Raw genomic sequence first — 144,179 nt, forward strand, 5'->3', positions numbered from 1 at the left:
CCGAGCGATGTTCGCACATCTGCGCATGCGTATGGGTTTTAGTACGCATGCGCGAACCAGTCATTGCGGTCGGAAATCGTGTGATCGCAAAATAGCGAATGCCTGCTAATTTGAGTGACAGGATGAGGCGTTTGTGGGTGGTAACATGGGAAGGTGCTTGAAAACGGGGAGTGGAGATCCGAACGCAGGCGTGCCAAAAGGTCAAAACGGGCGTTTTAAGGGTGTGCATAATTAACAAAGCAGCGTCATCGACCACGTCACTTGTTTGTTTCTTAGCCTGAACTGTTCGCATGATTGCGGTAGGAAAATCCAACCCCAAGCACTGCGAGCAGTTCAGACGCCTTTCGATGTACTCGATTAATCTAATAAATAGCGGAGATGACGTATGATGCCAGCGGCCAGGGGGCGTTTTTTCCAAAAAAACGTCCGCATGTTTTGTTCACTCGTTCAGACATAGAGGCGTCAACAGACTGCAAAAAGCGAACGGTCAATTTAAATAGCCAGCCCCTTTTTCTGGACGAGCGAGCGCAAATAGCGTCCGGCTCTGAATCAGGCCCAGAGTCCTGTACTTCCTGACCCGATGCTGAATCACTGGGCCGGCCATATTGAAGGATGTACAATCTTTTTTTTAATTACAAACTGGATGCATGGGCTTTAAATTCAACTCACACTGCCGGCAACTTGTTTCTCACCTTCTAGGTGGATGGGTATTACATCCTGCTATATGGATGGCATATGGTGTCCCCTCCCCCTAATAATTTGGGATTTCATGTGGTCGTTTTTTTTCTTTCATGGTCACATTCTTGTGTCCTATAGATCAGTTACTCCAACCAGGGGCGCTGAGAAGCACATGAGCGGATACTAATTACACGAGCCCAGGCTTTTTTGAGGGGCCCGTGTTTGGCTCCCCCCTCGAAACACACTTCTTACTGTCAGCAGACCCTCAGCTGCGGTGTTCTGGTCTGCAGAGTGTCCAGGGAGGCTGCTGCCACTGAGCAGTGGCAGTCTCTCTGCCTGCATGATGTGCATCGGGGGACAGGGACTAATTGTGCACTGTTCACCCCCCCATCCCTCCTGGATCTGCCCCTGGCTGAGAGTTGCGCTGTTCAGAACATATTGTTTTCATTTGTTTTTGGAGGGGGCATGGCCACGCTTCCACTATTTGGCAATGCCCCCACCAGTACCCAGGCCCGTCCCTGCTCTCTATGGTCCTGACCCCAACTTTGACCTAGCTTCAGATCTAAAAGACATGAAAGAGCTGTATCTTTCCGTTACCTAGAGATGCATGCAGTGGCGTAACTAAGGCAGGGCGAGCGGGGCACATGCCCTGGGCCGACCACGATACCGGCCTGTCCTAGATAGCCAGTGTAGTGCCGACCACAGTGAGTGTGGTCAGCGCTACACACTTAGGGGGTCATTCAGACCCGCTCGCGAGCAGCAGTACGCTTGCAAGCGGGTCGATGTTCCCCACTGCGCATTCGCATGACGGAGGGAGCTCCGTCGTGCGCATGCACGAGAGCCGGGGAGCGACGGGCTTTCCATCGCTCCGGGTCTCGCACCAAAGGGGGCGTGCTGTCGATGTTGATTGACAGCACGCCCCCTTTGGTGGGCGTGCGGGGCGTGCCTGCCAGACGGAGGCGTTCCCATGGGAACGCCTTGGTCTGAAGCCGGCCCCACTGACATCACTAGTGATGTCAGTGGGAGTGATTTTGCTCTGATAGAGCCAAATCACTCCAGGGCTTGTGGCAGGGAGACCCTACCGCAGGGTCTCCGTCGCAAGTCCGATGGTCACGATGGCTTGGTTCTTGGTATGCAATATTCTTCCATATATATTCTTTTATGTGCTTACCAAATAGCGCCAGACGGAGAGTTGGAGGCGGGCTCCGGCTGGTGTATTTACACACACCGCCGCCAGCGCGGCGGCGATGTGTGTGCTAATCAGCTAGCAGCCAATGAGAGTCAGACAGACTCTCATTGGCTGCTGCGCCCACTGCAAGAGCCGGGCTGGAGCTCACTCATGAGCTCCGTCTTCCGGCTCCTGCAGTGGGTAATGGGAGAGATGTCATGACTATGTACATGTTGCCCGGGAGGACTACAGTGGTGCGGACGGCGGTGGGAGCAGGAGCTGGAGCAGGGACTAAGGTAAGTGGTATTTTTTTTTAACTTGTGTGTTGTCTATTGGGGGCACTGCATCGGGTGGGGGGGACCACTACTGGCGAGGGGGCTACTACTGGGGCACTGCATCGTGGGTGGGGGACCTCAACTGGGGAGACTACTATTGGGAGCACTACTGGGGAGGGGGCTACTACTGGGGCACTGTATCGTGGGTGGGGGACCTCATCTGGGGACCACTACTGGGAGGGACTACTACTGGGGGCACTGCATCAGGGGGACCACTACTGGGGTGGGGACTACTACTGGGGTACTGCATTTGGGATGACCCACTATTGGGAGCACTACTGGGGAGGGGGCTACTACTGGGGCACTGCATCGTGGGTGGGGGACCTCTACTGGGAACCACTACTGGGAGGGACTACTACTGGGGGCACTGCATCGGGCGGACCACTACTGGGATGGGGACTACTACTGGGGTACTGCATCGGGGGGACCCACTACTGGGGGCACTAATGGGGAGGGGGCTACTACTGGGGGCACTGTATAAGAGGCATGACTGGGGGCACTGTATAAGGGGCACTACTGGGGGCCTGCATAAGGGAGACCACTACTGGGGGCACTGTATAAGGGGCACTACTGGGGGCCAGTATATGGGGGACCACTACTGCGGGCACTGTATAAGGGGAACTAATGGGGGATGCATAAGGGGGACCACTACTGGGGGTACTGTATAAGGGGCACTACTGAGGGCCTGCATAAGAGGGATCACTACTGGGGACATTGCATACTGGGGGTACTGTATTAGCGGCACTACTAGGGGCCTGCACAAGGGAGACCACTAATGGGGGCACTGCATTAAGGTGCATATGTAAAGGAATGCTCAGAGTGATGAGAGAGGGGTGTGTGTCATGTTGACACATCCCATTTTTAAGTGGCCACGCACCTTGTGACCATGCCCATTTTTGCCATAGAGGGGGCTGTATCTTGAAATTAGCCTGGGCTCCATAAACCCTAGTTACGTCATTGGGTTCATGTGTAGGAGGATAGCTCTCTGTGCATGGAATGTCTTTTTAAAATGGAATAATGAATTAATAGTTTTGTATCCAGTAAATGACTCTATAGTTATAAGGTCCTATGTCAAATATAGTATTTTATATTAATCAATGTATTTTGCATATATTTTCATTTACACAACACATTTCCTCTGCATTTGAATTAGCTACAGGTGGTCCAACTCCCAAGTAGCTGTTTGATTGGCTGCTTGACCCTTTTGTGCAGGCAGCTGTAACACTCACTGCCCATGATAAATTAAGTTTCCTTGCAGTTGGTCTGCTAGGTGTCTGGTTCTGGTTCCAGTCCTGATTTTGCCTTATTGTCATACGTTTTTTATTACAGCCTACTCTGACCTTGTGGTTTGACCTACTTGCCTTGATTACTCTCTGCCATGGCCATTTGGTTGGTATTGACCATACTCAGAATGCCACCTGACCTGACCTCTGCTAGGACCCTGTAACTGGTTCAATCTTTTCCTGCCTGGGTGATTACCTACTGTTATACAGTTACAGTACTTGTAATATAATGACTGGTGTCTCCAAATTTTCTGGTTCAGCCTCTATCTTATGCTGGCCATACACTAGTACGACCAGCATACAATGAGATTCATCTTATGATTTCTCTTGAACTCCCCGGCAGCTCATTGGCAGTCCCGGCCACACGATTTGGTGCATTGGACACACGATGTACATACGATCACATACGAACGGTCATGTGCCTGCTGAAAAACTGATCATCATCTCTCCGTACAGTCAGACGCATGATGCATCGCATGCACAAATACACGGCACGATCTGCATACGATTATGATAGATAATATGGGCTGCACATCTGATCATACGATACATTTTAAGGGCGGCAGGAGCACGCATCGAATCGTATCCTACCTAAATACTACACAATTTCCACACAATTCATCGTACGACGCATCTAAAATCGGGAAATTGGCCCAAAATCGCACAAGTGTATGGCATACCTGCCTACTCTTCCGGGACTGTCGGGAGCCTCCCGAAAATCGGGTTCTGCTCCCGACACCCTGCAAGACTAGGCAAGTCCCCCGGAATGGCTGCCGGCACCCCACAAACCCCCGCGCCAGCCGCAAAAGTGGGCGGTCCAGGGGTGCGATGACGCGATTCGCCAGCCCCCTCCCAGATCCCCCTGCAGAAATGTCGGCAAGTATGGTGAATGGCCAGTATTAGAATAAGCCTCTGGTACTGCATGTACTGGGGCCGGCAGAGTACCAGTGAGCATGCTCAGCTCTAAGTGACTGCTATTATTATTATTATTACATTTTATTTATAGGGCGCCACAAGTGGTCCGCAGCGCCGTACATACAGCAAAGGGTACACAGAACATTACATTACAATACAGTAACCAAAATATAAACAGAACACAAGTAACAATTAGCAAGGTGAAGGCTGTCATAAAAGTGCTAGAGAAGAAAGCTATAACTGAAGACCACAACTAGCCTGGTTCTAGAAACTTAAGGTGCGTACACACGGGACGATTAAAATGCTCGATGTGAATGATAACGATATCAATCATATTGTTATCGTTCATATCGTGCATTTTTTGGTCCCTTCCAACTCACCAAGGAGAAAACAAAGGCTTTAGGGGTCTATTTACTAAGCAGTGTTAGGAGACAGAGTGAAAAGTGATAAGGTGCCAGCCAATCAGCTCCTAACTGCCATCTCACAGGCTGTGTTGGAAATATGACAGTTGGGAGCTGATTGGCTGGCACCTTATCACTTTTCACTCTGTCTCCTGACACTGCTTAGTAAATAGATCCCTTAATGTTTTTTTTCTGTGAATACAGCAAAGTCCAAGTCTATTTTATTCTGGTTTTTTCCAGATGCTTCCTATAGAAGTCATGGACTGTTAACTGGCTAACAATTAACTAATCACTGGACAGAGATACGTCCTGGAAGGCAATTATTAAGAATCTGTATAATGTATTACATCTAATGGGTCATCACAAAGTCTAATAATCCATATTGAGGTCTATGCTGCAAGCAGTAACATGTCCTGGTCTACATGACACTACACTGAGCCTATTGTTGCAAGCAAAGCAGGTTTTGCAGTAACAGCATTTCATTTTCTACTTTAATGTTAAAAAATACAAGCTGCAGTCCAAGAATTTACACAACTTCCCCTTCTTTAAATAGACTTTCTTAGATGATAATTGAATACAGTCTGTAACTAGAGGAGGATGTGTTAAAGATACATGAATGAACTTGTCTATTGTCAAACTGCTGAGGCCAGATGGCTTAAAAGCTGCGGTTGCGCTGCCCCGGTCCACATGAGGGAAACTAGACAGAACATCAAAAATAATATATATATATATAATCTCGACGTCCAGCACTCCCAGTAATAGGATAGCAAAAGGTTACTTTCCTGGGTGCCCTCCCCTGTATAGATGCAATCTCACCGAATAATATGTATATACTGGCGGCCCTCACAGGACCTCACAACAGATGAAACAACAGGTCAGTTGTATTCCAACGTTTCAATCTCTTTAATTGTGAGATTTTCCTCAGGGAAATCCTGAGGAAAATCTCAAAATTAAAGAGATTGAAACGTTGGAATTAGGGGTGTGCAACGGCCACTTTTCGTGTTTTGTGTTTTGGTTTTGGATCTGGATCTTTCTTCGTGTTTTGGATCTGGATTGGTTTTGCCAAAACCACTCTTCCGTGTTTTGGGTTCTGGGTTTTGTGTTTTGGATCTGTATTTTTTTGAAAAAAAGCATAAAAATAGCTAAAAATCACAGAATTTGTGGGTTTTTCTGCTCCTATGCTATTATTAACCTCAATAACCTTAATTTCCACTCATTTGCAGTCTATTCTGAACACCTCACACCTCACAATAGTGTTTTTATGTCCAAAAGGTTGCACCGAGGTAGATGGATGACTATGTTAAGCGACACGAGTGGGTGGCACAAACACGTGGCCCATCTAGGAGTGACACTGCAGTGGCAGACAGGATGGCAGTTTGAAAAACTAGGCCCCAAACAGTACATAATGCAAAGAAAAAAAAGAGGTGCAAGATGGAATTGTCCTTGGGCCCTCCCACCCACCCTTATGTTGTATAAACAGGACATGCACACTTTAACAAACCAATCATTTCAGCGCCAGGGTCTGCCACACGACTGTGGCTGAAATGATTGGGTCGTTTGGGCCCCCACAAAACAAGCTGGCAATTAATCTGTCCCTGCACAAACTGGCTCTACGGAGGCAAGATGTCGTCCTAATCCTCCTCATCCACCGATTCCTCACCCTCTTCAGTGTTGTGTACATCCTCATCCTCACAAAGTATTAATTCGTCCCCACTGGAATCCACCACCACAGGTCCCTCTGTACGTTCTGGAGGCTGGTCTCCCTGGAAGAGTTGATAATTAATTTTTATGAACATCATCTTCTCCACATTTTGTGGAAGCAACCTCCTACGCCTTTCGTTGACAAGGTTCCCGGCTGCACTAAACACTCTTTCAGAGTACACACTGGAGGGAGGGCAACTCAGGTAAAATAGAGCCAGTTTGTACAGGGGCCTCCAAATTGCCTCTTTTTCCTGCCAGTACAGGTACGGACTGTCTGACATGCCTACTTGGATGCTGTCACCGATGTAATCCTCCACCATTCTGTCAATGGTGACAGTATCATATGCAGTGACAGTAGACTTGTCAGAAATTGTTGGCACATCCTTCAGTCCGGACCAGATGTCCAAACCGGCCCTTGACTTATGACACAGGCGCACGCTTGGCACTGCTGCTGTATTGATGCACGTGCGGCTACTGCGCATACATTTCGCACACAAACAGAAAAAAAAGAATTTTTTATTTTTTGTGGAGCGCACTTTGGGGGTTACACCACTCTTTAACATACAGACGCACGCTTAGCGCTGCTGCTTTGAGGATGCAGGTGCGGCCACTGCGCATACATTTCACACACAAACACAGAAAAAAAGATTATTTTATTTTGGTTGGAGCCCCCTTTGGGGGTTATACCACCCTTTAACAGACGCACGCTTGGCGCTGCTGCTTTGAGGATGCAGGTGTGGCTACAGCCCACACAATTTACAAAGACAGAAAAAAAAAGAAGAATTTTTTTATTTTTTGTGGAGCACACCACCCTTTAACAGACGAGCCAGCCGGCCCTTTACTTATGACACAGGCGCACGCTTGGCGCTACTTTGTTGATGCACATGCAGCCACAGTGCACACAATTCACAAACACAGAAAATAATCTTTTATTTTGTTTGGAGTGCACTTTGGGGGTTACAGCACCCTTTAACGGTCAAGCCAGGTGGCCCTTTACTTATCACACAGGCGCACGCTTGACGCTACTTTGTTGATGCACGTGCGGCTACTGTGCACACAATTCACAAACACAGAAAAAAAAGAAGAATTGTTTATTTTTTGTGAGCGCACTTTGGGGGTTACACCACTCTTTAACATACAGATGCACACTTAGCGCTGCTGCTTTGAGGATGCAGGTGCGGCCACTGCGCATACATGTCACACACAAACACAGAAAAAAAGATTATTTTATTTTTGTTGGAGCGCACTTTGGGGGTTACACCACCCTTTAACAGACAAACGCACGTTGTCGCTGCTGCTTTGAGGATGCAGGTGCGGCAGCAGCCCACACAATTTACAAAGACAGAAAAAAAAAGAATTTTTTATTTTTTGTGGAGCGCACTTTGGGGGTTACACCACCCTTTAACAGACAGACACACGCTTGGCGCTGCTGCTTTGAGGATGCACTTACAGTGCACACAATTCACAAACAGAAAAAAAATAATATTTTTTGGAGTGCACTTTGAGGGTTACAGCACCCTTTAACAGATGAGCCAGCCGGCCCTTTACTTATGACACAGGCACACGCTTGGCGCTACTTTGTTGATGCAAGTGCGGCTACTGCGCACACAATTCACAAACACAAAAAAATATATTTTTTTTATTTTGTTTGGAGTGCCCTTTGGGGGTTACAGCACCCTTTAACGGACAAGCCAGCCGGCCTTTTACTTATGGGACACAGGCGCATGCTTGGCGCTGCTCCTTTGTTGATGCACGTGCAGCCACAGTGCACACAATTCACAAACACAGAAAAAATATTATTTTTTTTTGCACTTGGGGGGAGCACCCCTGATGGACAGAGCACCCCCTGGACAACACTACAGCACCCCTTTAGGACTGGGACACTGCACAGGACTTTGGAGTGGACACAGCCCCTATGGAGAACTGACTGCACAACACAGTCCAGCCAGCCCCTATGGACTTTGAAGGAGTGGACACAGCCCTATGGGCAACAGCAGCACACAACAGCACAGCACAACACTACACTGCACTATACTACACTATACAGTCCAGCCAGCCCTAACTCCCACCCTCCCTCTTCACTGTCCACAGCCGAGTGGCGCCGACGCGGGTACCTTATATAGGATCCAAAACCCGCGAGACCCGGAAGGCGGGATGATGACGTTTTGCCTCGATTTCAGATCCAAGAAAAGTCGAGCCTGACTCGGATCGGCCTCGGATCGGGGGGAATCGGGGGGTTCGGATTTCAGAAATCCGAACCCGCTCACCCCTAATATATATGTATTGTAGCAGAATGAGGATAGGTGGTATTGATTATTGATTGGTGAGCCACTAATTCCATGCTGTGAGGGTGGGCACCTCCCACACAAGTTTAATAAGGGGTATTTCCACACCTATCTGCTGCCCAGAGGATACAGCCAAGGTGGTCCTGTGGCGACCAAGCCAGGCCACTGGGCCAGAACTGCATAGGAGCAGGACTAAAGGAGACTTCAAACTTATAACATCTTTTTCAATGTTTCAGTGCTATTTATTATGCTGTTCCTCATCAGGAACAGCATAAGTGAACAATGTACAAAAAAATCCTTAAATACCTCCCACCACCAATCATTGAAATCAGCCCACATACCCAGGGGCATTTTAAGAGAGAAGAGGGCCCCTGTGCAGACTCAGTGCAGGCCCCCTCCTCTCTGTCAGCACACTACATTCTGGCTTCGTGCCATGTCAGCCATTGAGCAGTGATTTTCATGCCATTTTGAAAGGGGATTGCAAGCCTTATGGCGATTTAACCCTTTGATACAACATCTGGTGAAACATTTTTCTTCAATTATCAAAACTTTGGTATTTGATTTTACCCCTGAGGAAGTCCCATCTACTGAACAAAATGCGTAGGGTAGTGGTGTTCATTCCATTCTGCCATCTGGGAGGCCCCACACCAGTGAGTTCACATCCGCAGGGTGTTGGTGGGCTGAAATGCCTGTCCTACAAAGGCAGTGGGTTGCTGGACACCATGTTCTTAATGTAAGCAATTGTACATTTGTGCATGTTTTATCAAAAATAAATATTTTTGAAATGTGAGGCCAATCGGTCATTTTCTTGGGTGATTTTTTGGGTAAGCAGGTGTATTTCCAGGATACTGTAATCAACTGAACTTCATTCTTTGATTTGACATGTGAAGAGAAAAATCACAAACTGATTAAAGAGACCATATCACTTCTAAAGAACCATCCACATCGCCACTGTCTTTTATGTCAATGGATTATGTAAATATTGATTGATTACTAATATAATTACAATTACGATTCATTATGTATTAGCGCCTTTAAGTCTTTATTGTGGTATTTCATTTGTTCGGATCCTGTTATGATCCATGGCAGCGGATCATCTTGGTGGCAGGTCCCAGCCGTATTAGGCAACTGGAATGCTGCATCATGCCTTGATTCCAATTCCGGCTCTTGCAGGTAGCTGGAACTCTGTCTGTGTCTGTGTGCAGCTTATTGCTGCATTTCTGCTTGTCAGTTTGTGTACAGAGCTCAGCTGAATACTATCCTGTGATTAGGGAGGCTTTCTGCAAGGATTGTGATGATTGGTCCCTGCTTCTGATAAATTACAGCCAGCCTTACACTATCTGCCGGTGATATTGTCTGACTTCCAGAGTATGTGTTTCTCCTGTGCTCAGAAGCCTGAGTTATAGTAGGTCTTTCCTTATTCTGCAGTTCTTGTGTCAGTCTGCCTGATTAGAAGTCGCCTGTGGGTCATCTGCTATGATTCCATCTGCTCATGTTCTTGCTGTTAGGACTTCCCGTAGCAGTGACTTCTGCAGCCACAGCCTACTTCGACGACGCCCGTGGCATTTCCGTACCGCAGCCCCGCCTAGCTGTGTCAGTCTGCGTCCAGCCGATTCAAGCACACCATTTCCAAAGAAGTTGGAAAAAAGAAGTGCACATACACACTGTCTGACAAAAGTTTAAAATGTAACCTTTATTTAAATCTATTCAAATGATTAAATGTATGTGCTCAAGAAAGTTAAATAAAGTTAAAACCAAAAAAGTGAAGAAAAATCTTTAAATAAAAATTGTGAATTAAAATAAGAACCAAGGGGTCTCCTCAATTATTTGCCTGTTTATTATGTATTGTTGTTTTCTTATAATCATCGTTACAAATAAATGCTGTTTAGGGTTAGGCACCGCCGGGGGGAGGTTAGGGTTAGGTACCACCCGGGGAGGGTTAGGTTTAGGTTGCGGGAAGGGAGGGTTAGGTTAGGGTTAGGCACCGCCGGGGGGAGGTTAGGGTTAGGTACCACCCGGGGAGGGTTAGGTTTAGGTTGCGGGAAGGGAGGGTTAGGTTAGGGTTAGGCACCGCCGGGGGGAGGTTAGGGTTAGGTACCACCTGGGGAGGGTTAGGTTTAGGTTGCGGGAAGGGAGGGTTAGGTTAGGGTTGGGCACCGCCGTGGGGAGGATAGGGTTAGGCAAATTGTATGTTTTCCATCTATTCAGATAAAGACAATTGTTATTCTCGTCATCTCCTACAATCTTGTAAGAGATGATGAGAATAACAAGTGTCTTTAACTGAATAGATGTATATCTATTTTCTGCAAACTTCCTACCTATATAAATCACAAACGGATTTCAAGATATCAGATAGATATTATTATTATCATTTATTTATATGGCGCCGCAAGTGTTCCGCAGCGCCTTACAATATATAATATTTATCTCTCCCAGTTCTTGAGGTGATTGGTAGACAAAATTGCTATAAGAAAAAGCAATTGTTGCAGTAAAATAATACATCTGGTAACAACATTTTTATTACATAGTTGCAATTGTCATCACAACAGGGATTGCTGTAAAATACTGTATATATGGAAATTTAAACAGCATTTATTTGTAACAATAATTATAAGAAAACAACAATAAATAATAAACAGACAAATAATTGAGGAGACCCCTTGGTTCTTATTTTAATTCACAATTTTTATTTAAAGATTTTTTTTCACTTTTTTTGGTTTTAACTTTATTTCAATTGCTTGAGCACATACATTTAATCATTTTAATAGATTTCAATAAAAGTTACATTTTAACCTTTTGTCAGTCAGTGTGTGTGTGCACCAATACGGATGGTGCGCTTGACGTGTATTTCCGTTGTTGCACCCCCTTATGGAATAGAATATTTGAAATTATCATCATATATTAGATAATAGAAGGGGTTATACTGGCTGATATTGGATTATAGATACACAAAATTCCAGTGCAGTGAGATACTTTTCTTTTCCAGATCCAGCCAATTCAAGCCAGCAGTGTTCTCTACCTCGCTGTCCCCAGCCTGTGTTCCAGCCGTGTCTGTGTTCACCTGTCTGCTCAGTCAGTGGCTTGTCGTACCTCGGCCCTCAAGGCCGCACTGTGTTGTTCCTGTCGCACCTTGGCCCTCAATGCCGCACCATGTTGTTCCTGACGCACCTCGGACCACAAGGCTGCACCTCAGCCCTCAAGGCCGCACTATGTTGTTCCTGTCGCACCTTGGCTCTCAAGGCCGCACCGTGTTGTTCCTGTTGCACCTCTGCACTCAAGGCCGCACTGTGTTGTTCCTGATGCACCTCGGCCCACAAGGCTGCACCTCAGCCCTCAAGGCCGCACTGTGTTGTTCCTGTCGCACCTCGGTCCGCAAGGCCGCACCTTGAACCTAGTCTGTTACTTCAGCCAGTGGCCCAACCACATCACAGTGCATTTCCTGTCTGCCCTGTCATAGCCTGTAACGCGGCCCTGTCGTATCGGTTGTCTAGTCCAAGTATGTAAATCCTGCATTATCACAGTCCAGGTCACTCCTGCTCCGCAGCTGTATTCATTGTCCAGCAGCTTCTTGCCTGACAAACTAGCTGCTACATAGTCCCAAGACGTACCTGAGACCTTCATCATCTGCCGCTCCTTCGCATCTGTTCAAGTAACCATCTGCCTGCAGCCTCACTCCAGCTAGTTCCAGTAGTGGAAGGACTGCCACCCCTCAGCTCTGCCTTGTTTCTAGTCAGCAGTCCTGTGGTCTATCGTCAGTTACGTTAGCCTCTACTGCTGAAGGCTTAAATCCAAGCAGCCACCTAAGTACCAGTGTGAGTATAAATCACTAAGGAAACAACGGGTGGCTGTTATTGGTGGAAGATCCTCTTCTTGGCTCTAGAGGTCTTACACAACCGTGGGTGTGCTGTAACAGAACCTACTAACAGGGGTTCCACTTTCAGGTTTAGCTGCTTTTAATTATAGCGCAAGATAAGGGAAAAATGTACATATATATATATATGTGTATATATATAAGAACTCAGCACTTGCCATTGTTAATGACGGATAGTGTAGGACCTGCTGAGTAATGGGGTCCCGTGATGTGGGCCTGCAGGCTTAAATATATTGATCAATCCATGAACCAAAACCCCATTATTTATGTATTTTGGTGAGTGATTTAACAATGGCGAGTGCTGAGTTTTGTGTTGCCAAACACGTTGCTTACACGGGTGTTTGGCAACACCCATTGGACTTTGCAGGCTTTAACAGGACCACTGGTTGATAATGTTGTTCTTATCACCATGTGTCTACCATTACTACTTTATTGGAAATTAATGTCCTGAATAAGGTTCTTTAAGGACCGAAACGTTGACAAACATTTGGATGACATGCTTTGAATACATTACTTGAAGTGATTGTGGCAATATGATGCCCGAATAAAGCAATTTTTTTAAAGCTTGACTTTGGAGAGTGCCCTTGTCCTTGGTTATGGAACAGTGTTCTTGTATACTTTGGATCTTTGTGATCCTAGCGGCACCCCCTGGTGATGTAATATATTGGTGTGAGTGCAAGATTCATGGAATATATATATATATATATATATATATATATATATATATATATATATAAAATGTTAAGTATAGATCTCTTCAAATAGTATCTCTGAAATATTTTGCCTATAGCATTTGATGAAGTAAATGCATCTAGTTTTGTAGCAATGATAAGTGAGACACGAATTCAACCAATTATGATATATATTCAGTAAGTGGATGTAAATATTTCACAGTATTTAGGAATACATTTTCCACAAGTAAGCAGAGTACTGTATACTAGAAAGGAGAGATGTTCCTTCAGCTAGTGTGATTTGCTGCTTCTGCTTTTTGATTGTGAGCCCAGGCAGTGGACGATCAAATGACAGAACTGCTAGCACAGCATCAATTTGAAAAAAGAGAATGCATGTTTCTATCATTTATACCATGTCCATCGGGGTCCCTGGTATGATACAATTACATTGCAGGGATCACTACAGACAGGTGCAAATGAGAGAACGTGTGATGTGATCAAACACGTATGAGCTGACGAGACCCAGACACAGGGAATGGTGCAGCAGCCCCGAAAGCTCCTGTCTGCATTACAGAGGAGCAAACTACAGACCATGTACTCCTTTCACACATTCTCTCATTTGCACCTGTCTTTAGAGATCCCCATGTCAGTCAACAATACTTCATTCAGCATATAGAAATCATTACAGAAGTGTAGGCTTCCATCTGGTTTTGGGATTAGAACTTGGCCGAGTTTGCGATCCCGTGTGAGTTTCCCTTGATTTTACTACTTGGGGACTTACTAAAGGCAAACACAAGTGCAAAAGCACGATCCCACACAGAAATAGACGTGTACATTCCATAAACAGGTATGCAGCTCACAGATTTACTAAGAATCGTGTTTCAAAACACGATAGAACATGGAGCAGAATAGAAGATGACTGCGAGCTGCGTGTTTTGCAGAAGTGCTGCACAGATCACTCAGATTTGTGCAGTGCATCTGTGTGTTACAGGTGAAATAAAGGGTTCAAAATTTGAATAAAATCTGCGTGGAGTCCCCCCCCAAAAGCGCATAATCAGCCCACTTATAGCAATTGCAGCAGCATACGCAGATTGGCCAATTGTTGTGTACTGCCCATGCATATGCACTGCATTGCGTGTGCACCTCGATCGCACACGCAGATAGGAATCCATCATAGTGAGTGACAGGCCGTGGGTGTTTAAGGGTGGTGATGGGGGAGTGGTTGGAGCAACGCAGGTGTTCCTGTCCATTTGAACGCCGTTGTGTGGACGTGCATAAATTAGCCACTGTGATGGATTACTCAGCTTGAGTACTCACTGCGTGCGACAAGGCTTGCAATTCTGCAACAGGTCAGAGCTGCTGTAATTGTGCGTGAAGGGCCGATGTGCTTCGATGTTACTGATGTATATGCAGTACTGCGAGGTCTTATGGATGCAAGAAAGCAGCAGTGGGCATCTCTATACTGGCTGATCTGTGACAGGCATTAGCATATTTTCACAGCTGCATTGTGTGCGATTACGCAGTTGCGATCGCAATTGCGATCCGCGCTGAATCAGGCCCGAATTTCCAGTACCAGAACGGGCTCAGAGGTCCTGAGCTGGTTATACTTTTGGGTGGGATGGCACGCCAATTGTGTTCTGATTTTAACCCTTTATTTAACCTGTAAAAACACAAAAGCACTGCACATATTACACTGATCTAGGTAGTGCTCAGCTGAGTCTATTGAGAAGGGGCCAATATGACTGAACTCACACACGATGCAATACGATCAGTATCACCATTGGATCAAAATAGACAGGCAAACACCATTCTCAGTAAATCCGTGATTTTGGTCGCAAAAAACCACACGCATATTCCAGCGATGTCCATCGTGTTTATTCTTGGCGAAATATGATTCTTCCTAAATTTACCCCTTAGACTCTTCTATAACACCAGGTTCTAACATAGTCGTAACCTCCTTGGAGACAGTCCCCCTGCTGGGCTTCAGGTACTCTGTATGGTTTAAGTTAACCTTGACCTAGACCCCTGGTTCTGTGACAATGATATAGTTCATTATGGCCGTTCGGTAACCAACGTTCGGTAAACAATGCAACATATTAGAGATGTGTGGTTCAGTTCTGGCTCGGATCTTCCGTCCAAATTCATGTCTGAGAACGAGGCAAAGCGTTATCTTTTTATGGACAAAACATCATTTTTGTCCACGAACTCGTTCTGAGATTATATATATATATATATATATATATATACTGTGTATATATATAGGCTTTATTTAAATACACACACAATAGTAATTGTGCTAGTATTTAATAGATATAGCAATTGTATAAAAAAAATTAAAGCCTGGTGCTAGAAAATAATGCTACTTGCCTTGTTGCTATTAAATTGATACACAGAAAAGGGGAAAACCCTTGTTATTGCATTCAGCTATAAATCATGAGAAGAGTAGTTTTCTGGCAAAAGTAAAAAACACTTTTATTTCTAACTTGTAAAATTAAAACCACATATGTAAAACAACAAAAGATGTATAATGGTACAGGTAGCAAACAGCAAGACAGGCGAGATATACAGGAGCATAATACAGTAATCTGCAGGTTACAGACTGTGGGGGGTGTATTTACCAAAGTGCAGATTTTTAGAAGTGGAGTTTTTGTCCATAGCAACCAATCAGTAGAATCTGATTGGTTGCTATGGGCAACATTTCCACTTCTAAAAACCCGCACTTTAGTAAATACACCCCTGGGACTCACACCATCAGTTTGTAGGTCATTTTTCCTGTTTGGAGTTCCAGGTTCTCCAAGTACGGTACTCCCTCTCCTGTTATGCTGTGACTTCTACAACATAAGTCTACACATAAGTATTCAGCTATTTGGTACAAACAACAATTGTATTGCTAAATGAAGGCTTAAGGCCCCCATACACTGGGCGATAAAGCAGGCGATCCAACTGATTGATGCGATTTGCCTGCTATATCGCACCATGTACGGCCCTGATATCGGACCGAGCACGCTCCCGCTGGGTCGTACATCGCAGCCCCTGCAGGACCATAGGATCAGGGGATGCGATGTGTGATCCCATTCATTGCTATGAAGGTGAGACAGGGGGGAGCCGGTATATCACCCGATCGCACCATGTGTGCGGACCGCCTGATATGTCGGACGACGGTTCCCCTGTCGCCTCGCACCATGCCATCGCACCGTGTATGGGGGCCTTAAGGAATAGAAGAAACAATTTAATTTGAGTTGTGCAACATTTATATTTACTATACAGATCAATAATTGCTATTTGCTACCTGTACCATTATACATATTCTGTTGATTAGATATGTATTTTTTTACCTATTAGTTAGAAATCAATGTTTTTTTTAATTTTGCATGAAGTCTGCTCTTCTCATTATTTATAGTTGAATGTTGAGTAACAGATGCCCCCCCCCCCCCCCGCAAAATATACAGTGTAAAAAAGCAAATAGCAGTAATTGTAACATAATGCTATATCTGTTACATACATGAAAAAGAAAAAAAAAACAGTAATTGACATCTTACATCTTATAACAATGTACAACACTGCATATATATTTTTAAAAAATTTTTATTTTCCCAGTATGGTGAACTTCCCCTTTCTGCCACAAGATAGAGCTATGTGCATTAAGTAATGTGTATGGATATTATTTTTCAATTTATTTTTAGAGGTGCTTTTCTTCATAGACATTGGATTTTCACTCCAATCCTTTTGAAAAGAGGATACTTGAGCTGGGAGAGCCTCTGAATTTTTTTTGCAGTCAAGATTTCTGGAAGGACAATTAACTTTTATAAGGATCCCAGTTACGGGTTACAGGTAACTACATCTCACCATCACCGTTCTCATTTCGGGGTTGTGCTTGCTTTATATCAGCTGAATTATGTGGGTCGGGCCTGCACTGGCAAAATTGAATAGGTAGCTGCAGGCAGACCCTGGTTTTAACACAAAAAATGGTCGACACATTTTTTTACCTTTTTTAAGGGTCAGACTTAGGCATTTACCAGAGGGTTAAGGTTAGGCACTAAAAGGGATGGTTAGGCATTTACCCCAACAGTTAAGGTTAGGCGCCAGGAAGGAGGGTTAGGGTAAAGATTATGGTTAGAAAAAAAAAATTGTTGACCATTTTGGCGTCGTCCTTTTGACACTGTTGACATTTTTAGACATTTAGACATGTCGGCCTTGATAGATTTTGACCTTTTCTGTGTCGATCTTTTGTCCCTGTCAACCTACTGCCTGTCCAATATCTGTTGTCTATCTAGACATTGTCTATCTAATTCCTGTCTATCTTTTATGCCAAACCCATGTCAACCATGTGGATTTCCATTGCAGAGGTTACCTAAATCTAACCCTAACACTTAAATCATCCAAAAATCGGCAGTTGACATTCTAATGTCATGTTGACATTATGTCATTGTTGACATAGTGAATGTTGACATACTGTTTATAGACATTCTGTCAATGTCAATGTCACAGACACTGTTCCAAGATACTCCAATCTTTAACCACTGTCCATAACTGTTACAAGATCAGCACTCACTTGAGCCTGCATTGTGTGGTCTGACACAGAGTTAATTAAAAAAGAAACAACTGGTCTGTTTACAGAAATGATTACACTCCCCATTATCTCTCCCACTCGCTATTAAGTTATCTGTTTTTTTCAGAAGCTACGCACTCCGAGTAGGAAACTGTTAAGTCCTCCCAAAATCTACAATTAAGTCCCAGTTATCATTGCCCAAATAATAACCTGTAGTACAAATATGAAGCATGAATTAGCTGAATCCACAGTCAAAATGGATCCAATAAGAATCACAGAGACCAATCTTATTAAATGAAGTTTAAAATGAGAAAGATGCAAGGCTTAAACTGCAAGAAAGACATACATAAATTCTTAGGAAAAGAATTATATTACAAACCCAAAAAAGCCTAATTTGCATGCATCTGTTTGTGGGGAGATGCAAGAAGTTGAAGCAGTTTGATTGGTCCCCAAGAATTGTACAGTGTTTCGGAGTTCTGCATGGTATTGTATACCTGCCTGGGTTGTCACACCGCCCCCTTCTGCTGGCTCACTGACTTGTGTAGATTCTAATTACATTTTATGGCCCTTTGTGCAGAGCATGCCTTCACTCAGGTATGGAGGGGTCTTTGGTATAGGATTAGGATCCATAATATTTCACAGATCTTCAGGAATTTGGGGAGTAGACTAACATGCCATGTGAACATTGACATATTAGTAACAAGAGTTACCATACAAAACGTTATGTTTCATGGGTCATTCGCAGGTCACCATGCTGGTAATTAAAAGAAATGCACTTAATAAACATAAAGAGTTACATGTTGCCTAATATCTCATGTTCCATAACATAATCATGACAGTCAGCATTTAGGCCATGTCAGCATTCTTGTGTCAACATTCAGAATGTAGACATTATGAACGTGTACCAAGGTGGCATTGGGACTGACTTTATGTCAATTATCCTAAAACAATTTCTGTCATTTTAAGGCTACAAACAAAAGGACTTTTATTTTATTTCTTTTGTGTACAGTGTGTGTGTGAAGCATGTTGACACCTGATAAATGTTCCTAGGGATCTCAACAAATTCTTCTGTATCTATTCATAATCTACAGCCTTGAAAACAAGACAGAAGTGAAAATGCATTTCTTCCTTTTATTAATTTAAAATGCAAAATATATTCACTGGGATTCTACAGACACACTCAGAAACTTCTCTGGGTTTGGATGTACCCAAACTGCAAAATACATTGGAGATCATTTATGAAAACTGTCCAATTGGTGTCCGTATAGAAAGTCGTGTTATCAAGAGCAAATCAGAACTATTGAGTCATTTTTGTTGTCCAATTTAAAATATAAAAGCAAACATTGTAGTTGCTATCAGCATTTTTTTTAAAGCATATACTGTTACCCCTGAGATGGTGGTAAAATCTGGTAAAATGTGGAAGTTTTGTGTAAACTAAAAGCTCAGCAACTACTTGCAAAGAAAAGAATGACTTCTTGTTTGCTCAATATCGCCACCTTCTGACTGATGTTCATATCTTCCACTCATACCTAAATCTAATTTTTATAATTTAGCCCATTGCATGACTTTTAGATCATTATCCATTCGGATCCCCATGATCGTTCATGATCTGACCACCATTATCTGTCATATTTTAAGCTATGTTTAAATCTAGATAATAGACTGTTCACTCCTACTGGAAGAGTCCCATACACCTGTGTGTTGGCAAGGGATACCCTGATGTCAGCAAATTTCCCTTTTATTTGCATGATTAGGGGAGGAGTAAAGGGCACATGCATACTGTACATGTGGCTCGTCACGAGGAGGCATGTTGCAATCACCATTATAAGGTTTTGCTAAAGTTGGATGTACATCTGTTTCCTTTTTTAGCTTAAGGCACCCATTCCGGTTCTATGTAAGCGTACTTAAAATGTACAGATTTTGGTGTATTTTGAGTTTAGCAGTAAGCTCTCACATTGGTCGAGTTGTATTTTCAAAATGGGAAAACACCTGGATGAGAGTTTAAATCGTGAGAGTTTTTTGAGTCTGAAAAAAATGTGATTTTCCCTGTTCCCAGACTCTATTACATTGGTTGAGTTTAAAAAAGTGTCAGAGTTTACTGCTAAACGGTCACATTTTCTAAACTCTCACCCTATTACATTTGACCTCAAATATTATTTTATTTTCATCTTATAAGCACCACAATGAAGTGCTTTGTAGTTCCTGTTTCACCAATAATACAACTTTTTCCAAAATAGTTAAAAGCTGGGTTATTCTCAGTTTAAACCAGAGGTTCCTAAACGCGGTCCTCAAAGCTCCCCAACAGTTCAGTTTTTTGAGACTTCCATGGTTGAGCACAATTAGTACCTCCATGGTACTTAATTAGTACCTCAGTCAACTTGATTTAACCACCTGTGCTCAACCAATGATATCGCTAAAACCTGAACTGTTGGGGAGCCTTGAGGACCGTGTTTGGGAACCTCTGGATTAAACGCTTCCTATGTGTAGTAAGACTATGACAGCCCAACAACGCCTACCATTTTAAAAAGTAGAAAACCTACTACATTAAATGAGGGATCTCTTATTTTTTACTTGACATAAGATGGGCGAGATATGGACTTTAGGTCCCCCCATCTGTGGAAAATTTTATATTTTTGTGTACTATTTTAGCAATTGCCCGGTGATCACCGGACAATAGCTAATAATATCTGAAGCAGAATCCTCAGGGACAGAGGATTGTCTTTAAATACAACCAAGGGATTCTGATTCATCAATCTATACAATGAGACTCTATCACCAGCACAAATTTCACTACTGAAAAAGGTACTCTCCTTCTCACCTACAACAAATTTCAATAGATTTACTTGTGAGAAGGATCTCCATTTACTTGGCAGGAAACTTTTATTAATGAAGTTTTTGTCAAACCAGGAGAGAGCTAAGGAAACATGTAATACTATCACACCCTCGTTGAATCCTAAATCTTCTTTTCTGGATTGCAAACAAGATATTCCTGGCTTTAGACATATCCGAAAAACTGGTAAAAGAATCCTGGTCAGTGATCAAACCAAGAATGAACAGAAGAAGACAAAAATGCGAGAATCATCTTTCTTTCCCCAAGAGAATATCTGTCCACCAGTACAGATTTTTATGGACATGGTCTCCAGGGATGTGGACAAACTTCTAATATAAAGGAAGTGATGAGACAACTATAGGACTCATCTTTTTACCAACTTCTCATGTTCAACCCAACTGATAACTTCCTAATAGTCTACAATAGGCTGATTAATGGAGGACTTCAAGAAGGAATAATAATTAAGCAGGAACACAACTTCTTACAGGCGAAAAATCCAAGTTTACCTACTTTCTATGCATTACCGAAAGTGCATAAGAAAGTCATAAATCCACTGAGCAGATTAATTTAGCAAGCTAGCTTGACACACGTCTGGAGTCCATGTTCTCACCCTTCCATTGCATCTAAAGGACACAACGGATGTCAGACATAAATTACATGGCATTAGGATCGATGATCACCATCTCCTAATTTCTCTGGATGTGGAATCCCTGTACACATCCAAAAAGTATTGTGATGGAATACAAGCGGTTAAATACTTTATAGAAATTGAGGGTGTCAATGAATTCAGCACATTTTTGGTTGGTCTATTACGAGTTATCCTGCATGGAAACAACTTCACCTTCTACAACAAATTCTATCTACAAATGAGGGGCATAGCCATAGGTTCCACCTGTGCCCCGACATACACCAACCTTTTCCTAGTGTGGTGGGAGCGCAAAGTAGTGTTTACAGAGAATAACAAAAAATACACAAAATGGCTATGCTATACTGATGATGTCCTTATAATCTGGAATAGTGAGAAACAAGATTTTTTGGATATAATGCAGATTTTAAACACCAACAAACTGAATATTAAACTCATCTCAGAGAACAGTCAAAACAGCATATCTTTCTTGGATCTCAAAATCAAGAAAGAAGTAGATAGTGAGATTACTACTGACCTCCATAGGAAGAAAACGGCCACCAATTGCATAAAAACAAGCTACCACTTCCCTCCAGCCATCTCCAATCTACCAAAAGGGGAATTCATCCATCTAAGACGTAATTGCTCTGATGACCACATTGTTCGAGAACAGTGGGAAGATCTGACCAACAGACTACGCTACAGAGGTTACAGCAATTGGTTGATTAAAAAAAGCCAAATATGATGTTACTAAGGTCAACAGGGCACCGTCATTTTTCCAAACATAAAACAATGGGGATACGAATGAGATCAGATTAATTGGCAACTATTGCAAAGAGTGGCAAGAACTTAAACAAATAATACAAAACCATTGGCCAATTATTCTTTTAGATACAGACCTTAAAAAACATCTAAATGCAAAAGTCTCTATGAACTGGCGAAAGGCCTGGAATCACAAAGATATTTTCATCCACAGTCATTTTGAGAATACTCCAGAGTACTCAAGATCATGTGGCGGCTGCAGAGACTGTGATTATATCGCTAATACCAAGACAATACAGGATAAATGTGGGAACAAAATTGTCATACGTGACTTTAGCACGTATGACAAGATAAAGCTTACCGCAGCCTGGCCGGGTCCTGGCAGCTTGTGAGGCCAGGAAATCTGCGTCCCTCCCGGAACATTCTGGGAATGATGCCTAGGAATGCCCACGCTCTGCCTTTCAAATGCCGCAGCCTGTCATTCAGGCGGGGAGGCACTGCGAGCGGACTCGCAGATGGAGGGCTGCACACACGCAGTACACATTCTGCGCATGCTCTGTCCTCTAACAATTGGAGATGCGTGCAAACCATGGGGTTAACGTACATGTCTGAAAGCAGGCCCTGTGTCTGATAGCTTCTGGAAACTTGCACAATCCATTTCATCTAGTGGCCATAATTCCTAAAGGGCGGCAAAGTAGTAAGAATAATATAACACATACAATTGTACAATTAACACAAAAATTTATTAAAATGCACCATGTCAACAATAGGGGCAATATTGCCCTATGGCCACTAGATGAAATGGATTGTGCAAGTTTACTTTACACCCTTTTTTATTGTTATTTTTTATTCATTTTGGATGTATGTTTTTTAATCATTTTTATATTGTTATTTGCTTATTAAAAGTGTTTATAATTATGCAATGATTTACAGATATGGTTCTTTATTTGGTTCTCAGTAAGCTTGTATAGACTGTACCCATTAGTGCTTTTTTGTGCTCCTATGAAGCTGCTAAAACTCATCTGCTTGTGTAGTCTGTGTACTTGTATGCAACATCACTGAAGCAGTGTTTCTCTATTGTACAGCACATTGTATCACTCTATTTGAGTAACGCATATCACAAGCTGCCCTACATTACATATCTTTCCACACTGCATTTTTATGCACCATTCCTGGGGGTAAATTTACTAAAGTGAGAGTTTTTAGAAGTGAGTTTTAAAAGTGATGTTGCCCATAGCAACCAATCAGATTCTACTTAACATTTAACTAGCACCTTCTAGAATCTAGAAGATAATAGCTAGAATTTGATTGGTTGCTATGGGCAACATCACTTTTAAAACTCACTTCTAAAAACTCTCACTTTAGTAAATTTACCCCCTGGAGTGGTCCTTATAATACAAGATATATAATGGCAAACATGGTTTTGTTTTAATCTGGTATTTTTCTTTTCTTTTTTTTTCCAGTGGAACACATTACATAATATTATTAAACATGAGCATCATCATTAACATTGTGTCAGTTATCAAAAGGAAATGTTTGAATTGAAATCTTGAACAAAAGTATAATTGTTTCTTTAACAAATGTATAATTGATCACCTTTTTAGAGTGATTTAATTAAACGGCATTTATAAAATAAAAGATATATTTTGTTTTGAATATCGCATCTAATCTTGACCCAATTGATATTTGACGAAAGCTAGTGGCTGCTTAAAGAATGTCATTGGTGCCTCTGTTGGGGTGGAAGAGGTTGTCTTTCGATATAAAAACTAAAGTAGATAAAATTATTATTAGGCTTGTTGGCAATTGTGACTGAAAGGTGACCGCTGTCGACTTGTGAGTGTGGTCATTGTCCAAGTGCGATAATAGGCCCTAGAGCCAGATTAACAATGGGGCGGGTGGAGCTCCAGCTCCAGGCCTCCATATAAACATAGGCCCATCATTAGAACAGATCATCATGATTATAGCTGACTAGCTGGCCACACACTGGTCATAAACCTTTAGTATTAACATTGTATTACAAAATTCAGCTATTTTTAAATTTATACATATTTAGGCATACAGTTGGCCTGATAGTGTATGGGGTGCAAATGCCCAAGTGGTTATGGCCACACCCACACACCACTAATCACACCCATACAGCGCTTGTCACAGCTCCTCCCCTTCTCAGTATAGGCCATTGAACATTTATAACCCCAGGCCCATGTGGCCCTTAAATCCAGCTCTGACAGGCCCCAGTGTACACTGGAAGAGGCTGGTGTGCTCACTCTAGGGGGTAAATTTAGTGAGAGTTTTTAGAAATGGGTTTTAGAAGAGATGTTGCCCATAGCAACCAATCAGATTCTACTTAACATTTAACTAGCACCTTCTAGAAAATAATAGCTAGAATCTGATTGGTTGCAATGGGCAACATCTCTTCTAAAACTCACTTCTAAAAACTCTCACTTTAGTAAATTTACCCCTAGGCGTCAAATAACAGCTCCCAATGCGACCATCAGTCAGTGTGACCAAATTAGACATTGAGGTCAGTACTTATTACATGTTCTCTTCAATGAATGAGTGTAATGCAAAGACAGAAGCTAAACATCAGAAAGGAATTTCCTATCAGCATGTAATATTAGGTAATTTCCTGGTACCATGCTATTATTTATAAATGCAAAGTCTACATTGATTAGAAAGGAGATATGTAACTACTATTTGTTTACAGTTTTATTGTATAGTTGCGCTCTACCCATGTTTTTTACTCCACCCTTTTAGTAAGCTGCTTTTCATGCGTCCTTTTATATTCCTCAAATGTAAATATTAAAATATGAGCCTATTACTAAATGTGCTTACAAACATTATACCCTGCCTGCAGAGCCATTGCTTTTGTCTCTGTACCATACTCTGTGAACTCCACCCAAACTCCTGGAGTCCTCCCACCTCCTCTGATGTGCAACATGGCAACAGTGAGTTGGATCTGACATCATTGTGAAGCACTGCAAAATATTGGGGGCATTAGTAGTCTAGATAACAGTGGTTGAATAGAAAGACTCATAGAACAGTCAAGAAAATTCATACCCGTTTACTATGCCCAAGTAACCAATGGATCATAGGGGTTGACATATCAAGCAGTGAAAAGTGTGGAGAAGTGGACCATTGGAGAAGTGGACCATAGCAACCAATCAGCTTCTACCTATCATTTTACAGAGTGTAATTGATAAATTATAAATGCTGCCTCCAAGCTGATTGGTTGCTATGGGCAATTTCTCCACTGGCTCACTTCTCCACTATCCATCAACCCTAAGTGAACTAAGTGAAGAGCATTTGAGAAACAAATCCTTTATTCATTTTGTTTTCTGCTATCTGTATACTACAACTTTACAATTTATGCCTCTTCCATTTATGAATCTGATATGAAAACGCACATCTAAATGAAAGACGTATGAAGCTTCATATACCTTTTATAAAGCCAATCTATTGCTGTCAGCCATTTAGGGCTCTCAAAGGCATCCTTCATTATCTTTCACAGGCTTTTCTGGTATGCAAATAGCTGTAAGCATTATTATGTGAACAGGTATTTACACTTTCTGACCCTAATTAAAATGTTTCAAACATGAAAGTCTTGGCTTTGAGCATAGAGGATACAATATGCCCACTTACAAAATGCTCCATAGGAAAGTTCAATAAAACTGCTGGAAGTTGGGTATAGGTACTGGGAACCTCTACATCTCCAAAGAGTATATAGCTGGAAGCGAAGAGCTTCTATGCCCACAGCCTTGCATCTTCTAAATTTTATATGTAATTTTAAACCTTATTATTTAATTATTATTATCATTATTATTATTAACATGATGTTTTCCCTAGAGCTGCCTGAGCTTTTTTTTATATCTCTCTTTCCTTCTGTCTCTCTGACTCTTTCCTCCTCTGCTCTCTTCAGCACTCCCCCAAATCAGTGCCAGATTAAGGTCCACATGGGCCTGTAGCTGAAATTTAGGAAGGCCTATTGTGTGTTGTCGCAGGGGTGTGACCAGCATGGGAGCGGGTTGTGACATGTGCTGTGGGATGTGACTAGCGCCTATCCTCAAATACCTCAATCCCCCCCGTCTTCACTTATATCAATTTTATATCAACGTTTTGGTTTATGCAACTTTCGTCAGGAATCCTTACTGGTTTAAGCATTTTACATGGAGGGCACCCGGTAGTGATGTCAATTAAGTTGCTGAGTGGCGAGTATAAAGCTCCATTTTTTAAAATTTTACAATATATATTACATACATAAACTATTGCCTGGCACTCAAACCCAAAAACCGGTGTGCCCCGCTGTCCTGTTCAGATGAAAGTTCAAAGCAATATAGTATACTGTAAGAAGGGGACAATTCTCCAGGACTTTAAGAATCAAATATATATTTTTTAGAAGTCTACATTCGGTGTACTAATACACCGTCACCAGGAATTGATGAACACGGTTTCAGTTATCAGTCCTTGATGATGGTGTTTCAGTACACCAAAACGTAGTGATTTATTTGTTATGTGAACCTATAAAAAAATCAATATTCGATTTTCAAAGTCCTACAGTGCCATCCCCTTCATCTACTATATATATATATATATATATATATATACATATACATATATACACACACTCTACATACAGTGTAATACACACATATATATATATATCTATATATATATACTGTATATATATATATATATATATATATATATATATATATTGTGACACAGTCAGATTAGGGGTTCCCTCTCCTGGGTAGAAGGACTCCTTTCTTACACACACCCACAGCAGCAGGGAAACAGCACACCAGTCTGGATGCAAGTACAAGCTGGTCGGCGCCAGTCTTTATTGTACAATGTCAGAAATAACATAAAGAAAACATAAACGTAAATCCTAGCCCTGTCGGGGCACTAACTTCACAGCTAGTTCCCTCACTACCAGAACCTGGCAGGGCCTGATGCCCTCACCAGCAACAAAGGCACAGCACAACACTCACAGTTAGGTTTCCAAGTGTCTCTGAGCAAACTCCCTGCCTGCTCTCCCAGGTGAGACACTCAGCCCTAAACACACTAGGCTTATATTGGCCACTCTCAGGTGGGAACCCTCACAAGCCTGTTACCAGGTTGCGAGAACCAAAACTTGGAGCGGCCGTGGGTGGAGCCCTCCCTCTCCTCTCACCCACAACCCCCAGGTCCCAAACCGGCTTTTCAAAAAGCCGAGACTCAAGCCTGCTACACTGCAGACTTTCTACTGGGGATTTAAAACACATAAGACAGGAATCTGGGACAAATGTACCTGCCACAGACCACTTTACCAGTGATCCTATCACAATATATATATATATATTTATATATATATATGTATACACACTATATACAGTCTGCAGTGTAAGTATGTGTAATATATATATATATATATATATATTGATACTAAAACAGAACATTAATAAAAAATCTCTAAGTGGCACTCACGGATGGAGCACACTTTTCCAGAGCCACCGAGGCTCAGGTTGCAGGGCATTGCATCCCCGCTAATCAGCTGCAGCAGCCGTCGGCAGGACACTTCACATCACCCGGCCGGGTTGCATTCACGGAGAGCAGATCCCAGCATTTTAGGCTCGGTAGTGGTCGCGGATGGCAGAGGACGGTGGCACCTATGTGATGTCACGTGGTGTGACGTCACATGATACGGAGAACGCCCCAGACACTGCGCTGCGGCTGCACAGTACACAGGGAGAGCTAGTAACCCGCCATGTAGTAGAATTGTGGGTGTGTTGGAAATGCAGAAAGTTGGAGGTCTGGCGGGGTTTGAGTTGTCGGGGCCTTGGACAGCGATGGCAGCCTGTGCCAGTGTAACAGGAAATACAAATTTTCCTGTCTACAGCAACACAGCGGATCCAGTGGGCCTATTTTCATGGGAGGGCCTGGAGCTGTAGCTCCACCCGCCCCATTGTTAATCCGGCCCTACCCCAAACTCTTTTCCCCCTCCTCTCTCCCCCCCCTTACCCCATCTCTCTCTTCCACCTCATCTGTCTATTTCTTCTATCAACAGCTGATTTTATTATCTAGATTATTTTAAGCATTACCCTTTTACTTTTCTTATTTAGTTTTGTACTTTTTGGACAGCCTCGCCTTTTCTCCTTTTCAGAGAGATTTTGCTTTCTCCACGTGGCCTGTGCATCACTGTGTGCCTTTTCATTTCTTCTATGTTGTTATACATTTTTGGTTGTGGATAATGTTGTGATGTAATTGGGTGATTGTTAGGTACTTTTTGGGACGGCCTCGCCTTTTTTCTTTTATGGAGTGTTTTTGCTTACTGCACATGATCTGTGCATTGCTGTGTGCCTTTTAATTTCTTCTATGTTGTTATACATTTTTGGTTGTGTATAATGTTGTGATAAAATTGGGTGATTATTAGGAGTATCTGTGTTGTCCTCATGAGGTGGTGTGTGATGAGTAAGCATGGGAAATAACAGAAGTGTTTGCAGACTGTCGATGTGTGTTATGCCAGCACTCTCTGTAACTGGCATCACTGACACTGGACGGAGGGGTCAAAGGTCAGACTAACTGCCATTACATGCCAACGTGATGATATCATTTCTATCACTCTTCAGCTTTATATATACATTTTTAATCCATTCTTTTAACACCCCATTCTCTCATCTCTTTGAGATTTTATCAGGGACACAAGTGGCCGTTGGATGGAGCCCGGCATTACGAGTGAAACTGCAGAGACGTCCTTATAGTGGAAACAGGATCCTATGCAGAAAGGCACTTTCTTCTACATTATTTTTAATTAGGCCCTTCTTCTGCATAATGAGTGATGATTGATCTTTAATTAATGGAGGATGGGACATTAGCCCAGGGCCTACAATAACAAGGTGCTTATGATTAGACCTGTTTTGCAAGTATAATGGGTTTAGGCTCTAGAAAGACTCTCCCTCCTGCAGCCTGACTTCCAGGAAATGTTTAAATTTAGGAACATGCACATCATGAAAACTGATTAATAAAATAAACTGTTGAATGAAATGATGGCTGTGACTTTAATCCCATGGCCTCATGACATGTGATGTGAAGATGAAGGGGCAGATTAATAGGTTTAAATTATAACTTGCCAGAGAAATCGTTGTGTGTGTGCATTAATTTCTTTTTTATATAAAATGTATTTCTATCCAATTACTTTCATGGGCAAAGTTCTGTTTCAATAGCTCAATGACAAAATAATAATACCCAAATAATTTATGTTTCAAAGAAGGTCTTCTGTAAATTAACTGCTTATTATTATAACCCAGGGATATTACTTGTCTGGGCCTAGTGTTCACCAGATGCCTGCAATGACCCGACAATGGTTCCATTATTCCTGCTGACTGTGTATTATCTACAGAGAGCATGCAGTTTGGCCATCAGGCATTGTGGCAAATGCCTAGGGTTGATGGTCTGGCCTGGCCGTCTGAAGACCTGGCTGCGCACCTCCACCTCGGCAGGCATGCTGAGACAGGGTAGTACCACAAGGCCACGTCCCTCTGATGTGCAGGACCCCCCACGATGCCTGGCCACACCCCATGAGGCATGGCCATGCTATGCCGCCTTTCCTGTGATTAGGGATAATTTTTTCACTCAGTCTATCCCTGGGCATGAGGAGAGTGTTGTTGGATTGTAGTAGACAAATGTGGTGGAATACCAGGCCTCAGGTGAGGAATACTCTGTGGTATTACGTAAGCCATGGAATTTCACACTTAATTAAAAACAATCATATTGCATTCAGGGTCTCATTCAGACCCGCTCGCGAGTGCAGGACGCTCCCAAGCGGGTCGATAGTACCCAAATGCGCATGCGCACGACGGAGGGAGCTCCGTCGTGCGCATGCGTGAGACCCGGATAGCGACAGCCAAGCTGTCGCTCCCGGTCTCGCACCAAAGGGGGCGTGCTGTCGATGGTGAGTGACAGCACGCCCCCTTTGGTGGGTGTGCCCATGGGAACGCCTACCGTCTGGGTCCGGCCCCACTGACATCACTAGTGATGTCAGTGGGAGTGATTTTGGCTCTGATAGAGCCAAAATCACTCCAGGGCTTGCGGCAGCGAGACCCTACCACAGGGTCTCGTCGCAAGCCCAATGGACGCGATGGTCTTGACCATCACGACCATCATCATAGAAGCTCGCATAAGCTGTGGGTGGTAACCCACAGCTATGCGAGCATCCAAAAAGCCGCTCCAAATTTAAATAGGACGGCCCTGATTCAGAGCGAGCGCTCTGGTCAGAGCGTCCGGCTCTGAATCAGGGCCTCAGCACGGACTTTACTGCTGTCCAACAGGACCTGACCACTGTACATGCTCATAATGCAATTATTTTACACAATATGCAGACAAGAGGGCACAGCAGAGACTGACACGCATTGACCACTGCACATGATACACATGACTTAATAAAATTCAATTATGCTCTACGTACACACAGGACACTGCTCCTTACTTCATAACCTGAACACTGGACAAAATGATAAATCAGTTAAATGTAATCATTGTAATCAATGTTATCATCTTTAGTACTGTATGTTAAACATAACAAAATGCAGTATAAAGCTGGGTATGGTAAACGACGCTGCGACCCAGCAAGCGACTCACACACTGCATGATCTGGCATATAACGGCGCGATGTATCGTTACATGCTACATCAAACAGTACCGCGTCATTCATCAGGGTGCATAGCATTAATTTGTGTTCTATTTGCTAATACAACATGCTTATTCTGAGCTAAAGGAAAATATAACGGTGATTGACCTACAAGGGAAACAAATCCACTAAGTAAGGTAGGTTGTTTTTACTTTTTATGTTAGCTTAGATTTTGTTAAATTAAATCTGCCAACATCTCGGTGTATGCGTGATGGATTACTATAAACAGGAGCTAATTATCAAGTAAGTTTTTAAAATAAAGCGCAAATGGATGATATAATCAAAGCATATAGAGATAACCAGTATACAAAGCACATATGGGTAACCGGTATACAAGCAAAGCACACATATATGATCAGTAGTCAAAGCACATAGAGATAACCAGTATACAAAGTATAGCATAGACCAGTGTACAGAGCAGGAACCATTCCTGCGAAAAGTATATAGTATAAGCGCCATTCTAGTGGTAAGTATACAATACAGATCCACTTCTGATGGTAAGTATACAAAACAAAGTGCATTCAGGAGCAAATGTGCAAAATGTATCCAGAACTCTGGTTGGGTGACAATACTCTATAGCAGTGAACTCTAAAGTGCTTCTGGTAATAGTGCAGGTTCATTGAGGTTGTACACATACAGGCCTGGCGGGTCCTGGTAATAGGGGGCGTGGCCTAAACGTGGGAGGCGCTCTGAGCCCCCTCAGCCCAGTGCAAAGCCAGTGTGATCGCTCCCCCGCACAGGCATAGGAGACTGCTGTGGCTGCTGATCAGCAGCCACATGCAGTCTCCAACTGCAGCTCAGCACACGCTGTGTGCTGGGCTGCTGTGAGGGGGGGAGCGGCGCCGGACCCGGGCCCCCACTGGGCCCCTCAGGAAGCCCGGGCCCGGATAATCTGTACCCATTGCCCCCCCCTCTCGGCGCCCCTGTATACAAAGACAGTCTAGTAAGAATCCCCCACATCATCCATTCCCAGTGTAACAGCCCAAGGCCAGTGCTCAGAGATCATTCAACACCATGTTATAGCATTATTTTTATGTTTAAGAAAATATTTTGAGACATTATTATTATTATCCTTTATTTATATGGTGTCACAAGTGTTCCGGAGCGCCTTACAAAGTATATAAACAAATACGTGGACAAGAAACTAGGGACTTACAGTACAAAACAAGGACATGGTTTATACACATTGCTGCATTAGTGATCATAACACTCAAAATAAGCAGCAGTGAGTCAGCAATCAAGTGTTAGGTGCCCTTATGGGGAGTAAGGAGTAGATGAAAATATAAGTAAGGAGAGGCACAAGAGGGTAGAGGGGGAGGGGGAGACAACAGGACACAGATAGGGTAGACGAGGGAGGAAGGAGCATGGAGCAGCAAGTTAGGATGAGAGGTGGAAGGCTATGATGTAGTGGGTCTTGAGAGCTTGTTTAAAGGATTGTAGAGAGGTGGAGAGTCTGATACAGTGAGGAAGAGAGTCCCAGAGGTGGAGAGCAGCACGTGCAAAATCTTGGAGGCGGGAGCAGGAGGAAGCAATCAGTTGACATGAGAGGCGGCGTGCATTTGTTGAGTCAAGTAGGCAGGCGGTAGTGTGAAGGGAGATGAGATCAGAGATGTAAATGGGAGAGGAATGTGAGAGGGCTTTGTAAGTGAGTGTGAGAACCTTGAATTGGGTTCTGAAGGGGAAGGGGAACCAGTGTATGGCTTGTAGGAGAGGGGAGGCAGATGTAGAACGTTTGGAGAGGAAGATGAGCTGAGCAGCAGCACTGAGGACAGACTGGAGTGGAGAGAGGTGGGAGTCAGGGAGGTCAGATATGAGGAGGTTACAGTAGTCCAATCTGGAGAAGACCAGTGAGTGGATGAGGGTCTTAGTAGCATCCAGGGTGAGAAAGGGTCTGATCCTGGAAATATTTTTGAGATGGGAACAGCAAGACTGTGAGAGGTGCTGAATGTGTGGTTTGAAGGAGAGGGAGGAGTACAGGATAACTCCAAGACAACGCACTTTGGGGTTAGAGGAGATGGTTGTATCATCAATTGATAACAAGTTTGTGGGCAGTGAGGTTATGTGTGACAGTGGGAAGATGATCAGCTCAGTCTTAGACATGTTAAGTTTAAGAAATCACTGGGACATCCAGGAAGAGATAGCAGAGAGGCAGTTGGAGATATGTGTGAGGAGAGAGGGGGAGAGGTCAGGGGAGGAAAGGTAGATCTGAGTTTCATCAGTATAGAGAGATGTTATTGGAGGTTAAAAGAGCTGATGAGTTCACCTAAAGAGGACATATAGAGGGAGAATAGGAGAGGTCCAAGAACAGAACCTAGGGGAACACATACTGTACTGTTAGTGAAAGTGGGGGAAAGAGGAATAATGAGAGGAGACAGGGAAGGATTGGTCAGAGAGGTAGGACAGCCAGGAGAGGGCAGTGTCACGTAGCCCAAGGGAGTGAAGAATTTGCAAGAGGAGAGGGTGGCCCACAGTGTCAAAAGCAGCAGAGAGGTCAAGGAGAATGAGCCGTAACAGCTGTTTAAATAAAAGATTATAGAGGGTAGTTATTTTGCTCTATGTGTAACATATATATTACATATGATATATATATATGCATAAACTGTTTACAGGCAATCGGACAAATGAGCAATGGTCTGACAGATGCAAAAGGTCTTGAAGTGACTCCATAGGTTGAGAGATTTATCTTCAAGATTTTTCAGTACACCATTAAAATAGAAGGAAATCTGCTGGATAACAGTCTGGCAGATCTACCGTGCTGGAAAATCAAATCAACAGATCAGGACCATTTTTTGCCATTTTTCAGCGGCGGCAGACTATCCCCCATGTCCATGTACTGACAGATAATCCTTCAGAATGGTCGCTGATCTACCTGATTTCACAGATTGCCTTTCAGTTTTTGAGACAATATAAATAAAATAAACTATTGCTTTGGATTTTTTGGGGGGGTAAAAATGTGCAAGTAGGATCCTTTCATACCAAAATATAACATGTACCTGTCACTATTCATTCACTCTCCTTTACAGTGGAACTCTTTTACTTATCATGCAAATCATTTAATTTGTATTATTTTACTGCCCACACAACAAATGTAGCTGAATTGTTTAGAGTAGTAGTGAATCCTATTTGGAAAAGATAAATCCCTTTACCAAACCGAATCTGTACACTAATTTGAATCTTCTAAATGATAGTTTGAACATAATATTATTTTGTAATTCTAGTTACAACTGTAGGGAAATAAATTAAAAATTTCAGCCAAATTGAAGTCTTAAGTTGCATACACACTAAACGATAAATGAGACGATATGAATGATAGCGATATCATTATCGTTTATCGCGTTCAATATCGTCCAGTGTGTATGCAAGATATCGTTATTGATGCGCGCTACCGCGGATAGTTAACGATGTCTTTCATCGCCCGTACTTTCAGGGCAACCTGACAATATATCGTCAGGTTCTGCAAGTTCTGGGATGAGGGAGGGTGCCCTCACTGAATGATATCATTAACGATATCGTTCACTGTGTATGTTCAATGTCGTTAACGACATTGAGCCCGGCAGTGCAGGGGAAACACTTAACGATATTGCTCATGGAGCATATTGTTAAGTGTGTATGCGGCTTTAGGGGTCTATTCATTATCACTTAATTTCTACAAAAAGAAGTAATAATTAAAACATTTTCACATACTTTTGTGTAAAATAAGTTTTGGGGCCATTCATCATAAAGGTAACACAGGTGATATAACAGATATCTCCTGCATACCTTTTTCTCCTGATGTGGCCTGCTGTACCCATACACTAGTATGGGGATCCAAATGTATCAATCTCCAAAAAATACAAAATTTTCGGAGCTTGACTGCAGGAACATTCACCATCTTCAGATGGCGTTGGCTCCCGCATACCCACTCCTTCTGATCCCGGGCTATGAAGAAGGATCTTTTTGGATTCCTCTGCCCCTGTCTGGCTCCCTCCACCAGATGTCGGGTGTGAGGAAATGAGATGTGTGCTAAAAATTTATTTGCAGTGTCTCATTCTCTTCAGCGAATAATGAACATTTTAGCCCTTTTGTTCCCCTTTCAATCTGCAGGTGGAAATGTTCCCATATGGTTGTTCATTTACAGGACATGAACTTTTGCATTAACAGGTATATTATATACTGTAATCATGTGTAATACTTGGAATACTTGGAAATGTAATGTGTAATACTTTATAGCCTTTATGTTACAACTGTAGGGAAATAATTTGATTAAAAAATTCAGCCAAATTGAAGTCTTAAGTTGCATACACACTAGATGATAAATGAGACGATATGAATGATAATGATATCATTATCGTTCATTGCGTTCAATATCATCCAGTGTGTATGCAAGATATCGTTAACGATGCACGCTCCTGCAGATAGTTAATGATGTCTATCATCGCCCAACTTGCAGGGCAACCTGACAATATATTGTCCATATGCCTGTTTTATCCATTCATTATTCTAACTTAGCCACACAGGAAGTAACCAGTAGAGAAATGTAACATGTCACAGAAAAAGCACCTCGGGGGTTAAATTCCACCTCCGCATGGGAACTCAGGACTTAAACCAATTACCCTGTTAATGTTCCTTCTATTTGCTTCCCTTTGTTCCTCTCTGGAGTTTAATAGTCAACAGGGAGCCAAGCCAGCTTGTGTTCATCAGGAACATGACATCTGGGGGAGGTAGGAGGAAGGGACAGGATAAGGAACCCACACCAATCCGAATACTGTGCAACTTCCCTGGGTGGTAACAAGCACCATGGGAAATTGGAAGGTTTTAAAGGAGACCACGCAGGGCAGCTCCTCATGTTAGTCACTGACTTTGGCTAAGGGGTGACACTCTGCCAAGGTGCTTAGTGGAACTCATCACCAGTCCTGTGTGGACTTATACATCGGAAACTCCTGTGTGGATGAATACGCTATCACTGCGTGTGTGATCTGTGATAGTTCTCCTGTGTGGACTAATCCGCTATCACTGCTGTGTGGGATCTGTGATTGTTCTCCTGTGTGGACCAGTACGCTATCACCACTGTGTGGGATCCGTGATAGTTCTCCTGTGTGGACCAATACACTATCTCCGCTGTGTGGGATCTGTGATAGTTCTCCTGTGTGGACCAATACACTATCACTGCTGTGTGGGATTGGCGATAGTTTTTCCTGTGTGGACCAATACACTATCACTGCTGTGTGGGATTGGCGATAGTTTTTCCTGTGTGGACCAATACACTATCACTGCTGTGTGGGATCTGTGATAGTTCTCCAGTGTGGACCAATACACTATCACTGCTGTGTGGGATTGGCGATAGTTTTTCCTGTGTGGAACTGTGTGTCTTTAGCCTTTGCTTGGAATTGTTCTGGAACTTTGGCCCTGATTCAGAGCCGGATGCTCTGAATCAGGGCCCTCCTCCATTAATATGGAGCGTCCTCCTGGACACTCGTATAGCTGTGGGTCAACACCCACAGCATATATGAGCGTGCAAAAAGATGGTCGCGATGGTCTTGACCATCGCGACCATCGGACTTGCGAGGGAAACCCTGCGGTCGGGTTTTCCAGCCGCAAGGCCAGGAGTGATTTTGACTCTATCAGAGCCAGAATCACTCCCACTGACATCACTAGTGATGTCAGTGGGGCCGGCTTCAGACGGTAGGCGTTCCCATGGGAACACCTCCGTCTGGCAGACACGCCCCCAGCACGCCCACCAAAGGGGGCGTGCTGTCAATCAACATCGACAGCACGCCCCCTTTGGTGGAAAGTCCTTCGCTCGCCGGGTCTCGCGCATGCGCACGATGGAGCTCCCTCCGTCGTGTGCATGCGCAGTGGGGACCATCGACCCACTTGCGAGCGTACTGCCGCTCGCGAGTGGGTCTGAATGACCCCCCTTATCCTCTCCAGGGACTGGCTCTATTTGGACTGCTACCTTTATATTGCCTTTTTGCTTTATTTACCTCTTGCCCTTGCGTATTATCTATGTCTGTGTGCAGTGAAAAATAAACAATCACTTCGGTTTCATATGCTTGGTGTCTGGGTGATTAAATGAACCCTGTATCCTCACACCTGGGCTTTGTGTGCCTGTGTGGACTCTAGTTCACGCAGGCGCACTAGCACTCCTGAATCAGACTTGGCAGTGCTAAGTTTCACTGTTCCGAAAGAAGCAATGGAAACATTCGGGGAGACAGCTGATTTTTGGATCAGCGCTCTCCAAGCCGGAGCAATGATGAATTGCTCCGGCGCTCGCTGCATGTTTAGAAGGTTATTTATCGGGGTCTGCCCGGACCTCGATAATTAACAAAATGGATAGACCCCTTAGTGCACAACTTTTATACTCAACATGATTCCTAACCACCAAATCTTTAATTCCCTGCATCCTTTATTGTGCAGCTACATTCTTGTACAGAATACCCAAACCCTTATCACATGGCACAGAAATGTATTCTGCAGCAAGATTACCAGCTGGCTATCTCCCATTACACAGCAGAATATGAGGTCACACACAGCAGTAACTACCAGTATCATTTTAAATTTGGGCACAAACTAGAAGACTCAGAGCAAACGCCACACACATTGTGCCCTAGTTGGATTGAACCCTTGGCCACAACACTGTGAGGAAGCAGAGTACATCTCTAGACTTACAATAAAGGGGCCTACACACGGTACGATTTGCTAATGATCCAATCTCGTTTGCGATTTCCCTTGAATTCCTGTACACTCCCGGACAAACGATATTATGCCTACATATGGAATGATTCTACATACAATAAAACAATATATATGGGTCGTTAACGACTGCAGATCGTTAACGATATATCGTTTGCAACAAACGGGGGGGGGGGGTCAGACCCGAATAATTAGTACTCACCCTCCCTCTCTGTGCCCCTGGGTGCAGTCTCCCTTAAATTTTGCAATGGGAGCATGCCAATGCCATATTATGTCCCTGTCTTTATGTAAAGACAAGTAAGAATGCACTGTATAACCAGTATAGATACCGTATGTATTGAGGAATGAAAATAAATTGCCAGCTAATCTTTATATGTAATATGGAAGTTGCTTACATACAAATCAGAGGGAATAAACATTATACCCTATGATGAAACAGCCGATTGTTAAGGGCCGAGAAACGCGTTATGGTCCCTTCCAGACAGGCTGACGCTCTATACCATATATCCACATCCAAGTGCCCTCCTCGGTCACCGGCGGCTGTCATTCTCACCATGCGCCTGTTATAGAGGGAGAATAAGCCGTGGACAACACCGCATCCAGGTAACTCCTAGGTCAGGGACATCCCACAGCAGCCTTCCTCAGATCCACACTGAACAGTAAATGGTCAGTGCTGCAGCCTCAGCGGATACTTAGTAACGGCTCTAGAAGAATCCAAGACTGTAAGTATACACTGTATCAGAAACGGCTTAGAACACTGCAGTTATCATAGACTCTGATGGCACTAGCTAGTAGCCTTGAAACATTGCCTGCAAATTTCTGACTCAGAGAGGACACTTATCCTAAGCATTTATGAATAACCCTTGTTGGTGGCTGGGTCATCAATGTCAGTTCCTGTTCTCCATAATATGGGATCAGTCAAGCATCACTTGTGAAGTCTTTCCATATATTTGTTCACACCGGTTAGAGCAAATGAAACCATCAAAACCTGATCATACCGCTCTATGCGGTCTATTTACTAAGCAGTGATAAGAGACAGAGTGAAAAGTGATAAGATAGTGATAAGGTGCCAGCCAATCAGCTCCCAACTGCCATCTCACAGGCTGTGTTTGAAAAATGACAGTTGGGAGCTGATTGGCTGGCACCTTATCACAGTAAATAGACCCCTATATATCTGCACTGTAGGCTGCACCTTTAAAGGACTGGACACAGAAAGGAATTTTGAAAGAAATTTTTGTGTGCGGCTTTTGTCCATCTGCAGCGGACGCAGATTTCCTGGCCTCGCAGGCTGCCAGGAACTGGCCAGGCTGAGTAAGTCTCTGCCCAAGCAGCCTGGCCAAAGGAGCAGCCATCGCGACCCTCGGTCCGAGCCTGGTGTCTACGGATGTTGCACTCAGGTCGCAGATGCATGCAGTCGGTGTATTTTTCTTCCAGACACCTCCTGCTGCATTTGCATTTGAGTTGGACGGTATTACACAGCCGCTTCCTTGTGACTGTACAATACCGTCTATCTCTGAGTCAAGCCCTCTATCTGTATAGGCAATTTTTAGGTCAATGTGGACCCCTTGTTTTGACCAACAGTAAAAATAAGTACAATATAATAATAATTATTATTAGAATTCCTAGTACCAATACTGTTTAGGAAGGGAATGTGATTAGGAAACAAACGTACTTATAAGTACTAAAAAAATAAATAAATAAAATCATTTAACAATAACTACAAAAGTTAAAGTGCAAGGGGATTTACTAAACAGGATTACAAAATTGGAGATGTTGCCCATAGCAACCAATCAGATTCTACATATCATTTATCTAGTACCTTCTAGAAAATGATAGCTAGAATCTGATTGGTTGTCATGGGTAACATCTCCAATTTTGTTAACCCGCACTTTAGTAAATATACCCCTAAAAAATCTTCCTTTTCGAAAGAAACACCATCTGCAAATAAGATTTTTCTTTGAGCTTTGTTTCTGGCAGTCTATCTGGACCAAAAATGGGCCAAGAGGACAAATCTAATTTTGCTATTAATCACCTACTCTGCATATAATAAACATCAGGTGATTTGAGAAGAGAATGATAAAGAGTAGACTGAGACATACAGTACCATGGGCTTCTTGTTTTCTCCTGACCGGTGTACATCTTTTCCCACCTAATAATTCCTCTCCAGTACCCAGCAGATGAAATGTCGCTTTAATATTTCGCTGTTGTCTTTCTGACACTGCACTATGAACCCCGGCTCTTACATACAAGTGTTAATCCACCGAATCCAACTGATCAATTTGTAACTAGCTACAGATGAACTTCTACTTCCTCATTTCTTTTATGTTAATGATTAAATGAACTAGTGTTAATGCTGATCTGGTCAGTTTCTATTAGTGCTTAATCTGAATAGTCATTTGGATGAGGCTTATTGCTCATATATTATTGTATGATATATGTTAATATTTTATCGTACTTTTATTAAAGTGTTATTATTTAATGTCCATCTGTGTATACTCATTGATATTATAAATGCATCATAGCGCTGCTACCCCCTCTATATTTTCTATTAGTGTGCCATACTGATTTCAGGGGGTCATTCAGACCCGGTCGTTAGCGCCGATGCGCTGGGACCGGGTCGATGGCCCCCCACAGAGCATGCGTACGACGGCACCGGTCGTAGCGGGTCTCGATCCAAAGGGGGCGAGCTGTTGATGTTGATTGACAGCTCGCCCCGTTTGGAAGGCGGGCCGGGGGGTGGCAGCCCAAACGGGGGCGTTCCCATGGGAACGCCTACCATTTGGTGGCGGCCCCACTGACATCACTTGTGATGTCAGTGGAGAGCTTCTGGCTCAGTCAGAGCCGAAAGCTCTCCGGGGCTTACGACAAGGGAGACCCTACCCTAGGGTCTCGTCGTAAGCCCCGATGGTCGCAATGGTCTTGACCATCGCGACCATCAACTTAGGCGGTCGTAAGGCTGTGGGTGTTAACCCACAGCCTTACCACCGCAAAGGAGGACGTCTTGAAAATTCAAAAGGTCCTCCCCTCATTCAGACCGACCGCACGCTCTGTGCGACTGACTCTGAATGAGGTCCTCTGTGAGCACTATTAAAATAGACCCAATATGTATTGTGTGTTGGATGAGGGGCGCTCCTGAGTTTCCTCCATTCACCCTGCATCCAGGTAATTGAGCCGGCCTCTAGAATCTGCCAGAGCTCAGCAGAAGGTCTGATTACAGATTACAGATAGAAAAATGCACATACATACATATAAATATGCACATGCACACATACAGGATTTGGGAGTAATCTAAGTTCTAACTGTCAGTCTTTTCTGACACTCTCAGGGCCTGATTCAGACCCGGTCGCAAGCGCTCAGCGCTCGCAACCGGGTCGATGGTGGCCCAGAGCGCATGCGCACGACGGAGCCGGCTCCGTCGTGCGCATGCGCGAGACCCGGATAGCGATGGGCAATCCGTCGCTCTGGGTCTCGCACCAAAGGGGGAGTGCTGTTGATGTTGAGTGACAGCACGCCCCCTTTGGTGGGCGGGCCGGGGGGGTGGCTGCCCAGACGGAGGCGTTCCCGTGGGAACGCCTACCGTTTGGGGGCGGCCCCACTGACATCACAAGTGATGTCAGTGGGAGAACTTTCGGCTCTGTTTGAGCCGAAAGCTCTCTGGGGCTTGTGGCCACGAGACTCTACCACAAGGGTCTCGTCGCAAGCCCGATGGTCATCCTGGTCGCTCGCATTAGCTGTGGGTGGGAAGCCACAGCAATGCGAGCGGCCAGGAGGCCGCTACATACAAGAAAAAAAAAGACGCCCTGATTCAGAGCGAGCGCTCTGTCAGAGCGTCCGCCTCTGAATCAGGGCATCAGTTAGGACCACTTTTCTGCTGTTCTCTATGGGGGATTTTTTGGAAAGGCATAACTCATTGTAGGGTGAGAATTTAGACTTGGGGTTTGTTTTATTAGGTAGGTCTTGTTCCAGTTCAGGTAATTGAGAAAGTTTTTACAGTTTTTAAGCTATTACCTCACAATTGCGCCATTATAGAGATAGGAAGTTTCAATTCATGACGCAGCCTCAGTAGGTGCCTTCAGCAGGTGTACTCACTGTGGTTTCACTTGGGTGCACCAAGATGGCTGCCTTTTGTGGGTGTTAATGGTGGGATGATGTGGCAGTGGCAGCAGGCGGAACCGGTGGCGGGGACCCGGTGGCGGTGGAGCAGCTGTCAGCGGCGGTGGTGGAGCGGGTGGCAGCATCGGTGTGGGCTAAAGCGGCGGTGGCAGTGGTGAGGGCTGCGGGACCCGGCGGCAGACAGATGCAGCATGCACGGATCCGGGGGATCGGTGATCCCTGCATCTGTGTGTGATAAATATAAACACAGATGTATGGACGGGCTCAGTGAGTTCCGTCTATGCTGCTGTGTTTAAATAAAATGAAAGTGATAAATTGAAAAAAAAAAATGGCATGCCACCTCCCCAAATTGAACAACCAGCACCAGTCCTGGTGGTGCTAAATACAGGGGACAAGTGACGTAGGGCTCCCCTGTATTAAGCACAACCAGCACTGGGCAATTCAGAACTAGTCCTGGTTGCCAAAATACAGGGGACAAACGACGTAGGGGTCCCCTGTATTCAGCGCAACCAGTGCTGGGCTCTGAGCCGTTCCTGGTTCTGGAAATACAGGGGAAAAAATGTGTGGTGCACCCCGGTATTAACCAGAACCAGCACCGTACCTTTTCTAGTGGGGGGGGGAGTTAATGCCACAGCCAAGGGAGCCCTATCACTGGGCCCCCCAGCCGAAGCATCACTCCTGACCGCTAGTCACCCCAGGCCTGAGATCCCTGGGGAGCTGGGGACCCCCCCAATAAAGGGGTCCCCCTCTACAGGGCACCCCAGCCCCAGGCTTAGCCTGGGGCTGTCCCTGGCACCCCTGGCCAGTGGGTGCTGGGTTGATTGTGAATAGTGTGGTGCAAGTAAAGAGTTAAAAATGCTATCTTTTGCTGTGGAACTACAGTTCCCAGCAAGCCTCCTCCACATGCTGGTACTTGGAGAATCACAAGTACCAACATGTGGGGCATTACGGGCCCGCTGGTACCTGTAGTTCTACAGCAAAAGAAATATTAAAATAAACACAAAACACACACACCGTTGAAAGTAAAAGTTTATTAACACATGCACACACACATGCACACACACATGCACACACTATCTCACATACTCACCTATGTATCCCTGAAGCCAATCACGTCCACTTCTGCATATAGATAATCCAATGGTGTACCGGTAATAAAAAATCCATACTCACCTCCTATGTGTGGATCAGGTCCTCTTCGTTCCATGTAGGCATCCACGGGCTTGGCAAAAAAAACACTGATATACGCAGACCCACGGACATTAGTACTGTCCTCTAAGGACAGTACTGCCGGAATGAGAGCTTCGCAGTGGGATTTCACTTTAGAAATGCCAGTGCGGAGCACTCATTATCTGAGAAAGGCGAGCCTTCTGCCTCTCAGCCAATAAACGGTTCTCACCATTGACTTCAATGGTGAGAAACGTGATGCCCATTTCAAAATGGCGCCTCAGCGAAATTTTTTACATTTAAAGACGGCCGCTCGCAACATCATCGCCCCGTCTACTCGGCTGGCTTATATAATCCAGTGCGAGGACACGGCACAGCAGTCTGTCCACCGGGAAGCAGCAGAGAAGAGCTGCCGAAGAAAGAAGACGCTGGGGAAGTCCTGGTTGTGCGGCGGCCATGCAAAAGAGCATAAAGGGTGCGACCCTCCAGGAGAAGACGCTGTGAAAGTCCTGGGACAGGTGGCAGCCATGCAAAAGAGCTTAAAGGCTGCCGCCCCCCAGGTGAAGATAATATTTATTTTACAGGGGTACTATAGGTACCAGCGGACCCTTAATCACCCGCTTGCTGGTACTTGTGGTTCTCCAAGTACAAGCATGCACGGGGAGGCCTGCTGGGACCTGTAGTCCTACTGCAGAAAACAATATTTTTACTTTCATATGCACCACACTACCCGGCACCCACTGGCCAGAGGTGCCGGCAGTAGCCCCGGGCTATCAGTCCAGGCCTGGGGTGCCCTGGAGAGAAGGACTCCACAAGGATCCCTGGCTTTGGCTGACTGGCGGTCAGGGGTGATGCTTTGGCAGTAATGTGATGAGCAGGTAGCCTACACCCAGTGATGTGATGAGCAGGGTGATTACTCCCAGTGATGTGATGAGCAGGGAGTGTACACCAGTCATGTGATGAGCAGGGAGCCTACACCCAGTGATGTGATGAGCAGGGTGCTTACACCCAGTAATGTGATGAGCAGGGTGATTACACCCACTGATGTGATGAGCAGGGAGCCTATGCCCAGTCATGTGATGAGCAGGGCGCTCACACCCAGTGATGTGATGAGCAGGGAGCCTACACCCAGTGATGTGATGAGCAGGGCGCTTACACCCAGTCATGTGATGAGCAGGGCGCTTACATTCAGTGATGTGATTAGCAGGGCGCTTACACCCAGTGATGTGATGCGCAGACCGTTTCCACCCAGTGATGTGATGAGTAGGGAGCCTACACCCAGTGATGTGATGAGCAGGCCGTTTCCACCCAGTGATGTGATGAGTAGGGTGCTTACACCCAGTGATGTGATGAGTAGGGTGCTTACACCCAGTGATGCGAAGAGCAGGGAGATTACTCCCAATGATGTGATGAGCAAGAATATTACCCTCAGTAATGTGACAAGCTTTGCACTCACACCTACTGACATGAACCAGCATGGCATTTACACCCAGTGAAGTGATCAGCAGGGAGATTACACCCAGTGCGGTGGCCAGCAGGGAGATTACACCAAGTGAGGTGGCCAGCAGGGAGATTACACCCAGTGAGGTGGCCAGCAGGGAGATTACACCCAGTGAGGTGGCCAGCAGGGAGATTACACCCAGTGAAGTGGCCAGCGGGGCGCTTACACCCAGTGAGGTGACCAGCAAGTCGCTTACACCCAGTGAGGTGACCAGCAAGGCGCTTACACCCAGTGAGGTGACCAGCAGGGAGATTACACCAAGTGAGGTGACCAGCATGGCACTTACACCTAGTGAGGTGACCATCAAGGTGCTTACACCAGTGAGGTGACCAGCAGGGAGATTACATCCAGTGAGGTGACCAGAATGGCACTTACACCCGGTGAGGTATGCCACCAGGGAGATTACACCCAGTGAGGTGACCAGCAGGGAGATTACACCCAGTGAGGTGACCAGCATGGCACTTACACCCAGTGAGGTAACCAGCAGGGAGATTACACCCAGTGAGGTGACCAGTATGGCACTTACACCCAGTGAGGTGACCAGCAGGGAGATTACACCCAGTGAGGTGACCAGCAGGGAGATTACACCAAGTGAGGTGACCAGCCTGGCACTTACACCTAGTGAGGTGAGCATCAAGGTGCTTACACCCAGTGAGGTGACCAGCAGGGAGATTACATCCAGTGAGGTGACCAGCATGGCACTTACACCCAGTGAGGTGGCCAGCAGGGAGATTACACCCAGTGAGGTGACCAGCAGGGAGATTACACCCAGTGAGGTGACCAGCAGGGAGATTACACCCAGTGAGGTGACCAGCATGGCACTTACACCCAGTGAGGTGACCAGCAGGGAGATTACACCCAGTGAGGTGACCAGCATGGCACTTACACCCAGTGAGGTGGCCAGCAGGGAGATTACACCCAGTGAGGTGACCAGCAGGGAGATTACACCCAGTGAGGTGACCAGCATGGCACTTACACCCAGTGAGGTGACCAGCAGGGAGATTACACCCAGTGAGGTGACCAGCATGGCACTTACACCCAGTGAGGTGACCAGCAGGGAGATTACACCCAGTGAGGTGACCAGTATGGCACTTACACCCAGTGAGGTGACCAGCAAGGGGCTTACACCCAGTGAGGTGACTAGTAGGGAGATTACACCCAGTGAGGTGACCAGCAGGGAGATTACACCCAGTGAGGTGACCAGCATGGCACTTACACCCAGTGATGTGACCAGCAGGGCGCTTACACCCAGTGATGTGACCAGCAGGGTGCTTACACCCAGTGATGTCACCAGCAGGGTGCTTACAAGCATTAAGGTGGCCAGCAGGGAGATTACACCCAGTCATGTGAACAGCAAGGAAATTACACCCAGTGAGATGACCAGCAGGGAGATTACCTTCAATCACATAATCAAACTCATCAAATCATAACACATAACATGCAACTTAAGCCTTATCCTCTTATAATACAAATAGTTTTCAATGAAATGTGTATGTCTGTGTTAGGCAAGATCATTCATGTTTAATTTTTTTTTAAAAGTAAAAAGGTACCGTAGGATGACAAAGGATCAGAGGTATTGCATATCCGGTGCTGATGTGGATGAACTGTCCTGTCACTGAATCCTGTCATGCCCTTTATAATGCTTTCATTTTACATTCTATTATGGCTGGTTTTGTTCTGTCTAACTCTGTATAGCTGCTGTTCTGATGACTCTTCTATAGATACAGATGGTCACATGGATTTAAAGCTACTTTCATCATTATAAGTTACTGAAGCTGAATAAAAGCAAAAAAATAAAGGCAAAACTTTTTAGCCGGACTATGACTCATATGATTCTGCTGGACAGTCACTATGGGTGATCGTGTGATGAAGGCTGAAATAGAAATCTCTTAGATAAAAATTTTCTGAACAACACAGTGGGAAAACTATTCTTTACAAATGCTCCTCAGTCCACTTATTACTTTAATTAAATGTTATTTATATCCTCAGTTTTCTGTAAAACGCTCTATGCTGTTAGATTCTAAAATGATAACTAAATTGGACAAAACAAGTCGGAAGGCTGGATATTGTTCCATGTAGTGGTACATTACAAACCACTGTCTTACAGCATCAGCTTGATGGAAGTCTTTGGGGTCTATTCATCAGAGATATGTGCTGTGGTTCTTCTATTTCGACCACAAAAGCTTTCTAAGGGGGCTGCTTTATTGACAAATTTACCAAGCTTATTAGATGGCATTAGATGGGATACGTTTAATATTCCGGCGGACGGGATCCCAGGCGTCTATGTACTGAGGCCGGAATCCCAACGCCCGGCATAATGCCGATGCTACCATCCCAAAGTCATCAGGATACCCGCCATCCCGAAGGTAAGTATACTGGTAAGTATTACACTTAGCCCGAGGATGGGGGGCTAGGTTTAGGGGGAGACTAGGGATAGGAACCCTCCGGGGAGGGTTAGGGTTAGGCTGTGGAGATGCGGGGGGTTAGGGTTAGACACCACCGGGTGGAGGATAGGGTTAGGCACCACCAGGGGAGGTTATGTTTAGGCACCACCAAGGGAGGGTTAGGGAGAGGGGGAGGGTTAGGGTACTTACCGCCCTGTCGGGATTCTGGACCTTCGAGCCTCCAGCGTCGGAATTTGAACCAACGGCAATTCAGCTGCCGCCTATTCATACCCAACCCCATTAGACAGTGTATCCTATAGGCTACACTCTGCAGCATTTACCCGGAGAGGGATCTGTAGGATCCCTCCCTAGCAATGGCTGCCTGGAACATTTTTAATTAGAGATGAGTGGTCCGGTTTTGAATCATCATGCAAAGTTTGGATCTCAGAATGAGGCAAAACGTCATCTTCCACGGACATTTCAGCACATCTCTAGGAACCGAACTTGGCGGGAAAATCTGAGCCAAAACCGAACCGCTCATCTCTGCTTCCAACACGTTGCAGGTACTGTTTCCTTTCTGAGCCCCTGTTCCTGCATGTGTATGTTCATACATTCAGACGAACAATAATTTGCAATTGCCACGAATAACAACAATAAGAATTAATAATTATTGGGCCTAGAACCTGATAATTAATAAATATGCCTCTTTGTACTGGCCTACACATGGACTGAGCTGTTATACTCTGTTCTGCATATAACATTACCATGCTGTTTAGGTGCTTGCACTGTAGTAAAAAAGAATGAGCATATAAAAGGCTGCGCAATGAGATTATCATTTGTTCCACACTGGTTCTCATACCAGTTTGCCAGATTGGCAGTAACGTTCGAATAATATATACGTAAACTTTAAATACACTAAAATATTTCAGCTGAATGTGAGTAAAGGGGCCTATCCATTACATGACTTTGTGAACAATCCCACCAAAACCCGTAGGCTTTGGTCGCATTGTTCACAAACTCGGGTAATGGATAGCCGGCAAGGACCAGTGATGTGCGTGCACGCTGAGTCCTTGCCGACTTCGACTATCTACTGAGAATGCCCGTCAGGTTCAGCATGTTCAGAGATAGGAGGTCGGGCTCCTGCACTGAATGACGCTCAGTGAACACTGTTCAGTGCGGGCACCGCACTTCGGCGACCTGAAGGTCTGAACGCTAGACATCCAGTCTTTCAGGTCGCCTAGTGGATAGGCCCCTTAAGGGGAACATGCTCTTCTGTGTTCAAATTTAAATGGCTACATTGTTACAATATTTTTCTTGATTGTGTTACATTATGAATTGTAGAAATTGCTGAGTTGCTGAATGACATTGCAATGACCTTTGAATTAGACATACGTAATGATAACGAGCAAGTTTAACTATAAACAAATACCGTAGTTACACATAGATACAATGTGTGCAAAACACAAATATAATATCATAAAAAGAAACCATAAAAGCATTTGTAGCAAGAGCTCTGCTCAATGAGTAGGGTTCCTTTTCCAGATATACTGTATAATTGATCAGAATCAAAACATATTAAAAAGACTGTCACTTTATTCCACATAGATTCAATTGTTCAGATCAATATAAGTGATGATCACTGTATGAAGAGATATAAGTCCTACTTATAATACCTCCCAAAGTGTAAACAAGTTCAATCCACAGTCTTTAGGATTATATATGATGCACTTACTTTAGTGTCACTTTTTGCTGAGAGTAGGAATAAATCAGTGCAGCTTCTTATAACGGGCTATGGGTCTGATTCAGAGCCGGACGCTATCTGCGCTCACTCGTTCAGAAAAAAGGGGTGGCTATTAAAATGAACCGTTCGCTCTTTGCGGTCTGTTCACGCCTCTAGGTCTGAACGAGCGAACAAAACATGCGGTAGTTTTTTGGAAAAATATGCCCCCTGGCCGCTCGCATCCTACGTCATGTCCGCTATTTACTAGATTAATCGAGTACATCGAACAGCGTATGAACTGCTCGCTATTCTTGTGGTTGGTTTTTCCTACCGCAATCTTGCGAGCAGTTCTGACTATAAAATAACCAAGTCAATGACGCTGCTGTATTAATTATGCACACCCTTAAAACGCCCGTTTTGACCTTTAAGCACGCCTGCATTCTGAATTCCACTCCCCGTTTTCAAGCACCTTCCCCTGTTACCACCCACATACGCCTCCTCCTGTCACTCAAAATAGCAGGCATTCGCTATTTAGCGAACAAACAATTTTCGGCCGCACTGACTGGTTCGCGCATGCGTATTACAAACCGTACACATGCGCAGATGTGCGAACATCGCTCGGAACGAGCGAACGGCCACTTATGAGCGGCTCTGAATGAGACCCTATGTCAGCCTATGCTGGTGTCCCTATATCTACTAATCATTCCCCAGTGCAGCGCTGAGCTTCTTCAGTCAGTTGCAGTGGAAGCGTGCCGACAGAAACAGAGGGGTATATAATTTACTCTGTAAATTCATGCTGGCAAAACAGTTTGGAGCAAAGGTTTAGTCACATACCCAGCAACGGTTTGGATATACCAAAGTAAGTATTATTATTTTTATCTTTTTCTTTTTCCCTTTTTTTTCCCGTCTTCCTCTTTCTACCCTGTTCATGGACATACACATACTCTTTCAACAAAACACACAGAACATACATGACACACAGACTAATGGGTCTATGTACTAAGGACCTCATTCAGAGCCGCTCACTATTTGCGGTCGTTCGTTCAAAAAAAAGGGGTGGCTATTCAAATGAACCGTTCGCTCTTTGCAGTCTGTTCACGCCTCTATGTCTGAACGAGCGAGCAAAACTTGCGGTCGAAATTTTGAACAATACTCCCCCTTGCCGCTCGCACCATACGTCATGTCCGCTATTTATTTGATTAATCGAGTACATCGAACAGCGTATGAACTGCTCGCTATTCTTGTGGTTGGTTTTTCCTACCACTATATTGCGAGCATTTCTGACTATAAAACAACCAGGTGACGTGGTCGATGACGCTGCTGTATTAATTATGCACACCCTTAAAACGCCCGTTTTGACCTTTAAGCACGCCTGCGTTCTGAATTCCACTCCCCGTTTTCAAGCACCTTCCCCTGTTACCACCCACATACACCTTATCCTGTCACTCAAAATAGCAGGCATTCGCTATTTAGTGAACTAACGATTTTCGGCCGCACTGACTGGTTCGCGCATGCGTATTACAAACCGTACGCATGCGCAGATGTGCGAACATCGCTCAGAACGAACGAGCGGCCGCTTACGAGCGGCTCTGAATCAGGCCCATAAAGTGGATGGAGATCAAGGGCCTGATTCAGAGCCGGACGCAATTAGCGCTCGCTCGTCCTGAAAATAGGGGTGGCTATTCAAATGAACCGTTCGCTCTTTGCGGTCTGTTCACGCCTCTAGGTCTGAACGAGCGAACAAAACTTGCGGTCGTTTTTTGGGAAACTACGCCCCCTGGCCGCTCGCATCCTACGTCATGTCCGCTATTTATTAGATTAATGGAGTACATCGACCAGGGTATGAACTGCTCGCTATTCTTGTGGTTGGTTTGTGCTACCACAATTTTGCGAGCAGTTCTGGCTATTAAATAACCCAGTGACGTGGTCAATGACGCTGCTGTTTTAATTATGCACACCCATAAAATGCCCGTTTTGACCTTTAAGCACGTCTGCGTTCGGATCTCCACTCCCCGTTTTCAAGCACCTTCCTCTATTACCACCCACATACGCCTCATTCTGTCACTCAAATTATCAGGCATTCGCTATTTTGCGAGCACATGAATTTCGGCCGCACTGACTGGTTCGCGCATGTGTATAACGATCCGTACGCATGCGCAGTTGGGCAAACATCGCTCGGAGCAAACGAGCGGCCGCTTACGAGTAGCTCTGGATCAGGCCCCAAGTACCAACCAATCTGCTCCTAATTGTCCTTTTTCAAACACAGCCTGTAAAGTGACAGTTAGGAGCTGAATGGGTTGTACTTTATCTGCATCCACTTTATTTCTATCCAAGACTAAAGGTGCGTATCCACTACACGATATTAATGGACTAATCGGCTACTAAAAGGTCAGCAAAGACCAGCGATGCGCGTTCACGCTGGTCGTTGCCGACATCGCTTATCGCCCGAACAAGCTAGTCAACCTGACGATATCGTCAGATTGACCCTGTTTGGGGATGAGGGAGGGTGCCTGCACTGAACGATATATTGTTCAGTGTGGGCACTGTGCAGTTTACTGAACGACTGAACGATAACGATGCCGTTATCGTTCAGTCTTTCACAGTCGGGTAGTGGATACCAGCCTTTAGTGCATAGACCCCTAAGTACTGCTACAGAACACAGGTATAGTATTTCTCCTTGTTTTCATATGTTAGAGGCTCGGGACACCTCAAGTCCTTAACAGTAGATACCAGTAACCGACAACATGATCCTACAGGATATAACTACAGCGTAAATGATCACTGTGGGCGGGATGTACTAAGCATCGCATTCGTGATACGATACATCCCGCTTCTCTTTGGGTGCATACCGCAGTAATATGTCTTCTTTCTGTTTTTAATATGAACAGTGCCCCAGGCGCTCAAAAGTATAATAAATTAACAAAAAATTAAATTCCCCTGGTGGTAGGTTCTTTTTTAAAACAATTCCATGCAATTGATGAAAGCAGTTGACATCATACATATGCATACACATTGGTATTATATTACACTTTTTTGTATTTCATGGAAAGGGCAATTCATAAATAAAAACTGCGCAGTATACTTACGGTTGATAGAGTACGTTGAATTTATTCAGCTCATCTGTCATATTCTATAAAAATAAAAGCAGAAAATAGAGAAAAAATTGATTACTCAAAATATACAAATGGTATCAATGGATATAATACAGCCGCATTTGCTTTCATAAAGGGGCCTATCCATTAGCAGATAAATACGATTTATCTTTCAGTCTTTCAATTTATCTGCTAATGGATAGGCTCTGAACGATAAAAATGCGCACTCCTACGGCCAACAAATTTGGGGGCTGATTCAGACCCGCTCGCGAGCGCAGGACGCTCGCAAGCGGGCCGATGGTGCCAAATTGCGCATGTGCACGACGGAGGGAGCTCCGTCGTACGCATGCGTGAGACCCGAATAACGACGGCCAAGCCGTCGTTAAGGGTCACGCACCAACGGGGGCGTGCTGTCGATGGTGAGTGACAGCACGCCCCCTTTGGTGGGCGTGCCAGGGGCGTGGCTGCCAGACGGAGGCGTTCCCATGGGAACGCCTACCGTCTGAGTCCGGCCCCACTGACATCACTAGTGATGTCAGTGGGAGTGATTTTGGCTCTGATAGAGCCAAAATCACTCCAGGGCTTGCGGTCACCGAGACCCTACCGCAGGGTCTCGTCGCAAGCCCGATGGTCGCGATGGTCTTGACCATCGTGACCATCGTCATGGACGCACGCTATAGCTGTGGGTGGTAGCCCTCAGCTATGCGAGCGTCCATGAGGCCGCTCCAAGTTGAGGGAGGAGGGCCTTGATTCAGAGCGAGCGCTCTGGTCAGAGCGTTCGGCTCTGAATCAGGCCCTTGGTCTCTTGTCTCTCCAACATGTTGTTCAATTATCATTTATCGCTGACAGATATTAGAAATATCTGTCACGGTAAACGACGAACGACGAACGATTTTTTTAATGAAAATGAATAGAAACATAAAACAAAATCCACTCCCAGAATGATGTCATGCAATATCGTTCATCGTTTGCAAAACTCTGTCATGTACATGAGCAATATCTGTCACAGCAGCACCAGGAATTTTCAAAAGATAAATATTTTCTCTTTTGTCTTTCAGAAAGATCTGCTAATGGATAGGCCCCTTTAAGAATTGAGGATTGTACCAAACTTTTACATTTAGGATGTAACAACAAGTATGAGTTATCTTGCCATACTGTACTGTACCTCCCAACCATCCTGCTTTTGGTAGGACAGTCCCAATATTTAAGGATTGTCCCACAAACTGATTGGTGAGTGGGGAAGGAATTGGGAGGTGTTGCATTGCTGTACAGGAAGATGTCCCTACAGTGTGCGGTATTAAAAAAAATTGGATTTTGCTTTTTAAAAAACTGCCCGCTACAGATGTGGCCATGCCCAAAAGAGGCATGAGCATGCACCCATTGGACAGGAACCACACCCCTTGTCCCACTCTGTTGTTGGGAGGTGTGTAATTTGCATGCTGGTTGTTAATTGTGTTACAGTAGATTTAAATTTTTGCATTATAATTATAAAAAGTCCAGATCATTATGATAATAGATTTTTTTCTTATATTTTATTTATTTATTTTTACATTTCATACTGAGTTTATTAAAAAAGTTATGAAACCATAATCACATTTCCAAGGTAAAAATGTATATACCGTATAGTGTCTGATACAATATTACTATACATGTTTACCTTGGAAATGTGATTAGAACGGGATCAATCTCATGATAAAACAACACAGTCTTGAATAGAACTACAATAATGTTGCAAATTAAAAATATTATTATATTATCATTTGTTTGTGCACAACAACATTTATTTGAGAGCTTTTGATTCTTTAAGTAAAATGCTAAACTATTAACAGGTGGGAATTACTTTCCTTTCATTTAATTTTCCCCATGAATTAATGCTCATTTAAACACACATGAACCTGTCCAAAATTATTATGCAAGCATAACAGCAGGGTTTTATTATTATTATAGGGCCTGATTCAGAGCCGGACGCAATTAGCGCTCGCTCGTCCAGAAAATAGGGTTGGCTATTCAAATGAACCGTTCGCTCTTTGCGGTCTGTTCACGCCTCTAGGTCTGAACGAGCGAACAAAACTTGCTGTAGTTTTTTGGGAAACTATGCCCCCTGGCCGCTCGCATCCTACGTCATGTCCGCTATTTATTAGATTAATCGAGTACATCGACCAGGGTATGAACTGCTCGCTATTCTTGTGGTTGGTTTTTCCTACCACAATTTTGCGAGCAGTTCTGGCTATTAAATAACCCAGTGACGTGGTCAATGACACTGCTGTTTTAATTATGCACACCCATAAAACGCCCGTTTTGACCTTTAAGCACGCCTGTGTTCGGATCTCCACTCCCCGTTTTCAAGCACCTTCCCCTGTTACCACCCACATACGCCTCATTCTGTCACTCAAATTATCAGGCATTCGCTATTTTGCGAGCACATGAATTTCGACCGCACTGACTGGTTCGCGCATGCGTATAACGATCCGTACGCATGCGCAGTTGGGCAAACATCGCTCGGAGCGAACGAGCGGCCGCTTACGAGCGGCTCTGAATCAGGCCCATTATTTTTATTGTAGAACAAAACTGGGTAATAACAGACAGACATAGAGGGAAGAAGGCCCTGCTCGCAAGCTTACAACCTATAGTGAAATAGGCATTGATACACAAGGATAGGTGCTACCCAGTGCGGATTTTTCCGCTACTTCAGTGAGCCAGTTGCAGTTTGTGACTGCACTGGCTTCAATGTGACTGGAGGTGGCTTCTCATTGGAAGCGCCACCTGCCAGTCACGCAAAGGACAGGCAGCCCCAGGGGGAGGTGCCTCCTCCCCCTGGGACTGCCAGTCTGGGCTGCTATTAGCAGAGAGAGACTTCCAGTGGAAGACGCTGCTCTTCCTTTTGGGGCAGCATCTCGGGGCTGCAACCAATACAGTCCCCAGAAGTCGGTGTTATGCGCATGCGTGGCACCACCACCGCTCATGCGCCTTTCCCAGCGTCTGCCACATTCATTGCGCAGGCACCGGGACCCATCCAGCCATGGCCAGACCAGCAGCAGTGGTAGCACCCTTAAGGTAAAAGGGCAGGAGTCACTGCTGGTGCTACCTATTGCATAATGGTCCAGCCAGATCGCAATGGTTCTTAATGGGCTGTATGATATAGTCACACAGGAATGTTGGCCAAGGGTCAGGAGGAAGTGAAAGTGATGAAAGAGAAAATCGTTTTTCAGATAATGTAAATGGTAATGTTGTGTAATGAGGTCCAATACATAATAAATGCTCCTTATAGTGTCGTAAAATGTATACTTGTGGGGATCCAAATAATTTTTATGCAGCAAGATGGAAGTTTCATATTAGGCCTTAGTGTTTGTGTGTAACCACTTTTGAATGTTCATGTGCAGAGAATTCAGTTTTTCTTGCCTCCAGATGGATCCCATTTAGTTTACTTAAAGAAGTCTCCCTGTGCATGAAATATGTATACACCATCCATCAATTCAATAGATTGGAAGCTATTCATATGCATGAAGAATCAGTGCTCTACCACTTAGAAGTGCACCCTTCTTTTAAGCAACAAGGTATTGTAATGGGCCTGTGAAAGTTTTATCCAGTAGGAATAGCTAAATAGAATGCCTTTGGAGAAATTTATCAAATCTAGAGAGACATAGGGCCTGATTCAGACCCACTCGCGAGCGGCTGTCCGCTCGCAAGTGGGTCGATGGTCTGCACTGAGCATGCTCACGACGGAGGGAGCTCCGTCGTGCGCATGCGCCAGACACGACGAGCGAAGGACTTTCCTTCGCTCGTTGTGTCCGATCAAAGGGGGCGTGCTGTCAATGTTGATTGACAGCACGCCCCCTTTGGTGGGCGTGCCGGGGGCGTGCCTCCCTGACGGGGGCGTTCCCACGGGAACGCCTCCCGTCAGAAGCCGGCCCACTGACATCACTAGTGATGTCAGTGGGAGTGATTTTGGCTCTGATAGAGCCAAAATCACTCCGGAGCTTGCGGTTGAAAACCTCAACCGCAGGCTCCGGCTCGCAATTTCGATGGTCGCGATGGTCACGACCATCGCGGCCATCAAAATGCACGCTCGTATAGCCTGTGGGTGGTGACCCACAGCTATACGAGCGTCCAGGAGGACGCTCCATGAAAATGGAGCCCGGCCCTCATTCAGAGCGTGCGCTCTGCTCAGAGCGTACGGCTCTGAATGAGGGCCATAAAGTGGAAAAGTTGCCCATAGCAACCAATCAACTTCTAACTATCATTTTACAGCAACTTTATCACTTTACCTCCATCCAAGATTTGATAAATCTCCCCCACTAGTGGGAGATGAACGTTATGGGCAGGATTTCACTCCCTATTGCTAATCCAGGTTTTGGCTATCAACCAGGTGACATCCCAGGGAAATGCCAACAGGTGTGTTTTCCAAACTACCAATGGTAGTGCACATGGTGGTACCCCTATTGCTTGTAGCTAACTCTACTGTAGTCACAGCTGAAAATCCTACAATTGTTCTCATTTAGCAGAATCATTAGACATTGGTTGCTCTCAGGTGTAAATGATTGTATAACTCCCCAAGGAATTGTTATTATTAGTTATTATTTTTAAATTGCTAAAATGATTAGAAGGTAAATCCACTGAGGAATACTATACAAGCCATTGGTTTTGACATTCGTTAATCAACATTACTGTACAATTTACTTGTGCTGTCAACACTTATATCTTAGCTTTCCGAAGTATGTTACATGCTTACACAGGGGAGGGGGGGGCGGCATATCGGGGCGGTTGGGCACCAGATCACTCCGTGTGTGGGGAACACCCGATATGTCGGCCATCAGATCCTTGATCGCATCACTGGATACACAACGTACAGTGTGTACTCAGCTTAAGACCTAGTTCAACAGCCTCAAAGTAAATTTACAGTATATGGTAATCTTACTGGCATTAAAAAACTGCAAATGGGGCATTTGCAAACAGATACATAAGAAGCCTATGTAAAATGCATTTTTTGGTAAGAGGCAGAAGGGAAGACTTGCATTTGGTAATTTGCATTGTGTCTGTTGCTGCAACGTTATGTTTGGTGCAATGAATCTCAGGACAAAACATTTAGCAGTTTGCAGAATTTATTTATCAGAGCAGAGGTACTCTGTTGAGTAATGGAAATGTTTGGGTCCAAGTGGGAAATTTGTGACCAGGCCTCTCCTGTTTCCTGTTTTTGTTTTTCATACAGTAGAACAAGATTGAGGTTCATATGGCAGCAAGTAGCATTATACTAGTGCAGTTAGCTCTATACTGTATACAAAGTAATGCAACTTACCATACAAAGGGGCACATTCATATTCTGTAACTCTGCAGCTTAGCAGCCCTCTTTATGCATACCGTACTGTCCCATTTCTGTTTTCATTCACTACTGGCTCTATTTTAGGATTATTAAATATATGAGGATAACATGCTGCTAAAGAGGGTAGAAAGGATAATCTGTTACTACCAAGGTGAGGGGAGGTAAGTGGTAATACAAAGGTGAGGGGAGGTAAGTGTTAATACAGAGGTGAGGGGAGGTAAGTGTTAATACAGAGGTGAGGGGAGGTATGTGTTAACATAGAGGGGAGGGGAGGTAAGTGGTAATACAAAGGTGAGGGGAGGTAAGTGGTAATACAGAGGTGAGGGGAGGTAAGTGTTAATACAGAGGTGAGGGGAGGTATGTGTTAACATAGAGGGGAGGGGAGGTAAGTGGTAATACAAAGGTGAGGGGAGGTAAGTGGTAATACAGAGGTGAGGGGAGGTAAGTGTTAATACAGAGGTGAGGGGAGGTATGTGTTAACATAGAGGGGAGGGGAGGTAAGTGGTAATACAAAGGTGAGGGGAGGTAAGTGGTAATACAGAGGTGAGGGGAGGTAAGTGTTAATACAGAGGTGAGGGGAGGTATGTGTTAGCATAGAGAGGTGAGGGAGGCCAAATGTGTTACAAGGAAGGGGCATCACTGTGTGATGTAACCACACCCACTATATTGGATGGTCACGCCCCTACTTGTGATGCACCACTACTTTGCAGCAGTAAACACACTTCTGTCCCCATTTAGACTTTTTAACAATGCTGACTGTCCTGGCATAGCTGACATATGGCATAACTGCAAACAGTTCTTATTTTCATGTAATCATATTTATGTTTTTTAAATGTTTAAGGGGTCTATTCATTATGCCTTAATTTCTCCAAAAGCAGGTGAAAATTAACATTTTCACCTACTTTTGGAGAAATTGAGTATCATAGGCATTCATCATAAATGTAACACAAGATATATCAGGGATACCTCCTGCTTCCCTTTCAGTCCCAATCTGGCCCGCTGTCCCCATTTACTAGTATAGATGAACCTAAGTTCACCCATGCGCACTAGCACTGCTGGGTCAGCAGTGCTAAGTTTCACCGTAGTGGTGATGAGGATTGCGGGGACAGCTGATCTACAGATCAGCTGTCTCTGCACCGGAGCAATGTTGAATTGCTTCGGTGATTTTGTATCCACCGTTGCTACTTGCAGTGAGTTGATACTTAATTATCGCCACCCGGCCCCCGATAATGAATAGGCCCCTAAGAAAGTTACGTTGTAAAGTGGCCCTTTCAGGTGAGTGCTCTTTCCCAATGTGGCCCTCAGATGCAAAATGGGTACGTGTTCCTGGATTACGAGAACAACATGTAACCTCCTGATCACCGGTATTTTCTATGGTCCTGCTATTAGTCAACCTGCACTTCAAAAGTGAGTGGAGGAAAAGCACAGCGACATGCAGGAAAAAGTGCATGCATTAGTCTATGTTTGGGCATTTGTTAATATTTTATTGCAGTATTTGTCTGTACAGTGTGGAGCAAAATGATCTCAAAACAGGAGGGCATGTGGATCCTTCTCTTAGTCTAGGCAGGGCATACTTTCCACGTCTCCTGGGATGTCCGAGAGCGGAGCCAAATGAATTGCCACGTATTGCAGCAAGGTCGAAACAGCAATTTGTGGCACCATTTTCCCCATTGGTTGCCCTGGCGTCTGCCTCTCCAGAATCTTCCAGGGCCGTTTCAGTGCTATGTCTTCTCCTGAATCCTGACTGGAATGGATCATAAATATCATGGGTAGACAGGCGGGTTTCCAGTTGCATTGCCACCACTTTCTCAATGACCTTTTGATACTGGTCTATAGTTGGTCATGCAGTCGGGGTCTAAATTAGGTTTTTGAAGAAGTGGTCTAACAATTGCTTCCTTTAGTGGTTCTGGAAAAATGGTTGTTTGCAAAGAGCATTGAACTATTTTTGCAGTTGAACATAAATGTCACATATTGATATATTGGTGGTTTAGGGATAGCCGCTGTAAGTATAGAAGTGCAGATTCTTTGTTTTCCTGCATGAAATGTGAGTACAGGATGTAGTTATATTGCTGGCGGACGGGATGCCGGCCACCGTATACTGACGCCGGCATCCCGCTGCCCGGCATAATGTTGACGCCGATATCTAAAAGGATATCAAGATACCCCGGCATAATGCCAACGCCGATATCCCGAAGATTATCAGGAATCCTGCGTCGGCATCCCAAACTGCCGAAATCCCGAACGTAGAGACTCGGACAAGTATACTAGTTTCCCTGGGTATGGGGGGGGTTTAGGGTTAGGCACCCCCGGGGGAGATTAGGGTTATGCACCTCCCCGGGAGGGTTAGGGTTGGGCTATGGGTAGAGAGGGTTAAGGTTAGGCACCACCGTGGGTGGGGTTAGGCACCACCGGGGGGAGGTTAGGATTAGGCACTAGTAAGGGAGGGTTAGGGTTGGGGGGGACAGGAGAGGGTTAGCATACTTACCACCCCCAGTCGGGATGTTTAGCCTTCGGGCTTCTGGCATCGCTATTTGAACCGGCTGTTCAGTCGCCAGGACTTCATACCCATTCCGTGTGTACTAGTGAACATAGAACAACACTAGCAATGCCAAATTGGGAAAGAGAGGCAGAACCGGTAGTACTATTATAAACTTATAATAGCTGCTGATACCTTTGGAGAATAATTCCAAACATCTGGTTCTATAAAGGCTCAGTATAATTGGTATATCGAAAACGTTTCTGCTTGAAGTTTCGTCCTATAACAGATGTGCCCTGCTGCCAAAACACTGAAACTTTGTAACAATATAGTTTGTACTAAAGTCAAAACTACTGAGGAGGAATCTTCCTTCTGTAATATCATTTTATAGCAACACAAAATGTTAACATTTCTGACTGTTTTTACATAACAGGAAGGAAATAGTAAGTACTAATGTCATGCGAGTTTGCGGCAGCAGCTGCTTGCCCTGGGGATAAGGCGCTCAAGGCATCTTGTACCAAAGTACAAATGCTCCAATGATTATATTCAAAGAACAGCAGATGGGATACAAACTTTAATTAATCTCAGGTGGCTTTTTTATGTTTGTTAACAAAGATATAAAAACTCCATTCCGCCGATAAAGTAATGCACACAATGGTAATGTAACAGATATATATTCCCGGGTACAGGTTTGACAGCTGTAATTTAAATTATGTAACGATACATTGTCACAAGTCAGCAGTTTTAAAATTACATGATAGAGACATCGTAGAATGCACTGGTTTTTTTTTTTTACTTTAAGTTTGTACGTTAGTTGTGCAGCTTTCTTACTTAATTGACAGTTTCAGGGGTTGCATAATTACATTGCATTCTGCAAAAATCCTGTTGTCAGAAATGAAATGTGATTATGAATTATAGCACAGAGTTTCCTTCTTCCTTTATCTAAATACATACTAATAAATCAGTCATGCGGGCTACAATCTCTGTCTGTGAGACTGAGGACTAGATCTATTGAACACTGTTAAATAACCCATTAGTCATCCTTTAAATAGAAATGTACGTCAGGAGTAAGCCACATTTATAGATTTCAGGGACTGTGGGTCTCATTCAGACCCGCTCGCGAGCGCAGGACGCTCGCAAGCGGGTTGATGGTACTCAAATGTGCATGTGCACGACGGAGGCTGCTCCGTCGTGCGCATGCGCGAGACCCGACGAGCGACGGGGAAGCCGTCGCTCGGGGTCTCGCACCAAAGGGGGCGTGCTGTCGATGGTGAGTGACAGCACGCCCCCTTTGGTGGGCGTGGCTGCCCAGACGGAGGCGTTGCCATGGGAACGCCTACCGTCTGGGTCCGGCCCCACTGACATCACTAGTGATGTCAGTGGGAGTGATTTTGGATCTGATAGAGCCAAAATCACTCCAGGGCTTGCGGCAGCGAGACCCTACTGCAGGGTCTCGTCGCAAGCCCGATGGTCGCGATGGTCTTGCCCATCGCGACCATCATCATGGACGCTTGCATAAGCTGTGGGTGGTAACCCACAGCTATGAGAGCGTCCAGGAGGATGCACAAAAAAAAAACAAAAACGCCCTGATTCAGAGCGGGCGCTCGTTCAGAGTGTCCAGCTCTGAATCAGGCCCTGTGTTTCCTTCATGCTGAACAGAATAAATTAAAGAACACTGTTCAAAACATAAGGGGTAGAATTACTAAGACTTTCAAGAAGGAAAAGCGAAGAAGAGGTCTAGAAACCATTTTGCAAGAAATGATAGCTGCAATCTGATTGGTTGTTATGGGCAATATCTCCAATTTTCCTTTTTAGAAGTTTTAGTAAATCTGTCAAGGATACTAAATTGTGACCTAGTGAGAAGAATGGGTGCACTTTAATTTACACCAAAAAGTAATTTCTGTAGAATTCAAGTACAATTAAGGAGGAGATCAAACCTTCTAAAGAAGACAAGCGGACAAGTTACCCATAACAACTAATCAGCTCCTAGCTATCATTTAACTCTAGTACATTCTAAAAAATGATAGCTAGAAGTTAATAGGTTGCTATGGGCAATTTCTCCTCTTAGAAGATTTGATAAGCCTCCCCATCAATGGATGTTTTCTCTTTCCATCAAATATTGCAGCAGTACCAGCTCTGTTAATGTCGTCTCAGGAAAAATAGAACTGAAAATAACAATATCTTGAATAAATTGTTTTACAGAACACTAATTTGTCGGAGTGGAATGCGCTAATGCACTGTCTCCTTTCTCCTTCTACAGCATACACACTGGGTACTAGGACCCAGAGTCAACAGGGAGGTGCGACCACTGACCTGAGACAGTACTGAGCATTTTCAGCTGCAGCCATCTTCACTTTAGGGATGGGCATCGGTGGGTTAACTATCAATGGTACCATTGATGGTTAACCTTGATGGTATGAAACCATTGACAGGGGAACCATCAATGGTTTCACCCACAAATGGTCATCCCGGCTCTATTACTTACTGGGCCAATCAGAAATGGTAAAGGGGCTTCGCAGGTCAAGTTGGGGGTGTAGCTAGGCTCCGTGTCACAGCGCCAAGTAGGAAAAAAGCATTAGCTGGCTCTGTACCATTGATGGCAGAGAACCATTGGATCTCTGCAATCATAGGTGTGTGCAGCTGCCGGGACAGGGGGTGCACCTTCATCGCTTCCCCCTCCTCTAGGTCATGGACAACCCCATCCACACCTCCCAACGGGACATAGACTACTCACCTGGGTGGCCAGGTGAGTCCAGGGGAGAAGTGTATGTCCCTGAGGGAGGGGGGACGGCATAGTCCATGACCCGGCAGAGGGGGAAGAGGGTAAAGTGCTGAAAGTGTAACCCCTGTCCCCCTGAAGGTGTACCCCCTGTCCCAGCACCTGTGCATGCCTATGTCTGGCATCAACAACCAGCTATCAATGGTGGTTGACCATCGTGGTTGATGGCCATCCTTACTTCACTGTGTAGAAGTGCCCCAGACTTAGCTATTACCCCTGTATTAACTCCTGCTGTTACACTGTTACTTGCTGTTTACCAATAAACCCAGCATCCTGGTTAAGGACTCTCTGTGTGGCCTAACGGTCACTTTCACATCCGCTGCCACCCTATTGGGATCACCCCAATAGGCTATAGCAATATAAATGACCCCCTCCTCCCCCAACAGTGCCAATGCAGCTCTTAAACGGCAGTATACTTCAGTTTGCACTTGTGTGCTCAGGTTTCCACTGGGGCACAGAAGAGTGTGATGCAAGATGCCCACATTTGTGAAGGAGCAAACATTTGCAGAGGGGAGGAGTTGGGTGCAGGGAGGTTCTTGCTACTGTACACAGGTATGAAGCATAGTTGTCTAAGATCTGGCATCTTCTGGAAGAATCTTGTTTTAAGCTCTAATATCCCACTGCTCCAAATTCCAGATCAAACCCCCATATTTTTTGGATTCAGCACTGCAGCCGGGGGCCACCAAGGAGTTTCTGGGCAAGGACAGTGATTTGCTGCAGTCACTATGGGGCCTATTCATTATTACATAATTATCATTAGTGATAATTATGTTTTAAACTCACTGCAAGTTTAAAAAATCTTTTGTAAGCATTCATTATGCCTCTCGAACAAAAGTATCACTTTTCGAACAGCTGACTCCACAAAAAGAGCAGCTTTTTGGAAAACTAATACTTTTCCTATTTATCTGTGCTGTCTCCACTCCCAGCCAAGTACCTCTCAGCTCCCTGGCTCAGCAGTGCAGACACAGCAGGGAGGGATCTTAATAGATCCCTCTGCTGTGGCTGGCAGGTATTTCTTCACAGACTGTTGTGTAAACAGCAGCCTGTGAAGATTATCGGGGGCTGAACACCTTTTCAGAATGGCGTTCAGTGACACCATCAAGTTCCGAAAAAAAAATGCTTTTTTGGAATTTGATGAATAGCTCTGACACTTATTTTTTTACAAAAGTAGGTGAAAATTTTAATTTTCACCTGCTTTTGTAAAAAATAAGTAATGATGAATTGGCCCCTATGACTGCTGTCTGGGCAGTCATAGTGTCAACTCTCAGCAACTCATTGTTGGACCCCTTATCTCACTGTCTGCTGCTATTGCTAGAGTAAGCTTTGGCTGACAGTAAGAATTTTTTGTTAGTAATCTTTGGTTAAACACAAAGAGGACAATTCGTTTTAAAATCTGTTTGTTTTTTACCAAAAGATGATAAGTAAAGTAAGTCTGGAATTTCTTATCATATTTTCCCAAAAGTGAACGGAATATGCTGCACTATATAAGTACTGTAACTGTTCATAAATAATTATAATAAATATGTGATATACAAACGGTAATTAGGCAAAATATGGAATCAAATGTAGTTGAACAATATATATCTAAAATAGAACATTAAAATAATGGCTACCTTGATAAGCTTGATGTAAGATAAGTATATTTTATGTGGCTGATGAATACACCGACTTTTGGTGGACTATAAGCAGCCTGTTAAATTACTAGGATCCCAAACACATATTCTCAGTCGACCCGGCAAGAAATATCTGCTTAGGGATGAATTCACACAAGGTCAAATTGCATTTAAAATTTATTGCATGGGCGTCACATTTATCATGTATATTGTGCTGAGTGAGAAGAAAATAAATATCACAGCGAATAGATGTAAACAAAATATCGAGTATTGCAGGCAGCAATGTTAGTATCAATACTTGCAAAATTTCCAAAAACATATCGTTACTAATGTTATATAGAAATATCTCACAACAAGCATTTAAGCACAGATACACCCAAATGTGGATATAGACATGCCCTTTGGGTGGAGCATGACATGCTACCCTCAATGGTACGTTCAGGGTCGGTGCAAGGAATCTTGGCACCCCCGGCAAATCTTCATCATTTTACTAAGCAAGATTACTGTAATGATGATGATATAAAATTATGGGCCTGATTCAGAGCCGGACGCAAGTGGCTGCTCGTTCGCTTCGAGCGATGTTTGGCCAACTGCGCATGCGTACGGATCATTATACGCATGCGCGAACCAGTCAGTGCGGCCGAAATTCATGTGCTCGCAAAATAGCGAATGCCTGGTAATTTGAGTGACAGGATGAGGCGTATGTGGGTGGTAACAGGGGAAGGTGCTTGAAAACGGGGAGTGGAGATCCGAACGCAGGCGTGCTTAAAGGTCAAAACGGGCATTTTATGGGTGTGCATAATTAAAACAGCAGCGTCATTGACCACGTCACTGGGTTATTTAATAGCCAGAACTGCTCACAAAATTGTGGTAGCACAAACCAACCACAAGAATAGCGAGCAGTTCATACCCTGGTCGATGTACTCCATTAATCTAATAAATAGCGGACATGACGTAGGATGCGAGCGGCCAGGGGGCGTAGTTTCCCAAAAAACGACCGCAAGTTTTGTTCGCTCGTTCAGACCTAGAGGCGTGAACAGACCGCAAAGAGCGAACGGTTCATTTGAATAGCCACCCCTATTTTCTGGACGAGCGAGCGCAAATAGCGACCGGCTCTGAATCAGGCCCTATGTCCATTGTAACAGGAACACTGTAGAGATTATAGATGGAATGTTTATATGTCCCAGCTTTCTAACCTGTTTTCTAAAACTCCAGGTAATTTTGTTTTTGTTTTTGTCGGAAAGAAAATTTTCCTAAAAATATCCAGTTAATGTAAGTGTGACATGACTCACATGCATCAATAAATATGCAAAAATTGCACACCCATGACATCTAGTGGTAAAACAAGAATATGTAAATAGTCCGTGCTAAATACTTAGGTTCACTTAATAGTAATAAATATGTTTTATTCATTTAGGTAATTACTTTGTTGTGCATTGTTTGAATAAACATGCTAAAGTATTTAAGGAGGATCCCTTGTTCTTGCCACTGTGAAAAGTTCTCATGTATTGTATATGTAATATGGAAAACTGTCTCTGATCCAAGAATTACAGTCTCAGCCATACTATTATTATTATTATCCTTTATGTATATAGCACCACAAGTGTTCCGCAGCGCCTTACATAGTACATAGAACTAATAAGTGAACAAGAAACAAATAACTTACAGTACATTACAGTGCAGGACAAGGACATGGTTTATATACATTGCTGCAATAGCAGTTAAAGCACTCACAATAAGCAGCCGGGAGTTGGCAGTCACGTGTTAGGTGCCCTTATGGGGAGTAAGGGGTAGAAGAAAATGTAAGGAGAAGCACATGAGGGAAGAGGTCCCTGCTCGTGAGAGCTTACATTCTAAAGGGGAGGGGCAGACAGACAGGCATGACACAGAAGGGGAATGCTATCAGATGAGAGTCGTCAGCGGCTGTGAATGGAATGGAGAATACACAGGAGTGTAGCCTTCATGCTATATAAATCCCCTAGGATCTACTTTCTGTTACTGTTGGCACAGAAAACTTTTGGCCCAGCTGAGGAGTTTGCATTTAGCTATATGGACAATTCAGTATAATTTCCAGAGACTCTTTGCTGTTTATTCAAGCAAACAAGGTGCAGTCTTGATTGACTTTGGGGTACTATAAATCACATATTATTGCACTGTTTGTAGTGACTCTAAATGAATGACACCATATATTTGACAGTCTTATCTGATGTGCAGTTCAGCAAGCATAGAAAGCGATAGAGTGCTGTTCCTGTCACCATGAGACTAATGGCTGCAGTTTGAATGACTACCCGACCAACCTTCAGATATGGCAGAGGTTTCCAAACGCGGTCCTTAAGGCACCCCAACAGTTCAGATTTTAGAGATATCCATGATTGAGCACTGGTGGCTAAATCAAATTGACTGAGGTACTAATTAAGTCACCTGTGGTCACGCATGGATATCCTTAAAACCTGGACTGTTAGGGTGCCTTGAGGACCGCGTTTGGGAACCTCTGAGACACGACCAGAGAATTGATCTCCCCAAGACAATCACCAAGATTATGCTGTATAAAAAAAGAACTGGTTATTTGAGAACCATCTATAGAGTTATTTTGAGACATCAGATACGCTTTATCACTTTTACGTTTGTTATGGGACTACCGTTAGGTTCTTATCACACACTTGGTGAACATTTAAATGTTATTGCACTAGGAAGCGCCCTTGTTTTTGATCTTTTTTTTTTTTAAACTATTTCTGAACTGTTGAGCATGTGGAGAACAAGATTTCAAATGAGTAAACCCCTGAAGAAGTTGTTTGCAATGAAACGTGTAGATGGCAATACTTAGCTGTACTATCACAACCGCAGAGAGCTCGTGTACCCCCGTGAGGGGTATTGTGGACTTGTGGTTGACATCTGTTGCGACCGGTGGTTAGCTACAGTAAATGCTAACAAAAATCCATCAAACTTTGAAAACCTTGCTTGTAAAGACATCTTAAGTCAGAGCCAGCAAAAGGGAACAGACTTGGAGACCACTGAATAATCTTAGAAGATGTGATAAATATGATTTAATGACCATTCTGATTAGCTTTATTTCAAGAAACTTTGATGTATTTCTAATATATACTGTACTTAATTTAAGATTTATGAATAGTTTCAAGATTCGCTACACTATAAGCACTCGCTTGGTGTTTGTGTATATACATACATATATATATATATATATACACAGTATATACATATATATTCTATACGCACACATATAGTTACATAGTAAGTTGGAAGTTTGGGAGTTCGGAGTATTACACTAAATGCAGTCTGAGGTCAAATACATCTGACATGGATTGTTGTAGAATAAAGATCTAGCAGATCTAGGAACAGTAGCACATAATAAAAGAAGTATATACTGTACTGCGAGACAACTGGAAGAGATAATCTTCCCTATTAGGATTTTTACAGTCCAGTCAGGTACAGAGTACAAAGAATATCGGACAGCAGACACAACCCTTTGGCTTCCCTTCCAGCACGCACAGCATGGTGTAAGACATAGGAACAAATCCGTCGTCAGACATTCAAGCTGCTAGATGGTAGCAGTGATGGACATCTGTGAAGACTTTAACTGTACGTATTCTGGTTAGAGTTCAGCTGGATAAGCATTTAAGATGTTTTTTGGCACAAATTAAGAAAAGTGAGCAGATACTGGGCACCTGCTCTCGTCCTAGAACATTACTGTAGCGTAGAATCATAGGGAACACAGGGACAAGTGTTGAGGCAATATAACTTTGATTTTTACTAAACTATTCATATATACGTGTGTGCATATATATTCCTAGCTACAGATTACCCCAGGACAGTCCTGACTCTACTAGCAACTTCAGAAGCACTAGGCGTGACCTCAGGGAACAAGGCACACCCACAAAATATGGAGACCACACCCCCTAACATAGGAAGGGTGTGACCTTTTCCCAATTCCCAAACACAGAATGTTGGGAAGTATTCCTAGAATATATATTGCATCACATAATGGTGTATACCCCTAAACCTAAGGGCCTCTAAATAGATACCGGTGTAATAACTTTTCTTCCAATTTTTTTAACAATAACTTTTGGCAAAATTCTGGGAACCCCATTTCCTGAACTATGGAACATACTATATAACTGGTAGAGTGGACGTTCCAGAGTAATGGGAAAAATTATTTTCCCTTGAATATATTGGGCAACTCTTCTAGGTGTGTTTTTACTAGAACCAGAGGCCTATTGTGTTTGGTCTTCATGTCCATCTGAAATATGTGTATTGCAGGCAAGTCATTGGTTTAATAGGCATTGCAAGGGACGAGTGAGGCTGTTGGGGTGGCCTAGTGTTTTCGTTTAGGGATTTATAGGGGTCTATTTATAAAGAACACAAAGTGGCTCATGCTAAATATCACTATATATCGCATCACATTGATGCAATATTTAGTGATGCTTAGTAGCCATTCATGTATACTTACCTCTCCGGTGCCTTTGGGCGCTGTCCGGCACTTCCGCGATCCGTGTACGCAATGAGAAGACAGACATATCAGGAGACCGTTATGCCTGCTTCTCACTGCGCATGCCCCGGCATCTGAGAGCAGCAGGTCACGTCAGACCTGCTGCAAAGGACGCTGGGAAAAGGGGACGGAGCCAGCAGCGGGTGGCGTTCAGAGAGCAGGGATGTATACAACTTACCTGCTCTGTTCGGCTTGCGGTAGCGATTATGCCATCCTCTGATGGTGAATCTGTACCACAGTAGAGGAACGGAAAGCTGACCTTTCCATTCCTTTATGAATTGCACTCACCATGCAAAAGAATGGTGATGCGATTCATCCATGGAGCAGCGGTGCCGCTGGAGAAGGAGTAACCTTCTCTACGGTAACTTGCTCCATGGATTGCACGAAGCAGAGAAAAGCCCTGATTTCAGCTAAACAGGGCTCTTTTCTGCTTTATGAATAGACCCCATAGTCATTATTCTAGGCACTGGCGTGTAAATGGAAGTGATGGATGCATTCATTACAGGCATGTTGCAGCCGGGTCAAAGCTCCTAAACCCCTTTCACACTGCATCTTGGTACCAGGTTATACCAAAGTCGACCCCTTTCAAACAGAACCTGTGTTAGCCATGCAAAACAGTGTGTGTCAACTGAAATGGACTTATATTGGTCACACAAAGTGGAGGTCATGAAAAGAGGGTGGTGACTGCTCCACAGCCGCCAATCAGCTAATTTTAGGCATGACCCAGGTCAAATAACCCGGATTAGACCTTGCACACAGCAGGCTATCTGGGTCGGTCACAGGAATAACCCTGGTGGCGACCAGGGTCGAGACCCCTGTAATTTTTATCCGGGTAGACCCTTTCACACAGAGAAAGGACCCTGGGTGACCTGGCTTGCCCTGGCAATATCCCGGGTCCAAATCTCTGTGTGAAGGGCTATTGTCAACACAATTAACTTTTCATAAGGCAGCCAGCAGATAACTGGGATAATACCCACATAATGGGTGTTTTACACACAAAGCTCAGTGATGTTCTGCTCTGATATTGTGAATAGGATGAAAGATAGAAAGTGGCTGCAGGAAGGTTTTTAACTGTGCACACTCGGAATATCAACAAAATAATGTATTAATGTCATTTTCCCAATTTGTATCTGTTCAGTTTGTATCTGTTGATCCAGATTATTGATTTGAGAACTGTGACTGGCCATCCCTACCCAGTGGTGTCCTTACCTGACATCACACCTGGTGCGGGCCGGGACAGGCATCCTCCACTGCGCGGAAAATTAGGGGACGAGGCTTCGCGGATGGGGGCGTGGCCCCGTGGACCAAACCCCCTTTTTTTTGTTAAACAGGGGGTGCTGGAGGTGTAGGCTGCCCCCAGCGACCAGCCTGTTTGAGTGACGGCTCCCTCACTGCTAGGAGTCGAGTGCTGCACGTAATGCAGCACCCGGCTCCTGTCACTGAGGGGGAGCCAGCACTTTGGTGTCACCACTCAGCACCCCCCGCACTCCCCTTGTGATGCCAGTGTCCCTATCTCCTACCCTGTCTCCTGACTGTGAGTGCAACAGCAATGTGACATGCACTGCTAGCAGGGGGTGGGAGGGGCCTATTCCCGCCAGCTGCAGAGACCAATCACGGAGTCATACAGTGACATCAACATCTCCCTGACTGGTTGCTTGACCAGGCATAGGGCTTCTCCAAAAATGCAGCACAAATATTATGGATTTCCAAGCACCAACAGCACACACAGCGCTGATTCAGGGTTGGACGCAGAAGCGACCACAGCTGCATGATTTGAAGCTCGCTCATCTGTGACTTGATGCAAAATGCAAATGCCACTACAGAGCTTTTCCCTGGTGTACATCCATGTGCCTGAATGTGCAAGGACTGAGTCGCCGACTGTCAGCATCCGTAGGCGCTGAAATACCAATTGGTCCATTGGTCACACAATCAAAACTTGCACTAGCCCTCCGTCTGAGTATGGCTTCCTAAGTGGGCGGGTGGGTGTCTGTGTATGCAACCACTTACACAAATGCCCGTCTGAAATAGCAACTGCGACTCTGTACGAACACAATAAGGACGAATGAACAGTGCGACTTAGACGCATTTGCAGTAGCATAAAATCGCTCCACCACGTCCAGCATCGGCAATGCACCCTCCACCTCATCCCATGGTGACCTGTATAGCTTACCAAAAAACTCATGCAAAAATAGACACTGTCATTCTTAGAGTTATGCTTCAGTGCAGAGCGAGCAGGTGCATGCAAAGTGACGGACGGGAGGGGAAGGGTGTTCTGCTTTACCTCTAAATTTACCTCCTGGGTGTAATGTGTATAAGGGGAGTCAGTAACAGAGGGTGGCTGACTATAAATGATGGTGTGGGGTACAACTGCAAAATCCTAGCCTGCCTGATAGAACAGTATAGTGTACAAGCTTTGTATGCTCTATAGGAATCGTGATGAACTTTTACTTGTCATTTGATGGAGCTGTCAGATCTTGCCTACGTGTGAGCTGCTGCAGAGCTTGCATTACAGGCTGGTGGACGGAGCATGAAGATGGCTGAGGATGAAGACAGAAATTGTCTATAATGTACCCGCTAGTGTTTTCATGTCTGCAACACAGACACCTCAAATTCAAACAACACTGAGTGTTGAAATACCAGCGATGGCAGCCATACAGGAGATCTGTAGTCTTGTACACACTCTAGAAGGAGAAGAATCCTCTACTCCCATTGCTGCCTTCTGCAAATGGTGCTGTTGTCTCTAGAGAGCGGCTTTGTCTGGTATTCCAGGGCAATGAAAATAGTGGAATCAGCCTGATAATCTTTACTAATATTATAAGAACGTTGTGTCTGTCTGTTTGTTCCAAGTTGGCCCACAAACTGCTAAAACAATTTTAATGAAAACGGCATCATTAGTGGAAACTGCTAGAAATAACCCGCACTTTGTTTCATCTCAATCCGTCTAGTTAGAGCTGAGCAATAACAAAACCAAATATTTATTAACACCACCAATGCAAGAGATAGGTGTGGTCCCATATGCGTGGCTGGTAAGGGGGGGGGGGGTAGAGGTGCTTTGGGCCCGCAGTCACTCAAGTAGGACAGGCTACATAGCAGTCTGTGCACAGGGCACCCACTGACATTGGTGTGAGTGGTGGATGAATAGGATAGGCTACATAGCAGTCTGTGCACAAGGCACACTGTGACATTGGTGTGAGTGGTGGGTGAATAGGATAGACTACATAGCAGTCTGTGCACAGGGCACACAGTGACATTGGTGTGTGTGGTGGATGAATAGGATAGGCTACATAGCAGTCTGTGCACAGGGCACACAGTGACATTGGTGTGAGTGGTGGGTGAATAGGATAGGTTACATAGCAGTCTGTGCAGAGGGCGCACAGTGACATTGGTGTGAGTGGTGGGTGAATAGGATAGGCTACATAGCAGTCTGTGCACAGGGCACACAGTGACATTGGTGTGAGTGGTGGGTGAATAGGATAGGTTACATAGCAGTCTGTGCACAGGGCACACAGTGACTTTGGTGTGAGTGGTGGGTGAATAGGATAGGTTACATAGCAGTCTGTGCACAGGGCACACAGTGACATTGGTGTGAGTGGTGGGTGAATAGGATAGGCTACATAGCAGTCAGTGCACAGGGCACACAGTGACATTGGTGTGAGTGGTGGATGAATAGGATAGGCTACATAGCAGTCTGTGCACAAGGCACACAGTGACATTGGTGTGAGTGGTGGGTGAATAGGATAGACTACATAGCAGTCTGTGCACAGGGTACACAGTGACATTGGTGTGTGTGGTGGATGAATAGGATAGGCTACATAGCAGTCTGTGCACAGGGCACACAGTGATATTGATGTGAGTGATGGGTGAATAGGAAAGGCTACATAGCAGTCTGTGCACAGGGCACACAATGACATTGGTGTGAGTGGTGGGTGAATAGGATAGGCTACAGAGCAGTCTGTGCACAGGACACACAGTGACATTGGTGGGCATGGTGGGTGAATAGGATAGGCTACATAGCAGTCTGTGTACAGGGCACACAGTGACATTGGTGGGAGTGGTGGGAGAATAGGATAGGCTACATAGCAGTCTGTGCACAGGGCACACAGTGACATTGGTGGGAGTGGTGGGTGAATAGGATAGGTTACATAGCAGTCTGTGCACAGGGCACACAGTGACATTGGTGTGAGTGGTGGGTGAATAGGCTAGGCTACATAGCAGTCTGTGCACAGGGCACACAGTGACATTGGTGTGAGTGGTGGGTGAATAGGATAGGCTACAAAACAAAGCAGTCTGTGCACAGGACACACAGTGACATTGGTGTGAGTGGTGGGTGAATAGGATAGGCTACATAGCAGTCTGTGCACAGGGCACACAGTGACATTGGTGTGAGTGGTGGGTGAATAGGATAGGTTACATAGCAGTCTGTGCACAGGACACACAGTGACATTGGTGTGAGTGGTGGGTGAATAGGATAAGCTACATAGCAGTCTGGACACAGGGTACACAGTGACATTGGTGTGAGTGGTGGGTGAATAGGATAGGCTACATAGCAGTCTGTGCACAGTGCACACAGTGACATTGGTGTGAGTGGTGGGTGAATAGGGTAGGCTACATAGCAGTCTGTGCACAGGACACACAGTGACATTGGTGTGAGTGGTGGATGGATAGGATAGGCTACATAGCAGTCTGTGCACAGGGCACACAGTGACATTGGTGTGAGTGGTGGGTGAATAGGATAGGCTACATAGCAGTCTGTGCACAGGGCACACAGTGACATTGGTGTGAGTGGTGGGTGAATGGGATAGGTTACAGAGCAGTATGTGCACAGGGCACACAGTGACATTGGTGTGAGTGGTGGGTGAATAGGATAGGCTACAAAACAAAGCAGTATGTACACAGGACACACAGTGACATTGGTGTGAGTGGTGGGTGAATAAGATAGGCTACATAGCAGTCTGTGCACAGGGCACACAGTGAAATTGGTGTGAGTGGTGGGTGAATAGGATAGGTTACATAGCAGTCTGTGCACAGGACACACAGTGACATTGGTGTGAGTGGTGGGTGAATAGGATAAGCTACATAGCAGTCTGGACACAGGGTACACAGTGACATTGGTGTGAGTGGTGGGTGAATAGGATAGGCTACATAGCAGTCTGTGCACAGGGCACACAGTGACATTGGTGTGAGTGGTGGGTGAATAGGGTAGGCTACATAGCAGTCTGTGCACAGGACGCACAGTGACATTGGTGTGAGTGGTGGATGGATAGGATAGGCTACATAGCAGTCTGTGCACAGGGCACACAGTGACATTGGTGTGAGTGGTGGGTGAATAGGATAGGCTACATAGTAGTCTGTGCACAGGGCACACAGTGACATTGGTGTGAGTGGTGGGTGAATAGGATAGGCTACATAGCAGTCTGTGCACAGTGCACACAGTGACATTGGTGTGAGTGGTGGGTGAATAGGACAGGCTACATAGCAATCTGTGCACAGGGCACACAGTGACATTGGTGTGAGTGGTGGGTGAATAGGATAGGCTACATAGCAGTCTGTGCACAGTGCACACAGTGACATTGGTGTGAGTGGTTGGTGAAGGCGCTGCTGCCACCAGTCTGTATAGCGCCGCTGGGTCACTCCCGCAACAGGGCACCTATGCAAAGCAATACAACTAGAACACCTCAAATAAATAAATAAAAATTGTTGGCAGAAGCGATTTAAGCCGCAGGCAACAGCTAGTGTATTGTAAAGACATTGCTAAATCAACATTGAAGGAAACTAGAAAGTAAAAATTGAATATTTAATAAAGAATGCACAGAGCACAGGCTAGTAAATTCAAATCATTTGGTTGAAACTATTTTATTATGTTGGTTATAATTAGATAGTTATTATACAGTTTTCTCTGCAGAATAGCTGTTGCACCCTGGGGTATTTTAACAAACGAGAGGGCCTGTGTGCAAGTTTTTGCTTCAGATACATGTGCAGAATGGTATGCGTTCGTCATCCCGGCGGTCTAGATGCCACCACTTACCTTACCATCACCAGAATACGGACGCCGGTCACAATCCCGGCGTCGGCATCCCGAACCGCCAGGATGCCGACAATAAGTAGTGGGGCGGGGTGGAGGGTTAGGTTTAGGTGTTAGGCATTAAAGGGGGAGGGTTAGGTTTAGGGTGTGGGGAGGGGGAGGTTAGGTTTAGGCACCAGGGAGGGAGGGTTAGGGTAGGGAGACAGGGAGAGTTAGCATACCGACCACCAAGTGTCGGTATGTTCACCTTGTCGGAATGCAGGCGTCGGATTCGGACTACCTGGAGCCCGTCTGTCGGTATTACATACCGATTCCGTGCAGTATATAACAATGATTTTGGCATAGTGCTATTTTCTGCACATGCTCCAAATTACCAGCGATTTCTTCAGAAAGATGGTGGCGGTGCTATATTTTTGAAGGAAGTGGCAGAAAAATGAGCAGATCTGACCTTGTTCTGGGAGTGGTAGTGTGGGCCAACTTGACCCAGGGACTGATGTTCATCGCACATCCTGTACCCTTTATAGCTATTGCCCTTGTCAAGGGCTTCACTTAACGATTTATGGGAAAGTCAGAATGAAATGATTTATCTCAGGATTGCATTAGTTTACATGCTAATGGGGCTAAATCACCTTCTGGGTTAAATCACTGTGTGCATGCATGGACGTTAGTCGGCAGTGTAAAGCTGCTGGTGACAGGGAGAAAGTCCTCACAGAGGAGTACGACCTTTATTGGATCTCTCAGATGAGTCCTGGCATTGTAAATAGTGGCAGTACATCATTATATAACGCTGCTATATTCAGCAATACATAATGATAGGTATCTGCAGCCAACTGCCTCCAATGAGAAAGAGAAATAGACTTACAATGTGAGAAAAATCCCTAAATAGCAGTATTGTTTCTGTTTACCCAATTACTACAAAATCCAAGTTTCTTCCATAGCTTGTTGATCCCAATTCCGTATGAACAAAGCTGCAGACGATTTCTGTACAAATTTAATTTTGAGATGAAACTGGCTGTTGTGCAGAGGCTGAGAAGTCCCACTTTGCAAATAATCAGTCTTGTAGAAGAGGGTGTTGTCAGTGCACCAGTGACACCACCAGACTACTCTTACAGGGGTATTCAATATGGGAGTGAAAAGTCCGTGCTGGGATAAAGTATTGGGCGCGCGCCCGCTTTATCCCCGTATTCAATATAAAAGCTACGAAAAAGGGAACCTGTGAAGTGGAATCTGCGAAAAAAAACGAAATTTACCTGGAATAAATTGTAGGACCCCCCTAAAACTGTAAAAACATGGGGGATCACTATGGGTACCCCCGTTTTAGCCTGCAAATGAAAATCGGGGATTTAAATAGCCGCAGCAGGTGTTTTTTTCCTGACATTGAAGAAGTGTTGCAGAAGAGCACTTAAGTTATTTTTTTTGTTTTTTTAAGTGGTCCCACCAAATTTGGGGTACAGGAAAATGGGTACTAGCATATTTTTAAGTCCCTAAAGTAATTTTAAAAAAATTCTGCAACTATGCACCTGCCGCTAATAGCCTATTCTAGAAAACACCTGCCGCATACTTGCAGAATAGCCCTGAACCTATTTCCCTATTTTTAAACACTTTTTTCCTTTTTTTTTTCACACCAATTTTTAAATACATTTTTTGGGGTGTCCCTATTTTTTTTTAAACTTTTTTTGACACAGTTGTTTTTAAAATGTCATTCCCAGGGGTGCAGGCTATTTTTTTTAAGCCTGCACCCCTAAACCCCAATTCTGCACTTTCTTTCGCCACCTATTCAGTGGTGAAAAGTTATCCCCGTTTTTTTTCAAAGACTTTTCGAACCTGCGAAAAGTCTTTGAAATTGAATACGGTGAAAAACCAAAACCTGCGAAAAATGACATCATCGGTGCGAAAACATCGCAATAACTGAGTTATCGCTACATATTGAATACCCCTGTTAGAATCCTAATGTTGGGTAATCAGTTGAAGGTAAGAGATGTTACTGCCTGCAACTCAGATAGACTGACACTCCAAAGGAGGGGGGAAAGGGAGAGAAATGAGGTGCACCTGTGTATTTTGTAGTTTTACGTCATACGGCTGGTTCTTGGACCAAATGTATACTGTATATATAATATATAAATCGTAAGTACAGTACTTCAGTAATCTGTAATGGTTCTACGAAAGTAGTCCCATCCCATCACCCATACACTTAATATTTCACTAAACATTGTATTGATAAGTCAAAAAATTCAATATACAATAGTCTCCTTAAAATGATTATTGATGTGTACAAATTCAAACTGATTAGGAATAGTTGTAAATAAAAGGATTATCTATAGTAGCCTTACTATAGATAATATAGTCCAATAGTATGGCCCAAGGCACAAAGGTATTTTAATCACTATACAGTTCTCTGGCAAATTACTTTAATTTTGTATTACCGGTAATTTAACTGAATTGTTGAATTATTTTTTATTAGCAATAATAATAAACATTATCCCTTTTAGTGTGGTTAATTATTTTGCAATGTTCCATGTCTGTTAATTCTGCATTAGGCTAAACTTATAGCCAATAGATAGAGCTGAAATCATCGCATAGTCAAATAAATTAACAGTGTCAATTATGTCTGGTGTTGTATTTGGGTTACAGCTGGTAATTCCTGGTGGGACAAAATAATATGGGGAATTCTGTACAAAACACTAAATTCAGTTGGAGAAATGCGTAAAGCTCTGCCACCAAGTGGGGAATGAGGGCAATAGTCTGCTGTTTTGAAGCGGTTGCTCTTCTTCAATCACAATAATATAAAAATCAAGGTATAGGCTCATGGCCACATTTGAAAAAAGGGGACAAGCTCCTGTAGAACCTCAGATTATTGGTTTAATAAGGCTATTTCAATATATTCTAATATTAGTCTGCTCACTTAATAGTACTAGATGCAACATAAACTAATCTAAGCACGTCCGGTACCTTTCAACATTTTAAAATTAGTTTGAATTATTGTGTCAGCCAGGTTTACAACCTCCAACTTTGTATTATTATATAGTGGGCGGTCTGATAGAATCTACTATGTTGATTCTAATAGTTATGTCTATAATAGAATAAAACAGAGATTCAGTGAATTGGCATTAAATGTCTTCACTAAAGTTTAACAAGCATTGGATGTTGTTTTGCTGTACATCTGCCTTATTTAAATATCCAGCACTCATCTCTTGCTTGGATCGCTAAGGGTGCGCTTGGCTCTTTCAGTCATTTAAATCTGTAAGAGGTCTGGCTGAACCCCCAGGGAGATGCTTCATTCTTATGTTCCTCACTGTCCATGTATTGTAGTTGAAAAGGAAAAAGTGGCATAATTAACTTCCAGCAGATTCCTTCCCCCCATCAGAAATGTTTATTCTTAGCAGAGTCTGACAGCTGGTGGGACTCTTTTATGCTGGCCAGCAGATGGCAGTCTATAAGAAGCAACATACAGTACACTGATACTTGCTATTACTACACTATACTACTTATTAGGGGTGTGCACCGGCCACTTTTCGTGTTTTGTGTTTTGGATCTGGATCTTTCTTCGTGTTTTGGATCTGGATTGGTTTCGCCAAAACCACCCTTCCGTGTTTTGGGTTCTGGGTTTTGTGTTTTGGATCTGTATTTTTTTTTAAAAAAGCATAAAAACAGCTAAAATCACAGAATTTGTAGGTTTTTCTGCTCCTATGCTATTATTAACCTCAATAACCTTAATTTCCACTCATTTCCAGTCTATTCTGAACACCTCACACCTCACAATAGTGTTTTTATGTCCAAAACGTTGCACCGAGGTAGCTGGATGACTATGCTAAGCGACACGAGTGGGCGGCACAAACACGTGACCCATCTAGGCGTGAAACTGCAGTGGCAGACAGGATGGCAGTTTGAAAAACTAGGCCCCAAACTGTACATAATGCAAAGAAAAAAAAGAGGTGCAAGATGGAATTGTCCTTGGGCCCTCCCACCCACCCTTATGTTGTATAAACAGGACATGCACACTTTAACAAACCAATCATTTCAGCGCCAGGGTCTGCCACACAACTGTGGCTGAAATGATTGGTTCGTTTGGGCCCCCACAAAACAAGCTGGCAATTAATGTGTCCCTGCACAAACTGGCTCTATGGAGGCAAGATGTCATCCTCATCCTCCTCATCCACCGATTCCTCACCCTCTTCAGTGTGTACATCCTCATCCTCACAAAGTATTAACTCGTCCCCACTTGAATCCACCACCACAGGTCCCTCTGTACCTTCTGGAGGCTGGTCTCCCTGGAAGAGCTGATAATTCATTTTGATGAACATCATCTTCTCCACATTCTGTGGAAGCAACCTCCTACGCCTTTCGCTGACAAGGTTCCCGGCTGCACTAAACACTCTTTCGGAGTACACACTGGAGGGGGGGCAACTCAGGTAAAATAGAGCCAGTTTGTACAGGGGCCTCCAAATTGCCTCTTTTTCCTGCCAGTACAGGTATGGACTGTCTGACATGCCTACTTGGATGCTGTCACCGATGTAATCCTCCACCATTCTGTCAATGGTGACAGTATCATATGCAGTGACAGTAGACATGTCAGAAATTGTTGCCAGGTCCTTCAGTCCGGACCAGATGTCCAAACTTGGTCCTGCCTGCCCTGCATCACCGCCAGCGGGTTGCTTAGGATACCTAAGTTTTTTCCTGGCAGCCCCAGTTGCAGGAGAAAATGAAGAAGGAGCCGTTGACGTGTCACGTTCCGCTTCAGCTGACAGTGTGTTCACCAGCAGGTCTTTGCACCTCTGCAGGCTTGTGTCGGCCGGAAAGAGAGACACCACATAGGCTTTAAACCTAGGATCGAGCACGGTGGCCAAAACGTAGTGGTCTGATTTCAACAGATTGACCACCCTGGAATCCTGGCAAAGCGAATGAAGGGCTTCATCCACAAGTCCCACATGCCGAGCGGAATCGCTCCGTCTTAGCTCCTCCTTCACTTTCTCCAGCTGCTTCTGCAAAAGCCTGATGAGGGGAATGACCTGACTCAAGCTGGCAGTGTCTGAACTGACTTCACGTGTGGCAAGTTCGAAGGGCTGGAGAACCTTGCACAACACGGAAATCATTCTCCACTGCGCTTGAGTCAGGTGCATACCCCCTCCTTTGCCTATGTCATAGGTGGATGTATAGGCTTGTATGGCCTTTTGCTGCTCCTCCATCCTCTGAAGCATATAGAGGGTTGAGTTCCACCGCGTCACAACCTCTTGCTTCAGGTGATGGCGGGGCAGGTTCAAGAGTGTTTGCTGGCGCTCCAGTCTTCGGCACGCAGTCGCTGAATGGCGAAAGTGGCCAGAAATTTTTCGGCCCACCCAAAGCGTCTCCTGCACGCCCCTGTCGCTTTTCAGAAAATTCTGCACCACCAAGTTTATTGTGTGAGCAAAACATGGGACGTGCTGGAATTTGCCCAGATGTAATGCCCGCACAATATTGGTGGCGTTGTCAGATATCACAAATCCCCAGGAGAGTCTAAGTGGGGTAAGCCACTGGGCGATGATTTCCCTCAGTTTCTCTAAGAGGTTGTCGGCGGTGTGCCTCTTACTGAAACCGGTGATACACAGCGTAGCCTGCCTTGTAACGAGCTGGCATTTCTGAGATGCTGCTACTGGTGACGCTGCTGCTGTTGCTGCGTAAGGTGATACATCTACCCAGTGGGCTGTCACAGTCATATAGTCCTTAGTCTGCCCTGTTCCACTTGTCCACATGTCCGTGGTTAAGTGGACATTGTGTACAACGGCATTTTTCAGGACACTGAGGACACTTTTTCTGACGTTTCTGTACAGTCTCGGTATCGCCTGCCTAGTGAAGTGGAATCTAGACGGGATTTGGAACCGGGGACACACTACCTCCATCAATTGTCTAAATCCCACTGCACTAATGGCGGATACCGGATGCACGTCTAACACCAACATAGCAGTCAAGGCCTCAGTTATACGTTTTGCTTCAGGATGACTGCTGTCGTACTTCATCCTCCTCGCTAAGGACTGTTGGAGGGTCAATTGTTTAGTAAAAGTAGTGGTGTTCCTACTTCCTCTCTGGGATGATGAACGACTCCCAGCAGCAGCAACAGCAGCAGCGGCAGCAGTAGGCGTAGCAATGCAGGATCCTCCGGAGGAATCCCGGATAGGAGAGTCAGTCATGCCAGTGACATGGCCTGCAGGACTACTTCCGATCCTAACTAAGGAGGAAATTGACGAGGAGGGAGTTGACGGTGTGGTTTGCAGGCGCTTGGATACAACAGGACAACGGGATTTAGGTGTCCCTGGACTGCTTACGGTCTTAGCCAAAGTTTCTGAACTTGACAGTAACTTTTTATGAACGCGCTGCAGGTGCCGTATAAGGGAGGATGTTCCTAGGTGGTTGACGTCCCTACCCCTACTTATTTCACCTTTACATATGGTACATATGGCAAGACAGTTGTTGTCCGGATTTGGATAGAAATATTGCCAGACCAAAGAGGTGGAATGTTTGGTCTTCTGCCCAGGCATGACCGTGATGGGCTTTTTCATCCCACGGACAACAACTGTCTCCCCCGGAGCCTGATTTAAACAAACCACATCACCATCAGAATCCTCCTCGCCAACTTCCTCCTCAGCGCCAGCTACACCAGTATCCTCATCCTGTTGTACTTCAACAGTGACATCTTCAATTTGCATATCAGCAAGTGGACTGTGGGTGCTCCTTTCAGCACTTGCAGGGGGCGTGCAAATGGTGGAAAGAGCCACCTCTTCCCGTCCAGTGCTGGGAAGGTCAGGCATCGCAACCACCACCACACTTGGACTCTCCTTGGGGATTTGTGATATCTTCTTAGAAAGCACAGTTCTTCGCTGTGCTTTTGCCAGCTTAACTCTTTTGATTTTTTTAGTGGGAGGAGGGCTTCCATCGTCATGTGAAGCTGAACCACTAGTCATGAACATACTAGGGATCGACCTTAGCCGTTCCTTGCCACTCCGTGTCGTAAATGGCATATTGGCAAGTTTACGTTTCTCTTCAGCTGATTTAAATGTCTTTTTCAAGGTCATTTTCCTGAACTTTGCCATTTGGGATTGTATGTGCCCTCTACTATGACATTGGGCATCGGCCTTAGCAGACGACGTTGATGGCATGTTATCGTCTATGTCATGACTAGTGGCAGCAGCTTCAGCACTAGGAGGAAGTGGTTCTTGATCTTTCTCTATTTTATTTTTATCGGAGAAAGTTTGGTCCTCCATTTATGTTATATCGATTTGATATATACGTGCGGCTAAACACAGAAAATAATTTTTTTTTTGGTTTGGACTGGAGTGTACTTTGTGGGTTACAGCACCCTTTAACGGTCAAGCCAGCCGGCCCTTTACTTATGACACAGGCGCACGCTTGGCACTACTTTGTTGATGCACGTGCGGCTACTGCGCACACAATTCACAAACACAGAAAATAATTTTCTTTTGGTTTGGACTGGAGTGTACTTTCGGGGGTTACAGCACCCTTTAACGGTCAAGCCAGCCGGCCCTTTACTTATGACACAGGCGCACGCTTGGCACTACTTTGTTGATGCACGTGCGGCTACTGCGCACACAATTCACAAACACAGAAAATAATTTTTTTTTTGGTTTGGACTGGAGTGTACTTTCGGGGGTTACAGCACCCTTAACGGTCAAGCCAGCCGGCCCTTTACTTATGACACAGGCGCACGCTTGGCACTACTTTGTTGATGCACGTGCGGCTACTGCGCACACAATTCACAAACACAGAAAATAATTTTTTTTTGGTTTGGACTGGAGTGTACTTTGGGGGTTACAGCACCCTTTAACGGTCAAGCCAGCCGGCCCTTTACTTATGACACAGGCGCACGCTTGGCACTACTTTGTTGATGCACGTGCGGCTACTGCGCACACAATTCACAAACACAGAAAATAATTTTTTTTTTGGTTTGGACTGGAGTGTACTTTGGGGGTTACAGCACCCTTTAACGGTCAAGCCAGCCGGCCCTTTACTTATGACACAGGCGCACGCTTGGCACTACTTTGTTGATGCACGTGTGGCTACTGCGCACACAATTCACAAACACAGAAAATAATTTTTTTTTTGGTTTGGACTGGAGTGTACTTTCGGGGGTTACAGCACCCTTAACAATCAAGCCAGCCGGCCCTTTACTTATGACACAGGCGCACGCTTGGCACTACTTTGTTGATGCACGTGCGGCTACTGCGCACACAATTCACAAACACAGAAAATAATTTTTTTTTGGTTTGGACTGGAGTGTACTTTCGGGGGTTACAGCACCCTTTAACGGTCAAGCCAGCCGGCCCTTTACTTATGACACAGGCGCACGCTTGGCACTACTTTGTTGATGCACGTGCGGCTACTGCGCACACAATTCACAAACACAGAAAATAATTTTTTTTTTGGTTTGGACTGGAGTGTACTTTCGGGGGTTACAGCACCCTTAACGGTCAAGCCAGCCGGCCCTTTACTTATGACACAGGCGCACGCTTGGCACTACTTTGATGATGCACGTGCGGCTACTGCGCACACAATTCACAAACACAGAAAATAATTTTTTTTTGGTTTGCACTGGAGTGTACTTTCGGGGGTTACAGCACCCTTTAACGGTCAAGCCAGCCGGCCCTTTACTTATGACACAGGCGCATGCTTGTCACTACTTTGTTGATGCACGTGCGGCTACTGCGCACACAATTCACAAACACAGAAAATAATTTTTTTTTTGGTTTGGACTGGAGTGTACTTTCGGGGGTTACAGCCCCCTTAACGGTCAAGCCAGCCGGCCCTTTACTTATGACACAGGCGCACGCTTGGCACTACTTTGTTGATGCACGTGCGGCTACTGCGCACACAATTCACAAACACAGAAAATAATTTTTTTTTGGTTTGGACTGGAGTGTACTTTCGGGGGTTACAGCACCCTTAACGGTCAAGCCAGCCGGCCCTTTACTTATGACACAGGCGCACGCTTGGCACTACTTTGTTGATGCACGTGCGGCTACTGCGCACACAATTCACAAACACAGAAAATAATTTTTTTTTTGGTTTGGACTGGAGTGTACTTTGGGGGTTACAGCACCCTTTAACGGTCAAGCCAGCCGGCCCTTTACTTATGACACAGGCGCACGCTTGGCACTACTTTGTTGATGCACGTGCGGCTACTGCGCACACAATTCACAAACACAGAAAATAATTTTTTTTTTGGTTTGGACTGGAGTGTACTTTCGGGGGTTACAGCACCCTTAACGGTCAAGCCAGCCGGCCCTTTACTTATGACACAGGTGCACGCTTGGCACTACTTTGTTGATGCACGTGCGGCTACTGCGCACACAATTCACAAACACAGAAAATAATTTTTTTTTTGGTTTGGACTGGAGTGTACTTTTGGGGGTTACAGCACCCTTAACGGTCAAGCCAGCCGGCCCTTTACTTATGACACAGGCGCACGCTTGGCACTACTTTGTTGATGCACGTGCGGCTACTGCGCACACAATTCACAAACACAGAAAATAATTTTTTTTTTGGTTTGGACTGGAGTGTACTTTCGGGGGTTACAGCACCCTTAACGGTCAAGCCAGCCGGCCCTTTACTTATGACACAGGCGCACGCTTGGCACTACTTTGTTGATGCACGTGCGGCTACTGCACACACAATTCACAAACACAGAAAATAATTTTTTTTTGGTTTGGACTGGAGTGTACTTTCGGGGGTTACAGCACCCTTTAACGGTCAAGCCAGCCGGCCCTTTACTTATGACACAGGCGCACGCTTGGCACTACTTTGTTGATGCACGTGCGGCTACTGCGCACACAATTCACAAACACAGAAAATATATTATTTTTTTAGCACTTGGGGGGAGCACCCCTGATGGACAGAGCACCCCCTGGACAACACTACAGCACTCCTTTAGGACTGGGACACTGCACAGGACTTTGGAGTGGACACAGCCCCTATGGAGAACTGACTGCACAACACAGTCCAGCCAGCCCCTATGGACTTTGAAGTAGTGGACACAGCCCCTATTAACAACAGCAGCACAGCACAACACAGCCAGCCCCTATGGACTTTGAAGTAGTGGACAACAGCAGCACTACACTACACTACACTACACTACACTACACTACACAGCCCTAACTCCCACCCTCCCTCTTCACTGTCCACAGCCGAGTGAGAAAATGGCGCCGACGCGGGTACCTTATATAGGATCCAAAACCCGCGAGACTCGGAAGGCGGGATGATGACGTTTTGCCTCGATTTCAGATCCGAGTCAGGCGGGAAAAGTCGAGCCTGACTCGGATCGGACTCGGATCGGGGGGGCTCGGGGGGGTTCGGATTTCAGAAATCCGAACCCGCTCACCCCTACTACTTATACTTAGAAACATAAACCAACACAACCACAAACAGATAGAACACACTATGAACACACTGACTTTTTAGACTTTGATTCTGGATGTTATGAGAAGAGGTGGATGTGATTTGATGACACCATTCAAGTATCCGAATACTTGTATAAGTTTGAGGATATATAAGCACCCTGTATGTTATGAAATGTTGTTAGAGTTGTTAGGGGTTAAGGGCTGAGTTTAGTTTAGGTATTTAGGTCATACTTGCCAACTCTCTCGCAATGGCCGGGAGCCTCCGAAAAATCGTGTGGCGCTTCAGGCACCCTGCAAGAGAAGGCTGGTCATATATTGCTGTGCCCTACTCTAATTTTTAGTGCCAGGGGGACCTCTGGTGCTGAGATTTCTGGGGGGGGTCCTCTGGTTCTGAGGCACCCTCATTGTGCCCACTAGGGATTCCCCCAAAATGCTGAATGGGTGCTGTTTCCCACCCCACTTATATCTCCCACATGGTGACTAGCTCCCCCCCTTTGTAGTCCAGCTTGTCCAATATTTTCCTGCCGCTATTCAGCAGCATGCCCTTCCCCATTCATTTGCCACCTCCTATAGGGCTGCTCCCCCACTGTTCCACCAATCCCCTTTTGCAGCTCCAGTGCAGTTCATGGTGCTTTCTGCATTTCCTGTGTCAGACCCCCTTTTGCAGGGTCGGCAGTTTACTATCAGGCGTCTGCCCCCACTGCGCTGGCAGGTGGCCATCACATTAGCTCCACCTGTCTCACATATACTTACTTCAAGTCCTGAGATCACGGTGTCTTCCAAGGTCGTCCAAGAGGTCTCCATGATGGGTCATTCGGATCTGGCACCGAGTAAAGTTGTGGTGGAACAGGCAGCTAGTATGCAGAAGGTCGTGGTGGTCTCATCATCTTCTGAATCTGGTAAGCATGTGGTTTCATTGTTGTCATGCTCAGGTCCTTAAAAACCACTTTCTTACCTTCTGGTGCCTTTCCAGGTGAGGCCCTGAGGTCCACTCGCTCTGTGCATCACTCCTGGATAGCACAGAGGTCTGCTCACACTGCACATCACTCCCGGCTGGGACTGAGGCCTGTTTGTGCTGCTCCTGCCCCGTCTGCTCAATAATCAAAGGGTGGAATCAGCTCAGGCCTTGCGGTTGTTGAGGCATTTAGCCCTGCTGTGCTTACATACTAATATCAAGTTTCAGGCGAGACACGTTCCGGGGATTTAGAATGAGATGGCGGACACCTTATCTTGGTTTTAGTGGGGCAGGTTTAGGTTGGTGGCACCATTTGTTAGTTTGTCTGGCTTAGCTTGTCCTGTTCATGTCTGGCAGACCATCACGCTGGCATTGAAGGACTCGCGTTGCCGTCTTTGGCCCAGAGTACGCTGAAAACTTATTCGGAATGACTGGCAAGGGATCCTAGAATCCAGGGAGGTGAGCCAGTTCATGATTGTATGTTAGAGCTTGTTTGGGGCTGGCATGAGCTGAGCCGTTCCAAGGTGGAAATGTAATCGGCTTTGTACGGCATTTCTTATTTTTCTTGTTTACGCACTTTGGTTTACCCAACCAATTCAGTCTTACTATCGACCCAACTCTCTTAAAGGATCTGATCATTGCAGTATCGGGGGTTGTATTTGGTGAATATGAACCAGCGCTAATTTAGTTTGGCTTTTTCATTAGCATTTTTTGGGGCATTTAGGATAGGTGAATTGGTGACAGTTAATAAGAGTTGTACAACCTCGGTTTTGCTGTTGGTTAATGCAATTGTTAAATCAGATTTAGGGGCATATTCAATGAGGTGCGAAAAGTCTTGTACTTTTCGCATGCCGCACTTTTTGCCTTCATAGCTGGTTTTCCATGCGAAAAAGTATCGCACTCGTCCCCACTTATCCCCGTATTCAATTAGAAATCGCCGAAAACTGACCTGGCGAATTCAGAACTGGCAAAAAGTGCTGTCAGATTTTGGGAAATCATCCTGACACCCCCCAAAAGATGCATTGACATTGGGGATCACTATAGATACCTCAGAATAGGCCTGCTGAAGGTATTTGGGGTACTTAAATGCTGTCAATAGCTGCTAATTAGCGTCTTTGCAGAAGTGATGAAGAATAGCATTTAGAAGGTTTTTTTTACTGAAAATATGTAGTCCCAGCAAATTTGGGGTACACAAAAATGGGTGCTAGCATATTTTAAAGTTGCCAAAGTGAAGTTTTAAAAAACGAAAAAATCCACCTTCTGCAAGCACCTACAAAGTTAAAAACACCTGGGGCATCCTTGGGGACTCCCCTGGAGTCTATTTCGCTAGTTTTTAAGTTTGTCCCCCAACTTTGTACTCTTTCGCCCCCTTTTTCAAAGTAATTTTTTGGGGTGTTCTTAAGTTTTTTTTTACTTTTTTTGACACAGTTTACCTTTGGGGGCCTGTCCCAAGGGTGCAGGGTTGTTCCCGCAAGTTTGCACCCCAAAACCCCAATTCTGCCCTTTTTTTCAACAGCTTTCATAGGCAAATCATTTTCGCCTATTCCAATGCATTGACTTTCTGCACCTGCAAAAGTCTTTGGAATTGAATACGGGGATAAGTTTTCACCTGGCGAAATGACGTCACCGGCGATACTTTTCCGCAGAAACGGCCTTTTCGCACCTAGAATGCCCCTTAATATTATGTAAAATCCATAGGTCTAAGATGGATCAATTGACCAGGGGGCAGTGGATCTCTGTTCTGGGGCATGCGGATTCTTTACCTAATCTGGTGCTTTTGGCTGAGTTCTTTAATAATTTACAACTGCCAGGTGGCACACAGTGGCTTATCCATGCCAACTTGACATCACTGTCTAATGGTGGGTACACACTATGGTGATATATATCTGCAGACGCCCGTACACACTTGCCGATGGACAGATATGTGTGCAGACATATCTGTCTATCCGCTGTGCAACACAGCCAATGCGATATGTTGGTGAACGACGACGGTCACCGACATATTGCGGGTACACACTGGCCGCCGGGCAGCAGATATATTGGCCAATCAATTGATCGGCCAATATATCTGTCAGTGTGTACCCAGCTTAAGTTTCAATTTACGACTGTGTTTCATAAATGCTTAATTGCTTTAGGTTTGCCAGTGGACCAGTATGGCACCCACTCATTTAGAATAGAAACAGCAACTTGCACATCCGCGGCGGGTCTTTACATCGATTCCTTAAAGCAGTTATGTCATGAAAGTCTTCAGCCTAAAGAAGTACTTAAAAGAGGATAAATTGCATAGTTATCTGTGCTTCCTGTGAGTTTGTTGGATAACTCAGGAGCTTTATACAGTACCTCCCGTTGCTTTGGAAGTTTCAAGTTATTTCCAATTTTTCCCCTCAATTAGGTTTTTGTGGTTTTCACCTTCATCTGGGTCACCCAACTCCTGTTTTCCCCTCCCTTGGCTAGATTGTTTTCGTGTATTACCATTTCTGACTTGATGAATTTTTTTTGCAGTCTAATTTTTGGGTGTGGTTCGTAGGGCTTTCTTAGATATACTAGGCTAGCAAACACCCTTTAGCTTTACAGGCCCCCCGATTGTTGGGAACTAGGCATATCCGTTGGTTGGGATTTTGGGGAATGCACTGGAAAGGCCTATTAGATGCTTTGTGTTGGTGGTGGAATCGAGATTTGGTGTTCTTGACTGGGTGGTCATTCATTTACGCAGAAATGACTTGGGCACTTGCACTTGCAAAGGCATTGAACTAATTAATGCCATTAGGCATGACTTGCAAGTGCTTAGCAGGATGTAGGGGTAGTTTGGTCAGAAATTTCACCACGTTGTTATTGGAGCGGCATGCAGGGGGGTGCGGCGTTAGATAGGGTGCGTTGGAAAGTTCTGATCAATAGACTTGGGTGAAGGTGAGAGTGTCATCAGGCATCCTTTGTTGTGGTTTCAGGAGGAAAGTGTTTATAGGCCTGATGCTGTGCTTCTCACAGGTGTAGGTCTGGAGTTATTCATTTGCACATTTCTTTGAGGTTAGGTAGGTCACTTCATGGTGGCTGGCTGGGTTTTTTAAACCTGGATGTGGTAGTAAGGAGTGCTCCTAGGCAGCCAATTATAGTGCAAGAGTGCTTAGGTGACATTTCTCCTTTGAGAGCGTTGTGTTGGTCACAACCTTAGGGGAGGACCTGGTCTCCATTTCAGGAAGAGGCCATTGCTGTGCTAATTAAGGGGGATGGTACTGCCCAAGTCAGGCTGCTCAGAGGCAGGGATCTGCACCCGGTTCTTTAGACAATTATTATTTGGGCTGTAGCCTAGGTAGTAGTTTTCTTCCTGCCACCATTATAAATATTTACAATTTCAATTCGATCAATACATTTTGTCTGTAACCTCTTTTAAGTCCATGTCTGTGTCTTTATTTCTATAATTAGTTTGGTTAGGGGTAACAAAATGGAATAATAAAACAAATGGGTGACAATGTCATCTAGGCATTTGACACTATGTTTGTCAACACTGAGTTGGGCTGTCATTGATTACACAATCGGTGTCATCAAGTGGAGGGTGCACGGCTTCACCATGGCATGTCTCTGCCAAATTTGCCGAAAAGTAAGTTGTCTCAGCCTAATCTGTGCGTTTCCCAAATCTTCTGAGAGATTAGGTAACTTCTGTACATACCTCACAACTGTCCTGATTTAGATGCTACCTGTGCTGCTGTCCTGCCTGTGGGCACTTTTGTCCTATTCGCCAAAATGTTGACAGGTATGACCCGCTCACTGCCAGTAAAGGAGTGCATTTAGGGCTGGATTAAGGTTTGTGAGGGCCACAGGGCAAATAACTTGTGGGGGCCTCTACCTATGAAATTGTCAATGTGATATGATGGCTATATTATTAAAATGTATACTGTGTAAATACCCGCAGCACTATAAATGTGTTAAACACATTTTAATGTCCCCAGTTCACATGATGCCACTCAGAAACCCAACTTTATAATACAATATGTCACAGTTTTTCCTACTCTGGTGATGTAGCTATGTGTGGGGGGATGCTAGTGTGTGGGGGCAACCACCCCGGCCACCCTGTTGTTAATCCAGCATTGCATCGTCTACTGATGAGGAGGAGACGTAGATTAGCCATCCCCGTTATGCTCGTGGGAATGACACCACACCCATTAAACATGTCCACGCCCCCATTGTGATATGGTAATGCCCTCTTTCGTACAATACTTTCCAGGTGTGGCTGAGACTTACTGGCATAAATTGTGTCATACTGCCCTATCAACTATAGTGTGAAGTTGCAAACTGTGCCATAACTATAGGCAAAGGGGTAATGCTAACTAGTCACTCTAGGTTCCTTCCACCCACCGCTTTTCCAAGCTGCCTAGCCTGGCATATTCTATCATTAAATAATATCTCCTTCCGGCTGACAAGAAACCAAACAAAGGCAATTTTGGGCTGATTTTAGATGTTTGCTATTTTTTTTTTTATTTAAAAAAAAAATAAAAATCCTTTTCTTGTTCTGCTATGATTTTGTGCTCTGTGTGTTGATTTTTTTATTTATTTTTAATTGGGACCTGTTTTCTTTTTCTCAATTAATTTGCTGAACATTTGAATGCCTTTGTAACATGACATCAAAACAATTTATTTGTTATTTCTCTTAGAACAGAGATGAAAGGAAGCCATGTACCCACAATGTTCCGGTACTGCATGAAGTAGCTCGCTATTGAATTTAAAGTGTCATATTCTTGGACCCAGAATCTCTATTTTGCAGAAATTAAGCATTAATCTGTTATCTATGGTGGTAGGAATTTCAGCAGTAATTATCATAATAACAAATGTTAATATGGAGTGTACTGCGATTAAACAGCGTATACCATCTGTTGGCTGGGAGGCTGCCAGCTCACGCAGTGGGACCACATGACCCGTTCTTTTGTATTAGGCTGCGATGCAACAAATGTGTGTTACTGAGGAAGCTTCTTTGTCAAACAGATGATTCAATTAGTGGCTGGATCAACATGGAAATCAGATTCGCTCATAAACATCACAGATCATAGCAGGCAGCTGTACCAGGATAAAACAGTGATTTACCCAAAATACATCCTGTTTGTAGCGTCAGATATTTCCTACAGTATGACACTTTGATTCACTTTATTGAAAAGAACCGATGCGGAAATGAATGAACTTCTATGCATTGCACGGTATTTTGTATGCGTGTCTGTTGCAGTGCACTATGGGATTCATTCCATAGGGAAAGGATATGTGGTGCCTCCACAAATTAACGATGTATCCCTGACATTCATAAACGTGAACAGTCTTCAGAATCGTTCCACGTTCCCAACAAACAGTTTCCTACCTGGCCACACTTCACTACCTGCTGCACCTGTGACTTTTTAATCTTTTTTTTTTTTCCCGATTTTTGTCTACATTAATAAAATTCATCGTATCTCCCAATTGATAGACATGCTAAGCTTGTTTCCATATTTCTATCCTTCATACTATGGGCCTGATTCAGAGAGTTTTGCAAAGGCGATATTTACGCAGATGAAGCAATTGTTGCCTTTGCGCCTCTGTGAAAGCTGCACTTCACACGCACAGCGAATGCATTGCAGTTATACTCGTACAGAGGAACCACTCGCAAAGTGAGTGACAGCTAGTCAGCGTTTGGGGGTGGTTAGAAAACCGCAGGCATATTTGACCGTTTCAATGGTGTTTCATGGGCATATATAAATTAGCCATTGCGATCTCCATCACAGCATGAGAGCTCTCTGTGTGTCAGGATAGCTGCAGTGTTTGCAGCTGGTCAGACTTGACTTACAAGCTGCGCGGCTGTACAGATGTTTGTGCTGTTGTACGTTGTGGTACGGATATGAGAAGGCAGCAGTGGGCGTCGCTATGCCGGGCTGTGCTTTAGAAGGCATTAGCATATTTTAGCAACTGTGATCCATGAAAGAATGCAGCTGCGATTGCATTAGCGTAAATCTCAGAATCAGGCTCCATGGGGTCAATCCTATTAGGTATGAATGGCGAGGTGCGAGTTGCTATTTTTACTTCGAATTCGCATGGCGACTTCATTTTGCAATCCAATTAGCAACGCGCACTGAATCAGTCAGACTGAATTCGCAACTTTCCATTCGCACCTCCCTGAGGGCGAGAGATGGAAAGGAAAATCTCTATTTAAGGTTAAAATATGGGGACACTGTGCTGAACCCCTCTAATGACTAATTAGGTATTTGTCAGCTTCCAATTAGCTTAATTAGTCCAATAATTACATATCATTTTTTGGGGTAAGATAAAAAATTCCTCAAATTACCCCAAATTTTCAAGATGCCCTCAAAGTACCCCAAAATCACCCTTTTTCCTATTTTTTTTGCATTATTCGTTTAATTCGTTTGAGATTAAATGAAAAAAGTTTGTTTTTTATTTTTCTTGCATTCAAAAAAACCCCCCACACAAATCAGCCATTTGACACCATTTTAAAACCTACAGTACCTTCCTAATGCCCACCAACAGCCTTCAGCCTTCAAGAAACAAACTCGCTACTCGCCATTCGCACCTACAGTAATTGGATTGAGCCCCATGTTTGCTGCCAAAATGAGTTCATAAATATAAATACTACATGTCTAGTTTTAATCAAGCGTGCCCTGACAAACCAAAATTGCAATCATGTAGAAAATTACACTGAGGTATTAATCTGTCCTTTGCTATTTCGCTACAATTACTGTTATCCTATAATTCTACTTCAATTATTTTTAACGATTTCTTACGCTTAGGTGGGTACCGAATACAGCAATTTTATTTAAGGTTTTGTATACAGATGTGAACTAAAATAAAATGTACATGTATTTGGAAGTGTTTATTTATTTAATACATTTTATTTTTTGATTATGTTATGGGATTTTTTATACGCCCTATTATAATTCTCTTTTTTTTCTTTCTTTTCACTGTCAGACAGGTTTGTGTATTTCAGTTTATAGTGTTTATATGGGAAGTATTCAGGTGACCAATTTATGGGCTTTTCCGTATCTCCAGGGGTAAGAAAATCAGTACATAAACACCAACCCATTCCTTTACCCCCTTCCTTTGTCCTCCTCCCCCCTCCCCCTACCTGAACTATATTGATAGGACATGTAAAAGGGCAGCAAGGTTAGTACACAGGACGTAAAGCAGTGAATCATTAGATCACACTACAAATTTCAGTTCAGGGAACTCAAAATTGGTCAGTTCCATAGGCAAACGCAGGGGGGGTTTCCAGGTGCCTGGTAACCCCCCTCCCTAGCCCACACCAATACCACAATAAAAATAGTAATATAATAGAATATTACTAATGCTGCATGTTCTTCAATACGAAATAATTAGCACTACCTGTGGATCTTTTAACGTATGTCATCCAGTAATAAATACACTTGTGCATCAACTAGGAGATCTAGAAAACAGGCACTGTTAGGGGTGCACTGCTATAGACCATCAATAGGGTCAATTATTAATACCATATAATAATACACTATCTAGTGCATAACGAAACCAATATGTACATATATGTCCAAGGCAGAGCTAGGTTCTTCTGCTACTCCCCCAGACTCCCGGACTTGCTCCCATACTCCCATGGCCCTACCCTACAGCTGCATTTAGTGTGATCACTGATCCTGTATATGCTGGAATTATGAGACACAATACACTTTGTATGATGCATATTAAAGCTGGATTATGCCCTCGAAAATCAAGAATTTAGAAACCCCCCTCTAGAAATCCTGCATTTGCCACTGAGTTCTTCCCATCAGCTCACTGTGCATGTGAAAACAAGGGGCAACAGATAGTATAGGTCGTTGTGCAAGTATTATAGTTATTCTGAAAGTAGGCAGTGAACCATACAGGTTCCTAAGATGTACATAGGTTGTGCCTTTCAGAGTTATTTGCTTTTGCTACATATAAATAGCATGTTTTTTGTATAAAGGAAAACTTTTTTGTTGCTAGAGCCAAAGAATTTAGACAGAACAAGGGAATATCATTACCAGAGTGTAGGACATTTGCTGTACAAGGGAAAGTGGTTTCACGTTTTGGTTGTTGCATCATGTAAATTTTTAAAACTTTTACAAATATGTTGGAAGATGTTATGAAAAATGATAATAATAATAATAATAATAATAATAATAATAATTATTTACCAATGTTTTTTTATTTCCTTTAAAATACAGGCACCGGTACTATGAAAAAAGGCAACGGTAAGAGTCTCCCTAATCTATCAAAGTTTGGAGGAGACTGGTACTGCAAATTCCACACTGAAGTGTTACTTATTATTATATAACGGTTTCGATAAAAAAAACAAAAAAAAACAACAACGCCGGTACTCGATATTGTTGAATACCATCAGAAAAAAAAAATCACTGATTATTATTATGATGAAAATCACTGCCATTTAGTTTATTATTTTTCTCATCTCCTTCAGTTGTGATGCCAAGTTAAAAAGTCCAAAATTTAAATATGGAAGCCACACCAACTGCCACCCTAAACATCGCCAGCTGGGACTCACTGGCAGTTGGTGTGGCTCCCCTATTTGAATTCAGGGACTGCCTTGCAGCCCCACCCCTGAAGTTGCAACTAGTTTGTGGCATATGTTAATCCCAAACTTCCATGTTTGGCCGCAACTACAGAAGCAGCTCTGCTCCCGAGACTCAGCGATAGGGCTGGTGGAACACTGTAACCTTGAGATGCCAACAAAAAATCTTTATTGCCCTGTAAAGGGCAAGTTTGTGGGGTACCATTCCACCTTCCATGGCTCTTAATCTATCCTATGCAAATTGTTTGTAATGACACAACAGCTTTCTCAATGATAATTGAAGCAAACTCATTTGCATGAATGTTGTCATGTATTTACTTTTTGGATATATATTTTTATCTGTGTCATTGCACATCTATTTTCTGTGTCTTCTGTTTAGCAGCATGTAGCAAGCCTTCTTGTCATTTTTATTTTCTTGAATATCAACTCCAAAAGACACATGTAACTAGTGCCCTATGTATTATGCATTACTTGTCACACAAATCACAATAAGCTGACAGCAGGATTTGACCTCGGTTCTTTCACTTTTTATATATGACTTTACAATACATAATAGTTTTAATGCTGGAAATCAAGTGATTGGGTCACGGTAAACTGCATGTTTAAACATTTATTTATTCTTCCTGAGGTGCAGAGAGGGTGCTGGGGATCAGTGTATGCTGTTGTCGATGCTTGCATTAGCTGCCTCTTTAATACAGATAGCCCCTGCACGCCTGGGGCATGGGAACTGTTTAGAGAAGGCCACTGTTGACAGACGCTGTATAGGCAGCTGTTGGATTATACTGTTGCTGAGAAAATCTGATTCGGAGGATCAGAAAAGGGAAATAAAATCGGATTAAAAGGAATAGAGGCAATTTTCAACATGGAGCATTACATTAGGTATAATATTGTGCTATGTTTGGTTGGGACGGTACATGTTTATCTTGTATGAGTCACCTTATCTGAGCTTTTTATTAATAAAGATGTTTCTATCTAACAGTATGGTTAGGAAGAATATTCTCTAGAACAGGGGTCAGGGAACTTTTTTACCTTTTACCCCAAAATATATTTAGATACGCCGACGTTACCCCCTTGATTTGAAAGGAAGGAAATAATGTAGTAGTGCCCCCATATAATGCCCCTGTAGTAGTGCCCCCATATAAAGCCCCTGTAGTAGTGCCCTTATATAATGCCCCTGTAGTAGTGCCCCATATAGTGCCCCTGTAGTGCTGCTTGTACAAAAAAACCCACTTACCTTAATCCCCGCTCCTGCATCCGCCGCCGTCCTGTCCGCCCGGCTGCTCCTCGGAACTATGGGAGAGATGTCATGACGTCTCTCCCATAGTGCGCATAGAAAGAGGCGGAAGCTGGAGTTCAGAAGAGAACTCCAGCCTCCGGCTAACGCGGCGCTGCAGGGAAGGAGCCGGCCGCCCGCTGGTAATAACATCTCAGCGGGCGTTCAGCTTAAAGCCTCCCTGCTGCAGAGCTGGGCATGCATACGAATCATTCTATGCATGCCTGGCTGTCCGTCCATTACCCCCAGGAAATTCATTTTTACCCCATGTGGGGTAATTTAACCCCTGTTCCCCGACCACTGTTCTAGAAAGTGATTGAGTTGCCTGTACAATGACCCCATCCTGTTGGTTTATGTTCATACCTGGTGGCACTTTGGGTCTGACCCTGAGACTCTAAGTTTACATTAGATCTAAGGTCTCAAAGGCTCATTTACAAATGGATGTATGCCCTGTTTTTTGTGTAAGATACAAATGACTGTACCCCACATGCTCACCAGGAAGTTTGTGCGTATTGGTGACTAACGGCTCCTTACACATAGTGAGGCGGAACAGGGACAATCAGTTAAAAGTGAACTGGGTACTGCAAGCTCCTGTTATTTCTGACATAATAAGACATCTCAGGATCTGCAGGGCTGTTGAGACTTCAGGAGGGTCTGGTTGCTGTGGGGTTCGGGGTGCCTGGTCACTGCAGGGGACGAGACCAAGCTCTCACACTGTATACATAACTATGGGGGGAGTCCTGATCACAGCATCACAAGTGAGCGTGGTTCCCCTACTGAGGCCCGGTCTAGATATTTTGTACACACTCCCACCTCTTGGCACTCCTGCGTGTGAATACTGGATAACGATAGAATGATATGCAATTATGATGCAGATCTATCTAGGTGCTTTTGATTGGCTGATTGGATACTGTCCTGGCCAGCTGATAATACTCAAGTTACTAGTGTTATATTATATTCAGTTGCAGCTGTCGATTTATGCTACTTAATGGACAGTACCATTCGGACAGCTGCAGGAAAGAATATTCTCATTTGATTTTTAAAGGAGTAAACAAGAGATGTTTAAGTGTTTTATTTAACTACTTTTATGTGGAAATTGTGACAATCATTTATTAATAACTATCACGCCTTATTTCTAGGGCTAGATGAGGCATCAGTATACACAGTAATGTGAGGTCAATGGCTGGGGAGGCACACATGGAGATGGGCCTGAGTGCTGGGAGCCTGCCTCACCCCTACACACTGTAACTCTCCCCTCACTACACTAAACTACCTGCATCACTGTGCCTTCTCTTGCTGCTGCTGACTGAGGTCTGATCTGTAAACACTGCAGTGCACTTTTTGGTCACATGTCACACCCAATGTGTCCACCAGTGCTCAAGGCACGTCCCCCATACTCAGAGGAATGCCTCTATTAGTTCTCTTTCTGTGCAGCTTACTGACCATGGTGTGGGCCCACCCCCAGCTTGAATCAGGCCCTCTGGTTTGTGTGCTTTGGTTTGTACGTGGCCCATGGGAACTTTGGTAAATTTGAAACTGAGGAAATATGCTCTTCATGCTATGAGTCACCTGTAAGATATGCTACTTCCTCATAATGTGACAAGGATTAAAATAAATGTGCATCCTATATAGAATACCACAAACCTGTCTAAAAATGTCACTATCAAATACAGATTTGTTTGGACACATGTAATCCTAGATCCATTCACATTACTTTGGCATTCAAGATGCAACATAAAATACAAAATGCCTTATCACATTGGTTCACCTTTGTAACATTTACTCTAGCTTTACATTTATTGAATGAATGAAACTACAGTCCAAAAACTACAGTAAGAAGTGGCTAATGCTGGGTACACACTGGTCGACATATCGGGCGTTCACTTGAACGGCCGATATATCGTGTGTGCATCGGCCAGCGTGTACTGAAGATATGTTTGTGAACGACGTCGTTCACAGACATATATCACGTCGGCTGTGCTGCACAGCCTCTGGCAGCTATATTGGGGCATCGTGCTGTGAGTCAGCCGACCGCCTGTACACTTGCTACACTTGCTGCACGGGCCAGCAGTGATTGACAGCTCAACTGGGTGGGCGCATGACGGATCGGGCTGTTTGTATGCAGAAAATATGTTCTGCACAGACTGCAGATGTATCTGCAGATCAGTTGATCTGTAGATATATCGGTGAGGTGTGTATCCACCTTAAGAGGTGTGTACCCACCTTAAGGGTCAATTCCTCCCTGGGCCAGTTCATCCTAATTGGCTGAAGGTGAAAAACTTTTATGGAGATTCAGTGCTCAGTTATTCATGCTGTAAGTAGAGTTGTACCTAGGAACAGTTTATAGAAGTCAAATGGCGGAATGCATGACACAACGCATTCGAGATGCGATACATCCCGCCAGAGTCGTAACTAGACTTTTTGGTGCCCTGTGCCAGAAAAAGGACATAATGAACCCAAAAAAGAGCCATGGCTGCATGGGGAAGGGCCAGGGAAGAGATAGGAGAGGCCAGGAGATTCTGGGAATGAAATAAGAGGAAGCTAGAAGCAAGAATGATAATAAACAGAAATTTTACAGGCCCAAACAGCGCCCCCTGACCTGTGGTGTCCTGTGCGATGGCATCGGCCGCACTACCCTAGCTACGGCCCTGCATCCCGCCACCCTTCACATGCATGCTGGCATTAGTTACGCTATAGAGTTGAGTTGTCCTTGTGCCAATGATCCATACTGTGCCCATGATTACCTGCCCTATGAGGGGAAACCCCTTGCCTGTTCTCTGTGGCTGATAAGCCAAATACCGACTCGTGTTACTTTTGCATTTACAAATGCTAGTAAATTGCTTTTGATATGCTTTTATTGCAATCAATTTTACTAATACACCAAGGCATTTACCTACGTTATCACAAAGCAGTAAGCAATGTGTGCCAATGGCAGGAATGCAAACACAGCACCAATGCCAGTTGATATGGCATCACTAATGGTTTCTACTCCGATCCGTTTACGTGATTTTACTAGAATTAAAATAGCTAGCAATACACACAGGGCCTGATTCAGACCCGCTCGCGAGCGCTGAGCGCTCGCAAGCGGGTCGATGGTGCCCTAGTGCGCATGCGCACGACGGAGGGAGCTCCGTCATGCGCATGCGAGAGACCCAAATAGCGACGGCCAAGCCGTCGCTATGGGTCTCGCACCAAAGGTGGGCGTGCCGGGGGCGTTGCTGCCCAGACGGAGGCGTTCCCATGGGAACGCCTACCGTCTGGGGCCGGCCCCACTGACATCACTAGTGATGTCAGTGGGAGTGCTTTTGGCTCTGATAGAGCCAAAAGCACTCCTGGGCTTGTGGCAGTGAGACCCTACCGCAGGGTCTCGTCGCAAGCCTGATGGTCTTCACCATCGCGACCATCTTTTTGGCCGCTCGCATAAGCTGTGGGTGGTCACCCACAGCTATGCGAGCGGCGAGGAGGCCGCTCCAATTTTAGGTAGGAGGGCCCTGATTCAGAGCGAGCGCTCTTGACAGAGCGTTCGGCTCTGAATCAGGCCCATAGCTAGTAAAACACATGTAAAAAAGCCCATGGGGTATGAGGTCTTAATCTGGGGTAGGCTGTGCCAGGGCCTCTGTGTGTACAAACTTCTGATTTTCCTGCCTCAGACTTAAGTTGCACTCCCAGAGTAAACTGTGGTACTTAGGGCCTATTCATCATCGACAAATGGCCCGATAACCATGCGGAAACGCTAGTTTACGCATATTTTAGTTATCGGGCTATTCATCATCAGGTGTCCCAAATGGACCACCTGATATTCAGCAAACTCCAAAAACTGAAAGTTTTCATGGTGCTTATTCTCGGATCCTCGTTCCTTCCGACGGGAAGGAGTTCTGGGGGTGCCAAGAGTGATCCGAGCGGATCCCTCCGCTGCCTCCTCACTACCTCCCCAGCAGCTTTGTGCATGCGTGACCTCAGGTCATACATGCATAACCAGGCCAACGGACAGAAGGTAAGTAACGCAGTAACGCCCCACCCAGCCAACTTGGCTTCCCCATAATACACAGCTTGAATGCTGAGCACACCAGCAGCAGGAGAGCTGGCAGCAGTTCCCCACTGTTTTACTATGCAGAGCAGCAGCAAAAGGGACAAACCTCCCAATATTCTGGCTTGTGGGACAAAACTGTCCATTTGTGATGGCGGGCATAGTCCCTTAAATTGGGACTGTCCATTGGGACTGTCCTATCTCAATCAGGAAAGATGGTAGGTACTGTGTGCTTGTGTTGTAATAATTGTATATTTGAAGTACTTTCAGGCCTATTTATTTAAAAATGGCAATAGGGAGGGTTTTCTGTAGCCAGGGCTGCAATTAGGGGAGGGGGGCTAAGGGGGCAAGTGCCCCGAGCAGCGGATTTGAGGAGGCGCCGCAGGGCTGACTCCAGGGCCATTTCACCAGTGTGGCCGAACATGGGGTGCCACCCCTTTGGGGGCACAGTGCCACAGTTTGGAGAGAGCAGCACCTCTCTTCCGTTCTCTCCTTGCTCCCTCTGCATGAATGCATTGTACTGGGCTCTTCCGCAACATGGTGACGTGATGTCATATATCACTTCGAAGGCCATGTTGCCCTACGTCATCCCCGTCCGTGCTAAAGCTGGCTGCGATGGTGAGGGACTGGCTGAGGAAGGTGATGGGGGCTGACTGAGGTGGTGGATGGGGGCTGGCTGAGGTAGGTGATGGGGGCTGATTGAGGAAGGTGATGGAGGCTGGCTGAGGTAGGTGATGGGGGCTGGGTGAGGTAGGTGATGGGGGCTAGCTGAGGAAGGTGATGGGGGCTGGGTGAGGTAGGTGATGGGGCTGGCTGAGGTAGGTGATGGGGGCTGGCTGAGGTAGGTGATGGGGCTGCTCCTTACTCTCTTAATTCATAAATAAGACTAAACTTCACAGTATCTAAGGAAAAAATGTAAAAGTTGTTTAATAAATGTGGTGGTAGTATAGAAGTATCATGTTGGGCATGTATCTGATGGTCACATTTTGCACAAATCACAAGTAAAGACTTTTCCACCTCTCTGCAAACTGAGGGACATTTTTAATTTTCGGAAGCAGCTCCAGTGAACAGTGAGACTAGCTATACACCTAGATGCATGCTGGGTGAACTATTTGGATATTTGCTGATTAATCCTCAGTATACCAGCTTTTGGCTGGCCTTACCAATGTAGACCCCCAAAGTGCAGCAACCATACCATATGCCACTGAAGGGCACCGTTCAATAGGGCCACACATTACCCTTAATCTCAGTAATATGTTAAAACAATACATTAAATCAAAGTAAGTATTTGTAATAGCATATTAGTAGGCATTTTAATGGCAGATAAATAACTCTTAAACACTATAACAAACAAATTAGACAATAATACAGGAAGGAGCTAGGGGGCTGCAGGTAAATGCCTTGGAACTAACCTGTAATGAAAGTGTCATGTTTTAGTTTTGCTCCCTCATATCGTGTGAAAACCAGTTTCTAAATTTAATTTAAAGAACCAAAAAGGCAAAGTGAAAGAGGATGGGACAATTGGGTGGGATATTGAGAATGACTAAATTGTGTTCTTGGAAAGTTTTTCTATATATGTGCAACTTGTATAAAACATGTACAGAACCCAAAGACACTCAATTACAGTGTAGTTCTGTCACTGACTGACCCAGTGATTCTGCCAGTGCACATTTTTGTGTCACAAGAATTCCTCAGTAACAGAACAAACACCTAATAAATAAAATAAAGATATGGAATTCCAATTATTTGTAAAGTATATTTTGTATAGAAATTTACATTAGCTGTAACCTTTGAAAAAGTCTCTTCATATCAAGGCTGTGCTGTCTAAAGCAGGACAGTAGGGTGTAGTGGCATATCTATAATGGGGCATGGTGTGAGGTCATGGCTTGCTCTAGTGTCTAGTGTACGACCCCAACATCCCGATTTCAGTGGGACAGTATTGTCCCGCTGTTCCACCCGTGGGCTGAAGTGGCCCGCGGGTGGTCAAATCGGGAGGTTAGGGACCCCGGAGACTCTGAATGGATGCTGTGCGCATGTGCGCGACATCCATTCAGTGACGGGAGAGGGCTGGGGGAAGCCCAGCTAGTGAGGCTCCCCCCAGCCTGACGTTATTTGGAGGCGTGCACGCCTCCTAATAATGTCATGTAGGCGGCGTGGTCTATAGTGATTAGGCCACACCCCCATTTTCGTTCGCACGTGGCTAAGCCGCGAGCGAAGATGGGGTGCACTGGAGAGGGCCGGCACTGGGTGCTCCGACCCCTGGAGCCGGCCCTGTGTGAGGTACACATTATCGTGCATGAGCAGACTCTTTGTGACGTTCTGTGCATGTGCTGGCAGTCTTTGTTGTAGGGTGAGTTGGCCCTGGCATTACTTTGAGAGTGTGTCGCGAGTCACAGGACGTAGCTTCGCAGCACCCCTCAGTCTCTCTGCATGTGGGCTGAGCAGAGGTCTGGGAGGCGGAACTGCTCGGTGGAGGCTTTTGAGCGGACCTGGCCTGTGGACACCTGCACTGAATCCTCAAAATTGTGTTAATTTACACACACACTACTACCATCTAATCTAATAGGTGTAAATGTCCTTAACCCCCTTATTCATTTAAATGCAATAGTTGGATATTTCCCTTAGCTTTGTGAAGAACATACAGAGACATTTCTGTATTATAGATATCTGATATATTGTAGCAGCAAATCTTAAACACATTATTTAACTTGAGCTGGAAACATTTCAGAGAACAGGTCAAGACTGAACAGCGGGAGGTCGTCATTGCAGGTCAGTACAGACAAATGGGCTGAGAGACAGAATGCAGTATATATATATATATATATATTTACAGTATGTACTTAGTGGAAATTGTGGAGGCAGATTCTGAGTTAATAAAAAACAAACAAAAAAAACAATTAACTTTGTATCTTGAACAAACCATGTTGCAATACAAGGTGTGCAAATACATGGTTATTATTATTTTTGCGGGGTAAATATTGGCTGCTGTTGCATGTGTTGGGCAGCTTCATTTTTACACTACAATTTGGATTTGAAATTGGATGCATTTCTATAAAATCTAAGGGTTATATTTATGAATTATCAGGTCTCAGTCCTGATAATTGTAATTTCACACTACAGTTATTCATGGCAATAAGAAATTATATACCGCCTCAATGTATTGAAATGCACTGTTATGGTCTTCTAGGACTCACTATGGAAGACCTCTAGAACCACTCAGACGGGGTCTTCACCAACAACAGCCACCCGCTGTTTCTTAGAACTGGACACGTTCACTGGTACTTAGGTGGCTGCCTGGACTTAACTCAAGATAGTAGAGGCTTACACGGTTAACCTAGGGCCACTAGATGTTATGCAACTGATTGAGGACTAGAAAGGTGAGGTAATCTCGATGAAGTCTACAAGGTAGCTCTTGCATAGTTGCACACATTGAGATGCAGCCTAGAGGGCCAAGGTGTGGCTTAGACAGCAGGGATGTGGCTCTGACAGCCGAGGTGATAACAGGCTGAGATGCGGCCTTGTGGGCTGCAGTGCGGCTATACAGCCGGGATGCGGTTTCGAGAGCCGAGATGGTAACAGGCTGAGATGTGGCCTTGTGGGCCGATGCGCGGCGAGACAACCGGGTTGCGGCTTTGAGAGCTGAGGTGGTAACAGGCTGAGGTGCGGCCTTATGGGCCGAGGTGCCGCTAGACAGCCGGGATGCGGCTTCGAGAGCCGAGGTGGTAACAGGCCTTGTGGGCCGAGGTGCAGTTAGACAACCAGGATGCGGCTTTGAGAACCGTGATGGTAACAGGCTGAGGTGCAGCCTCGTGGGCAGAGGTGCGGCTAGACAGCCAATATGTGGCTTTGAGAGCCGAGGTGGTAACAGGCTGAGGTGCGGGCTTGTGGGCTGAGGTGTGGCTAGACAGCTGCGAAGTGGCTTTGAGAGTCGAGGTATTAACAGGCTGAGATGCAGCCTTGAGGGCCAAGGTGCGACTAGACAGCCAGGATGCGGCTTTGAGAGCCAAAGTGGTACCAGGCTGAGAGATAGTAATAGCTGAATACAATGAGTGGCAAGGCCACAGGCATAGCACAACCCAGGAACACCGCGGGCAGCAAGGAATGAACACTCTAGATGACAGAGTGAGAGTGTAGGATTAGACTTCTAGAACACTCCACAGAACAGGCACAGACGAGCAGGATCACGACTGGCAGGAACCAAAAGGACACATACAGACATGCTATAGCTGGCAAGCCGGCGATGAACTAACAGGCTTAAGAAAGGTGCTGAACTAATGGATATGAGGCAGGTGATTAATGGAATCTACAGGTGAGGAGGAAACATCATCCAGTATCATGTGTCGTAGACCGGCATTCCAATCTGCTAGCAATTGGAGATGCTATGCCAGTACTGCGTGTATGTTGTCCAGGAGCAGAATTCCAGGAGTGTGACTGGTGATCTGGAGGAGAGACACCCGGAGCACAAGTAAGTAACAAGGCACACTGGCGACCTGTAACCGGCACCCACAGGGAAAGGGGCTCCCAGCGATGTGTTCAGTGAAGTGGCCGCATAAGTGGTCTCTTCACTCCTCTATCAGTACTCCAGCACATGAGTGGTCTACTGACTATGCAGGTGCGGCGGCCATTGCCGGGGAGAGTTCTGGAGAAATCCACTTCTGGTATTTTTTGCAAAATGTAGCAAATAGGCTACTAAAGGCTAACAACATCATACCTCAATATTATTATTATTATTATTTTTAATTGCTTATTTCTTCGATTAAAGCATTCTTTTAATGGACAATATTTGCATGTTTTTTTATATTTATTATTATTATTGTTATTATTATTATTATTTTATTATTTATCAAAGTGGAAGTAATAACTGGAGTCTGGTCTTTCAGTTCCACTGCCCATGCCAGAACTAGCTTAGTGGGGTCACACATGCTTATATCCCATCAGACTGGTTCAGCGAGTATCGTACAAAGCTTAGCGCCATTAATGGCTATAGATATTCAGACTTGTCGCAGTGTATTAATAAGTAAACCCCATGGTGTGTTAGTAGAAACCTGTCTGCAGAAGGTAAGAGACATAGAGACAAGTGAATCCTTGCAAAAACTTTTTGATACAGCACAAGTTCATTCATGAAAGACATCAAAGGGCAGGTGGTCTAATAGAACAGAGGCTGCTGTCTCCGCTGAAACTGATGGAGTAGTAGATCCCAACAACAAGGCATTAAACATTGGCAGATTTTGAAATAGCAAAAGCCAATTAGACAGTACAGTATGTGATGGTGAAGCATAAAAGGAGCAAAGACCAGCACAGATATTGTGAACACAGACATTGCAATGAAAATTGGCTACCATAAAAACAATTGTATCATAAAGGCCATGGATGGACGCTTTGCTATCATGTGCAGAGGTTACAGTTGGATCTACACACAAAGTGATCCAAGCATTCACCCAAGTGATTGGGAGACTAAAGATGACCGGGTAAATACGAGGGTGAGTCAAAAATGATCCGCACTCTGGCTGTTGAATTTATTTTACATTGCAACAACACAACACCTTGGATAGCAGTCCTCTGCGTCTGTTTGAATTTTAGGCTTCAGCTCTTCAGTGAGAATCCCAAAAAACTGGAAGCATTAATTTTCCAGCTGATGGTTGAGTTTTGAACTTTTTCTTGGTCAGCGATTGAGGATGTTTCCATTCCATACTCTGCCGTTTACTCTCAGGCTCGTAGTGATGAATCCATGTCTCGTCACCAGTAATGATTCTTCTTAAGAAACTTTCATCTTCCTTAGAGTGTCTGTCCAAATTTTGTTTGCAGATGCCCAAATGCTTCTGTTTGTGCTCTTCTGTGAGTTGTTTCGGTACCCATCTTGCACAAACCTTTTGAAACCCAAGTCTGTAGATTATTGCATAGGCAGAGCCATGGCTGATTTGCAAATGATTTGAAACATAATCTACTGTCACTCGTCTATCTAACAGAACCAGTTCACGTGCATGCTCAGTGTTCTCATCAGTCGTGGAGGGGGACGGGTGTCAGGCTCCTTCTTCATGGCTGACACTTGTGCGACCTTCTTTGAACTTCTCTATCCATTCATACACACTTCTTCACGACAAAACACTTTCTCCATACTGTGCACAATGTTTCCAATAAATATCGGCACCGGATACACCCTCAGACCACAAAAAAAATGAATCACTGCACGCTGCTCTTCTTTCGTGCAAGTCACAAGTGGGGTAGCTATATTTTCTTGCACTGCAGTCACAAATGAACTGATGTAACACGTTCAAACATGCACAGCAGTGACTGGGGAGACAGCGACCTAGTACAGAAAGAATTGATAAGACAGTGCGGCCAACAGAAGTTTTCATATAACTGGAGTGCGGATAATTTTTCACTCACCCTCGTATACCGGGATATTATTGCTCTGACAAATCATCTAACCGGCTAACTACTACTACATCAAAGGATTGAGGACCTCATTCAGAGGCGGTCGCACGGAGCGATTGGACGTAGCTAGCGATGTTTTTTTCAAATGCGCATGCGCACACATGCCACTGCGCGTGCTCAAGCCTGTCTTTCCGACCGCAATCCTCTTGCTCGCTAGTCACTATGAGGTCGTAGCTGTGATTGACATTTCGTGGCATTTGTGGGTGGTTACAGGGGAAAGTGCTTGTGAACGGGGGTGTGGTGGCGCGAACACAGGTGTGGTTGACCTTAAAAAGGGCGTTTTAAGGGCGTGCATATATTACTGATCGAGTCATCACACACGTCATCTCGTTGCGATAACGATGCTACTGCTCGCAGAGCTATGGGAAGCCCAGGGTCTACCTTAAGCAGTGCGAGTGCAGACGATGGATTCGGCCTCAACCGATGTCTGTAGGCAATTAACAATGTAACAGGTGTTAATCGTACTGACGTAGGTTGCCGCCTGCGACCGACTCTGAATTAGCCCGTAGAGATAGGAGGTGTGCTTTCATTGTTGTGGGAGTTTCCACGCTTACGATGTGCGTTGCGATTGAGCGCTTGTTTTGCATATTGTCGATCACTTTGGGTGCGACCGATCGCTCCCGAGCGACCGCCTATGAATGAGATCCTGAGACTTTACTAATGTCTCATTCTAAATAGACACTTTGGTGCAGGGGCGTCTTAAGAGAGGAGGGGGCCCGTGTGCACTCCCCGTGCAGGGCCCCCTCCTCTCTCCCCGGTGGCCGGCAGCCGACTGACGTGGCTAGCCAGCCACCGGAGCCTTAGTAGACTCCGGGCACTAGAGTGTGCCCAGAGTCTACTGCGCATGCGCAGTAGCCACAGCAGCCATTTTTCTAGCGTTCTCCGCATGCGCAGTAGACTCCGGGCACACTCTAGAGCATGCGCAGAAAACCGGAAGAATGGCCGCGGCGGCCATTTTTCTGTGTTCTGAGCAGCGCAGACACCCGACGTGGGACCACGGACAGGTAAGTCTAAAATAATATGGGTGCAGTGTGTGCGGTGCGGGGCCCCCTGGACCCGAGGGCCCGTGTGCCCCGCACACACTGCACCCATTATAGATACGCCACTGCTTTGGTGTATATTTACTAAAGTGTGGGTTTTTAGAAGTGGAGATGTTGTCCATACCACACACATAAATGCAAAGTTCTTTTGAAATTGTCTGAAATATGTTTGCGTATGGGTGATATGTTTATCTCAGACACCAGTAATTAACATAAAGCCCAATAAATTCAACTTGCAGGTGTTTCAACTGAAAAGTATAGATAGCAATAAACAATGCCTAGCACCCATATATCCAAGGTTGAGGCAGTGGGCTGTGGATGAGAGAGCCCTGGGATAAGTTGCAAAGGCAGAAAAAGATAATAGAGATGCTTCTGCTTTCTGTACAGTGTTAGCCACAGTAGTCCCTGATTCTAAAGCACTGCAGGGAGTATCCTGTGGAGCAGATGAGAGGGCGTCTGTAGGAGAGAACGCAAATAACTGTGTGGTTCAGTTCAAAACTGGTGCTAGATTAGCAGTCATGTCTGCGCAGACCAGGTAACATTGAGACATGTGCATTTTGCTAGACTTTGCCTGATCTGTGAACAACGCAAAACACGTATCTCCCAACTGTACCCAGGGGATCTTTAATATATGCGGAAACGGGTGTTTCCGGGGAATAACCCAGAATTGATATTGATAAAGAGACCCCTATATATCAAAGGATCACAGCTGGCTATAGTGTAGCCACCACTGTTAGTAAGAGTCTCCAGGTCTTGCTAAAGCATAGGGAATCCTATTTAACAAAGGTCCTACTTAACGTCATCACAGTATGGGAAAAACAAAAGACAATAAATTGGAAAAATTGCTTTATTTTGTCATTTTTTCAACAATTTTTGAACTATCAATATTTTTTTCATTTTTTTTTAACTTTTTGGTCTTTTTCTACTTTTACAGTTTTTTTTTTTACCATGTGGAACTGAAAGTGCAAGTTTGGGTTCTCATTTTCACTGAACATACATGAAGGCAGCTAGTATTTAACCTTTACCACTCTGGGACAGAATCGTCAAAGCAGCTGAGTATTGTGTGGTAAATTGTGGTTGTTGGTGATTTTTAGCAGTTAGCAGCGATAGAAAATCGATCTTATCACTGCATTTTCATAGAATTGACTCTTTAACATGGTAAAATGAATACTGAACATGGAGTAAATTCAGGAGCATTTTGTAGTTGTGCAGCAGCTGAGATCTAATACAAGAACAAACTGTCACACAATGCCCACCCGATCCATAAACAACATGTGCACACTCCCACATGCATTGTCCCAAATTCACCCTCAGCTACTGGACTGACAATCTACACCCCTGTATGGAGACATTGCAGCAACTGGATAAAGACTATTTGGACTATTTGGAGGAGGAGGAGTTACTGTTTAACAGTAAAATAAGAGTGAAAGAGAGGGACAGAAGAGCTAATGACAGAGAAGCAGGAGAGAGACTGAGCAACAGGGAACAGGTAAAAAAACAGCAAGACAAAGAAGGTGACAGAAAGAGGGGAAGAGAAATATGGGAGAGAAAAATGGGAAAAGCGTCTGAGGTAGAAATAACGGTTGCTCTATTTTCCTGGTGATTTGTGGTGCACCAACAACGTAGAGGTAATTTTGATGTATAGTTGAGGGTGTGCGGTATGGGCCCTCACACCCTGCACCTATCATAGTTACAGTACATGGTTACGCCTATGGCAATTTGCCTCGAACCTCCGTCCTGACTCCTTTACCTAGGAGTAAGATTAGTGGCGGAATGCACTATCCTCTATTATGCGGTCAGACCCCCAAAAATGCAGTTTTTGGGGGTTTGACTGAATCTCTCATATGTAACAAGCTTCTCCCGTGGTATGTGCAGAAAGACGTCAGAGGGACTTCTGGGTCATAAACCAGAAAGTCCATCGATCCCAAAGAACAGCTCTGTCCTTTGTGATTTTATTCATGCAAACCGGTGTTATTAACGCTACAATCGGTGGGATGCATTTCATGCAAAATGTGATGTTTGATGCATCCCGCCCTGGATGCGGTTTGGCCCTCTTCCCAGCCACACAAGAAGATACACTCCCTGCAGAGACATATCATACCAGGAGCTCTCGTGTACTCACGCAAGTGGGGGCCATAATAAATAAATGCTGCCAGTGTGAAGCCACAGAGACTGAGAATGAGCTGTCCGGAGCAAGAGGGAAGGCGGAAGTGCAGCTGAAGGAAAGACTGGGGCAGCGGAACATAGGACTTGATGTATCAAGCAGTGAAAACAGTGGCGAACTGGACCAGTGGAGAAGTTGCCCTCAGCAACCAATCAATCATCTTCTACCTATCATTTTATAGAAAGAACCCGATAAATGCTTCTGATTGGTCACTATGGGCAACTTCACCACATGTCCACTTCTCAACTCTTTTCACTGCTTCATAGTCAACCCCAGAGTGACCCAGGGCAGCTGTCACCAGTCGTGAGGAGCAGCCAACATGCAGAACCTTCCCGCAGTTCGTAATGTCTGTCACCTGCTGTTCTGTGGGTGTTCGTGGGCTGGGTTACAGCTATGGCTGGGAGCTGGGAGTGGGGCATGTAACACTATGAATATGGTACATCTCTGGGACCTGCATAATGTATGTTCAAATATTTATAGCATACAGTTGTCTGGGGTTTGTTTAATCCAAAGTGCTTAAAATGACTCTTTGTATGAGAATTCTACATATTGTTTAATTTATCTTGTTACTTGTAAAGTGGTTATAGCCAATGTAACATTTGTGGATGCATAGAGTGTATAACCTTTCATGTCTGTAGGAATCTCTCAGACTGTCTTCTCCTTGTAAGATGACAAAAAGGTGCTGTAGATCTAACTGGTTCTAGATTACTACCTTACAATAGGATTACCTGGAGACACACCTATTTAACAACACACCTGGCCCATATATACTGTATGTATAATTATATATATATATAATATATATATAAATATATATATATATATATATATATATATATATATATATATATATATATTTATATATACTCCTGTATATAATGGTGGGTTATTTGCTCTAAATGTACATAAACAGTCATAGCAGTTTTAGTTGTAATACATGGTACTTAACACTTACCAAAAATGTGTAACCATCTATTTCCAGCTTCTCCAGCACTCCAATACATTCCTGCATCCCACACTGAAGAAGAATAAAAGAATAACAATATTGTTTTATAGCAAACACACAAAGTAAAAAATCAGGCAATATATTATATTGTACAGTATCTGTCTTTTTACAGAAATGAGAAAACTAATCTTGTGGCAGCCGCAGTTGTGACGTTCACAAGTAAAAGGTATCTTAGCTTTGTCGGCCTGATTCAGACAGACGTAGTTCATCAGTGCGGAAATATGTAATAGCAGCAGGAGGCGTCTGTAGTAGAAAGACACTTCTTGGCGACTCTTATGATCTGCTGCCGTGTCCGATGACACATCATTGGATCATCTGTGTGACCATTGGTCATCCGAGTGACCCCCGCAGGTTACTCAGGATGGTTGGTGTTTTCATGCTGCCGAGGCCAGTGAAGCTGCGTCACAACCCAGGACCCAATCTGCACATGCACAGTACATCCCTGCAGAGCCGTAATTAGACTTTTTGGTGCCCTGTGCCAGAAAGAGCATTGGCGTCCCCCCTATTTTTTAAATAGGGAGATGACACACGAAAAAGGGCCATGGCCTCATGGGGAAGGACCAGGGAAGAGATAGGGGAGGCCAGGAGATGCTGGGGTTAAAATAAGAGGAAGCTACAAGTGAGAATGATAATAAACAGAAAAATTGACAGGGCCAAACAGCGCCTCCTGCCCTGCAGTGCCCTGTGCCATGGCACCGGCCGCACTACCCTAGTTACGGCCCTGCATCCCTGTACTAGGCCCTGTGCCACTAGGCTCTTGTCAGTCACTAAACTGCTCTTATTCTAATGTATCTCTCTCTCTCTCTCTCTGTCTATCTATAATATATAATTATTGATGCCGAAGCCTAGTAGTGAATCTCTGTAGTGGCTCGCGCCAGGCATTTAGTTGTTTGCAAATATTAAACTGTTTAATATAAAAAAATATATTTTTTCTATTTACTAATGGTGGTTATCAGCTGTTTATTCATTTTTAGAATTACATGGCCACTTTCGCCAATACTGTAAGTGAATTAACTTTAGGGTGATCCCCTGCGTGACGCACAAGATAATTACATACATTCAAGTACGTGAACTGTTTCTATACCACAATTTTTTTCTATTCTGGTGTCCAAGGGGCCTATTCATCATCACTTAATTTTTTCAAAAGCAGGTAAAAATGAAAAATTTCACCTGCAATTGTAGAAATTAAGTTATTGGGCCATTCATCAAGTGAGGTAAAGCAGGAGATATAACAGATATCTCTTACTTACATTCCTCTCGTTGAATGGCCCACTGTCCCCATACACTAGTATCACAGATATCTCCTACTTGCCTTCCTCTTGCGGAATGGCCCGCTGTCCCCATACACTAGTATCACAGATATCTCCTGCTTACCTTCCTCTTGCGGAATCGCCCGCTGTCTCCATACACTAGTATCACAGATATCTCCTACTTGCCTTCCTCTTGCAGAATGGCCCGCTGTCCCCAAACACTAGTATCACAGATATCTCCTACTTGCCTTCCTCTTGCAGAATGGCCCGCTATCCCCATACACTAGTATCACAGATATCTCCTACTTATCTTCCTCTTGCGGAATGGCCTGCTGTCCCCATACACTAGTATCACAGATATCTCTTACTTCCCTTCCTCTCGCGGAATGGCCTGCTGTCCCCATACACTAGTATCACAGATATCTCTTACTTCCCTTCCTCTCGCGGAATGGCCTGCTGTCCCCATACACTTGTATCACAGATATCTCTTATTTCCCTTCCTCTCGCGGAATGGCCCGCTGTCCCCATACACTAGTATCACAGATATCTCCTGCTTACCTTCCTCTCGCGGAATGGCCCGCTGTCCCCAGACACTAGTATCACAGATAGCTCCTACTTACCTTCCTCTTGCGGAATGGCCTGCCTTCCCCATACACTAGTATCCCAGATATTTCCTACTTGCCTTCCTCTGGCGGAATGGCCTGCTGTCCCCATACACTAGTATCACAGATATCTCCTGCTTACCTTCCTCTCGCGGAATGGCCCGCTGTCCCCATACACTAGTATCACAGATATCTCTTACTTCCCTTCCTCTCGCGGAATGGCCCGCTGTCCCCATACACTAGTATGAGGACAGAATTCATCAAGCTCCGAAAATAAAATATTTTCGGAGCTTGAGTGAAGGAGCAGTGAAGCCACTCATAGGACAGCTGATTTTCGCATCAGCTGTCACCGCGCCGGAGCAATGCTGAATTGCTCCGCATTCCGCGGCGAGTTAGAATATACACCAGAAAAAAATTCACTACAGTAAACCGTGCTTTCTGGAATAAAAAAAAAAAACTCGGCGTGATGCATGAGACTCAGAGTTTTTAAAAATAACACAGTGTAAAGCGTATTTAATTACAGGAAAGTGCAATGTGTATATAGAAGAGCTACTGTATATATAATGACAATGACACGAGATGCAAGAATTTGGTCTGGGCTCACTAAATAGATTTGTTTCATCTAATGGAAGGATGCAAAAGTTTTTCATTTTTATTCAGTAGAACAGTAAAAACTTATTTACAGGGAATTGAAATGCATTTCAGTATGTACTGATGATATACAGTAGGTGTTAAAATATAATTTTCAATGTTGTGACATCACATTTACCTCCTTTGCACTATTGCATGCTGTGTATTTTGTTCAAAGAGTGGTCTATGTCATATTCAGGCTTTAAAATGTTCTCTGATGTTGTTCTAGATCCCCCATGAATCTTATGCAGCCTCAGTACAAAGTGATGTTTTCAAACACGGCGGAAAGATCAATTTTCACATACTGTAGATATAATTGGCCTAAATTGTGGCATTTAGGGAAACTAGACAGCTCCTGGCATGAGAAAAACTGCACTCGGTGTAGCAATGGAAATGGTGTGTGTTTCATGTTTAATTGCCGCAACTATATTTTATATTTATTTTTGTGTGTGTGTACGCAGGTGTGTGGGTACGTGTGTGTGTGTGTGTGCGTGTCGGTACGTGTCTGTGTGTGAATGAAACATATATACTATAAGTCAAGTTACATCAAGCTGCATGGCTTGGCCATGGATTAAGGCAGTGGTACCCAAACTGTGTGCCGTGGCACCCTGGGGTGCCTCAGGATACTTGCAGGGGTGCCTCAGGTTGCTGGCCAGCACTAAATCATATTATTTATGGTCAATGTAATGTAAATATGTGGACAAACAAAAGCTCAAACCTGTCCAACACCACATAACTGAGCCTAAGGATGACAGGTAAGCAGTTTACTTCACTTTCTTACTTTACTACATTTTTTTCTGAATTTCTCAATAGCAAACTTATGGCTTAGGGGTGCAGAGAAAACAATGCTGATACTCTAGGGCGCCGTGATTCAAAAAAGTTTGGGAGCCTCTGGATTAAGGCAAGAGTCTTTATTATATTGCTATTAACGAAGAGCTAAACCTTGCTACAACCAGTATCTCTGCTTCATTCAGTACACAGCTGTGGATGTGAGCAGTCACTCCCATATTTATGAAATCACATATCATTTAGTACACTGTGCCATAATTACATACCTGCTGTAAAAGATCAGCTACTTGTGAGGTCGTCCAATTTTCAAAGTCTTCCCTGAGCGGGAGTTTGAGAGCCATAATAGTGTGATGTGGCGATTTAAAGAGTTCCTTGTTATATACAGTATGTTCTCAGCTGGTCTTAAGAGATTTACAAATTGTCAAAGAGGAAGTGTCCTGTACACTAGTCTGGCTGTGTGGATTTTGACTTAACCCCTTCGTTGACAAAGTTCTTAATCTATGCAACAGTGTATTACAATTTAGATTGATACAGTTTAAAAGCGCAATGTGAACCATAATAAAATAGAACTCTGAATACACACTGAGAGTAGCACAAATGAGACAAGATTATAAAAAAAAACAAAAAACATGAGTGTGACTCCATGATACATATGTGCTTTAGGGGTCTATTCATTATCACTTAGGGGCATATCCAATTAGCCCTGAACACTGTTCGGGCGCTAATTGATCCCCGCGATCAGCGAAAAACGGGGATTTTTCACCGATAGTCCCCGATTTTCGTCAATATTTTTTTTCTCCCTATCCTATTAATTCGGGCGAATTAATAGGATAGTTCGCCTGTTAACACATAGGAGTCGCGTTAACCTGGCGGCCCTATGTGTTCTCTCCTTTTTTTGGGTGAAAAAACAGCACTTATTGTGGATTATTGTTCGGGACACATCAGGTCCCGAAAAAAAAGCCCTTATAAGTGCCATTGTCAGGCCAACTTCGGGGCTAATTGGATATCCCAGAGCGAGCCCTGGGCGAGCTAATTAGCCGTGGTAATTGGATATGCCCCTTAGTTTCTACAAAAGCAGGTGAAAATTAACGTAGTGTCTGGGCCATTCATCAAAAAGGTAAAGCATGAGATATCACAGATATCTCCTAGTTACCTGTCACTTCCGTTGTGGCCCGCTGTCCCCATACACTAGTATGGGGACAGAAATTCATCAAGCTGCAAAAAATACAATATTTTTGGAACTTGACTGTGGGAGCATTGGCTAACCAGATGGCGTTTGCTTCCGCTCGTGGTGCACACCCTGCTCCTTCCCTATGGGAAGAAGTCCCGGGTCGCAAAGAGGGATCTTTTTGTATCCCTCCGCCCCTGTCTGGCTTGTTCCACCAGATCCCGGCTCTATGCACCAGCATGACCTCTAGGACCCCGATAATTAACATAATGAATAGACCCCTTAAAGAGATGATGTACTAAAAATATTTGATTTTTTTTTTGTATAAAATATATCATAACAAAATGGTGTCAAGGGATCATGTGCTGTAGTATCACATAGCAACCAGTCAGATTAGGTTTGTTAATCTAATTATGTGGACGTGTTAAAAGTTGGTACCTGATAGGCTGTCAATGGTTACAGTATAATTTTGTTTCCATCATATATTTTAATAAACCCCCTACAGTATACATATTTTGTTTGTTCTCCTTGCTGTGAATATAGGAAGTATCAGGTCATCTCATCTTATATAAAAGACCATTAAAGCTGGCCCTTACTTGGAATTTTTCTTCTGCTCCCATCTGGGAAGGTAGGTTCAGTGGGAGGTGTGGAGTTGTGTCATCGTATCTCCACCTCTGCTATACAATGCCACAAAACCATTATTACTGTTTAACCGTTTAACAGTCACGCATGTGCAGAGACTTACCATTGCGCATGCGCATGACATAGAAGTCTGTCCCTGGCAGCGATTGGCTGCCAGCAGCTGGGCGGAGTGACCCCGCCTACGAGGAGGACGTTGCTGGACCTCGCCAGGGATGTATGTAATGATGAATACCAGAGACATATTCGTTTGTATCACTGTGATACTAACTAAATATGTTGCTGGTATTTAGGTTTGTTAATAAATGGGGCCCTGTGTTCTTATGCAGTCCACACTACACCTGTGCCTAAGATGTTGATTATGGCCCCCATTTACTAATGAGTTTTATCACCAAAACGAGTGACAAATTTCTCTGTGTATGATAAGTGGTGCTCCAGCCAATCAGCTCCCAACTGTTATTTTTCTAAAACAGTTGACAGTTGGGAGCTGATTGGCTGGAGAACCGTTTATCGTACACAGTGACATTTATCACTCATTTTGGTGATAAAACTCGTTAGTAAATAAGGCCCTATGTGCTGCTTTGGGCGTCCTAATAGGTTGTACATCTGGTCACTTTACACCTGTGTGCCTGGGCCCATAACCTGTTTGAAATGACGTGTGCAGGTATTGATATTGCAGAGTTATGTAGGCACATGGTGTTGGTTTCTTGAGTGTATGCTGCAAATGGGTAGTGGTACAGATATGCTGCCTGAAACAGCACGTATTTATCAGCTTCTTTTTATGAGCAACTGTAAGTAGGAGAATTCTGTCTCCCGCCATGTCACACTCACAGTAAAGATGGCTGCAGTCACATGTGCACTAGCACATCCAGGGCCGGCTCCAGGGGTCGGAGCACCCTGTGCCAGCTCTGTTAATAGCGCCCTAAAGTCGCTTGCAGCGAAGCCGTGCGCGACCAAAAATGGGGGCGTGGCATAATTGCCATAGGCCACGATCCCTAAGTGACATTATTTGGAGGCGTGCCCGCATGGCACACCTCCAAATAATGTCAGGCTGGGGGAGAGCCCAGCACTCCCTCACTAGCTGGGCTTCCCCCAGCCCTCTCCCGGCACTGAATGGATGCCGCGCGCATGTGCGCAGCATCGATTCAGCTACTCCGGGGTCTGGCACTGCCGCACAGCTGCGGCAGTGGGGGTTCCCAACCTCCTGATTTGAACACTCGCGGGCCACTTTGGCCCACGGGTGGAACAGCGGGACAGTACCCGCTGAAATCGGGATGTTGGGGAGGGGTGCGACCTCTACGGGGTGGCCCCCCTGTTTGACTGCACTGGTCGAACACCCCAAGAGCTGGCCCTGAGCACATCAGATTGGAGGTTGGGCCTTCCTGCACACTCTGTAGTCCTAGTGCCCAGCATGTACAGTATGTACAATGAGGAGCGCACTGCTTTCTAACATGGAGCTGGACACAGATTGTTCAGCAGGGGAAGCATATGCTTGGAAAAACAATAACATAATTTATGTGTCAGGTTGCCACTAGGATAAAACCTGGTTTATGTCAGGGGATGAGACTAGACCATACTTACTGATATGTGATTTCTCCCTTCCGGGCTAGAGGCGCAGAGAGAACTGGGAGGGGGGAAGCAGGTACTAATCACTCTGGTCTGGGCATGTTAGAGGGCCTGCATGGCCTATGTCTGCCTTGGCCCCACTTTCCCTCTTACCTGTCAGCAGCAGCCTCTCTCCCCAGCCCAGCACACACTGCAGTAGGCCCCTCTGCCTGTGCGGGGGTGGGAGAGGGGGGAGGGGGGGGCGGCTAAGGGGAAAAGTGGAAATCATTACACTGATTGTGCCCACCCTTGGATTTGCCCCTGGCTGAGGGGCTCAACCCCCCCCCCCCCGGCAAATGCTTTTATTACTATAGTTTTACCTACAATTAGGCCACGCCCCCCAAAAGGACTGGGGCCCAGTACAACTTTCTACAGGCCTGCTCTGGGCTGACAGCTGAGAGGGGCGGGGCTGGGTGCTTCTTGTTATTAAACACCGCCCCCTTACAATATAAAGCAGCGAATCACAAGTTTATGTAGAGATGGTGGTGCCAAAATGACATGAATCTTATAGAAACGTTTAATATTGGCCCCATCTCCTCCTCATAGAGCTGCAGTTTGCTGCATTATGCTTCCCATCTTGTTCATTTTAGTCGGAAGTGGGCGAGATGTGGTAGGGTCGCCTACTCTTTCAGGAAAATTTGGCAGTCTCACGGACGTTCCATGAGAGTAGGTAAGTATGGGCTAGACAGTGGTTACACTACCCAATTCTTAATTTGTATTCTCCGCACAGGACGAATAACCTAACTATAATACGGCTATTCATAAATCATGTTGGTACAATAATCCCAAAAATATTTATAAAATTCTTAAATTGAGGTTTATGAGGGATGTGCCACTGCCAGACAATTGTAATAATTTAAGATATAGTCTATTTGAATAAATTATATATATATATATATATATATATATATTTTGTCCAGAAGTGCAGATACTAACCACTATATAGATTGATTTTCGTGTGATGCCCTGGGGAGGTCTTTGGCTGTTCTGTCTTTTGGGGTGCCCTGTGTCCCAGATGTGAACCCCAGAGTGTTAGGGACCCGCTCAATGAGGTGACCTTGAGGCTGGTGGGCAGGCCCGTATCATTGGCAATTGATATGCAAACTACCTCTGAGATTCTATTTAATCAATTTAAATGTAAACAGTAATGATCGCATAGTGCATCTGCAACTCTGTTTTTTGTGTATGTTACTTTAAAATCTCAGCAAGATGGCACCTTTCAATACTATTAGGGTGTGCAGTCTAGAGCCCCTACCTATCTAGAGAAAGCAAATGCATTTATAAGGTTTCCATAGCTGATCCAGCAGAAGGATCACTGAGGTTAAGACAGTCAGGAAATGTATAGTTTTCCTTGTTTGGAATAAAGGGACAGTATATTGTGGTCTATGCAATAAAATTTGAAACATAGAATTTGACAGCAGATAAGAACCTCTTGGCCCATCTAGTATGTCCTATTTATTCTATCCAATAGGACAACCCCCTTGAATAGTAAAATATAAAGGGGGAGGGGGCTTGGACTGCATACCCAAATTTAAAACATTATAAGAGGTGCTACGATGCTGAGACTTGTTTTACAATGCAGTGAGCAAAAAATGCAGGTGCACACTCTAAGTACTAAGAACAATAATAATCAAAATAATCCTTATAAACTCTACAATTGACATGGAGGCTCTATTTATTATCATTATTTTTACTAAAATAAAGTGAAAAAGGGTGTTTTCACACCCATTTCACATTATTTTAGTTTCACATAAAGTTACTACAGGGCAATTGGAGTAGAATTCGTAAAATTCTACTCCAACCCCTAAGTATCACTTATTTTTAGTAATCAGATTGCATTTCCCATAATTCTAATGGGAAATGCGATCTGTGTGCAAGTTACTAAAAATAAATTGTGAAAACAATACCTGGGGAGGCCTTGTGAAAATAACGCCACCTGGAGGTGGCGTTATCCAGGGTCTCCCCCGGCAACCGGACTCCTGCTCCGCTCTAATGGGGCCGGAGCCGGCCCCAGTGATCAGCTGTGTGGTCTAAATGCTGATCTCTGCTATAAAAAAGAAATAAAAATAGTAAAAAAAAAAATTAACTTACCTGACTCCAGGGACCAGAGTTCGGGGCTCTGGTGATGTCCTCCCTCCGGTTAGCTGGTCTCCCATACTGCACTACGGCCCAGTCATCAGGTGACCGGGTCCCAGTGCAGTATGGGATGTCAGCTAACCAGAGCCTTGGAGGACATGACCAGAGCCCGGATCATGCAGGTTAGTGCAATTAAGGAAGGGGGGGGAGCAGGGGGGTCTGCGATCGTAGGGGGCGGGGCTTAGCACCTGGGGGGCAGCGCTTAGCGCCGGAGGGGTAGCAGCGGCTGCCGGTTGGCACATGTGCGGGCACTTGTCACGGTATTTTTTGCAAAAATACTGTGATAAGGCTGCGGAGGGGATCCGCAGGGACAGAGCTTTATCACAAGCTCTGTCCCTGCAAGGGATTTTTAGTAAATCCCTGTGATATTGCCTGAATTCGCAATGTGAATTCAGTCATTAATATCACTATAATCTGCATTCCCAGATTGTAGTAAATAGAGCCCTATGTGAGGTTCTTAGTACTTGTTTGGCCAAACGTACTAAGAACCTCACTTATACTCCATGTTAATTGTAGAGTTTATTAGGATTATTTTGACTATTATTGTTCTTAGTACTTAGTGTGTGCACCTGCGTTTTTCGTTCAATGCATAGTTAAATACAAAATGAGATTTTCTTTGGAAATAAAACATGATGGACTACATATACAAAGTTGTGGTTTTTGTAAGCTGCCTCTTATCAATGGTTTGGAGCTATAAATTTAGAATGCCAGTAAAATGGCCAACGCACTATACACTAAATGTTAGTGTCCCTTAAAATTTTCATCTCCAACCCGCCGACAAGCAGTGTCTTACAGAAACCGCCGTTTCATAAATATAGTCTGATGTGGTTATGGCTTTAAACACATAACATCAGTTCAAACTCCCTTCAAAGGATGGTTAAAATTCCAAAATGTAAATATTCCACATGAAGCATAAGGGAAAATTGTGCCAATATTTGTTACAGCAGATATGAGGTGTGCCTATAAAATTCCTTTCCCTTCTGCCTCAAACAGGGCATAACCCTTATCTAACTGCCTAAAGAGATCTAGGATGGCTTATGTAATGGAGCAGGCATGGTCCTGTCCCCTACATCGTATACCTTATTACATGTGTGGTCCAGGCCCCTACATCGTATACCTTATCACATGTGTGGTCCTGTCCCCTACATCGTATACCTTATCACGTGTGGTCCAGTCCCCTACATCGTATACCTTATCACATGTGTGGTCCTGTCCCCTACATCGTATACCTTATCACATGTGTGGTCCAGTCCCCTACATCGTATACCTTATCACATGTGTGGTCCAGGCCCCTACATCGTATACCTTATCACATGTATGGTCCAGTCCCCTACATCGTATACCTTATTACATGTGTGGTCCTGTCCCCTACATCGTATACCTTATCACATATGGGGTCCAGTCCCCTACATCGTATACCTTATTACATGTGTGGTCCAGTCCCCTACATCGTATACCTTATTACATGTGTGGTCCTGTCCCCTACATCGTATACCTTATCACATGTGTGGTCCAGTCCCCTACATCGTATACCTTATCACATGTGTGGTCCAGGCCCCTACATCGTATACCTTATCACATGTATGGTCCAGTCCCCTACATCGTATACCTTATTACATGTGTGGTCCTGTCCCCTACATCGTATACCTTATCACATATGGGGTCCAGTCCCCTACATCGTATACCTTATTACATGTGTGGTCCAGTCCCCTACATCGTATACCTTATTACATGTGTGGTCCTGTCCCCTACATCGTATACCTTATCACATGTGTGGTCCTGTCCCCTACATCGTATACCTTATTACATGTGTGGTCCTGTCCCCTACATCGTATACCTTATCACATGTGGGGTCCTGTGATCACATTGTTGCTCATAGCATGAGGTAAGCATGGCATGGTATGGCACTGCAGAGATTTCTATTCAGGTACTCGGGCATGTGCAGTAGCTGTGCACGCAAGTGCCTGCACAGTGTGCCACTGCTGATAGTAGCTTCACTTCCAATCTGGTTTACTTGGTGAATAATAACACCCTATCTCCTCAGAATACATCTCGATGACTGGAGATTGCGCTAATCCCAGCATGTAGAAGTTGTTTAGAAACTCCCTGCGGCACCAAAGCAGTTAAGTGTCCTAGTTTTGCAGCTTGTTGAATAAACTCGCAGCCACAACCTCAGTTCTTTTAAGAAACGCCTGCGTGTAGAGCATGGGTCCAAAGGAAGTGGGCAGATGTCCAAGAATGTCATAGCACCCCTCTTGGCATCTATAGCTATAGCTAACATACCAATATGTTAACTACTAAACTGACAGGCACTCGCTACTAAAACAGGAGACTGTGCATCGACATGTAAGAGAACTGAAGATGTCCCATGGACACGCTGTATCCGTGGTATATTATGTTTGGTAACATCCCTATGGAAGGATCACTAGTGTTACTAGATCTATCACTGATCGCCATGTGTAGTCTCCCTGACATTGGGTGTTGCTGCTGCTCAGACGTCAGGCTGAGGAGATCTACAACTAATAAACCATTGAAAAATTGATTTGCAGAATTCAGTCACAGTATTCATAAAACCATTTACTGTACTTATTGGTTAATAGGCAATTCCTACAGGATGAATCTGTCCAGCTCAGTAACTCCACCCTCAGATCAATATTTTGCTCTCTGTGGGGGGAGAATGTTTACAAGCATTATTATTCAGCTTTTTCCTCTTTAGTTTTTATGCTCATAGGTTAGCTTTAGTTAACTAGTATGTAAGTCAGATCTAATGATCAGTTATTTTACACAGCAGTTACATACCGTGGGGCTAATTCAGAATTGAATGTCAGTTTTGAGGCTGGAACTTGTGTGTTTTTGCACTAAGGAGGCCCCGGAGCCCAGTGCACACATCTATGGGTGATGCAGTTGTGGAGACCTACGCAAATCATTTGTACCTCCATTTACGGCTGGTAATGGGGCGGTCACATGTGGGCTAAGTTTAGTGATGGTGTGCACAGGGGCACTGAGAGGGGGGGCAGAGCGGGTACTATTTACCCGGGCCCGGGCTTCCTGAGGGGCCCGGCGCCGCCCCACCTCCATTCTTTCTCCCTCACAGCAGCCCAGCACATAGCGGTCTTGAGCTGCACTGGAAGACAGCAGCCATAGCAGTCTCATATGCCTGTGGGGGGGAGCGATCACACTGATCGTGCCCTGCCTGGCTTTGCACTGGGCTGAAGGGCTCACACAGCGCACCCCAGCGCCCCCCTCCCCAGCTGCAAAAGTGTTTTTTTTTCTTCTCAATGGAGCGTGGCCACACCTCCCACCATTAGGCCATGCCCCCTCTTCACCTGGGCCCGGCAGGGCTCTCTACACCCCTGGGTGTGCAACAGAATTGCATGCTATCCACTGTGCAGAGTTCTGCATACATGTAAACAAGCTGGTTTTCAGATGTGTGCGAGTGTGCACTGATAATGATGATGGTTATGAAGCCATAGGCAGAGGGGCAGGACCATCACATTGCTGTGTACAACTCTGTATGCAAGTGAATATTTGCATTTAGTTCTGTGCCCACAATGCAAGTGCAATTGCGGCCAACATGCTTTCAACTCTGAATCCGTACCAGTATGATGGATTGCTGGGGCGCATTTAGCAAGAACTTCAATGACTAAGGGTCTGATTTAGGAATGTACGCAATGCTGATATATAAGTAGTTGAGCGATTATCAGCGCGCCAGGCGCAGAACTATGGGAGACAATGGAGGCGCCTGCCGCCGGGCTCCAGCTCTGAATGGGCACTTCCTCCATTGTCCACAACATTTTCACCCCACTTAGGGCTGTAGCTATGTACCCGGAGTGTACCGTCACGGCCGCCCAATACATGGCACCCCTTCCCGACACCTGAGAAGCCACCATACACTAGTGGAGAGCTCCATGTCAGACCATCAGCTGCTGCCTTCGTCTATCTATAGCCTGTCTGCATGCGAATTGCTACATTACAGTGTCAGCGGCTGTGACGGGGGGGCACCAAATTATAACTATGGGCGTCTGGGATGAACTTACGCCACTGCAGCGCGTGAGTGAGCAGCCATGTTCCATGTTACTCTGCTAGCATCTGGCATCTAGGACGCACCAGCAGACTGTTTAATCCTATATGTGACACTTGTGACACTTGTATATGTGTGTAACACTGTGTCTGTATATGAACCACAACGGAATGAAAAAAGCTGCGTCCGCTACATTGTGGCACTTCAGAGACTCAGTCGCACACAGTTATACAAGTATCAAATTAATCGGGACAGTCTGCTGGTGCATTCTAGTCACATCGCACTGCGACTTAGACGCATTGTCAGCAAAAAAATACGTAAAAGAGACGCCCGGCGCTAGCAGAGTCTCACGGGACCTGGCGCGCCAAAAGGGTCTTTTTAGCGTGATTGCAGCAAAGATGTGTAAGGACATATCTGTATCTCGCTGAAATCCAGCATATACATCACCGTCCAGCCGCCATCAATGGTGTTTGGAGTCTATGAATTTTCGCGGCATTCATTTCAGTTCATATTAAACATTTACAATTACACAGTAAATCTCCGGAGCACAGTGTCAGAGACTTCTCTGTTCAGCTCTTCCAACTTTGCCGAGCACATTGTATTTCATCTTGTTTATTTGGATTACGGTTTCATTGATATTTATACTGTGGAGCAGACTATGACTATATTCTATTGTGTATCGCTTCAGACCACAGCTGTTTTAATAGGATTTTTTTGTTACTTAACTGCTATATTTGGACACTGTCTTACTAACAGTAAATCTGGAAACCTGACTTTTTCCAATCTGTCAGACTTGTACGCTGTATGCAAGTCATTACATATGCATTTGTTTTGTTTTACAGTATTTTAGTCATATTTTTTTCGTTATTTATGACACTGCTTTTTGATTACATTTTATTTCATTATCTGGTTGCACTCCTAGAATTTTTTTCTGTGATTTTTGTATCCTTTGTGGGGCACTCTTAATCTGGTTTATAATATTTATATTAATATTTTAAATATAACTTTTATTAATGTCTTTTTAAAAAAAAATCAGCTTTACTACAAAAAACAACTCATCTATTCAGGAGCATTGGAACAATTTTATGTTTGGGGGGCAACATAAAATTGTGCCGGAGAAAGATAGTATAGCATTAAATGGCGTTTTTAGACATAATCAGCATTACATGCAGAACACATTATTATAACCATAATATTGCAACAGCATTAATTTACGTAATTTTAGCATGAGTATTTTAGAGTTAGTATTTTACCCCTAACCCTACTCCTAACCCTAACCCTCCCCTTAATGTCTAACCATAACTCTAAACCTACTCACTGTGAGGATTCTGGCGCCGATATTGTGATGACCATCAGGATTCTGGGGCTAGTATTGTGTCTGTTTGCCGGGATCCTGACTACATCCCTAAAAGAGAAAGTAGGTGCAAGGTGAGATAAGGTAGTTCTGATTCTGCTGCCCCACCGTGTGCTATAGTATACAGTGAACAGTGGGGTGAGAGAGCAGAACACCTAGCCTTGACCTGTAGGGAGATGAGGACTCACATCTGCTGTCAGACAGGATATCCTAGCCCTGAATATAGACAGTGCAGGACTACTAAAGGTAACTGATGAGAGTGTGATGAAGGAGATGGATGCCTGTAAAAGAAGTAATGAGGTTGATACCGGCGTGTGGATGAACAGCAAATTCCCCTGATGTGTTCCATAGTTCCTATCCATGACCGGGCAGGGTCACAATGTTGCTGATGCACGTTTCACTTGAAAACAGCTTGCACACAGTTAACACCTTTATATTGAAAGGTGGTCAGATCAATCCCTCCGTACTTACAATCTCCATCTGTGTACATGCGCCTGATTTGGAGCATACGCAGCCACCAATTTCTTTCTATGGCACATTCGCAGTATGAGAGATCTGTCCGCAAAACCACTTGCGTCCGATTTGGAATCAGGCCCATTATCTGTATGTCATGGTCTTCTCTGTCACCTGATTTATTGGATATTTTTTGTGGAAGAATGGGGCTGCGTCCTTCCTGCACAATTCCAGATTTCGCTAGACTCCATGCCACAATGAATACAGGACATGGTGGTCCTTCACCCTATAAAGTTAACTTTATATTGATGTTTGTTTATTTATTATAATATAATTACATAAAGGTAGAACAAGTCAGATTCAGCTTTTTACCTAGTGCAGCTTAGAAAATGAAAGCAAACATCTGATTGGTTGTTAGGGACCACACCTCTTTTTTTGTTCTTTCAACACATTTTCATTAATGTCCCCTAGAGTGTGTATTCTTCTGTTGTCGCTCTTGTATTGTGGTTATGCTTCGTTCTATGTTTTGAAAAGTATATTTACATATTGGGATTGTGGTTAACAATAATTTCTGCTGATACGGTAAGTCATTTGCCTACACAGCTAAAAATAGCTTGAAGACAATCTTGGCAAAACAGTTAAGTATTTTTAAAAGGGAGATATACTGTAGCAAAGCTTTAATACAAGTTTATACATTTCCTTTATATACAGTCAGGTGCATAAATATTGGGACATTGACAGAATTTTATATTTTGGCCTCTATTCGCCACCACAATGGCTTTGAAATGAAACTAACAAGATGTGCTTTAACTGCAGACTTTCAGATTTAATTTGAGGGTAATTGCATCCAAATCAGGTGAACGGTGTAGGAATTACAACGGTTTCTATATGTGCCTCCCACTTTTTAAGGGGCCAAAAGTAATGGGACTATCAACTCAAAAGCTATTTCATGGATAGGTGTTGGCTATTCCCTCATTATTTCATTATCAATTAAGCAGGTAAAAGGTCTGGAGTTGATTCTAGGTGTGACATTTGCATTTGGAACCAGTTGCTGTCGACTCTCAATATGAGATCCAAAGAGCTGTCACTATCAGTGAAGCAAGCCATCATTAGGCTGAAAAATCAAAACAAACCCTTCAGAGAGATAGGCAAAAAACATTAGGTGTGGCCAAATCAACTGTTTGGAACATTATTAAAAAGAAAGAATGCACCGGAGAGCTCAGCAACAGCAAAAGACCCGGAAGACCACGGAAAACAACTGTGGTGGATGACAGAAGAATTATTTCCCTGGTGAAGAAAAACCCCTTCACAACAGTTGGCCAAATCAAGAATGCTCTCCAGGAGGTAGGTGTATATGTCTCAAAGTCAACAATCAAGAGAAGACTTCACAAGTGTGAATATAGAGGGTTCACAACAAGATGTAAACCATTGGTGAGCCTCAAAAACAGGAAGACCAGATTAGAGTTTACCAAACAACATCTAAAAAAGCCATTACAGTTCTGGAACAACAGCCTATGGACAGATGAGACAAAGATCAACTTGTACCAGAGTGATGGTAAGAGAAGAGTATGGAGAAGGAAAGGAACTGCTCATGATCCAAAACATACAACCTCATCAGTGAAGCATGGTGGTGGTAGTGTCATGGCGTGGGCTGCCTGTGGAACTGGTTCCCTTGTATTTATTGATGATGTGACTGCTGACAAAAGCAGCAGAATGAATTCTGAAGTGTTTTCGGGCAATATTATTTGCTCCTATTCAGTCAAATGCTTCAGAACTCATTGGACGGCGCTTCACAGTGCAGATGGACAATGACCCGAAGCATACTGCAAAAGCAACCAAAGAGTTTTTTAAGGCTAAAAAGTGGAATGTTATGCAATGGCCAAGTTAATCCCCTGACCTGAATCCGATTGAGCATGCATTTCACTTAATGAAGACAAAACTGAAGGGAAAATGCCCCAAGAACAAGCAGGAACTGAAGACATTTGCAGTAGAGGCCTGGCAGAGCATCACCAGGGATGAAACCCAGCGTCTGGTGATGTCTATGCGTTCCAGACTTCAGGCTGTAATTGCCTGCAAAGGATTTGCAACAAAGTATTAAAAAGTGAAAGTTTGATTTAGGATTGTTTAGTTTGTCCCATTACTTTTGGCCCCTTAAAAAGTGGGAGGTACATATAGAGACCGTTGTAATTCCTACACACCGTTCACCTGATTTGGATGTAATTATCCTCAAATTAAATCTGAAAGTCTGCAGTTAAAACACATCTTGTTTGTTTCATTTCAAAGCCATTGTGGTGGTGAATAGAGGCCAAAATATGAAAGTTCTGTCAATGTCCCAATATTTATGCACCTGACTGTATATGCATGTTCTGATTACTGGTTACAGCATACTACTGAAACGGCTAACGTTGCTTCAATTGAATGGGACACTGTACGTCCCACTGAAGCTGCCAGAGAGATAACAGCTAAGTACACATTGCTAGAAGCCGGTGTAAAGTATATAGCAAACAGTAGGAGTTACAGTTACAGTCACAAGATGTAATTTGAACATTTAGGGGCATATTTATTAATGTTTTCGATGGGGGGGTTTACCCGCAAATATTACGGATCTTCAGGAGCAGCCCCCCATTTCTTAGGGCGGTGCTAGGCTGTAGGATTTACCAAGCTCCAGAATGCAAAGTATTCCTGAGCTTGGCCCCAGCTGACTTTGCCATCTGAAGTAAACCGGAAGCAGAATGATAGCGTAAGATATGTACCAAGAGCAGGTGTACCATAGAGGGACCGCCGAAGATATCTCCCATATCTGCCCCGGTCCCTCTATGGGCCTGATTCACATGTGAACGCATTACCGATATTTGTGCAGATTAAGCTATTATTAGCCATTGCGCATGCATGTAAGTTGCTCTGCACACGCGCAGAGATTGAATTGCAGTTATGCTCACACAGAGGACTCGCTTGCAAAGTGAGTGACAGGTATCAGGGGGTGGTTAGAGAAACAGGCATGTCGGACCAGTTATACACTGTTTTCTGGGCATGTATAAATTAGCCACTGTGGGCCTGATTCACTACGGATCGCAATTCTGCTATTACGCACGCACCGCAGTTGCTAATATAGGCGGTGATATTTAAATGTTTGCATTCACATTGCGATCGCAGCCTGACATAAGGACGCCCACTTCCCGTTACATCCATATACTAGGGGAACACAGCGAAACAATAGGTAACATCGGACCTATAAGCACACTTGCACAAGCCCTGACCTTACTCAGAAATTGATAGCATCCACGCACGCTATCAGTGCTTTGGTTGCTTATGGTCACGCAGTGGCTAATTTATGCACGGCCCTGCAACGGCGTTACAACGCACTGGCACACCTGCGTTTGCCCGACCACGCATCCATCACCACCCACAAACGGCACTTCCTGTCAATCACTCTGCTCTGCGTATGCGTAGCCTCTGCAAACGCAGTTCTGTTTGCAATTGCTAGTTCGTGCACACACACTGCGATGCATATGCATGCGCTGAACGCAACAATTGACCGATTGCGTGCGTCTTTGCAAATGCAATCCAAGATGAATCAAGCCCTGAGTCCTTGCTCGCAGCAGGAGAGCCCTCTGCGTGTCTGGAGATCCGCTATGTCTGTGACAGCTTAGGGGTCAATCCTATTAGGTGCAAATTGCGAGGTGCGAGTTGCTATTTTCACTTTTGAATTTGCATAGCGAATTCATTTTCCAATCCAATTAGGAACTCGCACTGAATCAGTCAGACTTAGGACCTGATTCAGACCTGCTCGCCAGCAAGCGGACGCTCGTTGCAGACGATGTTCGCTAATGTGCGCATGCGTGTTGTTCGCAGTGCGTGTGCGCAAACTAGTACGAGCAATTGGAATGTGCTCGCTCGCCCTGCAAAGACAGCCCAGAGGAATGAGTGACGGGAGAGGCCGTTTGTGGGTGGTAACAGGGGCAGGGCAGTAGTAACGGGGTAGTGGAGTTGTGGACGCAGGCGTGCCAGAGTGTTTCCACGCTGTTTCAGAGGCGTGTATAATTAACAGGCAGCGTCATAGTACACGTCATCTGGTTGAATAATACACTGAAGTGCTCGCAGTGCTTGCTGTAGGGTACAGTCAACCGCAAGCGCTGTGGTCAGATCTGATGGACCCGGATGTACTGATGGTTGTTTATACTTCATGGAGATGACATTCGCTACTTGGCGGCTATTGACAGACTGGTGGGCGTCGGTAAACACAAAGTGATCACTCGCCAAGACATAGTGGGCGTGCTTATGCCTTGCTGTGCGAGCGCCTGCCTTGACGTCACTTAACTGAATTTCCATATGCTGTAAGAGAGTGGCCGCATCTAGCGAGCAGGTCTGAATCAGGCCTTGAATTCGCGAGTTTCCACTCGCACCTCCCTGAGGGTGAGAGATGGAAAGGAAAATCTTTATTTTAAGGTTAAAATGTCGGGACACTGTGCTGAAGCCCTTGGACACCCCCCTTAATGACTAAATAGGCATTTGGAAGTTTCTAATTACCTTAATTAGTTCAATAATTACATGTCATTTTTGGGGGTAAAAAAAGTCCTCAAATTACCCCAAAATCAACTTTTTCGTTAGTTTAGGCACCCCAAATTTAATTACAATAATTTTTAGTTGAAAAATATTTGTTTTTATAATTTTATTTTCAATTTTACAAGGTGCCCTCAAAGTACCCCAAAATCACCCTTTTTCCTACTTTTTTTTTCCATTTTTCGTTTAATTCGTTTGAGATTAAACGAAAAAAGTTTGTTTTTTTATCATTTCTTGCATTTAAAAAAAGAAACACATATCAGCCAATTGACACCATTTAAAAATCTACAGTACCTTCCTAATGCCCACAAACAGCCTTCTATACTCCCTCCGCTGCGAATAGTGCAAATAGGCATTTTTAATTGGATTGGAGAATTCTCTGGAGCGCGCTATGCTGCGAAGTGTGCGAGTTTAAAGACACAAACTCACTACTCACAATTCGCACCTAATAGGATTGACCCCTTAGACTTACTCAGACGGCTGATCGCCGCCAGGTCTGCGTCTGAAGTTTCTGGCTTGATGCGTGCGCGGCGGATGTGAGATGCTTTCAGTGGACGTCTCTAAGGCCAGGATGACGGGTGGCTTATTAGCACATTTTCGCAATTGCGATACGTGAATGATTTGCAGCGATGCAGCCATAAGAAATTACAATTATTGAGTCTAAAACCCCGATAACTGATAACAATGCCCCTTAAGGATATACATCTGGAAAGGACCAAAAGCCATAATGAAAATTGAGTTTAACCCCTGCCAGCTATAGGATTTGCAGGTTCTCGCCATCCCCGAATGTCTATAACAGAAGAAACTAAATAAAAAAATGCAAAACATTTTTTGTTAATTCGACAAAAGTTTATAAATATATTATATATTTTTTTGCAACTATTTTTAAACTTTTTTTCTTAAATTACTAAGTGGAATTGAAAGCCCACGTTTGGTCTTTAAATTCCACTGGGAGCCAGGTCATGGTTGCATTTCCCATAATTGTAATGGGAAATTAGATCTGTGTGCAAGTTACTAAAAATAAATTGTGAAAAAATACCGGGGAAAGCCCTGTGATAAAAACGCCACCTGGAGGTGGCGTTATCCAGGGGCTCCCCTAGTTACCGGACTCCTGCTCTACTCTAACATGCAGAGCAGAGCCTGAACCCGGCCCCAGTGATCACCTGTGTGGTCTAAACAGACCACACGCTGATCACTGCTTAAAAAAAAAAAGTAAAAAAAAAAAACTTACCAGAGTCCAGGGACCGGAGATCGGGGCTCCGGTCTCTGGTGATGTCCTCCCTCCAGTCAGTTGGTCTCCCATCCTGCACTGGGACCCGGTCAGCTGACCGGGTCCCAGTGCAGGATGGGAGATCAGCTGACTGGAGTTATGGAGGACATCACCGAAGTCCCGATCATCGGAGGTAAGTGTAATTAACGGAGGGGGGGGGAGTCGCGATCGCGGGGGGTGGGGCTTAGCGGCGGCCGGTCGGCGCATGCGTGGGCACTTGTCACGATAAGTGTGTGGAGGGGCTTTGCAGGGATAGAGCTTTATCGCAATCTCTGTCCCTGCAAGGGAGTTTTAGTAAATCCCTATGATATTGGCTGAATTCGCAATGCGAAATCAGTCGGTAAAATCAGAATACAATCTGGATTCAATATGCAGATTGTAGTAAATAGAACCCAAAGACATGGTTTATACACATTGCTGCGTTAGCAATTAAAAAACATTCAAAATGAGCAGCAGGGAGTCAGCAATCAAGTGTTAGTGCCCTTGTGGGGAGTAAGGAGTGGAAGAAAGTACAGTATAAGGAGAAGCACATGAGGGAAGAGGGCCCTGCTCGTGAGAGCTTACATTCTATGAATAAACCTAAAAATAATTTACTAAAGCAACAGAAAAGCCAAGTGCAAATATTTGCTTGCAGCAGTTAGCACACTTGGCTACAGCAGGTATTGAAGCTTCTGTACATACGTTTATTAACTATCCCCAACACTTAGATTCTGTTTCCAAATATGCCTACATTAACTAGGCATATTTACTTTATATTCAATTGTTATTATGATCATAACAACTGAATACAAAGCAAATATTATGTCATTGCATTGCCATTTGCTGCTATTTAGCACCTTTTTGTGAGCATACTAATCGCTTCATTTACAATGTCTATTTTTCTAGGACCTTATGGTGCATACACACAGTACGATCATCAACGATAACGATATCGTTGAACGATCTCCCGGGTGTGCTGGGTGATCGATATCGATAATCCAGCACACCACCAACGACGGTTAGCGACCCACGACCAACGATCGCAGGTCCCTATGGTAACCTGGTCAATATCGACCAGGTTGGCCTGCATGCACGGTCAATGGCAGATATCTTTATCGTCCTTACGTGCCCGTGCATCGCAGGTCGTTGGTGGGTTGGAGGCACCGAAAATTGCATGATATGAATGCTAACGATATGATCGATATCGTTATCGTTCATATTGTGCATTTTAATCGTACCATGTGCACGCACCATTAAAGCACTTAAGCACATTTCACCTACACACGAAAAATTGCCACCTTGCACAGTATACTTGTTCCCCACTTATTACATTTCCTATTTCATTAAAGATATTGGCCCTGATTCAGACCCACTCGCAAGTGGGCGTACGCACGTTCGGCGTACGTAAAAAAATATTTAAATTCAAGCACTCGCTCGTATTTTCGTACGCAGCTAAAAATCCTCCCCAAACTCAGGCGACCCCTCCTCTAACTAACGAGCGTGCCAAATAGCGAGCGTACATCCCCGAAATGGCTTGAAGGGAACGCACGCACAAGTACAAACCGGAAGTGGGACTGTCAGATTCCGATTACCTGCTCGTTTTTTCTGCCTACCTCCCTCAATCGTATCATGGCAATCAATGTATCAATTAGCTTAATTGTTTTTTTTTTCAACACAATGCAATAAACTTTAATCTTGTCCGTGTTTGTATTTGCTCGCAGAATACGTACGGCTGAAACCTTCGCTTTTATTGTTCAAAAGACATGTTAGCCCCAATTAAACAATTGTTCTATTTGTTTGTCTCCCCACAATTTTTCTATGGTTCATTTCTTTATTTAAATTTGCTTACGCATGTCACTGCATCAAGCCTATCATAACTCTCAAGAGATTTGTGGCCCTGTCGAACACATGACTCATACACTAACCAATAGAATTTGTCCTGTTAATTTCCCAAATACATTAGCCAATCATATTTTTTTGGGGTGCTTTATTAAAAATATTTTGCCAAAAAAACACCATTGCCATCATGAGATCCGCCGCATTCACCAGGCGCGAACTGCTGGTGCTGACGGAGGTGATGGACAGGCGGATCACCAGTCAGCCTCCACCCATCTCCAATAGGCGCAACAGTTCCGCATATGCGGAGGTACGTCGACGCCTGCGCTCCTTCGGCTCACGCCGACATATTGGCCAGCTGGAGCGCAGGTGGTCGGACCTGCACCGGCGGACGCCCCGCTTGCTGGCATGCTTTCGCATGCAGATTGCGGAAAGTAAGTGTTCTGGACTGTGGTTTTCAAGTTTATCTTGTGGGCCCTAACTGCGTGTGCATGTTTTCATGTCTGTCCTATTGAGTCATTGTAGTCATATCTGCATGTGCATGTTTTCATGTCTGTCCTATTGAGTCATTGTAGTCATATCTGCATGTGCATGTTTTCATGTCTGTCCTATTGAGTCATTGTAGTCATATCTGCATGTGCATGTTTTCATGTCTGTCCTATTGAGTCTTTTTTTTTTTTTTGGATTCCTGTTGAAACTAACCACAATATTTTTTTCATTTTTTAGGGGCACAGCAAACACTACGGCGTCATCGGCAGACAAGACGCCGGTCCCGGCCCCTCTCTCCAACCCCCAATTCGTCCATTACCCCTTCCTCCCCAGACCCTGTGGCCGAAATTTCAGCCCTACTTCCCCTCCAGCCCAATTCCCCCTCTCCTCCATCCGTCCCTCCTCCAAATACCCCCTCCCAGGATTCCTCAAACACCTTGCCCCTAGGTTTGGGGAATGTAGCCACCTCCGAGGTGGTCCAGGGAGTGGCTTCTGGCTCTGTCGTTTTTGAGAACGGTATGTTTTTAAATTTTATTTTGGACACCACAAACTGTTTGTATGTAATCATGTGTCGTCCCCATTTTTTTTGCCTTTCTGTTGCCTTAGTGTATTTTTTGGGGTTGTCTTTACCTGTTCCTGCTGATGTCACCATACACATATCACACCTGTGTGCCTTTTTTTAGGGCCCTTGTATTTTTGGCCTACGACATTTTGGGGTGCTGGGTTTTATCCGTGTAATGTTTTTTTGGCCCACAAGCTTGTAAGTTTTGGTTTGCTTGTTTTGTGTTTTTTTAGAATGTTGCTTCATTATCGATTTATTAATCCCCAAACTTTTGTCACCCACAGAGGAACAGAGGCGTCGGGAAGAAATATTGAATTGTGTGGGCCGTATGCGGGAGCAGGTCACCGGGCTTATGCAGGGCCTTGACCATCTGTTGGTCCTCCTTAGGAATTAGTATTTTTTAATTTTATTTTCGAATTGTTTCATAATAAATCAGTTTTAAATCAAGCTCTGTCTCATGCATTTGGAGTAAATCCAAGATTCTTTACACTGACATAAGTAGACTCTTCAAGCAAGGATTGCCACAGAATCTCACTACAGATTGTGTGTTGTATTTTGAATGCAAACAGGCACAAGAAACACCTCCCAGTACCAATGTCATTTTCCTTTTTTGTGGTGGTCAACATGATAGTTTACACCATTTTTCAGGTTCCTATTTGGTGGCCAAACTGCTTAGGACAATCTTACGAAGGCAACTGATTGTACAGGATTCCTTGTTGTGTTGGTTAGTACCCCGAAAACATATTACATTTTAGCTCCACTTGCTTCATTACTGGGTTACCCCTTAGGTAAAATTAACGTTTGGGAGTTTGTTTACACTTGCTTCTAACGTACCCAAAAAGGAAACAAATTACACTCTCCAAATATTTATTCACAACAGAAATCAAAATACAAAGTGGTCACTCACAAACAAAACACACAGTGATAATCAGAAATACACCACATACCAAAAACACGAAACAAACACACAACAAATCAAGAACTGGTTGACGAAGGTCCATGCCCACATGATTTCAAAAATATGGTGTTGCAATATTGGTGTCAGAATATATTCCCGAAGTTTCCACATAAAGGTTTTTGAAGGGTAGCAGGAAGTAGTCATCGTGGGAGTGCCAAAGATTATGCAAACAAACAGAAGATGGTGCAAGAATTAATATCAAAAAAGATGAACGCTAAAAAACCGTAACACATTGGGTATACACACTGTTGTTTGGTCAATAATTACCTAAAATATCGGGCCACCACATCATCGCGTATGGCCCCCCCACATACTGACCTCCGACCAACCTCGGAGGGGCCATCCTCAGGTAAGGCATCCTCTGGCTGCATTGGAACACCACTCCTTATGGCGATGTTGTGAAAGATCCCACACAGGACCACAATTTTCGAAACCATATCCGGCAAATACATGAGCTTGCCACCAGAGCAGTGGAGGCATCTGAATCAGCCTTTTAAAAGGCAGATGCAGCGCTCCACCACTTGCCTGGTGGCTGTAAGTGCGGTATTAAACTCACTTTGTGGACCTGGTGTGGGAGCCAAATAAGGAGTGAGCAGCCAGGGCATGCAAGGGTATCCACTGTCTCCTGTGAAAAAGAATAGACAACATCAGGATCACTGTGTATCAAGGTTAACATTGTTATGTACTAAAGGTCTACACTTACCCAGAAGCCACGCATCACCAGCTTGTAGGTTGGTTAATTTGTGCCATATCCCTGATTGCCGGATGATGAAGGAGTCATGTGCACTTCCTGGTAAGTTTGCATTCAGGGACAGGATCTGGAGGGAGGCATCACATACCACCATTACATTCAGGGAGTGATAGTGTTTCCTGTTTCGAAATATGGCCTCCAGTCGTGCTGGAGGCTGAAGTGGTATGTGAGTACCATCCACAACCCCTATGATGTGTGGGAAGCCAGCTATTTGGTAAAAATTGGCCTTGGCCACACTAAGGGCACCCATATCCAAAGGCATTTGAATAAAATGATGGAGGTGCTTGAAAAGTGCCTCCATCACTGCCCTCAGGATCCGGGAAAAGGAGGATTGTGAGATGCCCGCCACTATTCCCACCGTTGTTTGAAACGATCCTGAGGCACAGAAATGTAACACCGCCATAATTTGCGTAAGTGGTGGTATTGCTGTTGGACTGTCAATTTGCCGCTCAAGATCACTCTCTATTAATGAGAGAGTGTCTATGATGCTTTTGGGAGGAAGACGGTAGCGTCTTAAAACCTCATCATCGGGCATTCCAAAAAGGGTGACACGTGTTCGAAATATCTGGGGCCTTGCACGCCTACGATGTCTATGCCTGGGACGAGATTGAGGTTGGTCGGCTTCCGGGAGCATGGCCAGAACAATCCGCCCAAGATCAACCTGAAATGGCAAGATTGGAATGTAAGGCTTTGGACCCACCCCAAAAGAAAATTAAGAACAACTTAGCTTGATGATACCATCCATTGCTGCTTACATGCCGGGGTATTGTCATGATACGTCCAAACTGAAATTAATCACAAAAATAATTTGACAAATTTTACTCTGTGCATTTATGTTTCTAAATTTTGTGCTAGACAAAACTTAAAATATGCGAAACACACATTTGGCCAAAGAGCAAAACGACATTGCACACAGTACATCAAAATGGTTGAAATGTAAGCCAAAAAAGCGAAAGGGCAACCACAAAAAATTTTACAGGATTAATAAGCATTTAAAAATGCGCTAATTAGTTCGCAAATACAAGTTAATAAACAAACTGAGAAAAATGCGCTAATTAGTTCGCAAATACAAGTCACAATAGTAAGTAGTAAAAATGCGCTAATTAGTTCGCAAATACAAGTCACAATAGTAAGTAGTAAAAATGCGCTAATTAGTTCGCAAATACAAGTCACTATACAAACAGAGAAAAATGCGGTAATTAGTTCACAAATACAAGATAAAAAATGGACTTACCAAGAGCAAATATATAAGATTCCAAATCAAAAGGTCTTTGGGTCCGAAATTAATAAAAAGCTAAAAGATATGAAATGATGGATCCAAAAATTAAAAACAAGAAGAAACACAATGAGACACCAATTGAACCAAAGTTAGACTTCACAAAACTTACCAAATCAAGAAGCGAGGCCAAAAAAAAATATACCAAAAAAGAGAACGGAAAATAAAAATGCAAATCTAGCAAACAAAATAAACTCCAAACGCCAACTCCTTTATCCGCAAACAAGAAACTCCAACCAAGGTAACCTCCAACAATTCAAAAACGCCACCTCGACTCGAGACACACCAAGCCATAAATAGTGTTTCGTTTCCCGCACAAATTAAGGAGGGATCATAGGAACGCACAATCAATGATGCGGCCGCAAAATAAGGACGCATGTATAAATTAAATACGTCACGAAAACACATTTAAATTCTGGTGTATTTCTTGTTTGGACCTCAGACATGGCGACAGACCAGGGAAACAATGCCCAAGAGTCAGGCGGTAAGTCTTTCATGCATTTTGTATCAATGATTAATTTGAAACATAAGATTGGGCAAGTTGTGAATTTGAGAAATCTGAATATTTACACAAATAGGTGAGGAGGATGACATGGAAGAGGCTGCTGGGCCCAGTATTCCGGCCAAAGCTGCAAAAAAAAAAAGGCAGCCACATTTCACAAGAAAGGAGATGGAGGTTTTGATTCAGAAGTGTGTGGACATCCTGCCACAGGCAGACAGGAATATGAGTCTAAGCCAGAAGTGGAGAATGTGGGAAGAGGTAGCCGTTGCTGTCAATAGGGTGGGTGATTATGTCCGTCTAGCCCGGGATGTCAAACGGCGGTAAGTAAACACTTGCCCCCCCGAAAAACAAACACCATTTTAAACAAAAGGATAATGGCTTCCATTTTTTCCCACAGATGGGGCGACTTCAAATATCGCCTAAAGCAAAAACTCGCGGACAGGGCTAGGCATGCAAGGGGGATAGGTGGGGGTCCCACCCCTGTGTCATTGGAGTTGACGGATTTAGAAGAGCTGGCACAGGGGTGTGTGCAGCCTGTGGTGGTGTTTGGCGTGTCCAACATGGATACGGACATGCCAGACTTTGCGGCTCCTCATGTTGTCCCAGGTAAATCTTTTGATGTCACCAACTCTGAAATGTTAGTGGGCCAATATGTAGATTCTAATGTGAGTCTTTTCTCATTTTTCCTAACAGAGACACAGGCGGATGAGTCTGCTCCAGAGGGGAGCCTTGGCCGCCGAATTTCTGCTGGCTCGGCAGGGGAGGAACCAGTACATCCGGCTGAGGACCCTGCAGAAGCCAGTCCAGGGCAATCCCCCTCGCAGGCAGTGTCCGTCCTCACAGAACTCAATTTCAAATCGGATTTCCATACGGAGATTCTGCAGAGGATGGACGCCAGTCTGCTACGGGTGGCTGAGGCCCTGGAGCAAAATGCTGCGGCCAACGTGACCATTGGTCAGGCCCTGGCGGAAAATACCAGGGCCAACATCCGCATCGCCAATGCCCTGGAGCAGCTCGTTCGCCAGCACATGGTGGAGCCGCCCTCCCTTCCTGCCGGAACATCAGGATCCTCCACCTCTGGCACAACATCAGCCAATCCTCCAAATGTGCCTAGCCCTGTGCCTAGTCCAGAGGCCACAACATCTGCCTCTGGACAGGCCAGCCCGATGACATCCCGGACCCGGTCTGGCGCCTTCCCTCCCCCATCCAAACGGGTGAAAAAACGGTGACAGCAATGGCGACTTTTCCCACACTCCTTCTGTGCTTGGCTCATATTCCTTTGTGGTCAAAACTTCCCTCTCCTTTCTTGTGAAATGTTTTTAATTTTTTGTTGTACGTTTATGTCTACAGTTATGTTGGGCCAATTTGTTTGATTTTGGGACTGATCTTTGGAAAAAAAAGATGTCCCCAAATTTTTTATTAATTTAGTTTTGGTTTGACCAATAAATTGACGCCAAAAATCTGACATTGTATTGTGACATTATTGTACAAATGGGTTACATTTAATCCTGGCCCAAAAGGCAAAAACTTGCAAAAAAACAAAAAAAAAATGTTACAAAAAAAGGGCTCTTTAAGGAACGTTTAAAAATTCACATAACGAGGCAAATTCAACAGGCAAAAATAAAAAGGTGAGAAAATTAAAACATGCTGAAATTATTGTTACAATAGGCCCTAACCACCAAATTGAGGCCAAAATAAACCCCCACAAATGTACGCAAATTGATTGTGTCATCCTGACATTAGCAGCTCTGATTTCCACCTGCGTACGGTTTTGTGCTATCCCAAAAAACTGATTTCAAAACACATACCAAGCCGGTTTTCAATCCAACACTAATTGCTTTTCAGACCACCCGCGATTAATCGCAACAACATCGTGGAGTCCCGGGACGGAGGAGAAGGCCATCGCCAATGTGGTCGAGTAATCCAGACCCTAAGCTGTGCGAGCATTTTGAAGGGAAAGAGGATCATCCAGTGACGTATGAGTCGGTCCGAACACATTTTACGCTCGCATCTGCTAATGTATGTACGCCCCAAAAACGCCTCGCCACGCCTGCGTTTTTCCATCTCCACCCCCGTCAACACCCAAAAACGCCCTGTTCTGTCAATCACATTTGACATGTCACTTCCTGTACGCTATTTGACGAACGAGACCAAAAAAACTCGCAATCTGCAGTACGCACATGCGCAGTGTTACACCGACGCATGCGCGGTTAGTCAACATCGGAATGCAACGAGCGTACTGCTGTTTGCGAGTGGCTCTGAATGAGGGCCATACTGTAGCCAAGTAGGTCAAGTTTATAGTGTTAGCAAATACTAATATTAGTATTGAATTGGTTAAAACAAAAACTAATAATTCGAAAAACAATTTAGTGTACTAAGTAAACGCAATGTATTGGAACTGCATTGAAACCTCTTTTCTGTTGGTTTTTCAAATGGACAATTTTTATTATTTTACTGTGGGCCTGATTCAGAGCCGCTCGTAAGCGGGTGCTCGTTCGCTCTGAGCGATGTTCGCACAACTGTGCATGTGTATGGGTCGTAATGCGCATGCCCAAACCAGTCATTGCGGTCGGAAATCGTGCGCTCGCAAAACAGTGAGGGGCTGCTAATTTGATTGACAGAATTTACCGTTTGTGGGTGGTAACAGGGGAAGGTGCTTGAAAACGGGGGAGTGGAGATCCGAATGCAGGCGTGCCTACCGGTGAAAAGAGCGTTTAATGGTAGTGCATAATTATTAAAGGAGCGTCATCGACCACGTCACTTGGTTGTCTTTTAGCCTGAACTGCTCGCAATGATAGCGGTAAGAAAAACCTACCGCAAGCACTGCGAGCAGTTCAGATGCCTTTCGATGTACCCGATTAATCTGATAAATACTGGAGATGACGTGTGATGCAAACGGAAAAGGGGCGTCTTTACAAAATAGCGAGCGCATTTTTCGTTCGCTCGCTCGCTCAGACATAGAGGCATCAACAAACCGCAAAGAGCGAGCGCTCAATTTAAATAGCCGGCCCCTTTTTTGGAACGACCGTCCGCAAATAGCGTCCGGCTCTGAATCAGGCCCAGTGTGTGTAACAAAAGAATATTAACGTCTAAAATAAACATTAGGATTTTTATGCACATAGCTTTATGTTACATGTATTATATTAAAGTGTGTTTTATGCAAATAATTTTTAATATCAGTCTGGAATTAGTTTATATTAAAAATGTCATTGTAACGCAATGATTTGCATGCATGTGGCTCTCATATACTTTTGTAAAAGCCTAATTCAAGTTATTTATAAGAATTTATTTGATGACCGTAGATTGAAGCATTGCAAATAGCCATAATGAAAACAGGATAATTTCAAGTATTTTCTTTCATTTATTGAAATAACTAAAATATCTTAGAGGCAGGAGTGGTTTAAAAGAAGAGGGGGTCCGTGTGCAGCCTCCGTGCAGGCCCCCTCCTCTTTGTGCAAGCGCAGGTCTCCAGGAACATGGTGTCCGCGTTATGTTCCTGGAGACATCTCTACTGATGCGCAAATCACCCGAAAAAAAATAGCCGTCACACCATTTTCCTAGTGATTAGAGTCTGCAGCACAGGCTGACGTGAGACTGTGGAGAGGTAAGTATAATTATTATATGGGTGCAGGGCGTGTGGTGTGTGCCCCCCTTGGGCCCGTGTGCACTGATTACAGATACGCCAATGCTTAGAAGGCTGTTCAATTCAGTGAAAAAGCCAGGATGCTGTTCCGGAGCAATGCACAGTGGCCGTCAGCAATGCAGTTATTTCCTCACACCTTATAGAAAGAGGTGAGTAGGAAAAGTTGAAATGTTGAAGAAACTGTAATTGGCATAGGCAAACGCAGGGGGGTTTCCGTCTGCCTGGAAACCCCCCTCCCCAGCCAACACCATGACCACAATAGAAATAGTAATATAATGGAATTTTACTAGCGCTACATGTTCTTCTCAGTATCATAAATGTAACAAATAGCACCACCTGTGGATCTTTTAACTTATCAGCCAGTAATAAATAACCTGTGCACCAATTAGGGGATTTGGAAAACATGTACTGTTAGGGATGCACTGCTATAGAGCCCAATATTTACATATATGTCCAGGGCAGTTCTAGGTTATTCTGCTGCTCCCCCAGACTCCCGGACTTGCTCCCATGCCCTGGAATGGTGCTCACATCTAAAATAAAAACACTCAGCTCAGGCAGGATGGTCCTACTGCCGCATCTAATGGCTTATTGTGATCTCTGGTCCTATATATGCTGGAATTATGACACACATTACACTTTCTATGACGCATATTAAAGCTGGATAAGTGGTAATTATGCCCTCTTCATGGACTGGCCACATTCACTTTAAAATCAAGCGTTTGGAAACCCCCTCAAGAAATTCTGCGTTTGCAACTGATTGGTTAATATGTATTTAGCTGAAAATCACGACATCCCGCTGAATTGTATTGATCCCATATTTTTTATTTTTATGTGGTTGGTGAGTGTTTTAATGGTACTGTAGATGTAATTTTTGTAATTCTAGCTATGGACATAGCTCCTTATTTAGCAGTGCACGATGATCGGGAATCTGTGCATGTGCAGAACGGGTCTGCAAGCCCCGCACGTAGACTAGCAGCAGACTGACAGTGATTGACTGTCTGCTGCCGATTGTGGGCGGGGAGGGGGCAGCGATGGCCTCCTTTTCCCGAAATGGAGGCGTGATTCCGCCATTGGGGGGAGGGAAGACTCCAGGATCTCCGTCAGCTGATGGAGATTTCCTGGCTTCTTCTTCACATCTGCGGCGGCTGGCTTTTGCGTGACCCCATGGGTCATCTTAGCCAGCCGATGTTCCGTAGAGTATCCGATGCTGCGTTGGACAATGCAGCTTGGATAAGTAATGAAGCAGGAGTCGTGATGTCTCCTGCGCATTACCATATCTGCATAGATGGAATTGCAAAGCTGCTTGCAGTCAGGAAGCCTTTGATAAAGCTGTGGTTCTAACACAGCGTAACACGTTAGGACCTGGTTGTGTTTCCTCTCCACCACTTTTTTATGCCAAAGGAGTGCTATCTATATGGTTTATTGGCCTACCATCAGAATTATACCAGCTCATTGCCATACCTGTGCCCAGGGGACCGGACCTTTTGCAGAGGCCTGCCAGCACTGCTAATTAGGACCCCTTATTCAAGTTGGACATTGGACTTGGTAATTATTTTGTCTGGATTTATCCTAAACAATTGAGTACAAACACTCTTGGAATTCTATTCAACCTATAAGCACCCATGGAACATTTTTATATGGTGGATTGGATGATGCATCTTTAATTGTGTCTATATTGATTTTATTGGTACATGTTTACATGTTATTAAATTATATATTTGTGTAAATGTCAGATTAGCGCTGTGATTTGTGTATTTTTTGTATATTTATCTTAGAGGTCTGACTAACCTCTCTATACAGCTGCTTCCAATATAGAAATCTCACCCCATATTAGCGCTCCTTCAGTATTGATACTGGGTGTGTTTTTTGTAGTTACAGGGAGAGTCTAGTTGGAATGTGTCACGTGCCATTGAGGGGGCATCTTATGCTCCGTCCAAAGGGCGTGTCTAGCTCCACAAATGGGCGTATTTGTGCTTAAATTCTTGTTGCGAGATATATCTATAAAACATTAGTAGCAATACATTTTGGGCAATATTGTAAGTATCGATACTTACATCACTGCCTGCAATACAGGATTTCTTGTTTCCAACTATTAGCTACAATATTTCTATTTTTCTCACTCAGCAAATGTGATGCCTATGCAACTATTTTTTAACCTATATTTTGTCTAAATACAGTTGGTTTCCCACATATGTTCAGAAATTACAGACTTACTTTAATGATCATCTCTTGGTAAAACACAGATTTTTTAAAACTTTTTGTTATATTGTCCTTTTCGTGTATTTAACTGAAGATTACTAATAAAATATTCTCACCATCAGCCACAGCTCACACACACTAGCAACTGCAGCAGATGCTGAGATAAGAAGACACTGATCACTGGGTATAAGGCCGCAAGGTAGTTGAGATACACAGGGGAAACGAAAGCTATTAATGGCAATCTCCGCTGCTGATCGGAAAACGATACTACAAGTATGGGCTCTTTCAGACAAACCTACCATGTCTATGTTTTTAGATAAGTTATACTATGTGTTTCGGATGGACTGGGTAGAGTCAACAATACAAAAGGAAAGAAGTACTCAGAGATTTTATGATACATGGGGAAAATATATGGTAACATTATTTAGAACAACACAAGATAAAATACAAATATGTTTTACAGGGATTATTTGGAATGGTAGGGGTAATTAAGCTCTGAATTAAAGGTTCAAGGGATGTATGGTATGATGAGGAATGGAGGTAAGGGTAGAGAATTAATTATAGTATTAGTTAAAATATATATTTTTTTTTTTTGAGGGGGAGGGGGATGTGTGATTAATTAGGTTAGGAATAGGGGAACTGGCCATGTTCTGTCAAGTAACGGAAATAAATTATTAGCCTTAAAGGTATAGGAAGTATAAGTAATTTTTTTCTTTTAGACCTGGTTAATGTTAAATATTGTTGTATACCCAGTATATTTATAAATAAGATTTGTGTAGGCTGTGTGGATATTGATATAATTTTTTGTTGTTGTTGTTTTTGTTTTCTTTTATTGTTGTTGTGTTTTCTTTGTTAATTAAGAATATAATTGATATAACAATTGTATGGAGCATGTTGATGACTGTGGAAATTTTTTGATATTGGAATTGTGCAAATAAAGAGAATATATAAAAAAAAAGAAGACACTGATCACAGGGGTCAGGCATGCTATGTTTCTTCCTCCTGGAGGTCCAACAGGGATTTGCTGAGAGTCGACAGCAGAGGCTGATGAGTACGGACAGCAATCATAGAGACTATAGCAAATCACTGTCTTTGCCCAGAATTTCCTTGGTGGTCCCCTAGCTGCAGTGAAGAATCCAAAGAATCTGGGGGATTTGACGTGCAATGCAGGGGATAAGCTTGAAATAGGACTCTTCCGCAAGATCTGGCAGGGTAGTCAACTATGTACTGTACACATAAAATATTCAAGATGTTTTCCTATATAGCGGTAATAATATGTTTGCATGATCTGCATTTATCCCCATTTATATGTATCCCAGAATGTTGTTTGCTATTCCAATGCATACTCAGCTATTTTTCAGGTACTGATCCTAAATACCTTGGGCAGGATGTGTCCAAAAAGTAATTGTGGTAAATCATCCGAAAACTGCTGTTTCGGAGACCTACAGTACACACATCATTTATGGATCCCTATATGTATTAATAGTACCAATTGTTTTTTTTATGGGGCTGCGATCTGGCCATATAAGTCCACAAGCTAATGCCATGTTGAGATAACCTAGCTACTATAGCCTATGAGTTACTTTTTGC

General features: G+C 44.3%; 1 long non-coding RNA gene across 1 annotated transcript; it reads right to left on the bottom strand.

The window, feature by feature from the left end:
* Positions 1-51,379: 51,379 nt before the first annotated feature.
* On the bottom strand, positions 51,380-113,517 carry LOC148518895 (uncharacterized). Its single transcript, XR_015878964.1, has 3 exons — positions 113,455-113,517; positions 109,867-109,929; positions 51,380-51,423 (listed from the first exon to the last, which is right to left on the bottom strand). It is a non-coding gene; the product is annotated as an uncharacterized LOC148518895 (long non-coding RNA).
* Between the last annotated feature and the right edge of the window lie 30,662 nt (positions 113,518-144,179).

Source organism: Taudactylus pleione, unplaced genomic scaffold (genome assembly GCF_031769625.1).
Source record: "Taudactylus pleione unplaced genomic scaffold, aTauple2 ptg000198l, whole genome shotgun sequence".
Classification (NCBI taxonomy): Eukaryota; Metazoa; Chordata; class Amphibia; order Anura; family Myobatrachidae; genus Taudactylus; species Taudactylus pleione.